This window comes from Diceros bicornis, chromosome 13 (assembly GCF_020826845.1).
Source record: "Diceros bicornis minor isolate mBicDic1 chromosome 13, mDicBic1.mat.cur, whole genome shotgun sequence".
In the NCBI taxonomy this organism is placed as follows: domain Eukaryota; kingdom Metazoa; phylum Chordata; class Mammalia; order Perissodactyla; family Rhinocerotidae; genus Diceros; species Diceros bicornis.
The window spans coordinates 41,490,754-41,604,193 of record NC_080752.1 but is presented as its reverse complement, the minus strand read 5'-3'; the positions used below and the strand labels follow the sequence as shown (position 1 = coordinate 41,604,193).

Sequence of the window (113,440 nt, the reverse complement as noted above, 5' to 3'; positions counted from 1 at the left end):
ATTTCTCAGTCGTCTACGATCCTCTCAGAATTCAGAGCGAGTCTACCCGACGGCTGACACCAGAGGCTCTGACTCCAGGTTCCGGACATTTTCAATATCACTGTTTCAGAGGGACAAAGAGAAAAATGTCCGAGGAGACCCCCACTGGAGCCTGAAGAGAGCAGCCTTTCTGTGGCGGGCACTGTGGGGCTCCACAGGAGGCCACGGGCAGCATGACCGCCGATGCGGATCCTGGGACGCCAGGACGTGGCGGGGTCGAGGGTCACACGGATCTGAGTCTGGGCTGCGGCTCCGCCAACTGCTGGAAGCATGTCCGCCTTCCCCCCCACCTCGGTGCCTGCAGCAGTAAGGGAGCTAATGCTGTCTGGGCTCCCCAGGACCACCGTGATGAGACAGTGAAGGGTAGAGCACAGCCCCGGGCAGAGATGTCTCCGTAAGAGCTCAGTCAACAGGAGCTGCTGTTATTATCAATTTTACTTTGACTTCCTCCAATGTATTTGGTCCGAATTGCCTTTTGCTCTGAGATAACCTTTGAGCCGTCCAGGGATGCCACCAGCAATATAACGGTTACCTGAGTCTCACAAAACCCAGGGAGGTAGGAAGGGCGGAGCTTCTTGTGCCCTTTTCCCAGATGGGGAAACCCAGGCTCAAGGAAAGAAGTAACTAATCCAATGTCACAGCCCCCAAGTGGCAGAGCCAGAGCTATACCTTGGGTCTCCCAAGTCACTGAAACACGCTTTCCGCCATCCCCCATCCCAGCCCCCAGTCACAGCCAAGCCACACATCCTGAGTCCAGGCAGACCCTGTCTGGACTGCCATCCCCAGCAGAGCCCCAGGCCCGGTCTGTGTTTGCCACAAAGTTTATCAAGTGAATAAATGTTGTGCACCCCTTGGAAAATGTGATGGAAATGATGGCCACCCTCCCCAAGAAAAATGTACACATGGACACACACACACAATCACCAGCACGTCTCAGGGATTCACAGACCCCCAGCGAGGAAGCCCTGACCGAGGTTTTCAGAGACCTCTTCAGGGCCAACACACTGGCTCACAAGGGCAGCCTCGCTAGGCTATCCAGAGATGACCTCATCACACACCCCCATCTGCTGGGCTTCAACCGGGGGACCACAGACCACCATCCCCCACGTCTGGGCCTGTGGTCACTGCCGCTCCACCCTCAAAGGGCTGGAGCTGCCGGATGCCGCGCTCCCACACGGCCACCGGGCTGCTCCATGCAAGTGCTCTTTGTATTTCAAAAAGAGAATGTTTATTACTTATCTTCCTCATTAGAAATTCCTTTACAGCAACACAAAGTAAAGCACAGGACTTCTCTGCAGACACACGGGCAGCACATCGACCGCTGTTGGCCAAAGGCCGAGACAACGGCCACAGCCCAACCCACACAGACACAGCAAGGCCTTTCCCGGGGCTCCTGGACCCTCATGCCAAGGGCAGCTTGTCAGGCCCAACCCTTGCTACGTCATGACACACACAGGTGCCGACACCAAGAGGGTCAGGGGTAGGGGCATGGGGGTGCAGGAGCTGGGCAGGGCAAGGAAGTATCCCCATATTCTGATGGAGACCCTACACATCCACCCCACCCCTCACCAGGCACTTCTTTGTGTTGTGATTCAAGCGCTTACTTAGGTAGGTAGATTCGAAGCAGTGGGGTGTTCTTCTGGGCTGGTGAAGCCCGCTCTATGATGTGAGTGAAAAGCTCAGCAAAGCCAGGCCTGGGAGGCAGCTGGGACTGGGGAAGGCGCTGGCAGCTCTGCTGGGTTCAGGATGCCGGGGCCCGGGGGGTGGCAGGGGAGGAATGGAGGGAGACTGAAGACAGACTGTCGCTGGTATGTCCCGACCGGGGTCGGAGTGTCAGGGAAGGAGGGCAAGACGCCTACCGACTTTGGTTGTTTCACCCTCTGAATTAGCAGACTTCAAACACTTCCATTTTTACGGAAATCAACGGCGAGACAGCCAGCACGGCACGGAGGCTCATGCCAGTTCTCTGTGGAAAGGCACCAGATGGTTTGTTATGAAACACATTTTGGTCAGAAAATAGCTGGGGTTTTTGGTTCCTCGGAGGACAACAAAGCTAGAAAAAAAAGGTGTGAGTGTGAGGGGGCGGGGAGAAGGCAGCTTTGGCATCAGGTCTGGGTTCTACTCTTGACTACAGCCCTTCCAGCTTATGGCCTTGGTTCCTCATCTGTAAAATGGCAAGAGAATATTCTTAAACAAGTCTAGGCGTTAGGTTTCACACGGTATCCTGGGAAGTACAGGGAGGTGGGGCCCAGGGACACTCACACAGACACAGACACAATGGACAAGTGGGCACAACCTCGTACAGCAGACCCGAGGGAGGGCAGTCACAGAGATGACCCCCACTGTCCCAGTGAGACTCGGGGAGTCCGTGGGCAGCCAGTTTCACTGGCTCCGAGCACTGATGGCGACCATCTACAGGGACTTTGGGCCCCTTCTCGTGGAAGAAGGGCAGAAAGAAAGCTCTGTGCAAGGCAGCACCATCGAGGGGCCCCCAGGGGCCACACTGCTGTGTGCTTTAAAGTGCCAGCTATGTATTGTCTTTGGTCAGAAGCTGCCCCTGTCTCTCAGAGCCCCCAGGTCCAGGGGCTCCAGCCCAGGCCTGCTGGGTCCCTGCGGAAGGCAAGCCTGAGGATGCGGTCCTCTCCTGAGGCTTCGGTGCCCTCCTGTACTCAAAAGATGACAGAAATGAACAATCGGACTACTTTCAGTAAGGAGCAGGGGCGCCTCCAGGGAGACCTGGGCCCTTAGAAAGAGCGAAGGGACAAGGAAGGCTTTGGTCACCGTCCTGACACCCAGAGCAGAGCAGAGCTTGCTCAAGAGACAGCAGGAAGCTGGTTATAACGCTGCGCTCGCGCCAGACGCAAAACCGGCTTCCCAGTCGGACCAGGAGTCACTGAATAAATATTCAAGGCATCTTCCAGTTCTTAGGGAAAGGGCGGGGTTAAAAAAACCTCTCCTTCCCCCTGCTAGACTGGCTGCAGCTTTGGTCTGCAGGCTGACGGTGCTGCTGACCGACTGGAAGACGGTGCCTGGGGGTCCTGGAGCTGCCCCCACTGCAGGTGGCGTTGGTCTGTCATGAGTCCCGCCAGCCCCAGGCCCTCAGAAGCTGAAGACATCATCCTGCTCGGCTCCGCTGCTCTCAGGCTTGTCCCAGTCGACAGGTGAGAGGCACTGGGCGTAATGGATATCCTGTGCTGTCAGTCCAGTGTCCAGGACCTGAGGGTTCGTCCGAGACTGGGCAAGCCTGAAAGGCAGAGCTCTGTGAACCGAGGGCCCGGGCAACGGGCTGGTGGGGGCCTGAGGAGCCAGTCCAGCCTGGCCAGCACCAGGGTCAGAAGTGAGAGGGCATGAATGGGAAAATGCCAGGACACAGGGGCCAGAGAAGAAAGTCCTGGACATCAGGAGAGGCAGAGCCTCTGACCAGAGAGCCTACCCTTGAGGGTCAACCGGCTCAGAAAACTGTGGGGCAGACAGCGGCGTTCCCGCCACACAGAGAGGCCTGGGCACCCACACCGTCCACGGCTCCATCAGGAAATGCCCAGCAAAGAGGGGAAAGAGCAGCGCTGGTGAGGGCAGAGGGCCACGCGCGGGAGGGAGACAGTACAACCATGAGAAGACTGCTGGCAGTAACTACGTGCAACACACTGCCTTTCAAACGATAAATTTAAAAAGGGAGACAACCTAAATGTCCAAAGAATAGGGGACAAGTTAAGTAAATTATGGCCCATATCCTTAGGAGAATGTGAGGCAGTCAGGGAACGAGGCATTTACATGGGGATTTTTAGGAGCCCGAGAAATGCTCCTGATATGTCAGTGTTAGGTGAAAGCAGGATCCCCAAGTGCAAATACGACGAGCATGTATAAGATTAGCATGAATTAAGCCCAAAAGTCTGGGCTGTGGGACTGTGGGATGGTGTTATTTCCTGTTTAATGCTTTGTTGATTTTCAAAGTTGTTAATAAAGCACACACACTCCTTGAGTGATCTGCAAAAGGACGACTGTCTTCTTCAAACTAGGGAGCTGTAGGCTGCCAGTGAAGCAGAGAAGATGGTAAAAAGGACATCTCTGCCTCCATGAAGGGGACACACACGCCGTCCCCCACCTCCCCAGGGCTGACGGAGGGGCTTCCACCAGGCTCTGGCAGGAAGGCGTCGGGGAGAAGGGAGGGGGCTGCAGGGGCCCCTGAGGGAGAAAGGAGGCCTGACTGACTGGGGCCCAGTGCTCAGAGGAACTGTGAGCTGCCCAGGCCTCTGCTCAGCTGCAGCCTTCTTGGTGGCATGTCCCCAAGCTGAAAGTGACCATGGCTACAGGGATGGCCCCTGGGAAAATGGGGAAATGCCACCACCTCAGGCTAGACCAAAAGATCTTCTCACTGAGCCTGACATTCCTCCTCTATGGAATGCTCCATGGGCTTTATTAAGTATTGCCTTCTCTCCCTGCCCCTTTCCATACGTTCAAAACCTCCGGAGAGAACAAAGCCTGCAAAAAAGCCAGTTTTTGAAGGCTACACCGAGTGTAGGAAGAGGAAATCAACCTGAGCTGCCGTGTGTTTAGTTTACCTCAGACTGTGGTACGGCACCACTACGAATTGCTTTTGATTCAACAGCGAGAAATTTCTGGCAGACCCGGCCAACTCCAGATAGTGAGTTCCCCATCCCCAGAGGTATTTGAGTTGAGATTTTTGCTCTGGAAAGGTCAGAGTTCATGTTCTCAGACATGGCAAAGGGCCCAGGAGACCAACCCACGAATGCCAGGCCTCCTTCCTCAGCACAAGGAGCCCAGCTCATGTTACCTTGAAAATGCTTCGTCCAGGCCGTCATCCAGCTCCTTGGGGAAAACAAAGCAGGAGATGTGAACCCTCAGTGGGGGAGCCCGTGCTCATAGCCAGGGCTTGTCCCAGCTCTGGGTAAGCCACAGGGACTCGGGACACAAGCGTAGGGGTCGGTGGGTGCCTGAAGAAACGGGCACAGGCAGGCCTCCTGCCTGGTCGCTGCCACCAGCATCTCAGCCCACGGACCCGAACCTGGGATGTGGGGCAGGAGAAAGGGCACCTCACAGGGCGTCTGGAGACCTGGGTGGGTTCAGTTTCCAGCTCTGCCACTACTTGAGGGACATCTTGGGCAAGTCACTGCTCCTGAGACTCAGCTTTTCCTTCCATAAAACGACAGAGTTGGACTGGACGATTTCTACAGCTTTCAAATTCCAAGCGGAAGAGGGTGGGGAAGGAACTGTCTTGCTTTCATCCACTTCCAAAATCCAAGCCAAGGGGCCGGCCCCGTGGCGTAGTGGTTAACTGCACGCGGTCCGCTGCTGGCGGCCCAGGTTCGGATCCCGGGCGCGCACCGACGCACCGCTTGTCAGGCCATGCTGTGGCAGCGTCCCACATAAAGTGGAGGAAGATGGGCACAGATGTTAGCTCAGGGCCAGTCTTCCTCAGCAAAATAGGAGCATTGGCATGGACGTTAGCTCAAGGCTGATCTTCCTCACAAAAAAAATAAAAAATAAAAAAAGATAACACAATCCAAGCCAAAATTCTAAGTTCATGAGGGATAAATGATGGCAAGAATCCCACGGCCTAGGTGGGAAAAAAATGGGTGAGACTCCCTCCACAGCCTCCCCGGTAGGATGGGCAGGGGGCAAGGGTGCGCCCAGAGAGCAGAGGACAGGCTGGCAGTGCCTGCTTGGGGGACGCTGGGTGGCCCCCAACAGGCAGCAGGATTTGACAGTCTCTCAAGGCCCTCAACATGCCAGATTTTTTAAAATTAAAGAGACATGACAAGGAAAGTAATGAGTGATTCTATAATGACTCCTGGACCAGAGAAATTGGAGGGACAAGTGGGGAAATGTGAATAAGGTCTGTAGATTACATAATCGTGTCATATCAACATTAATGACTTTAATCATTGTAATGTGGTTATGTAAGATGTTAACCTTTGGGGAATCTGGATGATGGGTGAACAGGAATTCTTTGTACTGTTTTTGTAACTTTTTTATATGTCTGAAATTATTTCCAAGTGAAAAATTAAAAGAAATTTTTTATTAAAAAAAAAATCAGGTTCCTCTGGGAGATCATCCTCATGGAGGAGACAGAGGTCAGGGGGCTTGCCCTGAGTCACAGAGCGAGGCAGGGGCCAACTGCCGACTGCCCAAGTCTCAGGCTCCTCAATCAGACAGCTGAGGGGGGAGGGCTGTCAGGAGCAAACCGCCCACACCGAGAACAAGGGAGCCTTTGGCTGGTCCTGTGGTGGGCAGAGCAGTGTATGCTCAGGCCAAGAGGCCGGGCATTGTGAGGAGACAGCTGTGCTGGGAGCCAAGCTTGTTCGGCACACAACCCTGGGTTCAAAGGGGACATTGTTCATCCCCTGCCCTGGGCCTGGGTGCTGCTGGCCTGGGTCTGGCCCCACCAGAGGCTTGCAAGTCGTGGGTGCCAGGGCCTGAACCCTGAACAGCCTCAGGCCTCGTCCAGGGATCAGGCTGAGGCTCACTCGATTCCTGTGGGGTCCCCAGGCCACATGACCACTCACCCAGACCACACTGCTGCTGTTCAAGGCTTGAGGCCGCGGTGCCTCGTCCATGTTAGTGGTGTTAGCGCTGACTGTGGACAGCGGGGCCTTGGCTGTCTCTTCCAAGTCCAGCAGGTTCCCAGTGGCGACCACTATGAGGGGTCAGTCAGGTGTGTCGGGGGAGAGGAGCCTTCCTCTCCCAGCCCCATCCCGGAGCCCCTGGGTTGTCCTGGTCCTGACTCCCTCCTCGGGCATGGCCTTCCCAGGCCTATCACCAGACCCCCCAGAGTCCCCTCTGGCACCTCCCGAAGCAGCTGGACCCCTGCCCACGGGGAAAATCTCTTCCCCACTAATGGTGTAGGCTGGAACTCTTAAATTCACAACGGGTGTTAAGTTTTTTAAGAGCTCACACGACATGGTGTAGAGACAGAGAAATGTACACATATATTTATACATTTGCATAGGGACCTATCTGGAAGCACACGCACCAAAAGGAGTAATTTTTTCCCTTTATTACATTTTCTAATTTATCTATAGCCAACATGTATCATTTAGCAATAAAACATAAAAAACCAAGAGCTTGCCCCAGCCCAGGAGGGAGCGGGGCCCTCTGGATGAAGGCCAGACCCCATGTCACGCAGCTGAATCCAGCTCTTCCCCCTGCCCAAGACTCACGGTTTTTTGACGAGGGGGTGCTGTCGCAGTGGCCCCTGCCCAGGATGTCCCCTCCCTCTTGGCTGGCTTTCTCCCTCTTCTCCTTCTCTGTGGGACCAAGGCACAGAGCATTGGAGCCCCCGACCCCAGCCCTCCGTCGCCAGCAATCACTGGGCAGGGGCAGGCTGTGGCCAAGCTCGGGGGCAGGTGGCAGGTCTCCAGCAGGGAGAAGAGAAACTCTGAGATTTTATTTAACCCTCACAAGCACCATGGGAAGGGAGACAGCTGTTCCCATTCCTTCAGATGGGGAAACTGAGTCAGAGAGGTGAGGGACCTGTCCCAAGCCACAAACCAGGTAGACGATGAAGCTGGGAGTCAGCCCAGGCCTGACTCCAGGGCCTTTACCATCCCCTCCCCACCCCACACTGCTCTGCCCGCCTCCCTCAAGGCCCCCTGTACACCTCCACCCACCCACAGTGTCCGGGAACAAGACTCACCTTCCTTGGACACCTGCCAAAACTCAAAGGCGACTTTGAAGGCTTGGGCTACAGTAAGGGTGACAGCCTGGGCCTGAAAAACAGGAAGCGGGGTTGGGGGAGGACTGCAGCATCAGGCAGGTAACAGCAAGTCTGAACTGGGGGCCGGGAGCTCCAGGCCAGGCCCGCCTTGGCTCCGTCCAAGGCTCTGGAATGCCTCACGCGCAGAGGCAGAGGCCTGGCCCCTCCCAGGTCACCAAAGCAGCCTGGAGTGTAAGGAGGCCACACCCTCCGCAGGCAGGTGGGGCTCCATCTGCACTACCTGTAGCCCAGCCAGGGTTCCCACACTCATTCCAGCCCCCACCTTTGCAATGACTGTTCACCTCCCTTTTTTTCCCTACCTTTGGGCTTCCCTAAAGTCAATTAACTGTGAAGCTTACTTCCTCCAAGAAGCCCTCCCTGACTACCTGAGGACTTCACACAGTAATTTAGCCCTTGGAATTTGAGATCAGAAAAGCCAGAGTTGGAAGGGGCCCAGCCACTGCCTGAATGAGCCGCAGCTGGAGAAGCAAAGGTTAGACGCTGTTAGTACTCTGCAGGGTTGGAGGGGCTTATAACTGGAAGCCAGAGAGTAGTAGGAGGCTTACACATCTCCTGGCAGGAACAAGATGTTAACGAGTGCCCATGGCAGGGGACCAAAACCATTCAGTGCCGTAACACACCTGGTAAAGAGGGGCCACACCCTGGCCTTTCACCCCTGGGGAACTCCCATCCACCCCTTCAAACCCAACTCAAATGTCACCTCTCATGTTGTCAGCTCTGGGCTCCTACAGCCCCGCCTACCCCTCTCTGACATCATGCATATGAAAGTGTCATCAGCTCACATGCCTGTGTCACCTGCTCTGGGTGCTTCCTGAAGGGGAGAATCAAGTCTAAACACCCCTGATTCCCAGGGCAGGCCTCCTGAGGCCCCACACTCTGGCCAGGACTCACCCCCGGCCTGCATTCAACCCACCCCTTCCTCTCTCTGATTCCAGCTCAGGGCTCACCAGCCTGGCTTCCGCAGTGGAAGTCCCAGAGCTCATAGCTGTAGCTAAAAGCAACGTCTAGCTTCCTCCTGACAGCCCACCCCAGGAAGAAAGCACCAGACTCTCAAGTGCACAAGTTCAGGCCTGACGAGCCTCAGCTGCACTCCCTTCCCCTCCACCAGACAACTTGATTTAATTGAGAAATGAAGTCGTGGCTACTGCCTTTAAAACTCTTTTTTCTTTGAAATTTAAAATCCCTAAACAAGCTGACTGATGCGTGCCAATTAAACCTCACGAAGTATAAAATCTCATTCGAATGTCTCCGTCATTTACATTTTTGACGGAAGTACGGGCACTTTACGGCAAAACTTAAATATGGTAATTAAGTATGAAACTCTTCACAGCTGTTTACAATTTCAGCTGTCACGTCTGAATCAAGTTTAATAGACCCAGTTACCATTGAGAATTGTCCGTGAACTAAAAATATGGGCTAATTACCAGCTGGAGTCAGATCACTATACACCCAAGCAAGGGCCAGTCACCCAATGTGGCAGGGAGATGGAAACACCATTATTTTTGCCTTCAGGAAATCTGGGGGCACAAGCCTGATACTGGTTTTGCATAAATCTGTTTGTTCATTTGCATACATTCCCATCCTCTCGCCCTGAAGTCCCGAGCTGCGAGTTAAACCAAATATAACGCAAGATGTGGATGTGCAGGTGGCTGCAAGCCCAGGCTGGGCAGGGCCTGAGGGGGGTGGCACTCTCTGCGGCGGCTGCAGGAATCTGGGCAGCATGAGACGGAAGGGCTGCCTGGGCCTGCCCACCGGGAAGTCTTCCTTCCTTGATTCCACAGGCCAGATGCCTCCCCCTCCTCTGAGTGCCTCTGACCTGTGGATCTGTCTTATTACCCGGACCAGGTTCGACCTTGCCCAGTTTTTTGTGTCCCTGACTTGTTCCCACGCTGTAACCAGGCTGTTAGCTCCTCAAAGGGGCCAGGTCTAGTTTAAGGCCACAGAGCTGGGCCACAACCCCCGGATCCCAGCCTGCTACTCAGACCAAGTCCCCTACAGCCCCACTGCCCAAGGAGCATAAATCCTTGCACAGAAGGATCACCCGAGGAATGCCAATGGCCCTGGGAGGGAGAACAGCTCAGCCTCACCCTGCAGTCCACCTGCTCTGCAGCCCTGGCTCCCCACCAACACAGCAATGGCACCTTCACTTCAGAGCCTGGAGGGGCGAGGCTCGCTGAGGCCTCCCAGGTGGGCGGGTGGAACCTTGTCCTGGCCAGGCCAACAGGAGCCACCAGAGAATGGAGGCCTGTGGATTGCCGCCTGAGTTGAGATGAACTGGAGGGTGACCCAGAAAGGGCCCCCTCCCCTGCCGACCCCAGGTGGGTTACAGGCTTCTGTTACAGGCTTCTTGCTCATTCAGGCAGCCAGGAAAGGAAGGGTGAGGATGTGGAGACTGTGGGCCCCTTGCCAAAAGGAGGGAGGGCTCTGTCAACATCCAAATTCAGGCACCCCTGCTGGCTGACTGCCCAGGCTCTGGTGACAGCCGAGTCCTCAACCACCAGTCACTCCATTTCATCTGGCACCTCTGCGTCCTCGCATGTGCTAATTCCTGGGCTGCAGTGCACTCACCATCTCACCACCCCACTTCTTGCAGCCTGGCAAACTCCTCCTACTCATCCCGCAAAGCCCAATTCAAAATGTCTCCTTCTCTGAGAAGTCTTGCTGACCTCCAGTGAGACTTAATAACCTCCACCCTGGAACCAAGCCCCCTGCATTCCAGCTACTGATTCTGGGCTCTTCTCCCCCACCACTGCATCCGTATCTCCACGGCTGATCCCCTGGGCCGAGCACCCAACACAGGGCTCACCCCAGGACAAGCAGCAGCAAACATCTGTGGCGGCACCTGCCAGCAGGTGGGCTGCAGGACCTGGGGCACCCATTTCACCTCCTGCCTCCTCCTCAGGAACGTCCACTGAATCCTGAGAATCTTGGGGTTTCCACCACGGCCAGGCCACAAGGCCACCGACACTGCCAGCTCAGCTCACCTGAGGCCTTGGGAGCCACAAGAACACCACCCTTGCATCAGCTGGTCTATTTACACCACCCTGGGCTGGGCTGTCTCTTGGAGGGACCTCTCCAGGGCTCCCTGAAGGGGGGAGGCCAGGGGGGAAAGGGTGGAGAAGGATAAGCTGCGATCCAGCCAGTCAGCCCCTGACCACAGATGAGAACGTGACAAGAAAAGTTAGGAGCCTGGGCCTACGTGTCCAGCAGTAGCCCTGCCCTCTGCCCAATCAGGGCTCTGCCGGCAGTCACCAAGCAGCGACTGGGCTGTTTTCCTCAATAACTGACCTCTCGGCCTGGGGGCAGGCTGATTTCGTTCAAGCCTGTCTAAAGTCCTCTGGCCCCAGGCCAGGCCTCCTTTAGCGGCGGGGTCAGCATCCATTCTCTTTTACCCCTGACCTCCCACCCCGGAGGAAGCCTCTGCGTCTTGGGAGACCCCTCCCAGCAAGGCTCCCCGCTCTGCAGCAATGGCCGTGGGCCAGCTGCCCTGCCCAGTGCCTGCTCTGGCCACTGGGGAGGAAGAGACCAACAATGGGCACACAATGAACTTGTATTTTTAAGTCTGTGTGGCCTCATATGAGACAAGGCCAACAGTCACCGTTGTGGGAACAAGGCTGTCATGGGAGAAGCCACCGCAGCTCAGAGACCTGGGGCATCACGAGGCCCTGAGTGAGTGGCCGGTGACTGCATCTGCAGGAAAGAAACAAGGTATGCGGAAGAAACTGGGGCTTTCAGAACAATCCTGGAGGTCACCTCAGTGACCTTTTCATTCTGCTGATGGGCATGCAGCCCAGAGAAGGGCAGGGTCTTATCCAGGGTCACACAGCACATCAGCCAGGCCCAGAGCCCAGTCTGTCTCCTCCTGTAGTGCTCCTTCCACAAGACCTGCAGTAGGCCGAATCATGGCCAAGATGTCCACATCCTAATCCCTGGAACCTGTGAGTGTGACCAAAAGGGACTCTGCAGACGTGACTAAGTTAAGGATTTTGAGACGGGGGATTATCCTGGATTACCCAGTGGGCCCAATCACAAGGGGCCTTACGAGAGGGAGGCCGGAGGGTGAGGGTGAGAGTCAGAAATAGCAATGTGACGACGGAAGCAGAGAAGGGGATTGGAAGACGCTACACCACTGGCTCTGAAGTCGGAAAGGGGGCCCTGATGGGTGGCGGAAGCCTGGGGCGCCACGTACAGACTGTGAGGTCCCTGATGTGTCCTGGTGACAGGCAGAGTGGAAACGAGCTTGTTTCCGTGGCCCCAAGGCCCATGGGGCACAGGGACTGGGGCTCTGAGCTCTGCACACAGAAGTTAACAGAGGCCAATACTAAGTCAATAAATGTCAGGGACCTCCTTACAGGTGGGGCCTCAGAAACAAAAACTTCAACACCAAAGGTGGACTCACTCTGCTGCCTGCCCCAGACACCACCGAGGGTCCCACTCGTCCCAGCTAGACGTGGTCAGAGGGTGGCCTGGAAACGGGGCAAGCAGCTCCGGGCTCCTCACAGTCACGCAGGGAGGGGAGAAACCTGAGTTCAAACCCTCACTCCCCCTGGCTGGCTATGCCATCTTCAGCAAGACTGCTGACCTCCGTGAGGCTGTTTCCTCTTCAAAAACAAAAATCAAAACAGTGAAGAGAGTAACAGCTTCCACCTCGCAGAGCCGCTGTGAGGATTAAATGAGAAGATACCTCATAAGCCTACCACTGAAACAGACACATAGTAGGTACCAAAAAACGGCCACTTCCCGCCCTGCTCTGGCCACAGCAAGCCAGGTCCTCTGAGGGCTCTCGCCTTCCTCTTTCATCCTGGGACCCCAAAACACCAATCTCCAAGGACTAGTCCCTATAAGACCCTGCACCCACAGACCATACTATTGACAGGAGACCCCCAAAAACCTCAAATACAAGAAATCACTTTACAGAAAGGAAGGGGCCCCAGGCACTCGCTGGGGACACAGGCTCGTCACTGCCCACAGGCCAGCCAGGCCAGCCCACTCTGACAGGTACCCACCTGACTGCAGCCCTACTCAGCACCCTCAGCTCCCAGCACCCACTTGGGGTGGCCAGGGATTTCAAACTTTTTGTAAGTGTCTATCACCTTTCGGTCCTGCCTCCACCACTACACAGGGCCCCCCAGGGCAGGGCTGCCAAGGCGAGGCTAGAGCCTGCCCCAGCCCCGGCCTCCCCACTGACCATTTTCCGTTTGGTGCAGAGGAAGGCGTGGCACTCAAGATTCTCGCTGTGCTGGCTCTGGGCGATGTACGCAAACACCTTGTCGTGCATCTTGTCCACCGTGCAGTAGGAGATCCTGAAAGGCAAGTGGGAAGTGTCACCAGACCCCAGCACAGGGGCCTGACCACATCTGGGATGGCCCAGAGGACATCTCCCTTGAGATCCAGAGAGCCTGCTATCCCACCCACCAGGGCGAGACTCCAGAGGGACAGCCTTGGCCTCTGGGCTGGCAACCTGGGCCCTCTATGCGGGGGGACCCAGGCTGGGCAGGAAGGAGTGGAGGCAAACGCTAGAGAAAGGACACCTTCCCCCTCTAATGAGCCACACCCCAAAATACTAATAGCTGAGTCCTGACTGTATACCAGGCAATGTGCCAAGAGCTTTCTACATATCACCTCATTTAATTCTCAGAGCCGCCCTCTGAGATAGGTCCTATTATTTTCCCCACTTTTCTGACGAGAAAACTGAGGCTAACTGTCTCAGACCACCAGGCTAGTAGCAGAGCACAGACCTGAGCTCACCTGCAGATTCCAGACGCTGTGACCACTGCCGTGCTGTCTCTTAAGGGACCAGCTGGAAGGGGAAATGGGACACTGCCCGCCACTGATGCCCTTCACCTGGCCTCCTCCTCCCCTACCTGCCCTCTGATCATGCCTCTTTCCAGAGGTCGGGCGAGTTCCGGTCCCGTCTCCCCCAGGGTGACTGGGCGAGACAAGTTCTCCTGGAGCGGTGGCCAGCGGCGGCAGAGCTGGGAGTAGGAAGGCAGCGTGTGAGGATGACCAGACCAGGAACCCCAGTGGATCCAGGAGGGAGACAGCTCCCTCCTCTTGGAACACGTGCCCCGCCTTGTCTGATCCCTCCATGCTGCCTCCAGTCATCCTGAGAATCTCAATCAGGGGAGGGGCTGGCAGCCTGGAGGTGGGACAGGACTCAGCAGACTCCCTTACCCTGAGCGGCGGCAGCTTCAATCGCAGGCATTGACATAGGGATCAGCACCACTTAAGACCCTCAGGCAGGTAGAGGGAGGGGGTGCTAAGTCCCCAGCTGCCTCTTCTCCATCTCAGGGGATCCAGCCTCCTGCCACCTCCTCTGGGAGGCCTTCCCAGGTTTCCCCCAGCAGGTCTCTCCTTCTCTGCCCTCTTGGGAAACACTTACACCCTATCTCCTATTTCTCCCGTCCATTCCCTCCTAGATGGGAAGCTCCTTGAGGGCAGGGGCTGGCTCTGACTCCTCAGCTGACACAGACCCCAGCAGAGTACACACTTGGAAAATGGTGGTTAAAGGAGGCAGGTAGAATCAGGAAGGTGAGAGAAAGACACCAGCCAGAAACTCTAAAACAACCCCCAACACACATCCACCCCAGTACTGGCTAGTGCTCCAGCCGGCAGAGCCACCTGCTTGGAGACAAAGTAAGAAGGGGAAGAGATACTTGGTAGTGGGGGGACCTGCTGCACAGAACTCCAGCCCCAGTCTCCTGGTCCCAACTGATATCTTACCGTAAGGCCTTAGGTAATTCCCTCTCTGGGCCTCAGCTTCTCCATCTTTAAAATGGACCTGGGCCGTCTGTCCCCTCCTCCCCGCCCCGCCCCAGCCACTGGCTACAGAGCATAGATACCGAAGATACACTCTGGCCGCAGACTTTGCCTGAGGGCTCCCTGGACACCTGGCCAGATGTCCAGAGCTGAGCTGCTGCACTCACGCCGGAAGGAAAAGGCAGTGACTCTGCAGCTCTCTGCTCCAAGTCTGACTCAGCAGCAGGCTCGGGGAAGGGGGGTGGTTTCCCCAGCCTGATCGGGTGTCAGCTGCCGGCTGCAACCGCCACTTAACCCAGCGCTCGCTGTGAGCCAGGCGCTCTGCACTCAACGCTCCACAGCCGCACAGCAAGGCAGGACCTGCTCCCGCCCCATTTGTGGATGAGCACAGTGAGGCTCCAAGGTCACCCCGATGGGAAGTGGTGGAGTCCGGATTCCACCCGCTGCCCCAGTGGCAGAGCAAACGGGCGACACTGGGCCTACCTGTAAATGGACACGTTCTCAATGAGCTGGTTGGTGATGTTGTCAGTCAGGATAATCCCCCGTGGAGACACCTTGAGAGTCACCTTCTGCAGCTTCTTCCCGCTGGCCTTGGCCTTGGGGCAGACGTGGGTCAGAGGAGCCTGCCTGCCTCACTTGGGACCCACCCTCGTGGGCTACACCCAGCTGCTGCACGCCCAGACAGGACGCCCAGGGGAGGCCTCGGCGCAGGCTCCTGGCAGGCGCGGGGGGAAAGCAATTCAGCCAGCAGCCTCTTCTAACAAAGACAGGGACAACTGCTGCTCGTGGAGCACCTGCTCTCCGCCAAGCACTGGGCCTCGAGTCATCCTCACAGGCAGGACGGCTTCTCCCCAGGAGGAAACGGACTCAGAGAGGTTGAGGGACTTGCCCAAGGACACACAGCTAGGAGGGACCTCAGACTGAGCACAACTCGGCAGGATGGGGACTCTCCGCTCCACCCACTGCACCTGCCAGGGTCTGAGCTACGGGGTCCAAGGCCACCAAAGGAAGTGGATTTATAGGGCCCACGCTCACTAGGAGCAGGGGAGGGGGAAATGGGTCTCTGGCGGGCTACTCTCTCCCTCAGGCCACAGGGCAAGTGGTTGGGTGACAGCAACCTTCCCACTGCCCCTCCCTGGCACTGATAAGTCACCAACGCTTAGGCAGGGGGCCTGAGCTGGGGGAGCAGAGGCTAGGAGAGGCCATGGCCACGACAGCTGGAGAGGAGGACACTGACCCTGGTGCTGCCAGCCCAACGGCCCCGCTACCAGAACCCCTAAGCCGGATGCAAGGGGACCCAGGGCAGAGATGGCTCGCACACACCTAATGGGGTAATAAGTGGGGGACAAGTGGCACCCCGGGAAGAAGCTGGCCCTTGTCTCATGCCCCCACCCCGACCCCGACCTGACTGGGGCTCACCGTGGCCACGATCCTCTTGACGGCAGCAGCCGACAGCTCCTCGCCCTTGGGCTGCTCCACCAGCGTCATGCCCAGATACTTGAGGCTGAAGAGCATCCCCTCCAGCAGTGTCTCCCGAGTGTCTGTCCAGTTCTCGGGCAGCTCTGCGAAGGAGGAGGACAGGCCCTCAGCCCCTGCTGGGCAGGCCCACCACAGCAACAGCTCTTGCCAGCCCCCATTTCCTAGGAAGACCTAGCAAGGGGCACTGGGGTCCCCCCATCTACCATTATTTCGATTCTTTAATAAAGGAAGGGCTAACATTTTCCAGTACATCCCAAGCACCACGGTAAGAAGCTTTACATAAAATATTCTCATTGATCCTCACGAGAACCTAGGAGGCAGATGCTTTAACTATACCCATTTACAAAGACACTGAGGCCCAGGGAGGTGCAACCACATAACCAAGTCCACAGGGCCAGCGAGTTCAAGAGCCAAGATTCGAACCCATATCTTCAAGTGCAAAGCCCAAATTTTTCACTTCAACGCTAACACTTGCTGAGAGCGAACCATGTCATTTTCACACTGAATCTTAAATGCAATTCTGTGAGGTGGATATCATCCCCACTTTACAGATTAGGAAACCGAGGCTCAAGAGGTGAAGTCATTAGACAAGGGCCACATACAATGAGTAAAGGGTTGGAGCCAGAATTCAAATCCGGGTGGTTCCCACAGCCCCAGCCTGCTCTCCTTTTCTCCATCTGCACAGCCATAGAGGCCAAGAGGCAAGGAGGAGGCAGACCCAGAAACAGCCAGCAGCCTAAGGAGAGCAGGGAGGGGTAAAGGTCAGTGGGGAAAGGGGGAGGTGATTTCTAAATGATATCACACGAAGGCTACCTGAGCCCAGCAGACCTGGGCTCGAATCCCAGCTCTGTTTCCCACCACCCGCACCGTCTCGGGGCAGTCCCCTCTCCTCTCTGAGACTAATAATGCCTGGGCTGTGACAACGACACAGAGCAGGGCACAGGGGAAGGATCCTCTGAAAACTGTGACCATGACTGAGGTCAGGAAGGTTGGGAAATGAGGGGATGAGCCAGCTCGCCGGGTGGGGAAACGGAGCAGGAGGGAGAGCTGGGAAGAGGCCCCCACCTCGCCCCACTCACAAGAGAGGGCCCGGAGCAGACAGACGGACAGGAGGGGAAGTGTGGCTTTCCTCAGTGGCACTGCTTGTAACCATCCCCAGGGTTCCTCCCCAGGCGCTGAGGCCCAGGGGCACCAGAACCCTCAGCTGGGAAGCAGTGAGGCCAGAACGGGAAGGAAGGTCTCCAGAGATCCTTCCAGGGCCCATCACCAGGACGAATGAACACCCCACACCCCTGTGTGTCCGGGCCCTCCACTTGTCCCTCATCCTCCCTCAGACGCTACGGACTCATCTGTAAAATGGAAACAGCTCTTCGGCCTCACCTACAATCTCAGATAGAGCAGGATCCGGACAGGCCAGGGCCAGCTTCCCCAGACCATTTCCTGGGAAGGCAGCTGGGAGAAGTCGGTGACCCCCCTGCCTCCTTCACCGGCTCTGACGGAAGAGCCGCAGGAAGAAAGTCTACGACTGGGCATTGCTGGTTCCAGGGCAGCAGAGGCCCTGGCAGAGCTCTGGGCTCCCCTTCAAGGCGCAGCCTGACTCTAGGGTTCCTGCACATCGGGAGCGGAAACCTTGGGCTCAGGTGGCACCACCAGGTCCTCTACCCAGTCGGGGCCTGTGCTGCCCACTCCTAGCTCCCGTCCTAGAGCCCTCCTCCTCCACCAGCCAGAAGGAGCCTCGTACACCCACATCTCTCTGGATTTGACTTGAGCAAGCCACTCTCTCTCTCTGAGACTGCATCCTCATCTGAAAAAGAACGTGTGTGTGCTGAGGGGAATGAGTCACACGAGAACTGACAGGTGTACCCAGCCCCCTGGACTGAGATCCAGATGAGCAGGGACTTGCTGACTGGTCATCCAGAACCTGGTATGCAGCTGGCACTCAATATTTGCTCAGTGAAGGAGTGACCTTGACAACCCTGAGGCCTCTCTCAGGCCTGCAGTGCCTCCAAGCCCATCCTCAGCTCTGGCCCCTGGCCCATGGCCATCCAGCCCTCGCCCTTGGGCCTCCACCCCAACACGAGGCCCAGCCCCTGCTGAGATAATCCCAAAGTGACCCCATCCTCTGTCCCATCAACCACGCGCCTAGTTCATTTGATCCTCCAAAAAGAATCAGGAAGTCCCTGAGCTGTCCTAGTCCTAGGCTGGGTGATGGGGGCCCCAAAGCAACTCAGACATGGGCCTTGCTCTCAAAGAAACCAAGAATAGCACCACCATCATCAGGGCCAAAGAGAGCTAACACGAAACAAGGACGACAATCGTACCAAAGCAGCAGCTCTTACCACTAGCTCTCACACGCACAGCTGCCTTGCAAGCAGGCATTCTTTCATTCCCATTTCACATACAAGGAAACTGAGGCTCAAAGGATAATTATTTGTCAAATTAGTTGTCCATCTGACTCTAGAGCCCAAGCTCCCGACCATCAGGCCACCACTACCTTCCCTGAGGCAAACTACTGTAATTCTAGCAACAGGTCAGGGAGAAGTTCCTGGAGCTGGAAGTATTTCCTCCCACAATTCCTAATTCCCGAGGCTCCCCTTCTGTAGGTCAAGACACCCAGACCACCACTTTCAACCCAAGATCCACCTGAGCAAGGATGGCAAACTACGTGCTGCCCTCAGTCGCCTGTGTCCTCGGCAGACATTGCTAATCAACAGTGACTCTACTCCCTGATTTACAGGCTTTGGACTGTTTCTCAACACAAGGCTCCAGGCAGGCAACACCAATCAATCAGGGGAGGCCTTGTTCATCCCATTACCCATCCCTGCCCTATGGCAAACATCCTTCCTCCCCCCATTCTCATGTCCCCACTCTCCCATTGTCTCTGGCTTCGGGCTTTCCTGGCCCCTTTCCAAAACCACTTCCGCCCCCTCCATTCCAAAGAGCCTAAGCTTACCAAGGTCACAGATGACCTCTTTGCTGTCAAAACATTCCCCAGTCCTCCCTGACCTCTGAAATGCCTGGCATTTTTCTGCATTCCTCTTTCCCTGGCCTGACCCTTCTCCTATCCTGTAGCCTCTCGGAAGAGGGCCCTGCTAGACTGGTTGCCACTCAGCAGCCTCAGAGACCCTCTGCCCAAACCCCTCACTAGACAGATGATGAAACTGAGGCCCAGAGAAGGAGGGGACTTGTGCAAAGTCACACAGCAAGTCAGAGACCCCCTCCAAATCCACGACAGGCAAGTCCCACGATGACTGTTGGGGAGTTACAGGTTCCCCCGTCTCCTCTCCCACAACACCCCTGCACACACACACATGCACACACATACAACGGAAGCTCCAACCATGCAGAGCTTTCCTCATGATGCAATTTTTACTTTCCCACTTCTGTGCCTTTGCTCAAGTAGTTTCCTCTACCCAAAATGCCCTTCCCTTCATTTGATTACCACTCCCCCATCCAGCCTCCTCCAGGAAGCCTTCTTTGAGGTAGTATAGCCTAGTGGTTAAGAGCAAGGGCCTTAATCCTAGAATCCCAGTTCTGACACCAAGTGATCTTGATCTTCTCCGAGCCTCAGTTTTCTCATTGATAAAATAGGGGAAACAGCAGTTCCCGGCTCACAGGGCTGCTCAGACTCTTGGATGAGATAATAAAACGAGATGAGATAATAAAACGAGATGAGATAATAAAATGTAACTCACTTAGCAGACAGCCCCGCCCACAGTAGGTGCTCAGTAAACAGGCCTCAGCCCTCCCGTCAGTGGGCTCCTCGTGCCTCTCTCAAACGTGGATTTCCTTCTCTCCCTCCCGCAGCCACAATACCCGCCACCAAGCAGCTGCCTACTGTGTGTCTGCCTCCCCCAGGAACTGGTATGGGGAAGGTGCACTCCTGCCCAATGTGGCTGTCCTGCCTCGTCTTACTTCTCCCTTATCCCCGAATGCCCATCAGCCCGTCCTCCCACGCCCAGCTGGGATCCTCCTCTCCCTCCTTCCCTCTAGGGAACCCTGCCTGCCTCCCCCGCTCCTGTACTTCTGGGCATGACTCATCTCTTCAACGAGGTGTAAGGTCTCTCGTGCCCCATGCCCTCCCCGTACCCAGCACCACTCAGTACAGACAGACACGTAGGGTTTTCTACATGCCCGCTCGCTCACCATCTAGTCACCTCAGATAAGCTGGAGGCCACATGTTCCTTCTCAGGAAGAGCCTGGGCTTCAGGAAGAGCTCCCGGAGGCCCCCAGGCAAATACAGGCCTGAGTCCACAGCCCAGTTCCGGTCCTGGTTATTTTTGGCTTTGTGGTGGGTAATGACTGCGCTATTTTAACTCTGCAATTTTACAGATGACCTGCTGTCCGAGTTAGCCGGGGACAGACCATATGCCCAGTGTGACTTGCAGCTGCGAACACACATTCTCTCCTCGTTAAGGGCCCCTGCCCAGGAGTCAGAGCTGGGCAGGGTGCCCCTGTGCCCCTTCTGCCGCCCCGGGAGACCCGGCCTGGCTGGTGTCTGGAACATCAGAGCTGCAGCCAAAGCCATGGGCCAGCGGGGCCCTCTGACCAGGGCCCTGGTCTCCAGCCTCCTCCAGCCTGGTGGGGAGATGGCCTCAGAAGCCACAGAGTGACAACATCTCAGGAGGGGACTCCAGCTCTGCCATGATCTGGAGGGTGGCTGCTTCTCTAGGCCACAGTCTTCGTATCTAACAAATGAGTGCAGTCCCTCAGGAGCATCACCAGAAAAAGGTTCAGCAGGTGAAAAGTGCCGGGCAAAGTTCAGAAGTTGTTAAGATTATCAAAAGAAAATAATTTAAAAAATGATAATAGCAGCAGCTACCATTTCCTAAGTATCTATTCACGCTGTAAGATAAAAATATGCTGTCAAGGTTAAAACAGTGGGGTCTGGAGACAGGCTGTGGGGTTCACTGTCACTCCCCTCTCTGGTCCTCGGTTTCCTCACCTTAAAATGGGGACAGTAATAGTATCCCCCCATGGGGTTGCTGTGAGGATGCAATGAGTTCACACGTGAGGTGGGCTTAGATCCGTGTTTGGTGCACACCAACTGCCACTGAAGTGTGAATGTTGGTCACCACCAAGGGTCAAGTGCAAAGAGCTTTCACACGTACACAGCTGTCTGCAGCATTTTACAAGAGTCGAGGATACGTTAGTATTCCCATTTCACAGCTAACGCAGCTCAGGAGTCTGGCCACGGCTCCTAACTGCCAGTGTTGGGCCTCGAAGCCCATAGGTGTGCTCTTTACCCACTCCCGCAGCCCACCAAGCCTCTCCCTGTGCAGGGCAGGGCTCAGGCTGAGGATGACCAGAAGGGGTGGGCATCCTGCCCTCCAGGGCTGCCTAAAAGGAGTGTCCAGCTCACCCGCAGTGGGCAGTGGCTCCTTCAAGTGACCTGACTCCTTCAAGACACATCTCCCTCCCTCAGCTGCCAGACTGCGAAGCAGAGTCCCAGCCTCCAGTTAAACCTTCCCTGCACTGCTGTTCCCTCTGGCTGGAACACTGTTCCCAGATCCCTCCCTCCTTGTATCCACATGTGTTCCAAGTCACCTCCTCTGAGAGGCATTCCCTGACTCCCTGCATGGACACTATCAGTGGCCCACCCTTATCCGCTCGGTGGGCCCCATTTCCACACACGCCACCCGATTTGTCGCTCTGCCGGCAGCTCCCTGTGGTAGCTGGTGACACCAATGCCCGCGTAGACTGGGGCATCGAGAGCTCCCATCTCAGCAGCCGCGCACCCAGCACTGACAGGAACGACCGCTCAACCGGAGTGACTGAGGAGCACGTTCCACGCCGGCTCCCGGGGCCCCAGGCAATGGCACGCCAGTCGCCCAGTGTGGTGTCTTCACACTGTCCACTTCCTGACTTCCTTCCCTCTCACTCCTCCTGACAACGTCTCCTGGGATCATTTCCCCAAAACACGACTTGCACTCAGATCCTTGTCTCGGCATCTGCCTCCAGAAGAGCCCAAACGAAGACACCACGCTATCTAACGAAGCTGCCCCATCATTTCCCCACCCCGCTTTATCTTCCTTCAGAGTCACCACTACCCACAATCACGCCACTCGCTCGCACCCTGGTCAATCTGCCTGCCTCCGCCACCAGACTGACCGTTCGCCAGACTCCCGCACGCCTCCACCAGCGTCTGATGCATAGTCGGCGCTCAATGAGCATGATGGCTTATTTATAATATCTTCTATTGTAAGTATTATAAGTGTGCATAGATCCTCCGTCCCCTGCCCACCACCATTAACTAGCTTTCCTGGAACCTGCGCCTCATGTTTCTTTAGCCCTTCTCATTGAGTTCTCTGACAGACTGGCACAACCCACGGAGGCGCCCGAGGGTCAGAGGACCCCAGCACCCCCAACCTGGACACACTCAGGGCTTCCCTGTGGCCACCACTATCCTCAGGGGCTGCCAGCCCAGCCTGGGGTGGAGACTGCCCCCAGCTCCCCCTCCTCCCAGGGCCAGAGTCCATGAGGCACAGGGATAAGCCCCCTGGGCTGGGGATCTGGGATGCTGCCTCTCAGAAGCTCTATGCCGGGGCCAGTAACTCCACTTCCTTGAGCCCCGGTTCCTTTATCGCTAAAATGGGTCTGATAAGAATCCCTGCTCTGTCACCTCACAGGGGCAAATGAGATAATGGAAGCAGAAACACTGTGTAAAACATAAAGTGACAAAAGCAGCAGCTCCATTTATTGCACTCTTTCTCCATGCCAAGAAAACACGATTTCATTCAAACACAAAAATCAGAGGTGGGAACAACTGTTATTTACAATTTACACATGAGGAAACTGAGACTTAATAACGACGGACAGCTGGGGATTAGACCCAGCTCACCCTGGGTCCAGAAGGCTCAGGACAGCACTCTGGGGGTCTGTGAGGGAGGGGGGCTCTCCTCTCCTTTCCTCCGCAGGTGTAGACAGGCCCTGAGGCCCCAAAACTTGTTCCATCACAGTAATCATCATGTGGAAGGTCCACATGACAGCAATGGGAGTCGGGGACAAGGAAACCACCAATTAGGGGCCAGGAGGAAGCATTATTATCAACAACCTTCTCAACACCCCTGCCAGGTTAGAATTTTTATTCCCATTTTGCAGATGAGGAAACTGAGGATCAGAAAGGACAAGCTTGTCCAAGATCAGAGCAGGCAGGAGAAACTCCTTTCCACCACCCAGGGTGGCTGCCTCTTCCCTTCTCCAATTTCAGAGGGGCTTCTAAGATTCCTTCCCTTGCCCAGCACCCCTTCCCTCCCTCATCCCAGGAGAAGGCTGCAGAGTTCCCCCACTGGACTAGAAGTTCTGGTCATCTCAGATCATCTCAGAAGTTCTGGTCAAATCCCACAAATATTTAAAAGGTCTATTTTGGGAGCCAACAAGGGAGGGAGACGGTGCATCCCTGGCCTGGCCCAGCCCTAATGAGTCTCTGACCCCACCTCCACCCGCAGGCACCAACCCAAGCTCCCAATGCCAGTCTTAGTTTAGGAGGCGGCCACAGCTGGAACAGGAGTGGTGCAAGAGGAGGGGCAGGGCGGGCTCTCTAGGCCCAGACACGCTGGCACTCCTGCACGGAGGAACGCGGGCTCCCCTGGTGGAGCCCTGGAAGGCAAAGAAGGAAGGGGGGTGGGGTGTGACTATACCGTCAGGGCTTTCCTGGAGTGGGGAGTGGCCAGGTCAGAGGTGGTTGGCAGGGGGTGGGAGTGTGCAGGAGTTCTGGCTCCATATCCACCGGGAAGGTGTGTGTGACCCCAGGGAAGCCACTCTATTTTCCCTCGTGAAAAAGGAGAGACTTGGGCTGGGTTTCTCAGGCCTCAGGGGAAGGTGCCAGGTGACGGGTTCCCTGAGAGTAACCTGAGAAGGGGAGAGAAGGGGGGCCAGGCGAGGCCCCTCCCTGCCTCCCAGACGCCCCCGGGAGAGGTGGCGACGAGTCTGCCTTTCGCCTGGGAGCCCAGGGACTTCGGAAACCCAAGGGGGAAAGTGCGAGAGAAAACAGGTTTCAAAAACAGCCGAGACGCCAGCCTCGCCACCTGGACCCGGCCAGAGGAAGGGACGCAGGGGACTAGACAGTCCGATGTGTGCTGCCTCCTGAGAGCCCAGGCTGAGCCTCGCCCCCACCTTCAAGTAGATACCTGCGAACCTGGGCTCACACCTGAGTCGGTTTCCGGGAGCCCAGGAGTCGAAAGATGACCTCGTGGGTTGCACTAGGGGACCGGGCAAATGGGCTCCCGCTGGCCGCTGACCTCTAGGCTGGCGCGCAGGGGTGCGGGGATGGGGGCGTCTTCCAAGCCCCTGCACCGCCCCCTCCCCCGGGCACCGACGCTGAGCTCCTGCCTCCCCGAGCTGCCCAGGGCGGGGAGGCGCTGGGGGTCGCGCAAGTCTCTTCTTACCTGCAACCCCTCCGACTGCCGCCTGCCCCTGGGGACCGCCAGCTTCTGCCCCCCTCCCCAGCTGCACAGAGCGGGGGCGGGAGCGCGATGTGACCCCGGGCGACCCCCCACTCCCCAGGGCCGCAGGGCGCAGGTCAGGCCTCGCCGCTCCCCCGGGCGCCCGCGGGAGGCCGGTCCGCGCGCTCCGACCCCCGCCCGGCCCGGCGGACGCGCACACACTCACTCCGGTGCCGGCCGCCGCGCGCCCAGCTCTGCTTGGCGAGGCTGGGGCTCCGGATCAGCGCCCGCCCCGCGGACTTGAGCGCGTCCATGGCCGCTCCGGCGGCCGCCGCCAAAACTCCGGCAGGAAAACTTTCCGCCGCGGCCGGGCGCCGCGCGCTGCTCCGCGCTCCTCCTCCCCACGCGGGCTCCGCGCCGACGTCCGACGGGGCGGGGCGAGGGCCGACCAGGCCACGCCCACTGCTCCGCCCCCGACGGCCGGGCCCCGCCCGGCCCCTGCCCTCGCTCCCGGGACCTGGTGCGCCGCGCTCCCGAGGCTGTCCAAACAAAGGGCGCCCGTAAGGTAGTGAGCCGAAAGCCCTAGACGCCCCCCTTTTCCTCCCTGTCTCCAATCCTCTTATTCTCCACCCCATAGGAGGCTGAGGGCCCGAGAGCCGCCTCCGTCACCCCGCCTACACGGCGGCCTAGGATTTCTGGACAGCCCAGCTGAAAGATACTTGAAGACCATTTTACAGATGGGAAGACTGAGGGCTGGAGAGTAGGGTCTTATCTAAGAGACGGGAGGTGCACTGGGCAGTGGGGGGCTTAGAAGGAGAGGTTGAGGTTGTAGAACTTTGCTGAGAAGGGGACAGGAGTATAAAAGTTTGGAAAACCAGTGGTACTTGACTCACCCAGTGGCACCCAGGCTGCTCCCTGGCACCACCTGGGCACGCTGGGCTGCCCCTCCCCACCCCACTCCCTAAGTAGCCTCAGAGGTGGTGTGGCCTAAGGTGTTCTGCATGAGGAAAGGAGCCTTAGCTCTGACACTGACTTGCTGTGTGACCTCAGACAAGTCCTTCTCCTCTCCGGGTCTTGATCTTGATCTGTGAAAGGAGATGGGATCCTATCTCTAGTGATCCTTCCAACCTGGCAGGGCCAGGTGCTGCATGACCTTGACCCAGACCCTGCCCTGCTTGCCGGGAGGCGCTTGGAGGGGAGTCTGGATCCTAGAATTCCTCAATCGCAGATGTTTTAACTCCAAGATTTAGAATTCTCTCTAGGATCCTGTGCCTTCCCGTCAGGCTTTGTCAAAGGGAGTCAAAAGAAGGGCACAGCCCGGCTTCTTCTAGATGGGGGTGCCTCGGCAAGGTGACCTGAGCCTCTGGGCTTGCTCCTGGATCAGAAGGCAGGAGTCCTGTTCCTGGCTGGGGGAAGGACGGGTGTGGTAGCCCCAGCTCGAGAGGGAGGCCTCGCTGGTGTTTCTCTCTCGGGTTATAACCTAAGTGCTTTTTCAGCCCTTCTGTCCCTTGCTCCTCCAACAACACTGCAACAGCAACACACCCACTTTACAGATAAGAGCCTGAGGCCCAGGAGAGAGGCACTCACTGAGGGTCCCTGCCAGTCAGAGGCTGCATCAAACTCAAATCCAGGCTCCCAAGCCGGAGTAGAATGCCAGGGGTTTTAACCCAACTTTCTTTCTTTTGGTGTTGGTGAGCTCACTTTTTGAGCCTCATCTGTAAAAGGCGCCATAGTACCTATTGCAGAGGGCTGTCTGTAAGGATTAAATAGCATGAATTGGAAAGGCTGAGTCCTGTACTTGAGAACCCACCTATAAATTTGCCTCCTCCGGGAAGCCTTCCCCAACTACCACCCATCGGTTAGGCTTCTCCCTGTGGGATCCCACAGGCCTGAGCTTTCGGCGTTGCAAGTGTTGCTGCTGCCTGTTTCTGTTCTTCTCGCCCCCACTAGACTTTGTGTCCTTCAAGGGCAGTAGGTATTTCTGACTCATTTCTGAATCCCAAATGCCTAGCAAGGGGTCCAAATGGAGTTGGGATACAGTCAATGTTCCTTCCTTCCTTCCTTCTCCCCGCCCCCGCCTCTCTTCGGCTTTTCACCACACCAGGCTGTCCTCTCCCACAAAGGGCTGTGGCAATAGGCAGGTCGGTCCTCAGGGCTGAGCCCCCCAGCTCTCTTACCCCGAGCCAGCTGGGTTGTGGGGCAGTAGAGAGCATGCTGGGGCCTGAAGGAAAAGCAATCACCCAGGGCTGGCCGGTGAAGGGCAGCTGGTGGTGTCCGGCTGGCAGGGGGCACCATATGGGCCTGGTAAGCAGGCAGGCCTGGGAATGCTGTGCTGGCAAGCAAGGCTGTTTACAGGGCCATTGCATCCTCCCGGAGGTGTCTTGCTGGGAGCTGTCAGCCATGCGTCCCCCACAGAGGGGCAGCCTGCTTGTGTCCCTTCTGCCAGTCCCAGATACAGAAGCAGAAACAGAAGGTCAGAGCTGTGAGGGGCCTCCTCTGAGGTCACTGTATCCAAACCCTCATTTCACAGGTGAGGATCTTGAGGCCCAGAGAAGGGCGGGGACTTGCCCAAGGTCACACAGCAAGCCAGGAGCAGAAGCCAAGTCTCTTGCCTTTCAGCTTGGATGCTTATAAAATCAGAGAGGGAGCAAAGAAATCTTGATTTTTTTCTTCTCTCTCTCTCTCTTATTTTTTTTTTGCTTATCTCATCTGACTTTGTAAAAATTTCTACAGTGATCATATATCCTTTAGTAATCAGAAAGAAAAAAAAACAATAAAAGGGAGGGAGAAGCTACCTATGGGAGTAACTGGCTTTTGTCTTTAGGAAAATGGTGTCAGAACTGTAATCTTACTGTGTCCTCCCCCAGTGGGCCCTCGTGGGACCCCAGTGAGACAGTGGGTGCCAGGGTGTGGGAGGGCTCTCAGCTTCTCTCCAGCCATCACTCGGGCTTGCAGTGGGACCAGGACGGAAGCCGAGGCTGGGGTCAGGAGCCCTGGTTTCCTCAAGTGCTCTGTCCTCCCTGCTTCCCTGAGCCAGTCCCCTCACCTCAGTTTTTCCATCTGTAAAATGGGAATTTTTACTGCAACATGTGTGTTCTTAGCCTCCACTAGCAGAGCACAGTGGTGAACACAGGGATGCTGGAGCCTGGGATCCCATCTCCCCCACTTCTTTACTTCATGACCTTAGGCAAATCGTTTAATTCCACAGGCCTCAGTTTCCTCATCTGTAAAATGGGGCTTATACCTCATGGATGGTTATGAGGATTAAAAGAGTTAATGTTTGGGACGTCTTTAGAATTATGCCTGGCTATAATAAGTGCTAGGTATGTTGCATATTTTTTATTTTTTTAAATATATTTTTTTAAATTTTATTTATTTATTTATTTTTCCCCCCAAAGCTCCAGTAGATAGTTGTATGTCATAGCTGCACATCCTTCTAGTTGCTGTATGTGGGACGCGGCGTCAGCATGGCCGGAGAAGCGGTGAGTCGGTGCGCGCCCGGGATCTGAAGCCGGGCCGCCAGCAGCGGGGTGCGTACACTTAACCGCTAAGCCACCGGGCCGGCCCTGTTGCATATTTTAATAAAACTAAAATATGCAGGTTCCTGATGGAGTGGTTATTATGATCATAGTTCCTGACTAGCCCCCAGGGAAGGGATTGGAACCATCCTGGCCCAGTCTGAACTGTGGGTAGTCCAGCCTCACCCCAGAGCCCCCCACCCCCACTTCCGACTGGTGGGGTAAGGCCGCCCCCAGCCCCTTGGGCCCAGGTCTGAGACAGCCCTCTCCCAGGGAACCAGAGGGAACCTGGTGAGTCAGAGCCCCAGGGATTCCTGCTTCGATTCAGCTCTGCCCTTTCACCCAACCCACAGGGCCTCTCCTGCCTGCTGGGTCCTGCTGACTCAGCAGCCACAGCCCTTCCCTCCTCAGACTCTTTCCATACTGCTTCTTCTTCCAGAAACATCCCTAGCCATATTGCCTCCTCAACTCCCCAGCCTCCCCACCTTTGCTCAGAACATCTAATTGGCCTCCTCCCCAGTACCCACAGTCACAGCTACCCACATACCTATCTTCCCTCCCCAACACACACACACACACACACACACACACACACACACTCACTCACTCACTCACTCCTAGACAACAAGGGTTTGACCTTAGGGTTGAACATACCTGGGCTCTAAAACCAAATCCTCCACGTATGTATATGCAACTGTAGCTAGCTGGGCCTCAGTTTCCTCATCTGTGCAATGGGGACAATACCTGCCTTAGAGGTTTTGTAAGGCTTCTGTGGGGTGATATGTGGGAAATGCTTAGCCCAGTGCCCGGCATGTGGCAAGTGCTCAGAAAATGGTAACTCTGGCTATCATTCATTTTTTATGGTTATTGGTGAACCTGTCTGCTTCCCAGCCAGCCCTGGTGGTTAGGTGGTTAAGATTCAGTGCTCTTACCACTGGGGCCTGGGTTTGTTTCCTAGTCAGGGAACCACACCACGCATCTGTCAGTGGTTATACTGTGGCAGCTGCGTGTTGCTGTGATGCTGACAGCTGTGCCACTGATATTTCAAATACCAGCAGGGTCACCCACGGTGGGCACATTTCAGTGGAGCTTCCAGACTAGACAGACTAGGAAGAAGGACCTGACCACCCACTTCCAAAAAAATTGACCATGAAAACCCTATGGGTAGCAGCTGAACATTGATACAAGGCCGGAAGGTGAGAGGATGGCACAAAAAGACGAGGCAGGGTTCTGCTGTGCTGTCCACAGGGGCGCTAGGAGTCGGAATCTACTGCCAGCACTAACAGCGGCACACTTGCCTCCCCAGCAGCTGAGCGTCCCTCAAGGACGGGGACTGGAAACGTCCTTCACCCCAGGGTCCCTGGAGCAGCTGACCAGTGCCTGGCAGGGGAGGTGCCCAATACACATCCAAGGACTTAAGTTCTGTCCGCTGGTTCTCAGAGTGTGCCCAGCAAGTGAGGGACCCGCTGCAGCACCTGTAGGGGCTGGAGGAGGTGCCCCTACCTGCCCAGACTGCCCTCCTGGGGAGGACCAGCAGCTGTCTCCTCCTCAGCCTGCCTCCACAGAGGGAGGCTCCACTCGGGAGCTGCTGAGCTCATTAAGAATGACAAAGCACCGTGTAATCGCCAGCAATTGATGAGTCTCCTGCCTCTTCCTGCCCCTCCTTCCCTTGCCCTGCTTGGCACTGCCTGGCCTGGAAGTCACCACCCAGACACGGAGCCAGGCGGCATGGTGACACGAAGCACAGGCTGGTGTCAAGAGACCTGGAGACTGGCTGCCTCTGCCACCCTCTTGCAGTGGGACTCTGGGCCAAGGAGTTCCCTTCTTCCATCGGCTCCCTTTCCGTCTGCAGGGCTCTTGACCTGGTGTTAAGAGGAGGGCCAAGGCTAAGGGCCAGGCAGGCCACAGGGGCTCTGCCAAGGGACGGGGCCGCCCCTCCAGATGGGTGAGTGCAACGAGGCAGACAGCCCCGGGTCTGATCCCAGCCCTGCCTCTCAGCAGCTGTGTGATCTTGGGCAGGCCGCTTACCGTGTCTGAGCAACAGACCCCTCCTCTCCAAAATGGGATTTGTTTGCGAGCACTTAGCTCTTCCTAGGAGAACCTGCATTTGTCCTGGATCTGTGCCTGTCACAGGGACCCCTGGACAAGGTCATCTCTGGCAAAGTGAATACAGAAATTAAGGGTTGAGAACTTGTAGAGCAATTCGATAGAGTAATTTTATGTCTTGAATCTCATAATAAAAAAAATAGGCTTATATTTTTTTCATTTTATTTTTCTAGTGATTCATTTTCCTTGTATTTTATAGAAGTATTGGTCTGTGACGGATTAGAAGTTCTTAAAAACTGATCCTTCCCCACAGTTGGTTCTAGAAGCACTGCTTTCAGGGACATTGTAAAACAGACATAGTAGCAATTTCGTCATAATATTTACATAGTTCTAGGGTGTGATTTCCGGGGATTTTCAACTTCTGTGGCTCACAAAACCTGCAGGACAAAGACCAAATCTCTTAGCCTGGCTTTCAAGGCCCGTCTCACTAAATCCCAACCACCTTTCCCATCTTGCCTCTGCTCCCCCCATCCCCCCCCCCCCCCCCCGCCACCACCAACCCTCTTCCTACCATCCTACCATCCTGTTCTCCCTTCCCCCAAACTTGCTGTGCCCTTTTACTCCTCCATGCCTTTTCCTATGCTTTTCCTTCCACCTGGAATGCCTTTGCCCTAAAAATGGCAAACTCCTATTCATCCTTCAAAACCCAGACCAAATGTCACCACTCCTGGGAAGCCTTTCCCAATGCCACTCCTGTACCTGCTCTGGGAAGGGTTAGTCGTTCCCTGCTCTGTGCTCCACAGTGCAGCATGATATGTGGAGGCAGGACATTGCGGTGGTGAATTCTACATACAGGCTCAGGAGTCAGAACAATGTGGGTTTGATCCCACACCCTTTGCCAGCTGTATGATCCTGGGCAGGTGGCTTCATACTGTTGAGCTTCATTTTTCCCACCTGTGCAGTGGAATCTGCTGTGAGGAGTAGAGATGAGTGAAAAGCTCCCCTCACGTGACACATGGAGAGACTCAGGACACGGCAGCTGCTGTTAGTACCATCCCTCGGGAGTATTACTTCCCAGGGTATTTTTTCTATCTCCCTTCTAGGCTGGTTGCTCCTTGAGAGCAGGGACACTTGAGAGCGTCTGATGTACCTGGATGTCTCCTGTGCCCAGGGCGGGGCTTGCACAGCGTGTGTGTTGGATGAGTCTCCAGCTGCTCCCTGCCCCGTGGTGCTGGTGGCTGTGGTTCCCTTGTCAGTGGAGTGCTGATTAATCACCTCTGTGGAAGAAGAAAAAAAAAAATCCTTGACTTTTTTTTTTTTTTGCCTATTTTCATGGTGTAAATACATCCACAATGGCCAATTTCAAGTTACCAGAAGTTTAACAGCCAGCTTGCAAAGTTCCTGAATATTTAACAGTCTGCTCTTATGAGACACCAGCTCTGGCACCCAGCTCCAGCACCCCTCCAGAGCAGTCAGAGCAGGCTTGGGACCCGTTTTGAGAGACAGGCTGCCCCCCATGCCCTCTGCCCCAGCCAGCACATGGAGGGCCACCCAGGGAAGGGCCACCAGGTCAGCCATGCCCCACAGAGGGGTCCTCACTCATCCCCCTCCCCAAGCCTGCAGCCCCTTTGTTCTTTGGCGTAAAAGCCTGTAAAATCGTTCAGCTATCTCTTCCTCAGAAGGAAGAACAGAAGCTGGGCCAGTGGGTCCAGCTGATCCATCCATCAATGACTCCTGGGGGCCTAGGCAAGGGGGGGCTACCCATGCAGCCAACAGGGGCCAATTTGCAAGAGTCCTGTCCCCAGAGTTGTTGCAGGCTACTGGAGCTAACCCTGGTCACAGTGTCCCCTGGTCACAGTGGGGATCAAAGAAGGCTTGCGCAGTCTCCTCTCCTCATCTGCTTTAGTCAAGCCCGGCCTCCAAGTCTTGCCTGTGCGGTTCCCTCGGCTTGGAGTGCCCTCTCCCTCCCTCCCCAGATCCCTCCCCCTTCAATGCCCAGCTGAAACACCACTTCCTTCCAGAAATCATTCAGTTATATTCCCAGGCCAGCAGAAGCTGCTCTAGGTCCCCTCTGCAGGGCTGTGGATGGATGCGTGTCTCCCTCGGTGCTTACCTCCCCCCTCAACAGCAGCGGTTCCCCTTGGGACGCTTGTTAAAAATGCACGTTCCTAGGCAGCACGCTCTGAGCTTCTGTGTCGGCAGGTGGGGCCCAGGAATCTGTGCCCCAGGAGCTTTGGCTATAGAGGACCTGAGAACCTGAGCTTGAGAAACCCTGTCCCAACTCACCAGGACCGGGCCTGATTCCCTCTGAGGCCTCGTAAGCCCTCACCGGGACCAGGGGCTCCCTACGCCGCCGCCGCCGTGGCATTGAATCCAGCACGTGCTCCTGAGGCCTCTCCGTCTGGAGGGTCATCCTCCTGGCTCAGCTGAGGGCTGCCCCTGGGGGCCTGAGCAGAAAGACAGGTGAGCGCAGGGCGGCTCCCTCCCCTGTGCTCAGGCTTCAGTCTCCTCACCTGTGAAATTGGCAGAGATAATATCTACCTTGTAGAGTTACTGTGACTATTAAGGGAGATCCTGGCCGAAGGGCCCGTAGGGTGTGCCTGACACATAGGAAGTAAAATCCAAATTGCCCAGCCTGGCTCGTTAAAGGCTGCATGAGCTACGCTGCCTGCCTCTCCCGCCTCCGTCTGGAGCACTCTCCCCGTGCCCACTGGCCTTCTCTGTGTCTTGCCTTGGATTGGCCAAGCTTGGTTCCCAACTCAGGGTGCTATAGACTGAATTGTGTCCCCCCCAAATTCATATGTTGAAGCCCTAACCCCCAGTGTGACTGTTTGGAGAAAGGGCTTTTAGGAAGTGATGAAGGTTAAATGAGGTCAAAGTGTGGGGTCCCACTCTGATAGGATTGGTGGCCTTATAAGAAGAGGAAGTTCAAGTGCATGCACCAAGGAAAGGCTATGTGGAGACATAGCAAAAAAGACTGGCTGCAAGCCAGGGAGAAGGCTCTCAGCAGGAACTGAATCACTGGGCACCTTGACCTTGGACTTCTCAGCCTCTGAATCTATGAGAAAAATGAATGTCTGTTGTTTAAGCCACCCAGTGTACAGTATTTTGTTATGGCAGTCTGAGCTGACTAATGCACAGGGCCTTTGCACATGCTGTGCCCTCTGCTTGGAATGATTTCCCTCTGATCTCATGGTGGCTCTCTCTTGTCTCTCAGATTTCAGCTTAAATGTCAGCTGAGAGAGTCCCTCCTTGGCCACCCATCCGAAGAAGTATTCCAGTCACCTGATTTTAATTCTGTGTAGAACACTTATCACATTCGATGTTTTTCTTGTTCTTCTTTTCTTTGCTTATCATCTGCCTCTACCTCACGGGAATGTCAGCTCCATAACAACAGGAACCTTGTCTTGCCTGCTTACCTCTCTGACCCTTGAACCGTGGGCGGCACACTGGGGGCCCAATAAATACTCATTAGACTGTTATTGTTAAATATCCAGAATCTGACCACCCATCCTTCCATGCTGGTCCGAGCCACCATCATCCCTCTCCCGGGTTATTGCAGTAGCCCTCTGCTTGTCCTCCTGCCTCCTCCAGTCTATTCTCAACCCAGCAGGAATCCTTTAAAACCTAAGTCTGATCATGTCACCCCTCTCTTGGACATCCTTTCTTGGCTCCGCTTTTCTCTCAGACTAAAACCGCAAATCCTTAAACTGTCACCCAGGGCCTTGCACAACTCATGCCACATCCTTCCACTCCAGCTACCTGGGCCTCCTTGCTGTCCTTGGATACAGTAGCACGTGCCCACCCCAGGGCCTTTGCACTTGCTGTTCCCTCTGCCTGGAACACCCTTCCCTCCAAAATCTGAGTGGCTCATTCCTTCTCACATTTCAAGTCTTTGCTCAAATCAATTGTAAATGATAACCTTTCCTCCCTCCAGGGCCGGCTTCTGGGAGTGTTACCAGTGTACTTGCTTGGGGCCCTATGCTCAGAAGGGCACCACGCTTGGCATTTTATGCTCCGCCGTTGCTGTCTTGAAATTCTTAATAATTTTATCTTTGAATTTGTGTTTTGTAAGTGAAACTGATGGGACAAGGGAGCGTGCGCCAGGGCCTCAGCCGCCTGCTCCCCCACCCATTAGCACCCATTAGCACTCCACGACTGTGGTTGTCTTTGGCGCCTGGCAGGACCCTGGTCACAGGCACAGGACAGGAGAGGGGAGGTCAGGTGCAGGCGCCCCACAGCGTCTTGGGGCAGGGCACGGCAGCAGCCATCCCCACCCTGGGCTGGCAGCATCATGGCACAGCTGGTAGGTGACTGGCCAGAGGCCACATCTCAGTGGGGGTAAGACCCCGATCAGGCCCTGAGCACATCCTGGAATGGAAGTTTAAAGACCTTTGGGGGTCGCCCATCTGCCAAAGGTTGGAGCAGTGGACCTGCGGGAAGGAGATGCCTGGCTTGACTGCCCCAGGCCCCGCCCCATTTGGGGTGCTCTGCATCAGTCCAGCCTCTGGCGGGCAGGGGCCCTTGGCAGCTGTCAGGCTCCAGAGAGCAGGTGAGTCCCCTGTAGTAGACTGGGGGCCCCCGGGCGCCTATGAGGATCTTTACCCCGAGGGGTCCCTGCGCCCAGGCTGTGCGTATCCTCTCTTCCTCCTCCCAGTCTTCCTGTTTGCCTCTTCTGGCAGGCTTGGGGCACCCTTGGGGACGAGCTGTGAAATACAAATTGTGTAATTTCCGTGATTCCACATATGAGTTAAATGCTCTGATAATTGCATTTAAAACTGGCATTGTACAATATAAAGACAAATGGTAAAGCTCGTGCTAATAATTTCAGTTTTTAATTTTTCTTTACTTAAAACGACATTAAATAGCAAGAAAAAAAACCACAGTGACAAGTCGAGAGAGAGACCGCAGAAGAAAGGAAAAAGTTTCCTGTGTACCTTCAATGACACCATTTCTCTGCTTTTTGAACAAGCGCCCCATGTTTTCATTTTGCATTGGGCTCTGCAGATTACGTAGTCAGCCTTGTCTCTGTCCTCCTGGTCCTGTTGTTGTTGTTTTAAATAGCACTTATGGCATCTTGACTATATAATTGACTGACTTCTGCAGTGGACGTTTATGGTCTGCTCCACCCACTAGAATGTGGGCTCCTAGAAGATGGGGTTTTGTCTGCTTGGTCCACAGCTGTATCCCCAGGGTACAGACGTGCCCGATACATTGTCGGTGCCTGGTAAATGTTCAGGGGATGTTAAATGAATGGATGTTTCCCGGGAAGACTGGGGCCCGGCAGTCTTTCCACTCCTGGCCGTCTGGGCTCCGGGCCCTCCCTCGTCCACGTTGGCTCACAGGCACTAGAACTTTGTGGTTCTGGCATTTCCCTTTCAGACCTCAGCGCTTCAGCCTCTGTCTCCTGCCAGCCCGGTGCTGTCGCTGTGAGTGCGGGCTGCCCTGCAGCCTGCAAGGAGCTCACAAGTGCTTGCACGACAGGCTTCTTTCCTTCCTGGAATCCCTCAGGTCATTTCCATCAATTGTCTCCAGCCACAGCTTCTTTTTTTTTTTTTTTTTTTACCCCCCAAATCCCCAGTAGATGGTTGTATGTCACAGCTGCACATCCTTCTAGTTGCTGTATGTGGGACGCGGCCTCAGCATGGCCAGACATGCCGTGCGCTAGTGCGCGCCCGGGATCCGAACCCGGGCCGCCAGCAGCGGAGCGCGCGCACTTCACAGCTAAGCCACGGGGCCGGCCCAGCTACAGCTTCTTGAGTTACTCTTTCCACCTTGGGAAGGCTCACTCACTGCTTTCCCCATCTGCTTCCACCCTCAATTCCTTTTTGGCTCCAAATCCTCTCTTCGGGTTTCTTTGGCTCCTTCTCCCTCTAACGGCCAGAGTGACCTTGGGCAAGCCAGCCACTCTCCTCTGGGGGAGGCCCTTGTGAAATGAGTGGGGGGGGGGGCCTGCCTTTGCCTTCCTCCCAGGGAAGGGCGGAGACCCTTAGAGGAACAATGGTGCACAAAATGAAGGTTGCTTCTGTTGCATTGGAGTTGCTGTCAGCACTGCACCCCTGAGGTCGCGTGACCCCATTCTTTCCCCTTCCCTTTAGTTGCACAAGAAACAGTCTTCCATTGCGACTGTAACTGCTCCCTGGCCGTACAGCCTCCCCGCAAACGTGTGATGGGACAAAGCTCGTCACGCGGGAGGAGTCCAGACTCTGCTCCCCTTTCTCCTAGAGAGAGTTCTGGTTTGGCACCTCAGCTGGCTTCTCCCCGTTCCCTGCTTTCTTATTTAGGGGTGGGACTAAACTGCTGAGGCAAAGAAACCCCCAAACACAGCAGCTTAAAGAATACAGAAGGGTATTTCTCACAAAACGGTCCCCGGGGGCAGTGCTCCAGGTCTGGAGGGCCCTTCTGCTCCACGCAGTCGTTCAGGGACCCAAGTTCCTTCCACGGTGTGACTCTCCCATCCCGTGCGGCTTTACTGTCATCTGTATGGGTTGTCACCATGTCTGGTTTCAGGCACCCGGTGACTTAAGGCCTCAGCCTGCAAGTGGCTTCCATCACTTCCTTTCACATTCGGTTGGCCAGGACTTGGTCCTGTGGCCACTGCTGCAAGGGAGGCTGGGAAATGTCGTCCAGCAGAGCAGCCACGTGCCGATGAGGAAGAGGGGCACGGGGTTTGGAGAGTAACCAGCTGACCTGCAACCCTCTCTATGAGGGGAGTCTGGGTTTGGACAACCTGGTTTCCAGGTAAATGGATGGAGAGGGCCTGACATGGAAAAGTGGGAGGAAAAGGGACGGGGCAAGGAGAGAAGAGGACTTTAAGAATATCAGATGCAAGTCGCAGTTGGAATTATTTTCAAATTCCTTTTGGCTAATGGTCTGTGTCTCATGAAGTGCTCTGCCATCGTGGTGCCGAGCCTGGGCCCCCTGGGGTCCCAGATTATGTGGGTCACGCACGCACAGCACGCTTATAATTTACCAACCCCAGCGCTGAGACTGAGGCCCCAGATACGGGCCCTGCCCTCCAGGAATTCACAGTCCAGCAGGGAAGACAGACGCGGGGTTAGAGCCCGGTCCGAGCTGCTGAAAGGGCATCCAGGAGGGAAGCAGCGCTGCCTTGGCGGGTGCTGGAGGGGCAGGCAAGAAAGGGCATAAAAGAGACATCATACTCTAGATTTACTCTGCCTGTGGGAAATACTCAGTTCTGTAACACATTTTACTAGAGTGATAAAAAGTAAAGGGAAGAAGATTAAGTAAAGAATCAAGAAACGAGTCCTGGCCCTGCTGCTGTGTGTCCTACGGCAAGTCCCCATCCCTCTCTGATCACATTCTCTTCATGCTGTCCCCAAGGCCACTGCTAGCACATCTGATACCTCTGTAGGAAGTACTGAAAGGCTCCCTCACAGGCGAACAAAATACAGAGAGGTGCCCCTTCCTCCAGGTCGACGCAGTCCCCATGCTCAGACACACAGAGTGGGGACAGGCTGTATTTCAGCCACACATCCCCCTTGGCTTCACGCCTTGCGCAGTGCACACCACACACAACTATATTTAGACAGCAGCCTTGCTGGTCAGCCTCTCTAGGATGTTGTCTGATCCCAAGGTGGTAACTGCTGTGAGGATGACTCAGGACCCCCCCTCACCCCCAGAACATTCTTCTAACTGGCAGGTTTTCTTTCTCTTGTGTTCTGCAACAGGGCTGGGACTGGTGCTGGACAAGTGAGGTGCCTAGGGCACATAAGTTAAGGAAGTACACTTTCAGGTAGTCATTGAGAATGGGTGCCTCCACAAATCTTGTGCCCTAGGCACCTCACCAGCCTCACCCTAGTTCTGGCCCTCATCTACAGGATTCCTATAGATATAGGTGGTGGGGGGCGTGTTTTAAAGGAAAGTTCCAGAAAACTACCTCAAAGTCACTGAAGGCAGCTTCTCTCAGCAGCGGGAGCCAGGCACCTGGGTGTCGTGGAGGGGCTGAACCTGGAAGAGGAGGCCCAGGGCAGGGGAATCACGGTCCAGGGACTGGGGGGCCAGGAGAGGCTCTGTGCTGGGGAATCTCAGCTTTACCCAGAACAGTAGGTGGCCTGCAGTCCACAGGAGGGGCGAGAGGGGGAGGGTCAGGTAATCAGATTCCTTGTTTGTGATCTGAGGGGGTTACAGGAAAAACTGCGGGGAAAGGGTGGAGAAGAGAGGACTATGGTTCTGGATCCTGAGCCACAGGGGACACAGCAGAACCAGGCCAGGCTGGCTGAGCTCACACAGCGAGGAGGAGGCAGCGTCTGAGGGAGGCTGGGCCTCCACCCAGGAGCTGGCCTTCAGGGTCACCAGCGTCCTCCCCAGCGTTGCTCTGGAGACAGGAAGCCTCAAGAGACAAGGACTCGGGCCACTGTGAGTCAGTCATGACGCATCCAGGCCAGGGTCATTCCAGCAGGAGAAAACCAGGATTAAATCACTCCCACATCCCAGATCCCAGAAACCTGGGATTGTGTTTTCCAAACTTCCCAAATGTTCAAAACCACCTTCACTTTTGCCTGTACTGATAGCTGTTGGGTGTTTTTTGAAAAATAAACTCATCTTTACTTAAGTAATTTTTTTTCAAAAGAAACTATGTAAATAGAAAACTGCATGATTGCCATAAACAGAAGCTAAGCAATCTCAGGAGAAGGATGTTAATCAAGAAGTGTTCTTAAATTCTACCGGGTTCTGGAGCCCACAGGTTCTGCATCTAGGTTAGCAGAGGTCAGAAAGGTGTTAACGACAGACAGCACCCACCCAGACTCCCCTGTCACATCAGAAATGGAGTCATTTTCTCCCTCTGTGAGTCCACATCCTTTAATGTGGCATCTGTGCCCACCTACCCCACCTCATAAATGTGTCCCCTCCTTGTGAAAAACTGCTCTGGGGGAGTCCTGAACCTATGACAGTAAGAGCTACCTTTTGTAGTTGGGGTGGGGGTGGGGGCTGGGGCCTCTGGCTCCAGGAATGGGCTGGGCCCTGAGCTGCACCCCCAGACTCAGCCTGGTCACTCCTGTCTCAAGCAAATCTTGGTCAGGCCAGTTTCTATGCCCTTTAACTTCAGCACATGGTATGGGAGCTGGCACACAGTAGGTACTCAATAAGTGCATGAACGCAAAACCCTTGGAAGAGAGGATGGGTCTGACCTCAGTGAGGCTGGGGGCCTGGCGACAATGATGGCTCCCAGGGGGGCTGGTTCATCTCAGGGTCCAGTGTCATCGCTGACATGGGGGCCCAGCTCTGTGGGCCTGGACGGGGAGGGTGGGGCGAGATAATCCCAGTGAGAGGCCATTGGAGGGAGGGGCATGTGCAAAGGGAAGCAAGTGGGTTTGCTGCTGTGGTTTTGTGGTGACAACTGTCTCCCACGACTAAAGCAATGATAAAAACAGGAAGTATTAAGTGGCTGGGACCTTCCCCACCTGACTTCAGCTCTCCCCGATCCCACCAGCCCTCTGTCCCGTCCACATCCTCACACACCAGGCTGTGTGTCTCAGGGGCTCTGAGAAGGCCCAAGAGCCTCTCAGCACCTGCCCAGCCCCACTGTCTGCCCTCTGACACGCCGCCACCACAGGAGGGGTGCTGAGCCAACTGTGGGCGCCTGGGTTCTTGGGCCAGCTCTGCCACCATGTCACTGTGTGACCTTGGACAAGCCCCCCTCCCTGGACCTGGCTTTCCTTATCACTGAATGGAAGGGGCTGGATAGCTGATGGCCGAGGGCTCTTCCCTTCCAGGTGTCCCACAGGATCCTGGGGGAAGCAGGAGAGGGGCTGGGGGGGCCAGAGAAGGAAGGCAGCCCCTGCCACAGGAGCAGATGTGAGGCCAGTTCCCTGCAGGCTCCAGGCCCAGGCTACACACACACACACACACACACACACACACACTCACACACACCTACACACGGCGCAGGCACAGCTGTGTGAATGTGAGTGAGAGAGCACTGCCTGCAGGGAGCAGGCTACAGAGAGGATGGAAAACAGCCAGGCTCCACCACGGCCTCGAAGGGCCGCTGGGGCCAGGGGAGACAGACCGGTCACAGAAATGACAGCACGAAGATGAGGAATGTAATGGGCAGGCTGGCAGTTTTGGGGTGGGGGGGGTGAACAACTCTGCAGGGAGGAAGGGAGTATTTCTTACCCGTTGTTTATTTGTTATTTTTATTAATTATTCATTTTAATGTTTTTATATTATTGAGATACAATTCATTAGCATAAATGTCCTCATTTTAAAGTGTACAATTCAGTGGGTTTTAGCACAGTCACAATGTTGTGCAACCATTCCCACTATCTAATTCCAGAACATTTCCATCACCCCAAAATAAAACCTTGTACCCATGAACAGTCACTCTTAATTCCTTCCTACCCCCAGCCCGTGGCAACCACTAATCTACTTTCTGTCTCTATGGATTTGCCTATTCTGGACATGTCATATAAGTGGAATCATATCCTACGAGAACTCTTATGACTGGCTTTTTCACTTAGTGTATTCTTGAGGTTCATCCATGTTGTAGCATGTATCAGTACTTGATTCCTTTTCATGGCTGAATAGTATTCCATGGTATGGATATACCACATCTTGTTTATTCATTCATCTGTTGATGGACATTTGGCTTGTTTCCCCTTTTTGGATGTTATAACCCATCATTTATCAAGTTCTTTCTCCATCCCAGGGGCTGTTCTAAGAATTCCATAGCATCATGTCAGGCAGCCCCTGGCACCAATCCTATGAGGCAGGTACTGTTCTAATCCCCTTTGTGCAGACAGGGAAGGAGATGGGCTCAAGGATTTGCCTCAGTGAGGTGGTGTTTGCATTCAGACTCAAGCAACGATGTGGATCCCTTCCAGGGCAGAGCACTTTACTGCCCCAGTGAGACCCTCCAGAGCCCTCTTTCCCTTGGCCACAGGGGACAGCAACAATCGAGTTGGTAGCTGCTCGTTCAGCCCGCATGCCTGAGTGCCTACCACAAGCAGAGCCCAAGCTGAGCCACAGTGGATGTGGAGAGTGACTGAGAAACCATCCTTCATTGTTCTAAGCCAGGGAGATGTGGGGTCATTTGTTATTGCAGCAGAGCCTAGCCTTGCCTAACTGACACGGCCCTCTGTGGGCTGGGACCCATACAGCCTCTGCACAGAAGCAGTGCCCAGGCTTGGGTATGCACACACACAGCTTGGGTATATTTTTGAAACAATTAGTTGTTCGCCAAATTGGATAAAAACCAAGATCAAGCTGTGCAGCTTGAGTTTCCAAGTCTCGGCATGTACATTTTGGGAGCTGACTTGCATGAAAAATGTGTCGGCACAGTGGCTGAAGCTACCCAGACGAGGCTGTCTCCTGGATTAGCCTCATCCTCGAGGTTGTTTCCAGAGGCCCTTGTGCTCCTCGAGGACACTCACCTTGACCATCAGAGCCAACAATAAGTGTTTATTGAGAGTGTACCCGACACTGCACTGAGCACTTTTCATGTATTTTATCCTCCTAACCCCACTATGATAGGTTCTATCATCATCTTCATTTTCCAGGTGAGGAAACCGAGGCTCAGAGAGGGAAAGGACTTGCCCCAAATCCCAAAACAAGTAGGTGGAATAGGTGGAGTTTGAACCCAGGTCTGCCCACCTCTAGAGCTCACATCCAGGTCTCTCTCTTTTCACCACTAAGGCCGTCTTGATAACCCGTGACCAACTCAGCATCTACCGTGCTGGAGTTTACAGCCAGGTCTTTTAGGGGAGACACACCATGGTGTGACAGAGCCACGGGTTAGAAGTCAGGAACCCTGGCTTCAAGTTTCAGATCCAGCTTTTACTTACTCTGTGGTTTAGGGCAAATTCCTTCCCCTCTCTGGGCCTCAGTGTCCACATCCACGAAATGGGACATTTGGACTAGATCAGTGGTTCCAGCGTTAGCTGTACATCTGAACTACTTGAAAGCTGGTTAAAAACACTGATTGCTGGGCCCTCTCCCAGCCCTACATTTTCGGGCCTGGAGACTCCAAATCCACAGGTGATTCACACCTGAAGCAAGCATTGGGAACCCTGCTCCTAGGACCTTCCGTAGCTCAGCCTCTGAGTTTATAGAGGCAGAAAAGACCGACCCAGTAATGAAGCTGGGCAGTCCGAGTCGAAGACCAAAGAAAACAGTTTACGGACAGTATGTTCTGGAAGAATCTAGAAGAGAAAGAAGTTACTTGGACTGTGGAAGTTGGGGAAGTAGAAGCAGAAGCTGGCTTTGCACGGTTTCATTTTCTCCTCGGAAGAAAGTCACATTTCCAGCTAAACCACCCTTCCTGGCCCCCTGCAGTTGGGAGGGGCGGTTCTGGGCCACGAAGTAGGTAGAAGTGTTGAGCGTCAGTTCTAGGCCTGGTCATAAAACCCTCGGGGGATCCTCCACGCTCTCTCCCCCTTTTGTGGTGATCTTGGACGTGAAGTGTTGATGATGGTAGCATTTACAAATGGAAGGAATCTGGGTGCCAGGAGGGAGAATCTGGGTTCCAGGCTGGGTTCCGCCCCGCCCACCACCACCGTTTGCAGTGGACTGCAGGACAAGGGGGCAATACAGAGACTATATTAAATTACTGAGATTATGGGGTTGTTTGTTACAGCAGCTTGTGGTATTATCCTGACTAACAAATACAGCCTGGAGGCGGTGGGACCAGAGCAGGCTCTTAAAAGCTGAGTGAGATTTGGACACATGGAGAGGAGGAAAGGGAGTTCCAGAGGGCAAGAATAGCAGGGGTGGGAGCTGGAACAGGTGCGAGGTGTTTGCACCCTAGAGAGAAACTCAGTCTGACTGGTACCGAGGGCCATGCTGGGTGGGAGACGAGACCAAAAATGTTCCCTCCAGCGGTGTGCTGGAGCCAGCTTACACCAGCTCACAAGAGCCGACTGTGAGCATCTTTTCCCAGCTCTGTGTTCTGTGACAGACCTCACTTTGGTAGCTTGAAATTGGCCATGGTGGGAGTATTTAAACCATGGCAACCAGCAAACACTATAAGCCAGAGCTTTTTGTCTCCCGTTGTTAAACATTTATCAGCACATTACTGGTTGCAACCCACATGCAAATGGGTCCTGCCTGTTTCGAGGCAGTGGAAAGACCAAAGCCCCTGAGGCCACTCACTTCTAATCCTCGCTGTCCTCCTTCTGAGCTGAGTGGCCTTGGGCAAGTGAATGTCACCTCTTTGAGCCTCAGATGCCTCATCTGCCAGATGGTGCCAATGATAGTACCTCCCTCATAAGGTCCACGTGAGGAGAACAGTACACGAGATCGTGTGTGTGGAGCCCTGCCTGCATCCCCCTCAGGACCTCAGGACCGCCGTGCCCGGGACGGCCTCCTATTGAGTTCCTGCGACTCCGAGGGCTTCCTCTGGCCAGAGGGCACGCTCAGCCATCACAGGCTGGAAGTGCTAGGATGCTGATGTGTCTGGAGCAGTTCTCAACCAAAGGAGGATGGGAGCTGGTGGACGAATAGCCCAGCCTCCTCATCTCTTGATTAGGACAAATCTGAGGCCCATTCTACCCCATCTCCTGCAACTCTCCAGAAGGGCTGAGCCCTGGTGGTCCCCGCTGCAGCCTGCCCACTAGCGTACCCTGAATTGGATTTTTCCTTCCCTGCCTCACTCCGCCACCAGTGCCTCTGGGGATCACTGCCCCAGGGGACTTCTCTCATCCTTGTCTCAGCGTCTGCTTCTGCGGGAACCCACCCAGAGAGCAGCCAAGATGGTCAGGAACCAGAACACGCCTTCCACGTGCGCGGAGATTCACAAAGTGAGATCCACCTGCTACTGGCTCCATGCCTACAGCGACCCCAGGAGGCTGGCGGTGGGGATTGTCTACTCCATTTTGCAGATGGAGAAACTGAGGCTCAGAGAAGAGCAGTGGTTTGCTCAAGGCCATACCAACACCGAGGAGAAGGGCTAAACCTGGGGTGTCCATATCCCATTTTCAGCTTTGAGCTGCTCTGGGCTCCCGGACTGCCCTGCACTGGCTGGGAGTGTGGTCTCCACTCCTCTGACAGCTCTCCCCTGACTGATGAGGCTGACTCTGGACCCTCCACGGGCCTGGGATAGTGAAGGGCAGATGGGCAGGTGGTAGGAATGGCTGGTTATTAAATCCATCTATCACTTGGCAGGCCTGACATCATTCTGTCCTGGGAAACTCAGTTCTGCCTGAGGGTGGCTGGAGGGCAGGGTGGGGTGGATGCTGACCCAGCAGGAAAGGGTAGGTGGGGCCGTGCAAGGCCAGAGAGCAGCTAGGGTGGATGAGGTCAGAGGTAGCCCCTGGCCATCTGTGTCCCCACAGAGTGAGGGCAGCCAGGGACCAGGGACAGTGAAGAGGATGAGGCAGGGCCATTGTCATGCAGATAGCCACGGGCACCCCTGTGGGCAGCGGCCTGAAGAGGGGACCTGCTCTTGGGTCTCTGCCTCTAATTCCCCCATCACCTCCTGAGCCGTGGAAGTTCTGAATCAACCAGATCCAGATTCCCAAGCCCCAAAAGACAAGGGTCAGGGGCAATACAGTGGCTGTGGCACAAAACCTGGAGGTGCCTATGGGTGCCCACTATTTAATGAGCACCAACTGTGTGCCACGCACTTGTGTTGGGCACTCAACACGTCTCATTTCATCCTCATGCCGTGCAGTGAACGGTTAGGGGCTTGAGTTCTGGAGGCAGACAGACCCAGGTCAGAATCAGGCCCCACCCCATGGGAGTCTGTGCACCTCAGCGAGTCGCCTCACCTTGCCAACCTTAGTCCCCACATCTGTAAAGTGGGGTTAATGATAGCAACCATCTGCTGGGAGGAAAGTGGTGAGGATTTCATGTTAGATCACGTGTAACTTGCTCAACTCAGAGCCTGGCACATGGGACACATTAAGTGGCAGCAACAATGATGACATTAGCACCTACTGTGTACAGGGTGCATGCTGAGCACTTTCTATGGAGGATTTTATTTAAACTTCACAACCACCCAGAGGGGGAGGGATTACTATTAGCCCCGCTCTCACAGGTAAGGAAGCCAAAGCTCAGAGGGGCGAAGTCACTGGCCCAAGGTTGCACAGCTACTGAGTGGTAGAAGTGGGATTTGAATCCAGGTCTCTCTGCCTTGGAGGCCTGATTAGCAAAACCCCCTGGCCCTCCAGAGGTTAACAGTCCACTGGCTCATCTCTTTGATCCTTGAAGAGATACGTGCTGCATGAGGCTTTACTGGAGGCCGAGAGAGGGTGAGGCACCAGCCTGGGCTGCAGACAAGACAGTGCAGAGCTGGGCCTATAACCCAGGGTCTCTGCCTCTCTGGCCAGGCCTCCTTCAGGACCCCGGAGGTCATTTCCAGCTCTGCTCTGGCCTCTCAAGGCAGGAGCTCTCATCTCCGTGCCCTGCCCCTGCCTCACTCTCTCTTGTAGAAACTTCCAGGCCCCGCGGGAACTCCTGGGCTTTTCTTCCTCAGGCCACTAAGGTGTGGGATTGAGGCCCCATTCTTTTCTCTTCCACAGAGAGGTAATTTGCCTGGAACATGTTGAGCACTTTAAAAATTTGGTCACATTGCAACTGTCTGAGTTACCATGGTGACCTCACTTTGAATTTGCCTCCCAGGGGGAGTTGGTAATAATTAATACAGCACTTAGCACCGGCTGCCCACAGTGAGCATGGGGGAGCATCACAGGGCCCCCCCCCCCCCAGGATCCACTTCCCCAGGGAAACAGTGCCTCCTCCGCCAAGCAGGGTCCTGGGCTCCCCAAGGAGGCAGGGAGGGGAGAAGACACCCCAACCCTGCCCACCCCTTCAGCAGCCCCAGCGGCCATGTTGTTGGAGCTGGACTAGATGGAGAGCTCCCTTTTACAGATGGGAAAATCAAGGCTCAACAGAGTAAGTGACTTGTCCAAGGCCACAAAATAAGATCCAGGCAGCATCAGCATCAGGCTGAAGGCTGGTATCCTAAGCTTCCGGCCTGGGCTCTGGCGGTTGCCAAAATTGGGGAAGCCCAGCTCCGAAACTTCCCCCCTTCCTGAGCGCCTGGACACTATCTTTTGTGAGCCATTTGAGAGGGTTAAGCATTGCCCTCCCTGGACCCCATGGAGGGGCCAACGGACCTTTGCTCAGTCACTGCCCTTTCAGCACTAAGTGGATTATAAGATGGTGCGGGGTCTTAGGGACCAGGCTCTGAGGAAGTCTGGAAGAGGGAACTGGACGGACTACGATGGGGAGGGGAGCCCGGGAGGGAGACTGTGAGGGAGCTCCAGGCAGGGACAGGCCTTCACCATTTCTGGAGAGGGGCCCCAAGAGGGGAAGTGCAATGGAGGTGACTCCATGCTCCCCTCCGTCCCACTCCTCCCTGTCATTTCTTGGTCTCTGCCCACTCCAGCTCTTGTAGAAAAAGAAGTAGAAAGACATGTAGTAAAAAGTACAAGAAGTCTCTTGTTGAATTCAAACTCCATCCCATTTTTCAGATGGGGAAACTGAGGCTCAATGAGGCCTTAGAGAGGTCCAGAGACCCACAACCAACAAGTGGTCAGTGGGGATTTGAACCCACATCAGTCCAACTGTAGCATCTGTACTCTTAACCATTACCCTTGGGCTCTTCAATCTCTCCCTCTTCCCACATTCCCCTTGGGGGCTGGGCTGAGGGCTTGCGGAGGTGTTAGCACCGACTTAGAGCTGGAGGGAAAACGGGCCTGAGGCTCTCCAGGGCTGGTGAAGGGCAAGAGGCAGGGAGGAGGAGCAGGTGTGGCTCAGGCAAAAAGCTTGGAACTTGGGAGCTTCAACTATGGAAGCTGGGTTTTAGCAAAGGGGTGGGGAGAAGAGGAAAGGGGGAAGTGGCTTTGTTCACGTCCAAAAATTAAGCTTCCAGTGTTTTGTTCTCTCAAACAAAATAAAACAAACCTGTGACTTTAGTATGCTGCCACCAGGTGGCGGTGTAATTTGGCTGCTCATATCAGATATTGGCCCTCCATGAGAACAAAAATTTCCCTCATTTTTCAAAAAAGATAAAAGTCTATAGAATCAGATTTATACATTATTTCACATAATTTTTAAAAATTAAGATAACATTTTAGGGGAAAAATGTCAGATATACAACTTGATTCATTCTTCCCTGACCCTTAACTTTTTTCTATCTACCTACCCTAAACCTTGGGCTCTCTGGTGGTCTATCTTCCCTTTTCTGTCTGGCTCAGGTCAACAACTAGAGCCCATCCCAAATGTTTTCGTGCCAACTCGATGTACTGGAAAGAGCAGGGGACATGGGGTCAGCTCACATCCCTCACCTCAAGGAGCCCAACTCTGGAGGTAGCTGCTCACCACCCCAGGTCACCCCACGTCTGTACAGTAGACTTTCCATATACCGTGGCTCTCCTCCCACTGGATGTTAACTCTTGACTGCCTGCCACTCCAGAAGGCTAATTCCTGCAGGCAGAGACCACGGCCCATTCATCTCCGTAACTGTCCCAGATCTTAACCACAATGCCTGGCACATGGATGATGATCAGCAGTTTGTTGAATAAATAAATGAATTCCTGTTTCACAGATGAGCAAATTGAGGCTCCCAGAGCGACATAATGACGATGATGATGATAATAAAAATAATGGACATTTGTTATGTACCTACTGTATGCCAGACATATTAATTCATTTAGTTCCCTCAATAATTCTAGGAGGTGGGTACTATTATTACGCTCGTTATACAAATTAGGCAACTGAGGCTTAGAGACATTTGGGATGGGGAGATGAGGGCAGGCATCATTCATCCATCCGTTCATTTACTCAGGAAAAGTGTCCTGCAGCTAGATGCCCGTTATCCATGGGACCCCCAGCCCGTGCTAGGCGCTGTGGTCAGTGAGCACCAGGGGGCGAGGGCCGCCCCGTCTCCCTTCTTCACCCTGGCCAGCCTCTGAGTGAGGTGCTTTACCCAGGGCCTCGTGTACAGCCCGCGACAGCCTGCCGAAAACGGGCTCGGCCACCCGGGACTTCACGTCTTCGCACCACGCGGCAGTTTGGGTGGGAGAAGGGAAGCGCTCTTCCTCTGAAAGCCGGAGATGTCTCCTCGCATCTCATTGGTCCTCCTTGGGGTGCGTTTCCACCCCTGAACCAATCAGGGTGGTCTGACGGATGCCATTGGTGGATTGACTCCGCCCCGGAAGTGAGGCGCTGTAGATTCCAGCCACGGAGCAGGTTAGGAAGATGAGACGTGAGTCCCCTAAGGAAAGGCTGGGTCCGGTGGAAGAAGGCTGTAGAGGCCGGGAGGACGCCACAGTTGCCCACTCGCTCCTGTTGCCTGAAGCTGGGATCTTGCAGACAAATCCCCTCCTCACTCAAGGGAGCTGCTGGCCCCTCCAGCCAGGAAACCTGCCTCCCCGCCCAGCTCCTCCCCTGTCGGCTGTGCGAGCTTGGACGCGGCTCAGTCTGCTCACTGCACAGAGCCGTGGCGAGGGTCCAACCGAGGCAAGGCCAGGAGGGCCCCCTGCCCGCTAGACCGCTCCTTGAACGTGCACGAGTCCCGCTTGGGCGGGATGGCTCTCCCTCTGCCAGCCTGGGCACAAGGCCCTCCCTCTAACGACGGGGAATCCCAGGTTGGACCAGATGTGCGTCTCAGGGAGGCTGGTAGATTCTAGGAAGACAGAGGCTTCTCCACTCCCTGCCTGTGGGCCCCTGCCTGTCTGAGCCTCAGTTTCCTTGGCCACGAGGGCAAGACAACTCGCCCAACCCGTCGGGATTGTTGTGGGAGTAAAGGAGGGTAGATGGACACGGGGCCCGGCTCCCGGGAAGCACTCGGAGAGATTTTCTGTTCTTATCGGGAGGGAGCGCAGAAGATGGATGGAAAGAGGATCAGGCTTCCAGTCAGATTCCAGCGCTCGTTCTTTCATCCAGCAGACATTTATTGAGCACCTACTGTGTGCCAGGCACAATACTAGGTGCCAGGGATACAGCAGTGAACAGAAGAGCCCCAAATCCCTGCCTTCATGGTGCTGCCATTTCTGTCAGGGCAGAGATACAAACCACAAAATAAGTAAAAGTTAAAAATATGATCAATAGTAATAAACACTGAGAAGAATAAAGCAGAGAAAGAGGGATGGAGACTGCTTGCTTAGCTGGTCAGGGAAGGGCTCATTGGGAAGGTAACTGAGTAAAGACCAGAAGGAGGTAAGAAAATGAGTCAGACATTCGAAAAAGAGAATAGAACTGTCACAGCCAAGAGGAGCCTAAAGAGACATGACAAAATGTCACGTGGTTTCCTGGATGGGATCCTGGGACAGAAAGAGGGACATCAGGAAAAACTGAGGAAATCTGAATTAAGGATGGCCTTTAGTTAATAGTAATGTATCAATATTGGTTCATTAATTGTAACAAATGTACCAAATTAATGTAAGATGTTTAATAATAGAGGAAACTGGGTGTGGGGTATACAGGAACTTCTGTACTATCTTATCAGTTTTTCTGTAAATCTAAAACTATTCTAAAATAGAATGTTTATTTGAAAAAAGGTGGGGCCAGCTAATGCAAAGGTCCTGAGGCAGGAGTGTGCCCGGTGGGATTAGCAAGGAGGCTCTGCTCAAGGGGGAGTGGGAGGAGAGGAGGTCAGAGAGGTAGGTGGAGGATGTGTTGTGTACAGGCTGGTGGGACATGCTAAGGCCTCTATCCTTTGCTCTGAGGTGGATATAGAACCACTGGGGGCTTTGACGCCATTTGACCTATGTTCTGACAGCATCTCTCTGGCTGCTTTGTTGAAACTGGACCATGTGGGGCAAGGGCTGAAGCAGGAAGAGTAGTGAGGGGGTTCCTGCAGAAGTCCAGGTGAGAGAGGAGGTGGGTCAGCCAGGATGGTAGCAGTGGAGGAGGTGAGAACGGGTCAAGTTCTGGAAATATTTTGTAGGGCGAGCTGACCAGATCTGCTGACAGATTACATGTGGGGTGTGAGAGAAAGAGAGGAGTCAGGGAGGATCCAGGGACAGCCTGAGCAACCGGAAGGATGGAGGACGACAGGTTTGGGGGAAATGAGGAACTCAGCTGAAACACACTGAGTCAAAGATGCCCGTGAGACCTGCCAGAGGAGATGTCCGGGATCTGGAAACACAAGTCTGCAGCTGAGGAGCGAGGTCTAAGCTGGAGATCAGGAATGTGGGAGTCATCAGCAAAGAAACAGAATTTGGAACTCTGAAACCTGGGGAGGCGAGATCACCTGGGGGGAGGGAGGGTAGATGGACACACACACACACACACACACACACACACACACACACACACACGGCCATTTAAAGGAGCTTTGAGACTTACATGCATTAGCTCATATCATCCTTGCAACCAACTCCCCAGCCCGCTTCTTGCACATTCCTCCTAAAACAGCCATGAGGACCAGTGAAGCGATGGGTGAGGTCAAGTGCTAACCAGCCCAGTGCCCAGCGGATCCTGGTTCACTGAATTCTCACAGCCACCCTGTGACCTGGGGACTGTTTTCATCACCCCCATTTGACGGATGAGGAAAGGGAGGCACAGAGACTGTAGGAAACCTGGCCCAGGCTCTGTGCAGCAGAAAGCATCCTGGGGACGGGGTCACACCAAACCCCTCTGCTCTCACAAGGAGTTCCGATTATTCAGAGTCAGGGTCCATCAGCCGGCAGAGCGGCCTTACCCACAGGGCCTCCCCGACGGAAGGCCCCCGGTGTGGGCTGCACCAGCCTGCCACTGCGCCTGAAGTGCTCCTGCTGGGCCAATTCCTTTGGTTCTTGAGGGCATTTGTGGCTTCCAGTGTCAGCTGCTGGAATGACACACTCTCAGGAGAGGGAGCATATTAAGCTGTCACTTCCCACCTGTGGGCCCAGACAGATAGAGGCCTGGGAAGTTGTAACAGACTCTCAGAGCTATTTCTGATATTTCAAAAAGGCTGCACAGGTGACTTGAAAGGTTGAATTCTCTTGCTTTTTGGCTCCACTGGCCCTGGTGGTAGATCAGAAGTTCTATGAGCAGCTACACCCTGGAGTAATACGATACTGGTAGTAATGAATTAATATATGTAATTGCTTTTGTTTATTAGCAAAATCCTTAAACCGTGGAGCTCGTGGGAGAGGAAGATAATGACAGGGGCCTGGTGGCGGGAAGGCCAGCACTCACTGCCTTGGGCTTTGGCTCCTGGAACTGCTGGTGTGGTGGCCCTTGGTGGGCTTCCTTGTCCGCAGCCCAGCAGCACCCTGAACCTCTCTGTTTATGTGTGCAGCCTGGGGCGGGGGGACATGGCTCTGTCTCCCACCATGACACTGAGGGGGCCCAGCATCTCCTTCCCCAGGCTCCTGCTCTCCACTTGGCTCCAGGGTTCAGCCAAGGGGAGGACATAGGACTCAAGCCTGGACTCTTCCTCTGTGTGTGTCAGCTTCTGCTGTGCTAACGTAACAAGCCCCAGAGCTCAGTGGCTTATACCAATAACATATTTTTGGCTCACGGGTCTGAGGGTTGGCTTTGATTCTGCTCAGCTCTCAGCCAGGTGTGGCCCCTCCCTGGGAAATACGGTTCTCCTGGCAGAGAGCAGGAGGCTGACCTGGACCATTCAGGTGCATTTAAAGCTTCTGCTCAGATCTGGCACATGTGATGTCCACTCGCCTTCCATGAGCCGATTCTGACACCCAGGAGGGTGGATGTACAGTCCTCTCAGTGGGGATGGAAGGGATAATCGGGAACAGTAATACACGTCTGCCACAGTCTCCCAAGACTCTTGCTGGAGAGAGGCTGGGTCATGGACCATTCACCCTGGGGGCAGGGCACAGGCCCCGCTGAGCAGCTCCTGCCTCCGGGAGCCCCAGCTGGCTGCCTCCTGTCTTTCCCAGCTGGCTTCTCCAGCTTCCAGACAACCCTGTAGTGCTCGCCCCATCCCTTTCCACTTAGTTCCCTTTTGGGTTTATACTGGCCACTGTCCATTTCTATGGCTTGCTGTATAAAAAACCTCAGATAAGAAAAGAACGCATAATAACAACAAATTTGAGATGATGCTAACAGAATTTCTTTTTGGAAACCAGAGGGCTAACAATTTAAATCAGTGTGATAAATGTGGTCAGCGAGGGGAATCCAGGACAAGGGCCTGGAGGGAAGCCCAGGGGCCAGAAGGAAGAAGAGAGCCAGCCAGGGTCTCCACAGGGGAGGCGGGCAGACAGACCAGCCTCCCTCACATCTCAGTTTGGCCATAACACATCCTCCGAGGCCCCGGGCCCCAACAGGGCCTGAGGCTTCCTCTTACTACCCTCTAGTTCCCAGTTTCTCAACCCCAACTGTACATTAGAACCCCCTGGGGAGTTTAAAAACAAACAAACAAACAAAAACAATGCCCAGGTTCCACCCCAGCCCAGTTAAATCCGGCTCTCTGGGGGTGGGCCCTGGACACGGGTGTTTTTATGAGCTCCTCAGGTGATTCTAATGAGCACCCAGGGTTGAGACCTGAGGCCTCCTCCACGCTCCGCATGCATGGAGAGGGATGCCAGCAGTGAGATGTCAGATCTGCAGATTGTTAGCAGAAAACAAAAAAATCTGGGTAATGTGAAATCTCCTAATTTGTCAATGTTAGAGCAAACTTATTCAATTCTATGCAGGTCAAACAAAACATGTCTGTAGGCTGCTAAGTAGGAACCTAAGGTTTTTAAGTTTTAATGTCTTTGCCCTGCTCCCACCCGCGTGGCCCTGGGAAGCCCTGGTGCGTGAGGACAGCAGCACTGAATGTGACTTGGTGCTGTGCTTGGGTTGGGGCATCGCCACAAGCTCCAGTGACAGGTGAACCAGAGAGGTGACAGAGCCCTCACAGGCAGCCGTCTATCCCTGGGTTGCAGCCTTCGGGAGCACGCGGCCTCCTGTGGTCCCACTCGCCCCACCTCAGGTAGAGAGCTGGGTGGAGCCGACAAGCAGAATGGGGGGCAAGTGCCAGCTGGGGGTTCCCTTTAACCCAAGCTGCTCACCCCAATTCCCCCCTTGGGGGGTGTTGGCTTTTTTGTTGTTTTGGCTTTTAATTACATTTAAAATGTGTTTTAAAAACCATTATTGTTTTTTATTATAAAAGTAATATATTATAGAAAATTTGGAATATACAGTAAAGTATAAAAAGGAGAATAAAAATCACCTATAATCTTATCTGCCCCTTGGGTTCTGAATAGTTAATGATTCCAGGACGTTCTGAAAGAAGGTCCCTACTTCAGTGTGCTGAGGGAGGGCCGGGAGGCCTTCTCCCGTGGGGACAGCGTTCCATTTCTTGAAAGCTGGGACATTCAACACCTTCAAAAGGCTGGTCCATCAGACGTTTATTTGTCAGAGACAGACTTGGACAACCCACCTTATTTTTCAGATCAATATTTCTTCTTCCTTATACATAACAACAAAAGTTACAATTAGAAAGAAAGAAGGCCTTAGGGAAGAACCTCTGTTGGCCAGCAGAGCCGGCAGCTGGAGGTGAGAACAGACCTCTCACTCAGGTCACATGTGCCCTCTGGTGGCAGCTGGAGGGGATGGCTCCAGGCAGGGCTTGGCCCCCGGGCCAGCCCTCGCTCTCGTCAGTGGTTCTCAAAGTGGGGTCCCAGGACCCAGCCTCACTTGGGAACTTGTTAGAAACACAGTTTTTCAGGCCCTACCCCAGACCTCCTGAATCAGAAATTCTGGGGTTGGGGCCCAGCAATTTGTGTTTTAACAAGCCATTCGGGTGGTTCTGCTGAACCTCAAGTTTGAGAACCATTGTTCTAGATAAGTATAGGCCTGGTACCAGATACTGTGCCAAAAGAGCTTAGGCCTCTGAGAACAAAAGGAAAGAGAACAGCGAGGAACTGACGATGCTGAAGGCGCTGGGGCCAGGCCAGGGCCACCACACAAAGGTCCTGCCCACACTTGGTCCCACCTCCCTCTCCACCCTAAGGCGTCTGGAGGCTGCAGAACTGGAGAATAGGGGCAGAATGGACCATCTCCCAGGGCAAACCACTCCACGCTTCTTGGATAGGGCTTAAAAGGCCACACCACATTGTGTGACGCTAAGTCTGGGATTCTTAGGACAGAGATCAGAGGTATAAAGGCAGGGGGAGCCCAGGGCCCCAGCAAGGCCATCCTGAGGAGATTTAAGACTAGAACCTCAGGCAAAGGCAGAGGAATGAGAAGCAAACCCTGAGACAGAAATAAAGCAGGAACCCAGAAAGCCCAAGGAAGGAGGGAGGCAAGAAAGGAAGTGTGGCCACCTGGTCAGAGGGAAGGAGATCCTCGAGACATTCATTTAACCAGATACCTTCCTAGAGGAAATGCTTTATAATTCCATTACTGTCAAAATGAAAAATCCCCACATTGACTCAAGATGCAGCGGTCCTGGGGCAATCGGGTCGAAGGCTCCAGCGGGGGAAGAATGGCTAGGCCCCATTCTGCGAGGCTTCCCTGGCAGAGGAGTGACCGTTCTCAGTGCATCCAGCTGTTTAGGAAATCTTTGCACCTGGCTAAGTCAAGCAGGCATCTGTAGAGAAAATCTGACCCAAAAAAACAAGGTTTCAGCAGACACCAGAGACAGGCAGATAGAAAATGTCACAGTAAATGCACCACTTCAAATTTTCCCCTCTCCTTCTAGGAACAGTTCTGTTTATACTAATAGTCATAATAGTCACTAATAGTCATTCTAATAGTACTGTTACAGAGATGGGCTGATTCGGTTAAGGCACAGTATTTCAGATTACATGAAATCTATTTCTATTTCATCTCATCTATTAATTGACCTATTCATTCAGTAAATACTTAATGAGCACCTACTATGTGGCAGTCATTGTCCTGGGTTCTGGGGTTACAGCCATAAACAAACAAACATCCCTGCCCTCGCAGAGCTTACATTCTAACGGGGGTGGGGGAGGGGATGATAAGCAAAATGTATAAAGCTTAGAGTTCTTCATCTCCAGCTTGCCCCTAATCAATTAAGCTCTTAATTCTGAACTGTCAAAGCCTGAGCATTGGCTTTTTCTGAACTAGAAGAGAGTGACAGTGTTGAGTCTTCAAGTTAGGAGAGTCGGCTCAGGACAGGGCTTCTAAACAACTAACATGCAACCGAATGACCTGGAGATCCTGTTAAATGCAGATTAAGATGGGGGGCGGGGTCTGGGGAAGAGCTCCCAGGGGATGCTGAAGCTGCTGGCCTTCAGTCTGGGACCACACTTGTGATGAGCCAGGCTGTGGGGGATGGAGCGAGCCCCAGGGACAGGAATTCTCCACCAGGTCCCTGCCTCACCACAACTCCTGGCTGCAGTGCTGGCCTTCCATGTGGCAGGCCCGGATAGTTTGCAGAGCACTCTGTTGTGTCATTTCACCCAGTTCCCATAGCAACTCCTTCCAGCAAGCAGGGCAGCAAAGGATAATACTCCTTAAAGGTGAGGAAGTGACAGCCACCCCAGAGAGGTGAGTCACAGAGCCGGTGGCGACAAAGCTGGGAGCTAACTGCCATCTCCGTCTAGAGGGCTTGCCCATGCCACAGGGCTCTGCATGGCCTGGAGGAGACAAGGGCCCTGAGAGAGGCGGATGCCCTCGGGCAAGTGCTGCGGGCCTGTGAAGAAGCCAGCTCAGCAGTAAACATCGCGAGTCACAGAAAACCAGGCATTCATAGGTCTCAGAGGCCCTTTAACCTAACCGCGTCCAGCTAGCACAGCCCCCTTGAAAACAGTTTACTAGTTGGACTTCATGAATTGGCCTTGCGGTAGGTTCCGGTTTACCTCTTTACCTCCCTCTGGTGTGATGTGAATTTCACAAGAAGCAATCTGATAGCAGCTGTTAGAAATGTTCTGTCCTCCCAGGTGGCTTGCCACAGCTAGATGAATATAGCCGGGTAAGCATGGGGAACTGGGAGGGTGAGAGAAAGGACTCTTCCTTTCCTTCAGGCCAAGAGCCATGAGGAATTGTTCATTCTCATTTTATAGGGTCTCTTGGAAAGATTAACACCAAGAGAATGGACACACGACAGCTGTTTCCTTATGTCAAGCTGGGAGATGTCAATAAAGAGAGGTTATTCAGCCAGTCAAAAGATACTCAGCCTGCTCTTTCTGTAAATATTTAACCATCCAGAAGGGCAAACACTGCTTTAGGGCATGTAATAAATTGTAATGTACTAAGACGTAGAAGCACTTTACAATGGGCCTAAAATAACAAAGACAACTGGAGAGTTCCTTGGTGAAAAACAACGTGCCAATGGGAATGCTGTAGGCAGACACATTCCTTCAGGGAAGGCAAAGGCAAAAGCCAAGCCAAGGCGTTTCCCCTGGGGAACTCTGCTCATGGTACTAAGAGTGGTGAGTCTGCAAGAGCCTAAATGGCCAAGACTCAGGAAGGCTATCCAGCAATAGGGACGGAGGGTGAGGTGCCAAGAGCAGAATTTTCCAGAACTGGAGCCAAGATCAACTGTAACAATGCCCAAGAGAGGAAAATGGGCCAGGAGAGGCAGCTGGCTTCTCAGCAGATGAAAACAGACACAGCTTCTAGAAACAAGGGAGGACTATAGAAGTGGTTACCTTGGAGGTCAGTTCAGGATCTGTGGGAGATAAGAAACCCAACAAGGTATTGGCCACAAAGTGGCCCAAAAAGATTCTGGAAAATAGGGAGGAAATGTGCTCTTAAGTTTTCTCAGCTACTTCCAATCCCACCCCTAACCTGCTTTTTTAGGAAAGGAGGGTTGTACCAGAAAACAAGTCAGCCTAGGTTCTAATCAGATACCCAAGAGAAAGAGGGAGGGGGGGAGGGAGGAGGGGGAGGAAGGCGGAGGGAAAGAGAGTGAGAATGGATGTGTCTTAAGTAAGACTAGAGCTAAAACCAGCTTGAAACCCTGGATGGACTGTCTGCTCCCTGAGGCTGAGGCTCGGACGCTGCTGAGATGAGGGAGAACAAGAGCGGCAATCTAAGGCCCATTCAGAACAATCTACCTTACGGTGCCCTCCTGAAAAGTTAAAAAGGCAGAAAACTAGTTTTATCTGTAACAAAACGTTTATTCTTTTGAACCCCACAGGGGGAAAAAAAAAAAAGAATGCAGCCAAGACCAAATATTTAAAGAAAATAGTGTCCCAAAAGGCAGCAAAATGGGGGAAACCTCAACACAGTCAGTGACAATTTTCCATGTTTTTGCACAAAGATGAGAAAAACCCATGACAATTCTGAGTAACACTTTCATGGTGACAATTACACAAGATGATTCAAAAATGCAAAATGGCAGCAACATGCACACCTGGCTAAAGCTAGAAGTTTTTTATCCCAAAATAAGATCTGTAATTAAAAGGATGATTCTTTTTAATACTTCTATTTGACTGACTTGCTTATCCTACTTAATTTGCTTTAAATGAGACGTACATGCCAATCAACAGGAAATTTTAGAAGAACTATGTCCTTCCAGAATCCATGGCAAGGAAGCAAAACCAATCTATTCGGTTTCTTAATTTTCCTAGTTTCCAAATACAATGTTGCTTTGCCCCGCCCTCTCCAGCCCCTCCCCCCACCCCGACTCTTAAACACTTCCAAAAGTTGCCTGTGCAAGCACTTTTCTACCAATGTGTAATATACACTTGAAACTGAGATCTTTGTGCAGAGTTTTGAGTTGAAAACTCTTAAAAAAAAAAAAACCCTCCTTGGCACAAGAGCTGAGGAATAATCAAGTTTCCTTTAAAGCGACAAACACAAGATGATGAGCAGTGGAAAGCACAGTTAAATGAAATGAAATTAAAAAGAAAAAACAAAACCGAGAACCACAGCTTTTGTTAGCTGTCATCGCAGTCTCGCGTACACTGACACCGCCCAGCTCCCCTCCCAAGGTGCTCGCCTCGAGACAAGTCCAGAACACGGTGGTGCTTGCTATGAAAGGAAATGGAAGATGCAGCCGTGGTGGAAACAACAGCCCAGCTACCCACCAGTTTTACAGCGGGATCCGCAGTGAGCTTGATACAGAGAGAAGAGGGATGATGGTAAAGGGGGAAAATAGTTTCAAATCACCAAGTTTCCTCTTGAAATGTCTTTTCCTAAGGCACTGTGAACAAGACTGCGGCTGGCAATTTTCTAGGACTAAACACACCGATGGGAATATAAACATTTCCAACACAACCCCTGTGACATTCTCACAGCTAGTCTCATCACCTGTCTCTTCCCTCAGCTTAAATGACACTCCTTGAATGTGTTTGCTCCTTGAAGAGGTAATTGACTTCTGTTTTCTATAATATCAATAATCATCTTCTTTAATGCAGCTATAAAATCAAAGCTGGGTTAGGTTATTTAACCCTCTCACTCTAAAAACTAAAAGTTCCCATTATCATCCCACGTGAATCCAATGTGCAGGTTAGGCTTGCTTATTTAACAACAAAATAAGACCAAACAAAAATAAAGGGTTGAGAAGCAAAAACTCTGCTTTTTTTTTCTTCAAGAGGAAACTGTAAGAATACATAAAAGGCAAAATTGGCTACTTGAAATCCAAGAATGGTTTTAATGTATTGGCCGAGAAAAATAAACTGCAAAGTTCTGTGAGGTCTTCTAAAAATTTACAAGAAAAACTGATGGGCAGTTCTAATCAGACTTGGGTGTTATCTTTTCCCCCCTTTTTAAAAAGGACAACATATACAGTCCCACAAAATACAATATAAACTTTTTTTATCTTGACTGCCAGAGACGCTCCTCTGCGATGCCTTCTGGTAACCAAACGTTTGGGCAAAACCACAGTGGGCCTTCATTTCTTCAGGGGCTGGTAAACAGAGGCATTGGGATCGAGTCCAGAGGGGCTGGTCTCCACAAATTTGGAAGAGTAGTGAGGGGAAACGGGGCTCAGGGGGCTGGTGGCAGCACTGTACGTTATGCTGGGCATAACAGCCATGACTTCCGCGATCTTCTGTTTTAGGTCCTTGATTTCCTGGTCTTTCTGAAGAATTTGTCCTGAAAGATCAAAGACCCACCATTAGTGAGAAGGGAGGGCTCACTCAGCACAGTGCCCTGTTGGGCCAATCTCAAGTAGATTCAACTCCAGCTTTGATGATTTGTAAGGGTAGGCAAATTTTTCCTGTACAGGGCCAAACAGTATATATTCTAGGTGTTGTGAGTCACACATTGTCTTTGTTGTGTTTTTTCTTTAAACCATGGAAAAATGTAAAAACCATTCTTAGCCCATGGGCCGTACAAGAACAGGCAGCACTTTGGCCTGTGGGCCATGGTTTACAGTAAAAAGGGAGTCTGTTCACGTAGGTGTGACTAAACAAAGAGGTCAATTTCCAGGAGCCACGTTTTGAGCACGGCAGTCACCTACGGCAGCCTAAGAGGGTGCCCACCTTGAACTACGGCTCTACCTCTCGAGCTGGAATACTTTTCTGGGAGGATGGACTATCTCTGAGTGTCAGAGCAAAGAACAGAGAATGACCAAGGCCTCAGAATCAGTAACAACAATACACTGCCCCACGGTTCTTATAGAAAATAAACGGAGCTCTGCGGCTGGGCCCGGGGGTGCTCAGGTGACGCGGATCGCTCGCCCCTGCCTCTTGGCACAGTGCCCCTCAGACCCACTGCCCAATCTGCACTTGGGGGACCGAGTTAGCAACATTGCCCGCCCGACTCGGCCTCACAGCACATCCTCCCCTCACTACACTCGTTTCTTGATCCAACCAGCTCCTGCCTGCCTCAGGCTGCTTCCCTTTCAGTGCGTCTCCTGTTCTCTGTGTTATTAACTCTTGAGGTTTCTGTTTCTACTTCATCACGAAGCTTTCCCTGATCCTCCCATCTAAATCAGACCCTAGCCCTCCCCCAAACTCCTAGATTCTCAACACACCCTAAACTTTCCTTTCTGTCACTTTATTCTTTGTAATAATGATAATAATCACAATAGCTAACACATATGTGCCAGGCACTGTTCTAAGTGCTTACATATCCTAATTTATTTATCACCGCAACCCTATGAGGTGGGAATTATCATCAACATCATCCACTTTGGAGATGAGGAAACTGAGGCATAGAGAGGTTGAGTGACAGAGCCAGGATTCAAATCTCTGCAGTCGGCTCGAGTCTGCGCTCCTACCTGCCTACCGCACTCTTCCGTCTCTGGTAACTCTTCACGGGGTGACGATTTGTGTGACCATCTCTCCGCTGGGGCACGAGCTCCAGGAGGGCAGAGCCTGGGTCTACTTTGGTCTCCATTACCATAGCCCGCCTGCCCAGCACAGTAGGCAGCTGAGGCTCGGCAAGTTACACATCTTGCCCAAGTCATTCAGTTATTAAGAGGTGGAGCAGGATTTAAACCCAGGACCACACTGTTCCAAAGCCCATGCCATTTCCATCACGCTTTGAAGCTCCCTGGTCTACTAGGGGAAGAACACTTAGGAGCAGCCATTCGGAAATTTAAATGCTTAAAAAAGAAGGAGGCTGCATTTGAGCTGCACTCATTTTGAGTCCCACAGAAGAGGGTAATATATTTGAAATGTAAGAGAGCGTGGTGGCATATTTTTAAAAAGGATGTAGTAGAGATGAAAGTCATTTTGGAACCAGGATGAATCAAATGATATAGAAAGTAGGAAGGAGAAAAGCAACAAGGGGTTTGATCTGAATTACAAAGCTGGGTTCTTCTTAGAATATTCTGAGCATGACAGTGGAGGGAAGTAGTGGGGACAGCAGCAGCAAAGGGCAGTGGAAAGGAACTGCTTCCTCTGCCTCCCTTCATGTCTCCTCAGCTTCAAGTTAGCATCAAATATCCTCCTTCCCTTTGAACAAAAGCCTCAGATGAATAAAATACCTAATGGTATCTGAAATGTGAGCCACTGTGTCTTTTTTCCATGCAGGTTTAAGTTTGATTTCTTTAATCAGTAACATGCAAACATTCCCAGAGCTTTGGAAAAGAAGTTCCCTTTGCTTCTTTGTGGCTTTACAAGAATTCCTGGGCTGATAACAAAGCACAGTCTGTGCTGGGAGGCCAGGCTCCCCTCGGCTACCCTGAGACCAGGTGCTCTTCACTGCAGGGAGTAATCTCTTCCAAGTCTGCAAACCCAAGTGAAGGAGATGAGGCAGAGAGGGGTGGCCACTTCTCAGGGAGCTGAGTTAGGCATGCAAAGAAGCCAGTGTATGGTCAGAAGTTTGGCTTTAAAGCAGGATTCCCAGGAACTTTCTTTGTAAATGCCTTTCCTTGAGTCCACAGATTAATAAGCCTGATTCTCAACTCCGTTCTCTTTTTGCTCTACCACCTGGGCCATTCCAAGCCACTCCTATGGCTTCACTAACTTCTCACAACTTCTACATCCCACCTCTACCCCTCTCTCTGGGGTTTAGGCCACAAATTCTCACTGACTGATGAAGACTTTTCCCCTGGGTGTCCAGGAAGCAACCCCAAATTAAAACATCCCAACCAAAATCATTCTCTCTTCTCATTCCTTAAATCTGTTCTGCTCTTCTTCCTTGGTTCCAGAAACTTCATCCTCCCAGATCCCTCCACTTTCCTTTGCTCCCCTGTCTGGACCATCCTCGTCTCCCCATTCATCAGCTCTTACAGAGAAGATAGTGATAGCTTTCTCTCTGCCTCCACTCAATCTCACCTTCCAAATCCACCTTTCACACTGAGATTTCCAAAATAACAGCCAGAACACGTCACCCCCTTCCTCTTGAAAATCTAGGGAATACATTCTCTAATAGGACTTTGTTCACAGTCCTCCTAATCTCCCACTCTCTTCTTCCACGTCCCCCAGCTTGAGGCCACTGGACTGCTCACCTGGACATTGCTAGCACTTTCTTTCCTTCACTTACCCTATTCCCTCAGGTAACAATGCTCTTCTCTGCCATTCTCTGCTCTCAGAATTCATCCTTCAAAGCCCACTCCATGTCTCCTCCCGCATGAAGCCACCCCTGATCTCTCCTCTGGCCTTTCAAGCCCTCTGCCTCTACCTAATGGCAGCAGGCCTTTCTGCCTGGCTTGCCCTAGTGCAGCAATTCTCACAGGGTTCAAACTATCTTCATAATAGTACTAAGACATTATTTGCCTTCTTCACACTCACTTCCTCTCGAGCATAAGTGGAGTCTTCCAGAAATGACATGACAAATGAAATTACAACAGATTGAATGTAGAAACAGAGATGAGAATCAAACTATTTTCTATTAAGCCAGAAATTAAAGAGATCTGCTAAATGTAAAACAATGCCACTTCTCTCATTAAATTTTTTTTGTTTTGGAAAATACAGTTATTTCTCAAAAGAATGTTATTTATGTTAACAAGTAATATGTACAGCAAGTTATCTTAAGTTTTAAGTCTTACTTTCTAATAGGTAAATATTGATAGATATAATTCACTTGAAGAAAGCTTTCTTGGGATACTCAATAATTTTAAGAGTGTAAAGCGGTCCCTAAGACCAAAAAGTTTGAGCACCACTGCCCTAGTGGATCCCCCACTAGACTATGTCCTGTTTATCTTTGTCTCCTCTTTAGCTTCTAGTACAATGCTTTATACAGAGTAGGTGGGAATGCTCTTCAAGTACCTGTTGAAATATTCTTTTCCTTCTACTAAGTCAACTGTTTGAAAATTTTTTTTAGTAATCTATTGGTGGTTAATCAATTTCTTGGACAAAATCCAAATTTCTGTTCATCAGGTCATGTCATGCCTCTGTTCAGAAGCCTTCCAAAGCTTCCCACGTCACTCAGAGTAAAATTCAAAGTTCCTTCCATGGGCTACAAAGTCTGGCAGGATGTGGCTCCTGCTACTTCTGACTCTGACAACTCTGCCGTCACTCAGGCTGCAGCCCCACTGGACACCACACATGCTCCCTTCGCCTGAAGTGTTTTTCCCCCAAAGCTTTAGGTGGTTCCCTTGCTTTCTTCCTCTCAGTGTCTGCTCAAATGCTGCCTATTCCAAGGTTCTTTCATGACCACCATGTGAAGCCAGCAGCCCTACATACCCTGCCTCACCACTGCTGTATTTTCTGCACTGTGCCCATCACCATCTGATATATTATATATCCGCTTGTTACTCTCTGTTCCCTCAGGGATTCTCACAGTGCCTGGCACATAGTAGGTCTCAAATCTCTGCTGAGTGAATAGCCTGCTCTGCAGACTCTCCTCCCACCACTCCCTCACTTACAACCTCCGCTGCAACCAAGCAGAGCCAGCTGCAGCTCTGGACACACCAGGCCCTCCTGCCTACCTGGCCTGGCCCAGGCTGTTTCTTCTGTTTAGGAGCCTCTCTACCCCTCCTCCCCCCACTACACTGCTTCTTCACTGGGCTAACCCCTCGTCATCGTTCAAGACCCAGCTCAGACATCAGCTCCCCCGAGAAACGGCCCTCCTAACTCCCCAGGCTGGTTAGTCCCTGCCTCTCTCTATGTTCCCACACACCCTGTATATAACTGCTGCACCCCAGCATCTTTCGGCAGCTCTGTAGTCCTCTATTTCTTTAACAACACTGTGAGCTCCTTAGGCATAGAAACGCATACTCTTCTCTGTACGCCCTGCACTTCACATGTTCTCATCTCAAAATATGTATGCAGAATGGGAGGGGATGATTCCTAGATGTCAATGTTGGGCACTTATCAAACCACTTGAAGAGCAAACTGCAATGCCTCTGGTTCTGAGCTCTAAGGGAGCTCTGCTCTCCGGGGCCTGGTGCGTCCTCAGGCGTCCACCTCACCTGGGCCCGCCGCTCTCCTACCTTGGGCAATCTCGAGCTGTCGCTTTGCATCCCCCAGTGCGGAGAACAGGTCCAGCTTGATTCTCGTCTCTGCGCTCAGGCTGTTCTCCAGATGCTGCGTTTTATCTTGCATGGCTGAGAGGGCTGACATTAACACCTCAGTGTCCTTCTCATTTTCCTTATACTTCCGAAGCTCCTATCAACATCATCAAAGCAGCAATGTTACAAGATAGTTTTGGCATCGATGTCTACAAATTAGCCTGAAATCACAAATAAAATACCACTATTATTGACCGGGCCCCTAGAACACAGAATTCTGGTATTTCCTGGGTTTAGACCTTACCATTTGGAGTGTAAAATGTATTTATACGATAATGTACATGTACAAAAACATTTTAGTAGATAAATTTGACTGTGTGGGCTGTATCTAGATAACATGGACTCTGTCTCCAAATAAAACACTTTCTTACAAGCCTACCTCAGAACCACAAAAAACTTTTTCTTTGCTGCCAGCTGCAAATGTTGCTGTAACGCTATAGTCAAATTTGCCAAAACTCTACTCTCGACCTGCACTAAAAATTATAAAAATGTTAATTATTTTGACAGGGCATAATGCAGAATAACCCCACTTAAAAGTTCTGGTAATGTAGCCAATAAATATATATATATATATATATATATATATATATATATATATATATATACAGATATTTTAATTTTTTCATTTTAAGAGAGAAATCCAAACTTATTACAGAGAATTCAGAAATGTGTTAAAGTTCAAAGAAGAAAATGAAAAAAATCCCAATACTGTGAAACATTTGATATATTTTCTTTGAGTCTTTTTTAAGGATTATGTGTATCTTTTAGCATAACTAAAATCCCATTATATGTATAGTTTTGTATACAGTTTTTTAAAAACTTACATAATCTCAACTGTTCTTTGAAAATGTAATTTTAACGGCTATATAATATTCCCACATTTATGTACCATAACTTATTAACTGCATTTCCTATTATTAAGATTGTTTCTAATTTTTTTTGTAATTATATATAATGACTATGATGAACATCTCTGTATATCAATCACTGGTGAGATTTTTAAATATTTACCTTAGGAAGAATCCTAAAAAAGGAAATACTAAAAAATTACATGACCTTTTCCAGAAAGTCACACTTTCCTCAGCAATGTATGAAGCCCGTTTCATCACATCCTCGCCCAAGCTGATACTATCATTTGAAAATTCTCTGCTCATTTCAGAGGAGATAAATGATATCTAATTTTAATCTAATTTCTTTGGTGATTGATGAAAATAATTCTTATGTTCTCATCAGCCATTTATATTTCTTCTGTGAATTATTTGTTCACATCCTTTGCCTATTCTTCTGTATATTTGAGCTTTTTCTTAGTAATTTTATGAACTATTTACAAATCGAGAGTATTAATTCCTCATACTTGTTGCAGTACCTGTACCCTCCCCAAGTGATTTTTTTTTTAATATTACTTTATTTATTATTTTTTGTGTGTGTGAGGAAGACCAGCCCTGAGCTAACATCCATGCCAATCCTCCTCTTCTTGCTGAGGAAGACTGGCCCTGAGCTAACATCCGTGCCCATCTTCCTTCACTTTACACAGAATGCCGCCACAGCATGGCCTGACAAGCGGTGCATCGGTGGGCGCCCCATCCGAACCTGGGCCGCCAGCAGTGGAGCACGCGCACTTAACCGCTACACCACGGGGCCGGCCCCTCCCCAATTGATTTTTTCATTTATTTTTTTTTGCTTTGTGATTTCTTCCATTATTTTTGCTTAGAAAGACTTCCTGTGTTTTAAGATCACATAAATTCCACTATATTTTCACCTAATTTAAAAAAAAAGTTCTTTTCTTCCTGCATTCAACTCTTCATCTGGAGTTTCTTTTTGTGTGATATGAGATGAGCTTCTAATTGTATTTTCTTTTTTCCAGTCATCTAGCTGTTTTACTGACTAGTCCTCAATGTTCCCATCCACTTCTGATGCCACTTTACTGCACATTTTAGGCTGTCTCTCGGTCATCTATTCTACTACACCGACCTGCTAGTAATTTCTTACCAGTTCCACATGATTCAAATTACTGTAACTTTACAATATTTGATATTAGTTTTAAATGTCCCTTTGAGAAGCCAATGCCAAATACTTGGCTAAGGTACATACAGCCCAAACAACTGGCTATGTCCTCAGCATTGGCAGCTTTCCTCATCATGCACTGCTCAGAATTTCAATCTGCAAGGCTCAGAGCCATCCAGAATGGTCAATTCCCTGGCGATGGACAGAGGGATAGGGCTAGGAAGAGGTGTATAAGATCCAAAGGACATTAATCTGGTCTATACCCTAAGAAAGTGAAATCAATCTACAGTAAGTCAAATTCTGGTATAAATCATGTCAAGAGACCATCCACACTTCTGGCTTGTATTAGAATCAGGCTAAATTAAATACGACTTGAATGAGCTGGACAAGATAAGAGCCTCTTTTTGTCGTACAGAGATTTTCAGATGCAATGGGATTTGGTCTATATGAAGAGGCACCATCTCCACACTGCAGCGTGGAGCATAAGTCTCACACACAAGAGGAGCTCAAGTGTGAGGAAGTCTGCATTCCCCTATTACCTGAACTTTCAGTTCTAGTTCTCTGATCTGGTCTTCCTTCACCTTCATGTCCATCGTGAGCTTCTTGCCCTCTGCTTCTAATTCTCTGATCCGATTCCGTAAGGTTTCGGTGCACTCTCCCCTTTTAAAACAGAAGAGAAGGAAATGGAGGGATTTAAAAGACTAGAGGTTGACTTACATTGCAGGTCATATTTCTCTTAAACTCCAGAGGCAGGTGGGTTTTAGCTTTCAGCTCAGTCTGCTCATTCTCTCTGTTCTTTGATAATTTCAACAATGACCTAAAATAATTATCATTAATTGGGTGTCTAATATGAGCCAGGCGCCAAGCTAGGTACCTTACCCAGACTATCTTCTTTACTGGTGTAGGGTATATTATCCCATTTTCCAGATAAGAAAATTGAAGCTACATAGACATAACACTAGTCCAAGGTCACCTAGCTTGTAGGTCACAGAACTGGGATAAGAACTCAGGTTTTCCAGCTTCCCAATCCAGCAAGCTCCCACCAAGCCATAGAAGTGAGACAATGCACACAGGCTGAGCAAGAGAACCGGATATGTGCTGTCTCCAGCAGGGGGCAGTGAGCTAAAAAAAATGTTCACTTTTGAGGGGCTAGGCATTGGGAATTTCACCTTTCTTTAGTCATGAAGTTGTCACAAGCCTGGAGTAAACAGAAAAAGGGAGCAGCATTAGGTTGCTTCTCAGGGCTATAATAAGGACAAACTAAAAAAGATGATGACAATGGCCGATCCAAAGCTGATTAACTGTTTAGGTTTCAAAAACGGCCTGATGGAGAAAGAAGGTGTCCTTTGCCTACCAAAAAAGAAGTCCAGGGAGAGACATATGCCTTGAGATTTACTTAAAAATAAAAACAGCCTCTATATAAGTGATGGCAAACAAGGACCATGCAGAGATAAGACGAAAAGAAATAAGCTGAACTGGAAGCAAAAGGGATTTAGGGTCAAGACTGAAACCAATTTACTGATTCTCAGGCATAAGAGACACTAAAAAATACGGTTCAAGAACTGTCATATCCTTCTCAGTGGATTTTTTTTTTTTTTCGTAAGGAAGATCAGCCCTGAGCTAACATCCGTGTTAATCCTCCTCTTTTTGCTGAGGAAGACCGGCCCTGAGCTAACATCTATTGCCAATCCTCCTCCTTTTTTTCCCCTTTTTCTCCCCAAAGCCCCAGTAGATAGTTGCATGTCATAGCTTCACATCCTTCTAGTTGCTGTACGTGGGATGCGGCCTCAGCATGGCCGGAGAAGCGGTGCGTTGGTGCGCGCCCGGGATCCAAACCCGGGCCGCCAGCAGTGGAGCGCACTTAACCACTAAGCCACGGGGCCGGCCCAACACCTACCCTTTTTTAAAAAATCCACTGAGGGCCGGCCCCGTGGCTTAGCAGTTGGGTGCGCGCGCTCCGCTGCTGGCGGCCCGGGTTCGGATCCTGGGCGCGCACCGACACACCGCTTCTCCGGCCATGCTGAGGCCGCGTCCCACGCACGTACAGCAACTAGAAGGATGTGAAGCTATGACATGCAACTATCTACTGGGGCTTTGGGGGGAAATAAATAAATAAATAAAATCTTTAAAAAAGCGTAGGTGCTGGATGAATGAAGGACAGCACAAGCCACACTAGATGACTGCTTAGGAAACTCCAGCAAGTGCTTCAGAAATGCTTACAAATCTCTAAACGAATAAACAAACAAAAAAACCCCCACATCCTCGGCAGGCTAGTAAAGGGTCATGTGAGTCTCTATAGATGCTGATGGGCCAAGTGACCTCAGCCGTCTGCAGTAGAGTCTGCTGGGGGAAGCAGGACCACACAGGAGAAAGAGTTCTCTGCCTGTTACTTCCTAAAAGGTGACATGATGAAGCATCAATTATTCTGCAAATGCCAGAACCCAAAAGAAGGCTATTAACATGCCAAATACAAAAAAAGCAAAACTCAAGGAAGAATTACAGCAGAATTATATCACATAGATACAAATTAGGATAGAAACTTAAAATGAAATAAATAATAATAGTTTACCCTCACTCTTCATTTGTAAACCCATAACTGACCCCCACCATGCAGATGGACTTCACTAGCCAAAAAAACAAAGAAAAAAGAAAAAGCGATAAAGTGAATAGAAGACCCCCAACCCTCCCTCCCCCCAAAAAGGCTCTTAACTATCTTTTCTCCTTTCTCCAGATGGCAGTGACACATCCGTTTCTGGAATACTGGCATACTTTTCAATGGTGTATAGGAGGTAGTCCCCAGTTTTCATCACTCCAAAAATTCAACGATATCTAAGAGTGACATCTTTCTTTTTTTTTTTTCTTCATCTTTTCCAGTTCATTTGACAGTTTGCTGATATCCAACAAAGACATAAGCAGTCAGTACACAGTGCCTGGGCAACCAAGATTTTATCTTTCTTCCATTTTAAGATAAAAACTCCAGAAACACACACACCTAAGAGTAGAGAGTAATAACAGTTCCCTGAAGGGAACAAAATTCCAGATTGGAATCTCTCAAAGTGTTTAGTAATTATTGATCTTACAGCAAGTGACTGGAAACCCTTTGATGAGCAGCACTTTGCCTCCGAGGTATGGGAGGCATGGTGATCCCCTCATCCCACTTTAGCAATGAGGTCACTGAGGGATGAATTTGTTATAAGACAGAGCAAGCTTCCACAGATGAGGCTGAACCAGCTAAGAAAGCAGTACTTAAAAGCAATCCATCCGTGCACAGTTGTTGTGTTTCCAATCCTGCCCCAGGCATCAAATTTCCAAATCTGTCTTGGTACCAGGAAGACCTGGAAAAGACAACCTTGCATTAAGCACTCAGGTGACATGGACATACCTAGACGCAGCAGCAAATGCAACAGCCCGGGCAGCAGTAGCTTCTTCTAACTTCTTCCTTTTTTTCTCTTCCATTAATTGCTTTTCTACAAAACTTCGGGCTTCCTGCTCAGCTTTTAGCTTTTTCTCCAACTGGCTGATGTTCTGCTTGTCTTTTTGCTTCATCTGCACAGCATTATGTAGCCTATATGGAAATGGTAGTCATACAGAGCTTTATAATCAGAAATGCCTACCATAAACCGCGGAGAAGCACGGCTCCTCTTTATCATGTTAAGGCCAAAGTAAACAGGAGGTGTGAACAACAAATCATAAATATCAATTCCCAGAGTGCCCAGGGAAAACACACTGTCATTGTTATTTAACAATTCCTAAACACCAATAAATAAGCTGCCTTACAAGATACAGACTCATACGTAGACTCTGCTCTATTAAGATAAGCGATCTACAGAAGGTAATCCAGAAAGTAGGATAAAACAAGATTCTATCAGAGGGAAAAATAGCTGTAGAACTAATTCTAGTGCCTCAAAGCACCTTGAAAGAACGCAGTCCGACCAAGGAAGAGCTGGTGGAACCAGCCCCACTGAAACTGAGGAAAAGGGTGGGAGGGGGAAGGAATTTCTTTGTCTGAATACAATTATGCTGCAGCCGATTGCAGCCTTTCCTTTCCAGCTGTGAGACGTTTTCTCAGAGTGTCCCAAAATAGATCTCATCCTTAGAGTCACAGGATGCTTAATTTCAGATAGAAATTTCAGCCGTATTCCATTCCCTGCCTACTACCAGCCCCAGCTTTACATATCAATATAAGGTGAGCTTATCTCAATATATCAATATAAGGTGAGATGTTCTCTATGTATCAATGCCAGAGCATCACATATGTGGCTCAGAAGCAATGGAGAGGTTATTTGGCTATAACGCTCTAGCTTTTGAGTTACTTTCCTTAAAAATGGTGAAGGACTCCTCTTTCAATAGGGAAAGCCCAGAGCCTATAATAGTAATCACCACCCCAGACACACATTGCCTAGAGATTAAAAAAAGGGACAGACCCACATTGAGCCAAGAAGTAACTCCAGGAGGAATTAATAGAAAGCACACAAGGAATCACACAGAAGAATTTTGCCTGCCTCTTCAAGTAAAATCAAAGTTCAGTGTCATTTTTTAGTTCCAGAAATCCAAGTAGAGTCTAATCCTCTGGAAACTTTCACTCAAAGGAGCAAGAGTTTCAAGTTGTGGCAGAACTACTTGTCAATTTTACTTATAACAAAAGCTCCATAACTATTTTAAACTAAGAGAAGTCATTAAACGAGAGAAGACAAAATGGTAATATTAAATTGTTTTATTACAATGAAGTAAATTTGTATAGATTTTATAATATGTTGAATATCTGGTACTAAATTAAATATTTTAAATATTTTATTCAAAAACCCCTCTGCTAGGTCCCTTTGTCATCATGAATCTTGAGCTCCAATCCCTGGAAACAAGAGAAACAATGAGGCTGGCTTGACTCGCGGCCAGAGGCCCAAAAGGTGCACTTACTTGTTCTGCAGCAGCTCGTTCTCCTGCCGGAGCTGGCCCATCTCTGAGCGGATCCCTCGCTCGGTGCTCGAGAGGGAGCTGATCTGACTGCGGAGTTCTTGTTCCACTTGCCTGCTGGCCTGCAGGTCAGCCTTTAACTTTTTAATGTCTTGTTCCAGCCTAGGAGAAGGAGAAACACAGCATTTTCAGCACAGAAAGGGTGCCCACAGGGCTCTGGGGGAGACCCTGGCTGAAGTCCTGGACTGCCGGGTGGACAGTGGAGGACCCCTGGCAGCCGCTGCCGTTGCCACGACTCCGGTCTGCCATCAGCTTTTTACTAACTGCTTCTGCCTGGTGCCCACCTCTTCCCACCAGAAGATAACTTTCATTTCCCCCAAATGTTTGTGAACATTGACAGGTGAGGGGAAGGCAGAGGGAGGGTGGCTGAAGGGTAAGGTTCCCTACTGATGAATTTCGCATGCCCCTCAGCAAGGGAGATATGTTCAAAACAACCCGCTCATGACCCACCTGCTTTAAGATATTCTGATAGATCAGGATCTACTGTCTGAGATTCCCTCCCACCACAGGCCTAGAAGAAAACAGTGTCTGAGACAACCTCCTGAAATTGCTAGCATCCTTGCTAAACAATGTTCACACTTCTGGTGATTGTGACAGAAGAGCTCATTAGCCTCAACAACAATGAAAAAAGGAACAAATTACATGCTCTAAGAATCAGAAGAAAATGCCTTCTGTGAGCTGAAGCCTATCTTTTCAATTCCTTACTCCTGTTCCATCTATTTTCTTTAATACAATAGTTTCATGTGAAGCGATATGTACTGGGGAACTATTACATGCACATGTAGGGCCGAAAAGCATCAACGAAAAGTTTACAATCAAGCCTCTTTCTTTATGAGAGGACTTTACAATTTCACTGGAGGCCAATCAATAGATACTTAAAATGATTAAACAATAACACAAGGAAGGCCATGTTACACCCATGGTAGAAGGAATAATAACTAATATTTAATAAGAACTTAGGTGCCAGGCACTGTTCTATAGGCTTTAATGGTATGAACTCATTTAATTTGCACACCTATGGGCTAAGTGCAATTATTATTCCCATCTTTACAGATGAAGAAATCTAGATGCAGGAAAGGTTCCAGCCCAGCATCACACTGGACCTAGCTCCAGAGTCCACACTCTTCTCCAGTAGGCTGAATTATGGCTGTGTCATCCCCAGCATGGTATGGGTGGAAGTGCACATGAGTTCTGAAGAGAGAAAATGGGAATTGAGCAGGGTATTGAAGGTTGGGCAGGATTTGGAGAAGTAAAAAGAGAAGAGGGGGCATTCTAAACAAGGGAGCAAACACGCTCAAAGGCTCAAAGGCAGGAGCAGCCATAGATATTTAGGGATGGAGCAATCAACCTGGCCTCTGAGGAGAGCTTGTACTTAGGGAACAGAGTGAGAAAGGTAGAACAGATCTGGTAGATGGGACAGTGGAGAGTGGCCCTGATGGTGAGGCCAAAATCAGTTTGCTCCATGAGACTCCCGTGCATTTCACTAATCCAGCATACCAACAGAACCAAGATTTCTGGACGGCAATGGTGATCTCTCCTTGGAGCCACCAGCTCCATCGAGTAAGTCCTTACAGACATGTTTTATTAAGCACTAAATCCCCAAAGCCCACCACAGTGTTCAATACTTACTAAATATATGTTGCCTGGCCTCCCTTAGAAAACCAAAGAGCAGCTTTACTTACCTATCTACCTTTAGCCAACTGAAATAAAATCTCAAAAACAAGAAGTCATAAAACCTCGATGGTCATCTCCCAGGCACAGAAGCCAGGCCCCCTGTCCAGTGCCCGGGAGCACAGACTGGAGACCTTGTGTTCCAGAAAAGCTCCCCAGGGAAGGGTCACAAGTCAACATCCATCACGCCACACATTCCCTATTGCCAGGGTTATTCCAGTTACTCTCGGAACTGCTCTAAACAATTACACACCATCCCTCACTCACCAGGAGTAACCCAAGGGATATTTTCCAAAACAGGTCGATGCTGTCAGGTTATCCCCATTAAGAAGTTTGGCTGAAAAGCATGTTAGGTAATTTATCTTTCTTGAGAAGTCGATTTCACAGTCTGAGGATTGTATTTTTAGTAGAAGGTGTGAGTTTTAATGAGAATAGGGACTTAGCATGGTTTAGTAACGTTTAGGATCAAGATTCTAGACTCAGCTCTGGTGCCAACTCTGCGACCCTGGGCAAGGCATGCAACCTTCTAGAACTCAGTTTCCCCATCTGAGGCTAATGATCTCTAAAGTTCCTCCCAGCTTGGTCTGGCGTTTCTAGGCCTGACACACTTGCTGCTGGCTGCTGATCCGCTTCCTCAGATTAGCAACCGAAGCTGCATCACACTCAGAGGCACAGGAAGCAAGCTCCACACGACCAGCTGACTGCAGCACAGCATGTGCCCCAGATGGGGATGAAAGAAAAATTTAATCTGCAGAAGCTAGATGTCAATAATTTTGAAGTTATTACTTTTTTGCATTTTTTAATCTATAAAAACCAGTTTTCCTACCATGAACTAAGAATAACAATATTCGGAATGAAATTTTAGGGCTCCTTAAAAAATGTAAAAACTCAAAGAGTTAATGCAGTTATGAGCGCAAAAAGTGCCAAATATCTAGAGTGTAACTTCTGGAGACCACAGAACACTAAACAACAATATATTTTTTATGTAGAACTATGAAAATTTTGTCAAAGACCTATAGCAGCACAATACAACAAAAATAAAATGACGTGGTTCCAAGAGTATGTTCACTTCATGAAAATTCATAAGTTGTACACTTAAGATTTGTGCACTTTTGTGGATGTGTGTTACACTTCAATAAAAAGTTTATTTTCAAAAATAAAATAATAATTTTACAAGACTAGAACTAGAATGCTTCTGGATTTTCATAACAGCTACCATTAATTTTGTAAAAGTCTGAATTATTGTTTTCCAAACAGCTGCAGCAAACCTGTGAATTAACATCAGCCTTCTCCAGGTTTCTTAACCTGGAGACTGCATGATGACATGTAAGATAACTTAAAGTGCTAAATGGGAAATGCTCAGTAATTTTTGAAATTTACGAGGGAAATTTTTCATTGTCTCCCTACAGAAAGCATTAATTCAACCTTGAACGTTTACTATATTTTAAATCTTTACCGACGTAAGTGGTAAAATGATTTACAATCCTTACTGGATTTTTTACTGCAAAAGTGATACCCAGTCAATATAAAAAACTGCACACAACAACAGAAAAGTATAAAGAATAAAAATGTAAAAAACTCACAATCCTCTCATCCAGACAGAACCACTCACTATTTGCATTTGCTTTATTTCTTTTCTGTTTGTCTTTTTTTCTTTCTCTTTCTTCACACATGTAAATATTTTTAATACTGGTGAGAGTGTACCACATATACAGTTCATATCTTAAGCACCTTCCCACACCATTAGAAATTTTTCATAAACAATTTAATTGTTGCATAATATTCCACTGTATGGATGCACCATCCAATCCCATTTTCTACGATATATATCAATTTCTGCATATGCTCAATAGAGGAATGCACGCATGAGTTTTTTAAAAGAATTATGTGAATTAGTAAATTGAACTAAATCAAGCCAGTCAAGTGCCAGGGGCATTTATTAGATAGATAACTACTACCTGTCTTAATGGTATACTTAACCCTTTGGTTCTGAAGGTCAATACTTCCTAGGTAAAATGCAGATATATAATTTATTGATGAGAAGCACCAAAAAGTACTGATTAAATGGTGTTAAGAGGTTAATGCAAAATCTTCAAATGTATTCATGGGGTTTACTAAAATGTCAATAGCTGCAACCTAAATTAGAAGCCAGTGGTCAGGAAGAAAATGAGGCAGAAGTAATAGTTCATAACCCTTAAAATTAATTTCAGTAAATAGCGAATCAAAGGAAAGGAGGAAAAAAACAGCCAAATTGAGGATCTCTCTTACCCACTCCAAACCTCACCTCTATCTCACCTCCTCCCTCAACTCACCCAACTAAGGTAAGCTATAATGTAAATGCTTGATAATTATGTAATTTTAAGAGGAAAAGATTTACATTTTAATAAGGGGTAATCTTCTAGTTGACCAAAAGAATGAAGCTCAAACATTAGCCTTTCAGGCAGGCTAAGCAGGAGAAATATCTTTGAGTATCTTTAAATACATCTGGTAGTAAAACAAAGTACAGTATTCAAGTATCAGCCTTTAGTTGAAAGGGGTATTGTTTTTAAGTATCTGAAAAGGTAGTGAGATATTTATGTCTAAATGTTTATAATCCCTAACCTTTGTGAATTAGCTGAATTACAACCCATAGTACTGTGACTTCACTGAAAGTTTAAAAGTCTCCAATGGATACTGCCAATAACTTCATGGTTTATAAAGCCTGAGGCTTTCTGAGGCCTGACTGAGGGCACTTTAAGGTTTCGAGGTAGGAAGCAAGTCCTGCCAAAAAGAGGGAGACCTTTTCTTAGCCAGGACTTCACCTAGGGATGACTGGGTTCCCCAAATACTCTATGAGTCACACTCCATACCCACTCCAGAAAACTACCTAAGTGTAGATTTCTATGGGCTGCTGGCTTGACCCCATGGGCCTATCAGGAAGATAAGGAGCCTTGGCTCGGCTGGTTATCTCTGAACTCCAAAGAACTGGTGACAGAGATGCTATAGGCTCTGCAAGAAAACACAGAACTTACGATGCTACTTGTTCTGTAAGAAAAGGGGCTTCAGAAGGTCATCTCCAAATTATACAGCCAAGTGATTGAAAGACGGATTTTTCTAACAAACCTGTCACACCAGCCAAAATGACCCACTCCTTGTTTCCAGACATCTTCTGCCTTTAATGATACCACCCCTCTAGGAGAAATGGCCTCCAATTTTCAAATCTCATTCATTCTTCAAGGCCCAGTCAAAAAATAGAAACAAACAACAAACTAAACAAACTCTCCAGCCTGACGCGGTGATCTCCAGGCCCCAAAGTTCCCGCTCCTGAAATCCAAAAGCCCTCACTGTGAGTGCTTTTCATTTGGCACTAAACCATTGCCCTGTGCTGTTTTTTAATTTGTTTTGGTTTTCAATATTTTCCTATGTATGCATCTTATCTCTAAAAAGACTATAAGTTCTTGAAGCCAGGGAATGACTGTGCTATAAAATTAGAAGCTGGAACTGTATTTCTAAAGTTTCTTCCAATCCTTCCAGACCATGTCTGTAACCCTCACTCTGTTCATCTCCTCGGTGCTTAGAAAAGAACAGGTCAGTGTTGTAACATATGAGGCTCTGGAAACAACCTATCTACAGCAGGTTGTCAGATTTTCAGTTTAAACAGTGGCTGAAAGAGACAGGGGTAAATGGATGTTTGCTTATCAAGAAGGCAAGTGGCACATGAAAAGAATGAATGAAGAGCAACTGCTTCATCTTGGTAAGCACCTAATTCCATTAGGAGATCCCCTGGCATACATTAATCATACAAGACAAGACTTGTTTAGGGACCACACAGCTGTCTATGCAGAAAGCTGAGCTCATAAATCAAAGCTCTGTCCCCAGGAGAAATACTGTCTACTCTCTCCACCAACTCCTTCCCCTCCTCCCTTTTCCAAGTCATTCACACTGACAGGACAGGCAGCATGGGTCATTCACATAAAAACGTGAATGTATCTCATCCTAAGTGAGGCCTACACTGACTTGAAGCTGTTCCAGTATATTCCATAAACCACAGCTTTGGAAATAGCAAAATGAAGCTGTCTCAGGTCTCACTGTGGTTACTACAATTGCTTACCAGGAATAAATACCCAAAAATAAGCCATAGTCTGATGACCTGACTACTAGGTGAATCCATATTACAAAGTACCTTACATCTCTGTTCCCTAATCTGTCAAACACAAAAGGCAAATACGTTCATTTTCACTAAGAAATGCAAAGATAGAAAATGAATTCTAGGGCCGCCCCGTGGCTTAGCGGTTAAGTGCACGCGCTCCGCTACTGGCGGCCCGGGGTTCGGATCCTGGGCGCGCACCGACGCACCGCTTCTCCGGCCACGCTGAGGCCGAGTCCCACATACAGCAACTAGAAGGATGTGCAACTATGACATACAACTATCTACTGGGGCTTCGGGGGAAAAATAAAAGGAGGAGGATGGGCAATAGATGTTAGCTCGGAGCCGGTCTTCCTCAGCAAAAAGAGAAGGATTAGCATGGAAACAATGTTAGCTCAGGGCTGATCTTCCTCACACACAAAAAAAAGAAAATGAATTCTAGAGGTATTCACACAACTGGTCATTTAGTGAAAGAGGAAACTGACTTCTTGAAACCCTTCAAGAATAAAGCTATGAGAGCCACGAACTAGCATTTTTAATAAGGTCCTTAAAGGATGTGGTCAGATTTGATAGTTCGTATCAAAAGTCTTTAAAGTGTTCATATCCGTTAACGCAGGATTCCACTTCCAAACATGCATTTGGAGAGCTGGAGATACACACAAGACTTATGTAAAAGTGTGTTTGCTGCAGCATTACTTATAATAAGAAAAAAAAATCAGAAACACTTAAATATTCAACAGAAGATTGGTTAAACAAATCGTATATTCATGTGTCTGACGGACATGCAATCATTAAAAAACCACTGAGGAAGAATCTTCAATGACATGGGAAAATGCTCATGATACAGTCAGTGAAAAAGACCAAGTTACAAAACATTACATGTCGTATGAGCTCCATTTTGTAAAAAGAATATGTATGTATGCAAGCAAAGAAAGACTGAGGGGATATATATTAAGATAGCAACTCTGTCTTTATCTTCAAAGTTGGATATAATCAACATGTACAACTTATTTTTAACATTTCAATTATTATTTCATAATTGAGAGAAAATTTATTTTAGAAGAGGAGGCTGTTAATCTGCTTTCCAGTGTTCACTGTTACCCTTAGATTTGCCCACGTCACTGGCCAGTTTCAGAATAAGCTGAAAGCCTTCGGGAAAATCCAACTCTTTTACTTCATAAACTTTTTAGGTCACTCCACAGAAGGGGAACTTAACTTGCTGAAGTAGAGACTGCCTCGGTTCCTAAATCTACATCAGCTACTTCCCACTCACCAGTTCCTATCAAAACCATAGTTTTTCTAAATCAAGCTCCTAGAGCTACAGTTTATTGCCCTGCTCAGCTCCCTCTGGAAAGAGGGAGCAGGCACTGCTCTGACATCACGCTGCACTATACACATGTGACAAGGGATGGTGCAGGGAGGTCCAGACTCTACACCAGCTGGCCTGTGAAGTCTGTAAATAACCAGTGTTCACGTCCTGAGTTTTGGTGTATTTTATGGTCCAAGAACACAAGAGAAAAACATCTTGGCGTAGAAAAAGTCACCAGTCCTAGGCACAGAAGGCCTAAGCAGCTCTCTGCAACGAACAGTTTGAGGAACACGAGAGACCCAAACCACCCTTCTTATCACAAGGCTGTCCCCTCTCCTTCTAAGTCCTCTGAAAGCCTCAGGTATGGGGATTCAACAATAAAGGGGGTGGGTGATCTTTGACTCTGGGTGGGGGTACTGTCAATAGGTGCATGTTTTCCAGGAGCACAAGGAACTGAAGGAGAGGAGAAGGCAAAAAGGTCCCATTAATACATGGCAGATGAGTTCATGGGATTTACCAGATATAAAAGTCCTTCCTATAGGCGTCAAGTTTTGATTGGCAGGGTCAGGGGGTGAAGGAACAAAGCACAAGAATAACAGGAAGGGTCAGGTGCAGAGGTTGCAAACTGGTGAGCCAATCTGGCTCATAAACATGTTTTGTTTGACCCTCCCCCATATGATGTAAACAAACGTTTTTACTGGAACATTTCACATAAAGATATCTGTTTTCAGCATATCTCCAAAATATCAGAAGATTTAGCAACATTGAGCCTGCAATCCCCCATGGCAACAACTGGCTGTTCCATTTGGAAGGGTATGTGCTCCCCAACTCCCCCAGGGGCAGCACTGAACACAAATGACGCCAATCCCAGCCTGCCTCCCTCAGCCTGTGTCCTGCCTCGCTCCCATAGGGGTCTGAGTCTGCCACACCTGCTCTAGAGCCAGGGGAGAGTAAGGGCACTGGTCCTTTCCAGTTCATTATTCTGTGCTTCTCTTAAATCTGTTACAACACTCTACCAAGAAAGGTGAAATGTACCTTATGAGAGAGAAGAGTTGTCCTTCTTCCCATAAAAAAGAAATCAAAACTTGTTTTAATCCTGAGAGTCCCAGCTGGCTAGAAAGAAGGTCTAAAAGATCCCCGAGAGATTTACACAGACTGAAGTATACCCACACTGGCTGTCAAAGTAGTCAAACAGCTAGTTTCCAAATGAGAGCGTGAGTAACATTTAAAGAATATAGTTCCTTTTCCTTGGAGTACCTCCCCTTCAGGGAATCCACCCCTAATCCCCTTAGCTGGAAATCTCAATTCATGATGTGCCAGCAGGGGCACTGACTCAGAATTGAACACAAAGACTTATAGCAGCTCCTTCCAAATTCTAGGGAGGAAACTTTCCAACTGTCTAACTAGAAATCCCTGTTTTGTTAGAACAAACTCTCAGTACTCAACATAAAAATGTTTCTAATGCAGACTCCTCCCCCAAATAATTTATGTATTATTTCATAATTTATTTATCCATACAACATAGATAATTGTCTTCTTTGATCACCTGGATATGGAGACATTAGGTAAATCGCTGGCTTAAATTCATTAATGCCTAGTTTCTAAAGTGCTACATGGTTTTCAAGTCACAAAATAGCCCGGTTTAAGTATAAAATTATCATGCTTCTATTACCACATTTATATCCCAGAATAGTATAGCTTTAAATCACTGCAATGGTTAAAATAAACTCAAACTATATTGTAAATTAATATAAACCAAGCTAACCAAATAAAACCAATCAGCTCCTTAAATATCATCATCATGGCAGAAAATGAAAATACATCTGGTCTGACAATATATATCTGCTCAGAGACAATGTTAGACAAACAAATCAAAAACATGTTTCCATAGAGACAGAAAACACACACTAAACTTACTAAATAGAAGTATATGGCTCTACTACTTATTTTTTCCACTTAACAATTCCCAAACAATGTAGTAGCAGCTATACCCAACATATTTAATCTAATCTAGTTAGAATTTCTAAGTGTCCAGTTTTCATAATCTTCATTCTAAAATTTCATACATCTTTACTAAATCTTACCTCTCACCTAGAAATGATACTGTTACAAATAAATTACCATGTGCCCCTGTAGAAGCCGAAAGGCCTGCTTTGGTAGCCATCACTCATTGGGAGGGTGTCAGGCAAGTCATTTTGCAGCAGTCGTTTGTCAGCGTGCTGTGCAGGTGGCACACGGAGGGAAAGCAGCCAGGGGAAAGCCCCAAAGCCCAAATCACGGTCTCCCAAGGTCACGTTTTCTTCCGCAAACTATTCCTGACACACAGCAAAATGTATTCAAACACAAAGGAGAACAAACAAATATACTGTTCTCTCTCAGAGCACCTGAGATGATATATAAGCAGTCAACACATTTCCTACCCTGGGAGATTTCCTTGGAGGGAAGGTTGGAACAGAAACGTGGGATCTGAGCTCTCTCTCCAGCTACCACAAAGACAAAGAGAATGGCCTGGGTTAGGAGGGGAGAGAGAGCACGACCCACCAGGAGAGATGAATCAGACAAGGCAAACTGAGATTCTCCTCCGAGTTCCTGGCTGAGATGTGGCTTGTGCCTAGATTCCTTGGCCCTGAACCACAACCAAGCTGCTGCCAGAGCAAATGGCTTTTTCGACAGCAGTCCCTTGGAGTTTTCTCCCCCGTCCCTCATAACTTCCAGAAATTCTTGAACTTCTGCACAGCCTTTGGAAAAAAGCACTAATTTAACAACTTCCTGGGAAACACCAAGAAAAGGAGCTTAGACTGGAAAGTCTTTCTACTTTTTAGAAATAAAATCAGTAACAGCCTACTCAAAAACAACATATAGTGACACTGGATGTCTGGTCCTTGGCCTGGTCTAATATAATATTTAAGTTTTCTAACTTCAGAAGCTTTTGGCTGCACTGCACTGCACTGCAATGAAATTACTGAGGCCCATCTTTTATTCCCCCTCTTTCTAATATTTTCCCTGCACAAAGGTAATATTCACTCAACAAGTATTTATTGAGTATCTATTCTGTGCCAAGCGCAGTGCACTGTGGCAGACAAGAGGAAAGGAGGTCCCTGCCCTCGGTGAGCTTACATTCTATTATGGGTATAATAAGCCTGTGTAAAAATTCGAACTATATAGAAATAGACAATTTAGAAAGTAAATATCCCCATAATCAACTACAATTAACCATTTGGTACATACTATTTCAAATAAATTTCCATGTACATGAGAACTCTATCCACCTGTGTTTTGTAATGGGTTCATACTACATGCTCTGTTTTGCTACTTCCTCCAACAATCAATCTTGGGGTCTTTCCATTACCTTCTTCTAAGATGGGTTTCCACCTTTCAAGAGAATCTTCTGTAACCTTTCCCACTTAAACTACGTGATTCCCCACTTAGGACTCTCCACAGCCTTGGTGGAGGGCTGGAATGGTCCACAAAAGGCCCTCTCTCCCCCTGGGTACCTGTCCCAGGGAACACTCATAGGCTCCACCTCCCGAATTGACTACTCTGTCTCATTTCTTCCTCATAGTCGGTCTCAGCTGTGGATTCTAGTCTTGCCTTGTGTCTACAATCTTGGGTTCCATGCCCTGAATCTTCCCCACTTGCTGCTGCAACTTGGAACCAGCAAGTTTCTGCTCTTCCTGGCCCTGGAGCTGGGAGCCAGCCCCACTCACCCCTCACGCTGCTTCAGGCCGGTACCCAGGCAGCTCCCTACAAGGGAAAGGAAAGATGGATAGTTGCAAGAAAAACTGGTGTCTCTTTCTTCTTCTGGTAAATAGCATTAGCCTCCAGTTTTCCTTGCTGCTTTGAAATGCTTCTCTAAGATGACAAATAGGGGCTTCTTGGATTCTCTCTTCACTTTGCTCTTTTTCACAGTTATTCACACTGAATCATACTGAATCCATTGATTATTAAAAATTAGTATCTAAAAATATGGCCCTTTCTTTTCCACAGATATATAATTTTTAATTGTGTGTAGATACCTTAAAATGTGGAGAAACGAAAAATAGGAAGTACTGTAAACTGTCTCCTGTTGTTTTTCCCCAAACAGCAAGACCACACTAAGGAGCCTTATGTATAAGTCAGAGGTTATACAACACCCCCGAATGCTGGTATCTAGAAGACAAGATGCAATTCAGAAGGACAAACGACTGTGAACTACTAGTGAGACCACATCTGGGCAATCTGTGCCACCAGCAAGTCCAGTCATAGGGGAAAGCTCGCTGTTTTTAGCTTTTGCTATCATCACCCCCCTTTTTAAGAGAAACCTAAAACTATAAAACATAAACACAAGGTTTATATGTATATAGTGGAATGAAGAGCAATGACATTTTGCTTACCCACCAGCTTAAACTAGAAAGACATGAGTCCCAAATACTCATATCACAGCCTACTAAAACACAATACTAATCAATATGCTCACGGATGTTCTAGAACATTATATAGCCTATTTATAAAGTATGTTGTCATCAATCTATATGCTCCAAAAATATTTCTCTGAGACTTAGATCTAGTAATATTAGTTAGTTCCTGGGTGTGAGTGTATGTTAAACACTCCTCAGTGTAAGTGAATGAGTTAAAATTTCTTCAAGTGCTTCTCTATCCCCTCTCTCCCCCTCCTTCCCCTCTGAGGCTGGGACATCACTTGCTTCGAGATTACTGGAAAAATCCTGATAACCATTTTCTCCTCCACCTCCCTCAACACCCCTGCGCCGCTCCCCGCCGCCTCCCCCACTCCCACTGGGCTCTGAAGTCTCCAAATAAGCAGAATTGTATGAACAAACTAAGTTGTAAGTAATAATATTTTGGTGTGCCTAAAATAACCAAATGAATTTAGAAAGGAATCAAACAATGAGTATTCAATATATTACAACTTACCCCATATTTTCTTTTTTCCCTGAAGAAAAGGCTCTCCCTCCTCCTACATGGCTTCAAACTTTCTCCGAACTTACTACCACGGCAATACCCACACCCCAGGACCCTAGGCCCTCCAAGCAAATGGTGGCCTCTCCTCAGGATAAGTTGATGGTTGCACCCCTAGTCTTAAATCTTCCAGTTCAGGGCTCTTAGGGTCTGCTGCTGTCAAGCTAAGCCTACCACCGGAATTATCTCTCAAGGGCAAATTCCATGCTGGGTGGCTCTAGGCTGTCTGGACCAGACTTGTTCCCAAGCTAGCCCTACCTAGAGTAGAATTCTCAGAGACCTTGTAAGTTTTCAAGGGTAGGAGTGGATGGCTCCCTTCTGCTCAGAGATAAGTAGTCCTTGTGTCTTTGGCAAGAGCAAGAATTTTTAAAACACCTAGAACAGCATCTCTCTAGAAGACAGGAAAATAAATGAATTCTGAAATTCTAAGCACTTCTCTATAGATTTTAGCCATGAAAGCATAAAAAAATCTAGCTCTTGTGCCAATCCTTGAGCCAACTTTAGCTGTATGTGCATTTAAAACAAACAAAAACAGGGGCCGGCCCAGTGGCGCAAGCGGTTAAGTGCGCGCGCTCCGCTGCGGCGGCCCGGGGTTCGCTGGTTCGGATCCCGGGCGCGCACGGAGGCACTGCTTGTCAAGCCATGCTGTGGCGGCGTCCCATATAAAGTGGAGGAAGATAGGCACCGATGTTAGCCCAGGGCCATCTTCCTCAGCAAAAAAAGAGGAGGATTGGCGGATGTTAGCTCAGGGCTGATCTCCTCACAAAAAAAAAAAAAAAAAAAAAGTAAAACAAACAAAAACACAAATATAAAGCAGAAAAATAAAGCAAGCAGGTTGATAAGCTTTTTTATGCAGCATGGTCAAGAACAGAAGTCAAGAAACTTCAGTTCTGGTCCTACCACTGCCACTCTAGCTGGGGCACTTGGAGGGGCTATTTAACCTCCCAGGGCTTGTTTACTTCACTGATAAAAAAGAAAGGATTGGGGAGCCTGGTCTAGATGTCTCTTAGATCTCTTGAAGTTCAAAAAAAAAAATCATCATTCTAAATTCTACGCAGTCGTGTTAAAAGCATCTCTACTAGGCAAACTGTGGATGCTCCTCCTTTATGACTTTGCGCACCAGATATTATTCAACTATGTTCAAGAGTTGACATTAAGAATAAGCACTAAAAATAAAAAGATGAATCTTCTGTCTCGAATACAAAAAAAAGAAGTGGAATGGAAATAAACCAAAAGGAGACTTTTGCTTCAACACTTCTACAGAATATGGATCACTTTACATTTTGTACTCAAAGTTTTAAATTCGCTCCCTTAACAAGGAAACTGAAACAAGTAACAATCACCAACAAGAAACCCCACAGCCTTAGTCTTGGGCTGTATTTGAGAGGGAGCTTTGTGCCAAGTGCAAACAAAACTGTTGGCTCTTCTGCTTGCAGGCCCTGAAATTGCAGGAAAGCGGTTCAGGTGGCGCACCCTGAGCTGTCCGATCTGAGAGTGACTGCTGAATGATCGCACAGACCTGCCACGGAATATTCTACATCGAGTGAAAATGAGGGTTAGGCTAAGTTGGGAAAATGATTTTGATATAATTTAAGTGAAAAAAGCAGGACACAAAAACTACCCAAACACTATGGCCACAACCACCTAAATTTAGTTGATGAAAAGAAAATACAACAAAATTTTAACAGTAACTTGTGTCATAGTAGTGGGACTGTTTTCCTGTTTTCTCTACCTAAATTTTCTATGATTTTTTTCCACACTTAAAATATTTTTAAATTGACCACTGAAGAAAAAATTTAAGCAAACCTCATTCTAATTTACATTATTCCTCTCTAACCCAGCACTCAGTAAAAGTAACCGATCTTACTCATTGCTTTTTCTGTTTTTGTCTAGAATTTTCCCATGTCAGAATTAAAAATATTTTTGGCTACCAACATTATAAGTCTGTTTCTAAATATCTTGGGTAAAGAATTCAGAAATCAAGCTGGCAGAAATCAGGTCATTTTGTAAGATATGTATTTCTCAAACCAAAAAAGGACTTTGGACTGGCTTTAGCAAGCTCCCAAACTTTTCCTGGGAAAGATACTACAAGCAACACTTATTCCCAAGTTCCCCTCCTTCTCCCACATTCCTTAACCTTGGCGACCTATCAACATACTTTTTCTGTCAAGGGCTAGATAGTAAGTATCTTTGGCTTTGTAGGCCATATGGTCAGCTACTCAACTCTGCCACTGTAGTGTAAAGGCGCCACAGATGCTACGTAAATGAATGAGCGTGGTTGTCTTCCAATAAAACTTTTTACAAAAACAGGCATTTGAGGCCGGCCCGTGGCTTAGCGGTTAAGTGCGCGTGCTCCGCTACTGGCGGCCCGGGCTCGGATCCAGGGCGCGCACCAACGTACTGCTTCTCCGGCCATGCTGAGGCCACGTCCCACATACAGCAACTAGAACGATATGCAACGATGACATACAACTATCTACTGGGGCTTTGGGGAAAAAAACAAAAAAAGGAGGAGGATTGGCAATAGATGTTAGCTTAGAGCCAGTCCTCCTCAGCAAAAAGAGGAGGATTAGCACGGATGTTAGCTCAGGGCTGATCTTCCTCAAAAAAAAAAAAAGAAAAAAACAGGCATTGGGCCAGATTTGGCCTGTGTGCAGTCGTTTGCCAATCTGTGGCATACAGCACACTGGAGAACACCCATGGAGCTTGGAGAGATAGAGAAAGACCCGAAGAACTGCTTGCTCCTTCACAGAGAATGGCCATCAAACCTTATTTTGATCGATCTACAAGAATTCTTTTTGAAAGTAGTGTACTAATGAATTTTTCCCACAAAAGACACTGAATTGGTTCCTCAAATATGGCAGTTCTCAACCATGGTATTGAGACAAACATAGCTGTAGAATATGTTGCAATTAATTTATTACTAATAATACAGTACTGTTTGATTTAAAAAAACATTTTTAAAAGGGTAGATTAATTTGCTCCCTATAGCCAGCCTGGACCTGTACACAACCCTGGGTGTGTCTGCAGTAGTCAAGGGCTCATGTACTCAGTCAGCCCATCTATGTTTGCATCCAGAAGGAGCCTTACAGACGACTGAGTCCAGCTCGCTCCATCTGAAGATAACAAACCTACTGTCTAGCTAACAACTCAAACATGTCAGGTTTGGATCAGTTACAGTCTTATTAATATCCATCAAAACATACATGAAGTCAAACAAGAGGAAACAGGAGATAGCCCAAGAAGGGTGAGAGGAAGTGTGATAAAGCCTCCTGCCAAGGCCAAGCTGGATAATTTGCTCAGATAGATTCTCTTCTTTTTATAAACTTTCATTGTTGCTCATCGTAGAAAAATTTGAAAGTGCATGAAAGTAAAAAGAGTAAAAGAAAAGTCCCAGTACTATCATGGACCAACAACTATTGTTATCATTTTGTTCTGTTTCCCTTCAAATTCTTGTTCTGTGTATATTAGAAAAACAGATGTTTTTAATAAAATCGCTTTCTACTTTCTTCATGAAATACTATGTCATGAGCACTTCCCTATATTGTTTAATAGGGCTCAAAAAATACAATTTTGTAATGTCTGTATTAAAAGTGCATCAAATGCATGGACCATATTTATTTAAATTTCTTCCCTGCTGTTGGATATTTAGATCATATCCTTATTTTTTTATAATATTACATTAAAAGTTGAAAATAATCCTATGGAAGCTTATATAACTATTTAAATATAATATTTTCTATTTATGTATTTGACAGCAGGTATTCCCTAAAACAGAGTAATACTCTGGGGCCCGTCATATCAAGGCACATTACTGACCACAGGAAGAGGTAAACGCCCCAGGAGCAGGCACAGGAGCACTGGACCCACGTAATGGAAAACTGGCCATCTGAGTCCTTGAACTTCTTTACTAGAGGCAGATTAGGTAGTAGAGTGAGTCAACATCACAACTGGGGCCCAACTGAGAAGGTGTCACAAGACTGAGCCTTGACTGTTCTCTCTGCAAAACCCAACAGAGGAAAATCGTTTTGACTCAACTGCAATTATTAAAATCGGGTAGGAGAACGGATGTTAAAGGAAAGCAAGGTTTCATTTATAGCATTTAGTAAATTTGTGGGATATTCCCTTTGAAATAGAAGGTCAACTAATTGGTCTTTCTCCCATGGGCATCTGGAGGAGGGTTCTCTGCTGAATGCTTTCTCTGCAGGGCCTGATGGGCACAACCTCATAACAAAGAGATGTGAATGCCAGCCTGGCATCAGCAACAGCATGGTATGCTTCCAAACATGGCTGGGGGCTATGAAACTTCTAGAGCCTTTATCAGTAGAACCCAAATATATTTCCCTTAATCTAGGTGCCAACCAGAAAATTAAAACAAATTAATAATCTAGTTCATATAATTTATAACGCTGGAAATCATCTCCCCCTAAATAAATTGCCTGCTCTTAAACAAGCCAAAGGAAGAGGAATATAAGATAACTTAGTGGAGGGAGGGAGTTACAATTGCCCTCTTGAGTTATACGTAAAAAAAATGTCCAGTTCAGATCCCAGTTTCCAAATTGAAAGATATGAGGTAAAAGGAACATATGTGTATTTCATAAAATACATAGCATATATAAAATACAGCAAAATTAAGTCTGAGCCAGTCAAGGTAATACAACGTTATTTTTTTAAAGATGGGAAAAGGAACATTTCTGATTAAAATCCATGTCTAACATTGTATTTACCTACGAAATTTTTAGAAAGAGATTACTTCTCAAACCTAACTTTCCCAGAGTTATTTGGGGGATAATTCACATTTTAAGTGGAGAAACAAAAACAAGCACAAGGTGGTGAGGATAACTTTCTCCACCACGACCACCTCTCCCCTTCTGTAGCTGTCTCACAAAGAGATCTGCGTGAACAGGACACCATCCATAGCACAAGAACTTTGGGTATGCAAACAGAAAGGACAAGGACTAGAGACCCACCTCTCAACACCTCTAGAAGAAGCAAGTTACACATCAATCTGTCGTCGAACTTGGAAAGTAATCACTGCCACCTCTTACTCAGGACACTGGAAAGAGCTGGAGTCAATGCTTCAGGACAATGGCACTTAGGTGGCCAACAAACCCATGCGAAATAAACACTAACGTGTCAAATAGCACAGAGTTAACAGCCACAATATCTGATTGCAAACAACTCCGACAGGCCCCCATGAAGTGTTTGTTTCTCAAGCCCTGAGTCAAGTTTATTGGAAAGTGTTGGTAAGGACACAGCACACACACTTACCTTACCAGTGCGTCTGGTTTGCTTAGTTGGTTATTAGGAATACAGTTTTCCATTAAGTCCTTGTGTGCACCTGGGCTCTTGCTGGTGCATTTCTGCTTCTTCTCATTTTTACTGGACGAGGAAGGAATGCTCCCATTTGTAGCGCTGTGACTTCGCGGTGAGGAGTTCACAACTCCACTGGCATTTTTGTAATTTTTTGAGGAAGCAGTGCATGAGTCCTCTTTCAAGAGATTTTCTGTACTTCCCACAAGATCATTATTTAATCTTTTACTGTTGATATGGTTTTCCATATACTCGATTTCTTGTATTTTAGAGTCTACAGGTTGTAGAATATTGTTGTTATTTATTCCCAGGTTGTGTTTTTTGGCATCCTTGTCTTTTTCTTTTCCTTTTTCTCGGTATTCTATCTCTGGCAAAGTTGTGGAGAGTTTTTTGTTGGCTGGAATACCTCCGTTATGATGTATAAGGATCGAGGAATCCATATCAGGTAATCCTTTGGCTGCTACAATACCAAAAACAAACCAACAAACACAAAAAACCACACTGGAATATTTAGTTGTATAAAAACACAGAATAGACTGATTCAACAAACTGCAGTATCTATGCTTAGAAACTCACTACATTAATTTGCAAACTTATTTAGAAGCAATAACCACACCACATTATGCTAACTTCAAGAAGTAAATCCAAATAAATTTGAGAAGCTGTACATTTAGAAGATTACCATCATTTACAAACACCAAGCCACTAAACTTTTGGCCTTGCAAATAAGATGAGGATTTTATAATTAAGTCATACTTCATTTAACAGTCAAATCAAACGTCTATCACTGGGGTGAGAGGACACAGGAAGATCTGACTCTAAGAGACTATATTTTAAAAGATGCTTGCATGAAACAAACTGTTAATGACTTGACTGAAAAGAAAGAGATTAAATGAAACAAGAGAAGAGCTATGATGTCAGGATACAGAGCATCTATCCTTTTCTTGACTCTAGCATTGAGGTAATAAGAAGTCTATATTATTTACTAGTCCACTTGTAAAGAATTTTCTGTATCAGGTCTACACATTCCAATCTGCCAAAGTCTACTAGAAGAGATATTTTTGCACCACACCAGAGAATAAGATTTTGGCATATATCAACTAAAAACACGACCCCAAACTTTGAACTCTCAAACTAAAGATAACTGGTATTGCTGTCAACTCATCTACTGAATTGGTAATACGCTCATTAGAGAAGTCCTACTAGAAAAGGTTCAATTTAAGATCCACACTACATTATATGAATCATTTAGTATGGGACCTATCTATCTTGGCTCTACTCAGAAGAATTTTGACTTATAAAACAGTTCTATATGTCCACATCTCTCTCTTGCTTATACTTTGGTTCTTGGTTTGCTTCAATTACAAACTCACATGGTTATATATACTACTTTGCTACTGAGAATAAATATTTTAAAATATTTATAACAAATATTAAAACATAAAATAAGTTATAAAAATAAAATATATAAAAATAATAAAATAAAATAACCATATTTAAAAGCACATGGTCCTCAGACACTAGGTAGAAAACATCACCCACACTCTGTATTTCACGACCAAACTAAGCAATGCGGTGAAGAGAAACACCAGAAAACAGGAAAATCCTTGGTAATTTTCCGAATTCTAGCAACTTTTCCAAAAAAAAGGATTCTACTGACAGACCAAATAATGACTAACCTATTGAGCCAACAACTTTAGGGTAAAGACCTACCTTCCTCGGCCTCTTTTTCTTGCTTCTGTAACATCTGCTGCTCCGGGGGGAGGGCTTGTTGAAGAAGCTGCATGTAAAACTCGTTCTCTTTTTGCACTTCCTTTTGCTTCCTTAGCCGCATTTTGTAGCTTACATAACTTTTGAAGCCAAAGCCCAAAGTGACCACAGGGTACCCAATACTAGAAAGAAGACAATCCAGCCGGTAAGTTCAAGTTAAAAACAACAAGCATGTGCATCAAGCACATGAGAACATCTACAACTGAAATTAAGAAATAAATTCTAGATGATGATGGTAGTTGAGTATTCAGTAAACACATAAATAAATGTAATGTCTGCTGTGGAAATCGGAGGCATTTGGCACACAGAACAAACCCCCAGGGAACAGCAGGACTGCTGGACCACAGAGGCTGCCCGTCAGAGTGGCATTCTTCAAACTAACTGAAGAAGTTACCACAGTGACTGCTGGATACAGTCGCTAACGTCTTTGATTAACACTGAACTGCCTTGTGCATTATTAGAACCTCAGCATCTGTATGCTTTTAAGAATATAACAGGGTGGAGATTTTATGGGTGATCATAAGTAAACATCGTAAACGTTAAAAATCAAAAAGACATCATTTGGTTTTTAATACTAGAAGGAAGGTCAAATTCAGGTGACTACTTTAACTTAATCTTCTTGCTGCCTGAGGGGTACTGTCACCAGCTATTCCTGGAAAATTAGTTCATAAAACACTCTGTCATACATAAATTCAAAAATCATTTAAATAAGTATCTGACATTATCAGTGTTAACATTTGGTTTGTACTCCCAAATTAAACCAGCTGTACTTATAACCCTAATCTCTGGGATAAAAAGTTGAAATATTTTCATTCAGCTCATCAGTCTGTCTAACACCATTTGAAAGCCTCTGCAAACACTGTCAAAACTCATATTAAGCTTCATTAACATTAAAACTTATCAATTATAATTAGTCTAAATGTGATCTCACTACAAATTCAAAGTGACAAGTTTTATTGACCAGGTTTATTTAATTCATTTATTTGTGAAAAGACTTTAAAAATATTGGATACTATTTTTTTTAGTTGATTTCTCTTTATTTTGGTTTCTGCCACAAATATTAGCAAAAATTAGTGTGTTTAAAAGAAATATACATTAAGTGGTGATTTCCACAACAGTGCTCATTTTAAAAAATGTCTCATGGTTAAGGTTAAATGAATAATATCTTAATATTCATTTACATTTCATAAGGAAAAGTAAGTTTCCTTTAAAAATCATTAATAATACTCTCTTGCTTTTGAAAACAGACTAAGGAAATTATAAGTTCATTTCAGCTTCATAAAACAGCCACATATTTCATCAAGACTTTTTGGAATCATTATCTGATTATAATAAAAATAGATAACATTTATCAGACACCTATGTGCTTGGCATTAAGTTAAACACTTTACTTTTATCACGTCATTTCATCTTTCTCATGACCCCAAGGGACAGGTCCCCAGTATACAGGTCAGAGAACTAAGGCTTAGAGAGGGTGACATGTCCAAGGCAACAAAGCTCTCAGGGGACAGAGCTGGGATTCAAACACTCATCTGCCTGAATCGAGAGCTCATGCTCTTTACCATCATGTTATGTTGTCTTCTGCGTTCACGTAAAATCTCTAAGAAAAAATTTTAAATTGTATTTACCATTCTACACTAAAAACATTGACTTGAATTACAGATTAAGAATACATAATACTCACCAGTGAGCAGCAAATGGACGGCAAAGGTCTACATGAAAATTTTTGAGATCTTTAAATCTAATTGCTGCTTCAATATAAACAAAGAGTATCCAGAGGGACACTGTGGGCAAACACACTCCTCTCTCTGTGGGAAAGCAGCAGAGAGACAAGCATCAATGATACATTAACTAACATAAGAGATGGATTGTTTGGGAGACTGGTTAAACTACAATAACTTTCATTAAGACTTTCAAACTAATTAAGAAGCAATTTGATCCAAACTGAAAGCTTTTATATGACAAAAAGATGCCATGGAATCATAGACAAAAATAAAAGACAAACAATCTAGCAGAAAAATATTTACAACATATGTAAAACAAAGGAGTCATAGCCCCAGTATACAAAGAGCTCTACAAATCAATAAAAAGGCACCTGAAGAAAAAAATCTGCAAGTCATAAAAAATATATATATATAAATAGCTAAAAAACATATGAAAAGATGCTCAACTTCACTACTGATTAGGGAGAAACAAATTTAAAAAATGGAATTCCATTATTTTAACCCATCAGATAAGCAAAAATTTAAAAGACAGGTAAAAGTATAGGGAGGGTATAGTAAAGGGTTCATTCTCATACTTGGCAATAATATAAATTGGGGCAACTTTTTTAGAAGGCAATTTGGCAGTATAATTAAATTTAAAACACTTAGACCTTTGACCCAGAAATTCCAATTCCAGGAATCTACCCTATAGAAATATAAAAGAGCCCTGGCATAAATGTATAAGAATATTCACTGTATTATTATTTGCAATAGCAAAAATTTAGAATTAATTTAAATGACTATCAATAGGAAACTGTCTAATTATGATATAATGAAATATGATGTAGTTTTTCAAAAGAATGAAGATCTATACTAATATGAAATATGTAAAAAAATAAACTCTTAAGAATGAGTGTCAGCACAAAGAAATGTTTCTGACACTTAAACACTGTTAAAAAATTTTTTTTAACTACAAGCTCAGATTCCTTTTCTAATTAAAAATAATTTTCAAGGGAGGAAAAAGCAACTTGCAACAGAATAAATAAGATGCAAATAATGGAATAACTTTCATTGGTTTTTAGAATCCAAATCTGCAGGCTAGGTCCATCTCTGTCAGGACATGACTAATAATGGGATATTTTATGAAGATGGACCACACAGGCATGAGGTCCAGTAACTCTGGAAAGAGCTCCTTTGAGACTGTGTAAGGCGAGCAAGTTACAGAAGAAAGAATAGGAAGGAAAAATCAGTGACCTGAAGGACTAAATGGCTTTTTGCTAAGGATCTTTAGGATGAAACAAATGAAAAATCATAGAATTTTGGAACTGGAAAGAAGATCATTTAGTCCAACTTCCTCATTTTATTGAAGAGTAAAGTGAGGCCCAAAGTTTATACAAATTGGGTCAAAGTTCACAGAGAAAATATTAAGTCGGAAGAACCTCAGTTCCCCGAGACCTAGTCTGCAAGGTAAGAAGACACTCGAAGCTCTGTGAAGGCAGCTAATGGCCTCAACCATTCTTATAGATTTAACATACCAAAAAAAGGGTATTTTTACAACGTAGAAAGACAAACAGCAATCCTTAGGATAATGCATTTTCAAATTCATTTCAAAATGCATTTTCAAAACTTTATATTTCCTACTCCCTATACTAATTTCTAAAGCTGTCATACATAATAAACACATTACAGAAAAAAACACAAAAATTTAGACATAAATACCTGTATTTCTACACCTATCAAATAAATAAAATAAAACCACCTTGGAAATATCTTTGGGCAAGTGTAATAGTCACGTTGTACATACACAGTTTTGTATCCTGTTTTTTTCCTCTTAACAGCAAGGAAAAAAAGTTTATGATATAAAATTATCATTCTTTTGTGGCAATATATAATTTCATCAACCATTCCTAATATTCTTAAGAAAGAATTTAAACTTTTAACAATTGGAAGAGAAATTAATCCCAAGTTATAAAACTGCACTCATATTTGTCAGGCCCAATGAGAACAGAGAGTTTGTTTTGTTTGTTTGGACTAATCATTCCAAATTAAAACATACTTCACAACTTAGCTATTCCCACACGCATTTCTGAGCCTAGAGCTATAGAGAGGCCAGTATCATTTATGACCCCAGCTTCATTGCTGCCCTGTGGGTCACCACTGAGCTCGTTCCCAATAGGTTCTATTAATAGTTTTATGAGTAGTTTTTTCTCAACTACTAAGACATTATTAAAGTAATTTAGGAAATCATTACGGTTCATCAGAGCCACAGATTATCTGAGCTAGAAGGCTCCCTTAGACATTATCTAGATTACTCCACCTTCATATGACAGAGAGTAAATTGACACCTAGAGAGAATGGCGAGTGTAAATGGCAACTCACTCAAAACTGAGGCCCAGGACAAGGAAATATAAGTAAAAACCGGTATAAAGAAAAATCACTTTAATGAGAGGAAAGCAGACTGAGGAACCGTCATGCTAGCTTATAAATCAAGTCAGATATGAGAGAGTGCTCAAGATGGAGAAAACCATGCTCAAAGTGGATACTTTAAAACACAGAGCTGAATTGTGTCTTCTACATGAGCCAACATCATCCTCTTAGCAGCTCTGAGAAGAGGATGAAGGTTGCTCCAGAGAGCTTTCATTAGTCAGCGCTCCCTCGGTGGTCAAAATGCTACAGGTTGCAGCTGGGCCTAAGAATCAAGTTTCATGCAGCTTTGCAGATGAGCCTGATGATCTGAGAGCCAATCCTCACATCCCCATGCATCCCATGTTCAGGCTTCCTCAGTGGACCAGAGCTGTCAAAACACCTCATCTCATCTTAGTTTGAAATAGCAAAAGTATAGCTCTAAGAAGAAGGAAGGTGGCTGTGTAGCTCCACTCAAGTCAGAACACACCTGAAATAGTACATTTTGGTTAAGAGAATAACTAAGAACTAGGGGATCTGGATGGTGAAAGTGCTTAAAATAACATACAAGGAGAAGCTGACGAAACCAGAGATGTTTTGCCTACAGAAAAGACTTGAGAGGATACGACAGTGTCTTTAAATCTCTAAAGAAATATTAACGTGGATGGGAGGTTACATTCATTCAGTGTGGCTCTACTGCAGGGGGGTCCAGTGTTTGGGCTTGAGAAAATGGTCTGTAGGCCCCTTGAAATTTTAAGGAAAAGTTTTGTACATTCCCTATATTTTTCTGGGGAAAGCCTTTTTTTTTTTGTGAGGAAGATCAGCCCTGAGCTAACATCCACGCCAATCCTCCTCTTTTTGCTGACGAAGACCGGCCCTAAGCTTACACCTATTGCCAATCCTCCTCCTTTTCTTCTCCTTTTTCTCCCCAAAGCCCCAGTAGATAGTTGTATGTCATAGCTGCACATCCTTCTAGTTACTGTATGTGGGGCGCCGCCTCAGCATGGCCGGACAAGCGGTGCGTCCGTGCGCACCCGGGATCCGAACTCGGGCCGCCAGTAGCAGAGCGCGCACTTAACCGCTAAGCCACGGGGCCGGCAGCTGTGGGGATGCTTGTACCAAATAAGGGTTCAACTAAATGACCTCTGACATTCTTTTCAATGCTGAAACTCCAGGAACATTTTTCCTATTTGGCACATGACTGTCTTTCAGTCTACCTAAATAGAAATCACTTTAACTTTTTAAAAAAATGGATATCTTCATAATAAGAGTTGGTAACTGAAATGCCTACAATCAAGAAGTCAAATCATAAAGGCTTCAACTTTTGATTCAATTATGAAAAACAGATAAAATATATTTTAAAGGTATATTATAATCTATTAGGAAAAGGCAACTTTAAAATGTCCACATTAAACTCAACTCTAAATAATTTATTCAAAGCAATCACCACACTAAAAAAGTTTGAATCTAAGATTTCTATCCACCTAAGACACCATTAAGACTTACCTGTGTGCCATACGTACTGAACCCACACATATGTGCTAGCAGCAAAAAAAAGCCACTGTATGGGGATGAACAGCAGACATATTATATTTGACGTGAATGCCACACAAACAAAAAATACTGAGAAGGCCTATAGGGAAAAACAAAATAAAATAAAAAACACATCTTAGAACTCGTTATTTTCAAACAGAGATTATTAAAAGCATGTTGGACAAAATCTGAACTACCATGCAATAACTACAGAGCAAGTTACAACAGGAAATTTTAAACATTTTAAATCAGCCATATAAAAAGTAGTGGTTAATTTAATATTAAAGAGTAATTCTATTTATGGCCTCAAATCATGAGGAAGAACTGGACCAGGACAAACTGAGGTTGGTTCACATTGAGTTCATCTGAACTCCACAGGTGGGTTACCTAAAAGAACTAGAATTTTAACACAGAAAAGGCTCCTCTCTCCTCACAAAACATTCTTAAAGATAGGCTGTTGGAACACAGATGAACCACAACAGTAGTAAGAATTATGATGACATTAATAATTTTAATAATGCTGCCTTCCTCTGGACACACCACTATCTATTACCAATAGGACATGAGCTCAAATCCATCTTTTCAATGCATGGACTTGCTCTGACCAAAGCACCAGGCCTGGGTAGAAGAGTCACAGGTTTAAGATGTGGCTATGGGACACAAGAGAACCACAAGTCAACCAAGGGAACAAGCCCAGGCTTGTGTCCTTGCTCTAACCCAGCAGTTCTCAAAACATGGTCTGGGGATCCCAAGGGGTCTCTGAGATCCTCTCAGAGAGTCTTCCAGGTCAAAATTGTTTTCATAATAATACTAAGACCTTATCTACCTTTTTCATGCTCATTCACTCAGGAGTACGGTGGCGTTTTCTAGAAGCTACGTGGATATTGCAATCAACTGAGTTCAGAAGCAGATATGAAAATCCAGCTGTCTCCCATTAAGCCAGACATTAAAAAGATTTGCAGGGGCCGGCCCGGTGGCGCAGGCGGTTAAGTGCGCGCGCTCCGCTGCGGCGGCCCGGGGTTCGCTGGTTCGGATCCCGGGCGCGCACCGACGCACTGCTTGGCAAGCCATGCTGTGGCGGCGTCCCATATAAAGTGGAGGAAGATGGGCACAGATGTTAGCCCAGGGCCGTCTTCCTCAGCAAAAAAAGAGGAGGATTGGCGGATGTTAGCACAGGGCTGATCTCCTCACAAAAAAAAAAAAAAAAAAAAAAAAAGATTTGCAAAAATGTAGCCAATCTTCTAATTTTTTTTGTTTTGGAAAATATAGTTATTTTTCATTAAAAAAATGTAATTTATATTAACAATAATGGGTTTGTTATTGTTATTTTTAAGTGAATTCATAAGTAAGTATTCAAATTTTTTTCAGTTTTAATTTCCAATACAGGAAACGTGGATAGATGTAACCCACATAAATAAAAGCTCTTTGGAGTCCTGAATAATTTTTAAGAGTGTTAAGGGGTCCTGAGACTAGAAAGTTTGAGAACCACTGCTCTAACTCTAACCTAATTCCTCAGAAGTACTTCAGAGTAGGACTGGGCAATTACTGCTTCCTCCACTCCCACCTCCCTCCCCAAGTCCTCCCGCTCTCCCTCCTCTTCTTCTCACTGGAATGGGAGGGGAGGAGGGAACCTAATGATTTGATCAGTGGGTTCAGATAAAATAGTCTTAGAGGCCAGTTTCAGTCCACAGACCCCATTAGCTCAATACAGTCTCCTAAGTATTGTTAATAAAATCTACTTTAAACAGTTTCACTATCAGTTATAGAAGATTTTCTCAGAAGGGTAATTAAATCCTTTATGTTTGAAAAACATGTATTAATAAACATACCAGTCCCTGGTATCTGAAGGAATCATAGACGCTCCTGATGAAAAGCCAAAATGGCCACAGGTATTCAAATCTGAACTCCAGGACAAAATCTGCCAGGAGGACAAGTGCCCACACTACCAGGAATTTCAGGTATAAAAATGTACTGCAAAACACAAAAATAACAAATTAATTCAAAGTCATTTGTGAAGAAGTAGAAAAAGAAAAGGCACTATTTTGTTTAAGAGACAAAAGATATCTTCATATACCATGAAAACAATGGAGATAAAGGAGAAAAAGAGACGCCGCCATGGCCCATCTAAATTTTACAAGCTCTGGTGTTGATTCTGAGACCACAACTATCAAAATAAGATGGTGACCAAAAATGCTTAATTCCATTTAAAATGGAAAAAAAAAATTAAATCTCACCACTATTTTAAAATGTGCTAAGTGTCTGACTTCAAAATACTGCAACACTCTCAAAATTACAGCTTTCAAGCTGTTCTTCATTAGAAGAAAATGTCACGGTTGAAAGGCTTCAAATTTGCTGTTTCCCACCCCTCTACATCCGTCTGAGGAGTCTCTGAAATTCTCGATGCATATCCCTACATGCTTAAGAATTCTTTCTCTCCTCTCTCCTCTTGCCTCTCTGTAGCATTCATCTGCGTTAACCAAACAAGAACCAAATTACTTCCCCAAATAGGCAGAAATTAACTTAGGGAGCAGATGCCAATCACTACTAAGGGCTGTGAGGGTACAAAAATGTACATTAAAGAAAAAATCCCACAGCATCTCAGCCTTGCTCTAGCTGAGATGTAAATGTGTGCTCTTAGTTCCCTCTGGACTTAGGTTAAACAGAAGGACACTCTGACAAGCCAGTCAGAACACATATCTAAGCACTGCAGTAGCTCAAAACTAGGTAAAGACATGGATAAAAAAATTATTATTTTTCACATAATCTAAAAGTCCATTCTTCTAGTTCATTAGTTCTAAAATAAATAATAGAAGCCTTCAGATTCTATCTATTAATAAGCCCCTAATTCTATGTCCTTAACCCAATCAATTCTAGAGCAGGTTAAATTCAGGTATTTTTTTAAAAAAGGTTTTCTAAGCTATACAGATTGGAAATACCTAAAATTCACTTTGACTTGGGCTACAACCTTGCATGGTGTTGTGCAATGCATACATTCCAATATTGATGTGATTAAATTAGCTGTTTGAATATACACCACCAACAACAAAATCAAGACTTTCAATAAATAATTTTGAAACATATTAAAATAAGGTACAAAAAGGGGCTGGCCCGGTGGCACAAGCAGTTAAGTGCCCATGCTCCGCTGCAGAGGCCCAGGGTTCTCCGGTTGGGATCCTGGGCGCGCATCAACGCACTGCTTGTCGAGCCATGCTGTGGCAGCGTCCCATATAAAGTAGAGGAAGATGGGCACGGATGTTAGCTCAGGGCTAGTCTTCCTCAGCAAAAAGAGGAGGATTGGCATCAGATGTTAGCTCATGGCTGATCTTCCTCACACATACACATACACACCCACACAAAAAAATAAGGTACAAAAAAACATATACCTGGGGGGAAACAACGAAAGCAGGATCCAGCATTGAGGATTCTTTCTGTGCCCTCTGAAGCCACACAGGTAAAAGATGTCAAGAATAGACACATATGACCCTTAATGACACAGTATCATAATGATAAATAATTTGCAACCAGGGTCAATTTCTTTCTTCTATTTTTTTTTTTATAATTTTATTTATTTATTTTTCCCCCAAAGCCCCAGTAGATAGTTGTATGTCATAGCTGCACATCCTTCTAGTTGCTGTATGTGGGACGCGGCCTCAGCGTGGCTGGAGAAGCAGTGCGTCGGTGCGCGCCAGGGATCCAAACCCGGGCCGCCAGCAGCGGAGCGTGCGCACTTAACCACTAAGCCACGGGGCCGGCCCCAGGGTCAATTTCTAACACTAATTCTTGGTAGAACTTCTTGGGGCTTGATAATAAGTTTCAACTAAAAGGTGTGCTGTAGAATTGAGGAGCCCAGGGCAAACTAGAAGAACACAGGTTTGAATCCAAAGTTCCACCTTTTATAGTTTCATTTCACTAGAGTCATGTTGCCAGATGAGGACGAGGCCTTCAGTCCCACTCATTTAATCCATCACTGATCCAGTGGAGAGCAAGGCAAATCATATTAGAAGGAACAACTGAGTCATGCAGGCATTCAGGAGCACAAATCTAGTTTGAAACTCGATTTCTAAGCTGCTTGGCTTTAAAACTGAAAGGATTTTTCATTGTTTCTAGGTTTTAAAGAAGAAATAATAGCCTCTCCTCCATGTTCCTAAGCCATTTAAGAAATGGCATGAAAACGTATCTACTTCTCTGATGAATCCTTTTCCCCATGGGCTGTCTCTGGAATGTAGCTGAATGGATGTGACGGGCACCTCATCATGTCTAGTTGTTACCATGCCCCAGGTGGAGAAGGTACCACCAACTTGCTCTCTGTCCCAAATGCTCAAGGCATGGCAGCATCCCAGTCTAGCCAGCAACATTCCGTTTCACTATTTATATAGCATTATCCAAAGAATGGCAGCCTGTTGAATACTTTTTGATAACTCAATCATGTAAACCTAAGGCAGTACAGAAGTGATAATGTTTGTTACAATGACTACTTTTTTTCAACTCTGTGACTTCAAGGGGGTCCCTTTTTAAGTATTTCACTTCTTTTCAAACAACTGCTTTCATACCTTTGATGTTTCTTGATACCCAGTTCTTACTGAGTCCAGTTTAGAAGTACAGATATCTAAGGAAACTTGATCTTTCAAGTTCACAAATATATGCCATACCCTCACAGCTTTGTAACTTAGGCTCCTTTTTTAAAGGTGGGCCTGCCCCTAAAAGTCAAGAGGCAACCTAATTAACAAAGTTGATTTTACTGTAGGATTAGTCTTGAATTTTATTGATTCATTTCAGTCTTACAAGGTTTTAGAAAGTTTAAGACAGTTTCCTGATTCAGTACTCACTTAGCCTTCTATCAGTAAACTATGCCCATTATCCTTATATAGGCACATGTAGAAAAGTTAAAAGACAAGTAATCCAGAATGATTGCTCATCAGCGTAGAAACGCTAATTCCTTTCCTTCCATGTTCTGAAAGTCGTAAGATTTTGCCAAAACCAATGAGATGACATTCTAAAGGGGGAGAAAATTAGACAGGGTTTTAAGCCATTACAGCCTTTCAAAATATTTCTTTTAAACCATGAAGAATATATGATTAAATATAAAATATTTTTATATATACAGTTCATCAAATGACTTATGGCTAACTTGATGTTACTTTAAGTCTCTGATCCAAATAAATTTACTAATAACTATAAAATATCTTGAATAAAAATTTAAAGCATAACTGCAGCAAAAAGATATTTTCCTTAATAATATATGTAGTAAAACAAGGGCAGACCAATAATGTCTTCTGATGGTGCTATCAGCTTCTATTCTGGGTACCAGCGAAATAGAGACATGCAACTATTAGGCTTAATGGTGGTGATTCTTTCAAAGTGGATATTAAATATAAGATTCTTTTTTCCCCCCCACTCTATTCCTACCCTTGCCATTTACAACCATTTTTTACCTGAATCTATCTAGCCATACCCTCCATCTATAGATTAATCATCTATGATTAATGAGAAGTAGTACTGAACATTCTTCTTTTTCCAAGTAAAGTGCACCTTCTCTCTAGTACCTCTAGCTGCTCATCACTTAGATCATTTTCTGGAGCCCACATAATTACCACAGGATGGCCATCAATCCTCAGTACCTGACCTTTTCCCTAGGCAGACTAACGGCCATTTAGTTCACTCGGGCCTCACCACAGAAATGACTCTGTGGAATATTTCACTGGCTGTGCTAGTGGTCATCTATCTCAATCCCTAGCTTTCCTGTCCTCTCTGTAACAGCAACTGCGAGTCGCTTTTAGCTTTCAGTATGTAGCATGATACTTCTTGCACCAAACTGCTTTGTCTTCTCTTATCAAACACCTCTCCCTACTGGACATCACCTCTAGAATATTTGTCCAGCCGCTACTTCTGCTGGTCTTATTATGCGTAATTATAGTCTTGCTACTCAAAGTGTGGTCCATGGACCAGCAGCATCAGCATCACGTATCAGCTTTTTAGGAAAGCAGTTTTTCAGGGCCCACCCCTGAAGATGGTCTATTTAATCTAAGCCTGCATTTTAACCAGATCCTTAGATGATTTGTGCATACATTAAAATTTGAGAAGTACTAGTCTATAGTATAAACTTCTCATTGTCATAGAACTTCCACTGAATTCCACAATGTCTCAGAAAGAAGACAACAATCAACTCAGATAATCAGTACTTATCTCCCAACTGCTAGCTGTCCTTCCCTCAACTGGGAACATTCAAATTGTTCAGGGTTAATTCTTCCATTTTCTACATTTCCTTCTGAGTCACAGACAAGACACCTACTTAAGTACAATTTAAACTAAATGAAGCACTTCCATTACCACTCTTCCTTAAGCACACAGCATGACCATCACTTCCTCAAAATAGGCCTCCCTGACCCCAAAGTAAAGACTGTTACCTCATTATATGCTCCCATAGCATCCTATACCATAAGAATATTTTGTGTAATTATATAATATTTTGTGTAATTAACTGTTTAAATGTAAAGTCCACAAGAACAAAGGAGCTGTCCATTTTGTTCCCTGCTTTATTCTCAGTGTCCAGCATAACACCTTGCACACTGCAGGAGCTTAACAAATATTTGTTGAATCAATGACCTGCAATGCACAAGAGTGTTTGGGACCAACAGCAGGGCTTTTATCAAAGTACACACTTACAACGCAGGTAGAGGGAGAGACGATGCACAGGTGACTGGGAAGGGTGTCTGAACAAAGCAACATCAACAAAGATAACAAACACAGCTTCCGCCTGAAGGATTACCATGCACCTGCTTCCAACCTGTTCTTAGGAAGAAATGAATCGAACCAGCCTTGCTCTGGATGCCAGACTATCACTCCATTTGGCTTATCTGCCACTGGCTCTCACTACAGTGAGGGTTCTCAAAGTGTCTTCTGTCGTCTTTAACATCATTAAGTCTGACATTTAAAAAAATCTGCAAAAATGTAAAACCATACCACTCTTCTCATGGGTTTATTACTGTTACTTTTATAGGAACTAGTAATTATTTAAAATTTTTCTGTCTTAATTTCTAATACATTAAATATTGATAGATATAACTTATATAAACCGAAGCTCTTTGGGATTCTCATTTTTAAGAGTGTAAAGAGGTCCTGAGACAAAAAAATTTAAGAAATGGTGGACTACAGAAAGTTGTGCATGAGCCTCAAGATAAAATGGACTAGAACCACTGCTATGTTCTGCAACCACACCCTTGTGTAAAATCCAGAAAAGGCGAGCAGCCTGAGAAGACCTATGCTGTTCCATATTGCTCTTTTCTATTCCAGGCCTCCTGCAGACTGCAAAGAGAACCTTTCTAGAGTCAATTACACACATACATACTCACACAGACTGATACATATATACATACACAGCCACTGCAACGACAAATTTAACAGCATGAAATATGCCCATTGTAAAAGGAAAAAAACCCTAAAATGGAAATCACTAAGAACAAGCTTTTAAGAATTGTGTGGTATAGTATTTTTATAAAGGATTATATAGACTACAGAGATATCAAGGGCAGGTACCGTAAACTAATGCAACTGGAGAGTTTGGAGCTTTAGAATATCTGCTTCAAAAACACTTTCAGCAGCATGGACTCTGGGTTTTGGGATGAAGAGGGGTGAAGCAGCACATTAGGAGAAAGAAAGCAACCCACCCGCCCTAAAAAAATTCTGTTAACATTGTATAAACATTGGAAATTCACTTCATAAACAAGTCAAGTATTACACTTCCTATCTTCAATAGTAATTATCTTCTACCTAATCACACCTTACATTTATATCACACTTGTAACTTTTCCAAACATTTCATGTCAATTATCTCATTTTATTGTTACCACTGCGAAATAAGCAGAGCAGTTATTACCATTTTATAGGAAAGAAACACAACGAACAGGGAACTAATAGGCTACAGGGCACTGTTGAAAGAGCACAGAAATGGGAGTTAGGAGACAGCAGAGAACAGAGTGAATTTTACACAGAATGCTGTGTTACTGCCAAAAAAAAATAAGGTGAATTTCTATGTAAAGAAATGGATGAGATTAAGTGGAAAATTTTATGTAAACTAGAACAGAATCCTAATTTCGTTAAGAAAGAAATAAACGTTTGCTTATACAGAAAAAAAAAGGAACTATACTTATAAATTACATAACAGTGATCATCACAGAGCAGCAGTACTAAGGCCTTTTACATTATACTCATACATTGTCATACTGCTTTAATTTTTCATAACAAGCATGTGTTACTTTTATTTTTTTAACTCTTCATTTTGAAATAATTTTAGACTTACAGAAAAATTGCATAAATAGTACGAAGAATTCCCTTATATTTGTCACCCAGATTCCATAAATGATAACACATTTTATCGTGTCTATTATCATTCTCTCCCTATATATGTATACATAATTTTTTTTCCTGAACCACTTGAAAATAATTCGCATACATAATACCCCTTTACTCCTAAATTTCTTGAAAATAAGGATATTCTCTTATATAACCACAGCACAATTATCAAAATCAGAAAATTAACATTGATATAGTACTATTATCTGATCTACAGACCTTATTCAAATTTCAGTAATTATCTCACTAATATCCTTTATAGCAATAGATAGATAGATCAATCGATTGATCCTGGTCCAGGATCACATTCTGCCCTGTTGTCATGTCTATATTGATTTTTTTATTTAATAGAGGAGAAATTGTCATTTTGAGAAAGAAAAAAGATTTAATTGCCTTGCATAAGAAACTCCTGGTATCTGTTGCTTCACCTGGAAAATGAAGACAATGACACTTGCCCTACATATAGTGGAGAGTTTGAGAGGATCATGTGAGTTATTACACATAAACACCATTCAGAAAGGATGAAGTGGCACAATACAGTAAAACAAAAAGAGGACAGACTTTGGAGTTAGACAGATACGGGTCTATCAAGTAACTAAACCTCCCACAACCTCGGTTTCCTCACCTGTGAAACTGAAGCTAATACCCTTACTGCAACCAAATAAGAGAATGAAGATAAAAACATAATAACAACAGTAGTAATAGCAAGCAACTTTTTCAGCAATTAGTCCATGTCAGGCACTATGCTAAGTATTTTACATGACTTATCTCAATTATCCTGTTAACAATCCTATAAAGTAGGTAATATTATTTACTATCCTCACTTTACAGAGGAGAAAACTGAAGGGTAAAGTAGGCAGATGATGTGTTCAAGATCACATAACTAGTGTCAGGGACATTATTTGAACCCAAGTTCATGACTGCAAAGCCCATATGCTTATCCACCACACTAACTTTCTCATCTCACACAAGATGCTCAAAACTAATATTTTCCTTCTTTATATCCCTTCCTACATACATATTCAAGTTATATAATTCTTTAATTCTCAAAGTTTTTAAAAAATGAGCAGACATTTTATGAAAGAATAAACCCTCAGTATCTTAATTCACAAACTATGAATTTGTAAACACACTATGAAGCTCCGCAGAAAAAAATTTTTAAGTCAAATGTTCTTTACAGAAATAACTATGGCACAAAAGATGGAACAACTCAAACTGCTTTCCAACAATATACACACTCCTAGAATGGTTATTGTAATACAGAAACATGTAATTAAAAAGAAGATAACTTAGTTTTTTAAAAAGTCAGAAACACAATGAACAGTGCATGAGGTGCAGCTTGTCAAGCCTAGAAAAAGACCAGAAAATAATACTTATTACATCTGAGAAAGAAGACTTCAGCCTTAGTATTTCTCTGAGCTGAGACAGGAGTTCGTGTCTGACCGTGAACATGGCATTCACGCTCTCTAGAGCTCAGGGGTCCTCACTACAAGATAGGCAAAGTGCTGACTTCAGCGCTGAGCAGCTTGTTTGGTTTTTAAAAGTGTTTTGAAGACAAAGTAAAAGCAGAGTAGCATTATTTCTAGCCACCTTGCTTGTGTGGGGTAGGAAACAGAGCCCAAACAGCTCCCATGAATCAGCGCTGGCTACGGATACACCTAACGTGGACTAGCTGCACCATTTCAATCTACTAAATGCAAAACCTCTAAAAAAGACAAGGCGACAGAGGAGATGGGGTGAGAGATAAATTATTTCTGATGTTACAATCCCATGCCTCAATGTGAGCTCATCATTCTTAAGGGCAGCAGAGAAAAAAGAACAAAGAAATGGAGTCCAGTGCTATGAAGGGGCTTCTAAGCCTGGGGATGACAGGAAGGTTCATGAGCTGAGGCCAATTGATGTCAGATAAGTAAATGTCAAAGTAAAGATATAAACCCTCAAACAATATACTCAACAACTGATTACATTTTTTAAAGTTTCCATTACCAGGATGCATGTGCCTGAAGGTGGGAGACCTTAAGGAAATCTGAGGAAATCCACGATGGAAAAACAGTCTAGCAAAGGGTATGTGTTTCCACTGTTGCTATGTACTTATGCAGTTTGTTGAGCGGCCAACTTATTTTTCTTCTGGATCTATTTCTTGAAAACAATCCAACTAAAATAATTACACCCAAATCTAGTAAGCCTAGAGAATAAAGTAATCAGTATATTTGAAAAGCACACTAAATTTTATCAAGAAAAGTAACCCAACTAGAGTATTTAACTTTGAGCTCTTAACCATGTTTGTAAAATTTCTATCTGACCCTCCAGACTCCGTAAGACATATATCTTGTTATATCCCCTTAAGTATCACCTGGATGGTAGCGTAGAAGATGACAAAACAAAACAAAACACACATACACACAAGTAAAACACCAAAGGGTTAATACGAGTGGGGAGATCTGGGAGAAATGGCCACAGAAAAAGACTCTGGAAATGTAAGCGCTTACATAACATGGATTGGGTCCACAACACATAGGCATATAACAAGAACGTGAAAATAATTAATAAGTTATTAAGTGTACTGTTAAAATCAATCTCCAAATCTAGTAAGGTTCAAGAATGGCCATGGAATCAATGTGAAGAAAAAGGAGAATATCACTGATAAAACAGGAAGCTTTTAAGCAAATAATCTGAAATAGATCAGGTTCCCTCTTTTCCCCACCTCAACTTATAGCAGCAATTTAAAGGGATTTTCAAAACATCTAATGAAACTAACCTGCCAAGAATGCTCAGACAAGAAGAATCATAAATGAGAGTTGGAGGAAAGCACTTTTTTTTTTACGGTAGTACACTACTAGCAAAAATTAAGTACAAATTTCAGTGTGGCAGATTGGTATGTCATGGAAACCACAAATATAAGGCTTTAGCTAAACACCTTGCTGGAAAGGTTAGTGAAAGTATTTCAATTTCTCCATTGTACTTACCCCCTTCCCCAATACCCCTCTAAAACAATACCCAATTTATCACTTTTATGTCAGGTCCAGCATTGTTGAAGTTACAGCCTACCAAGATTACCAAAATGCTTTTAGGCCGTGAGGTTGCAACATTGGTATCTGGGGTTTCAGTTGCAGAACACATGTACAATCAAGGCAGCCAAGGGTCATGCCAGCCTCCAGTGGCTTTAATAAGCATAGCCCAAAGGAATCTAAAACTCAGCTTAGGAAACATCATTAAGGAGGCAGGAAGGCAGTAAAGTGAAATCTCTGGAGACCAGATTATTCACACACGAGTCTGAAAAGGGAAATTAGGAAGCTGAGAAGGATGCAAACTTTGATCACTTAAAAAGTCAAAGGCCAGAAAACTCTTCTCTGAAATAAAGATGGGAAAAGGTATCATATATACTAGGGAAGTCCTGAGTCCTCAGTCCTAGTTTTAAGGAACTAAGCTGTAAAAATGTAAGAGTCAGGTACAGTATTGCCCTGCCTAAGCTTCAGGCAATACACTAAAGCAGAACCCAGCAGAGGAGGACAGGAAGTATTCAAAAATTCACAAGAGAAGGGGTGTTTCCATCAACCACTAGTAACAAAGATATAAAATAGTTTCCTGAAGCTTAAAACACATGCCTCGCTTAAAATTCTTATTATACTTACTTGGTTAAGTAACAATTTTAACTGCAGAGACTTCAAACATAAATGTTTCTGCCTCTATTGTCTACTCACCACACCTTATCTCCTCATCTTCCCATTATAAAGCCAGTGATTCTCAGAAGGAAGGGAGTGGGCAGCATGGCAAGGTGAAAGGTGGGGGAACCACACAGAATCTCCTTAAGACTTTTGAAAACTACACGGCACTCCAACTCCCCTCACCTAGAGAATCACTGCATGTAATTAGATATTACTGTTGGAGTGTCTGGTGCGTGTGTGAAGGCAGACACAGGGAGAGAATCACAGCCATAAAACCCAAGGACCTCTGACATGTAATAATTAAGTAGAGTTATTCATTTTACTTTCTTTTATTAATAACTTTTTTCATTATTTCCAAAGTACTTTTGTATTTATCTCATTTGAGTTAGAAAATATTCCCTCACTTGGTGGCGACTGTCCACTTCATAAAATAGCACAGGGCAACATACATTAGGTGAACCACTAAAACAGCACGCTAAAATTTCATTCAACAAAAATATTTTTACTTGAACAGAACTCAAAGTTCTCCGGAACCTCAAAACCACTGTACAAAATTTAAGAGAGCATTATTATGGCTTACTAGACTACAAACTCCTTGAAGACAAGGAACTATGTCTTACCCTGTATCCTCCATAATTCCCTGAACAACGCAGGTTCTTAAATGAGTGGAATGGATTAGCTTATATTCATTTATTTAATAATTCACTCACTCAGAATTTACTGAGCACTGAATTCCTACTCTGTGTCAGGCTCTGTGTTGGCTCAGAACTTTTTTTAAATAACATTGAATTTCAGCCCTGAATAACATAAAAGAAAATGATCACCATTCCTGTCTCCTTTCTCTCATTCTTGATTGTTAACTTGACTGGAATAACATACTTCTATATGTTTCAGTTTTCAAATGATGGGCATATATCTAAATGTAGCTAACATTAATATAATGTCTAAAATCCATTTTCTTTCTCCCTTGATCCTGAAGCAGAATTCTATCACAGCCATCACACTGACAATAATGATATCATTTGACAATCACCTCAGTCACAGTTGCTGGATTGGAGCCCATGATTAAAAGCGTCTCGGCAACAGGATTTTTTCCAGCAAAACCAAGCAGCAACTGACTCCTTGTTTTGACTACTCGACTTTTGTTTATAGTTGTACCAAATCTTATAGTCCTTCCTGCCTCCTTAAAGAATAAACCAAACATGGGATAACAACGTGGCAAATAATGTTTGTGCAGCATGCTAAAATTTATAAAGAGTTTCACAAACTGTACGTTATCTTCTCCAGCCCTCAAAACTCATTTGACAGAGGAGGGAACCGAGGATCAACGCTGCGGATGCCCTGCCACCCAGAGCGGCAGAGCCGGGATTGAGAGTCTGAAGCTAGGTCTCCTCACGCCAGCGGCCCAGCGCTCTCCTCACCACAGCTACCTCTTGGCTATGCCGAGGCTCAGAAAGTTGTACAGACTGAGAACCTGAAAATAATAAGTCCATGAAAGGTTACACTACGAAACAGTAGATAGTGGGTGTTAAAACTGTCAACAGAGCCTCAGAAAAAAAACAAAGCTCTATGTTTTATGAGTCCAAAATTGGCCAGATGTTGAGAAACAAAATGGGCAATAGATGGTGTGAAAAACAATTTAGTATAGACTTAAATTTGATCATCAACAGAAGTTTGATAGTCACAATTCCTCAGGCACCATGATTTATAACTAACCCCTCATTCTGTTTGCTTTAGAAATAATTGGAAATTTTCTAAATCTTTTTAAAAACAGAATTAGAGGAAAAAAACCAAAACTACGATCTGGTTCTTCAGTCCGATACTCCATAATAAAAACTAAGAAACAGATAACTGAGCATGTTCATTTGATATATGATGCTCCAACAGGAAAGATAGGTAGAAATATATTTAGGTCTTTTATTAACATTTAACTTAAACAATGCCAAACAGAGGAGAGCACACAGATTTGAAAGCTGAAGCACTGTTGATTTTTTAAAATTTTACAGATGAAACTCTGAATAACTTGCATAGGATATTTACTATTAACCTTTAGGGTAAGAATTCAGATTCCAAAAGATCATCAGTAAAATAACAGCTTTTCATTAGACAATGAATTCACTTCTTTACATTGATTCCCACTGACCGAGTGGCTACTATGGCACAGGTACTCAACTGGGCATATTTGTTCAAATACAAAGAGAAGTTGAAATACAAGCAAAGACATGTAAATATGGGATTCCCAACCTTCTTGCTATAAATGGAGGTACAGCATCATATGTTACTGAAAACAGCAGCCATTCAAATGCCACAGTTGTCCTTGGTCTACCAACTCCGTTTAATATGCTTTTTCTATTCTTGTGTCACTATTAACATTAAGTTGTTCAAATCTTTTTCAATAGCCAAGAAAAAAGGCCTTTTTAATTCAAGAATTATGGTGTGTATAACTTGAAGAGACCTTTCCCCCACCCACTAAATCGACTGCTTTCACAGTTTTAGTTAATATGGTCAGGTTTGACTGATTCAGCATGGATTTTGGCCTGTTTTACTCACTGCTGTACTCTTACTGGCTAGAACAGGGCCTGGCACATAATGTATACCTTTGTTGAATGAATGAATTATTCCTATGATCTATGGCTCATTACATAAGAATATATCCCAGAACTTTTTACTTTGACTTCTTAATGCTTTTAAACTTGAAAGAAAGAAACCCTCAAATGTTTACATCAATCAGCTGCCTGTGAAAAGCAATCACTCCACATGTGTAAACAACAGCATGTGCAAGGTGTACAGTTATGCTAGGACAACTTGGGTGTCATCAGCCACCTCACATATTTCTCTAAGTCCCACAGCTAGAAAAGCTAGCTTGTAGAACACCATGAGGACTCAATTAAGCCTATATCCACATACTGAGAATTCTCCTCTGTAAATTAATTACTTCTCCACTGAAATAAGCTCTTTCTCAAGACAAGTACCATTTAGAATTAACATTCTGAGAAGAACCAGAAAATAACAGTGGTACACAAATTGTGCTTAGGGAAGCTGTGACTGTCACTAAGTTGCCCCCTGTTGTCCTTCTCCCTCTCAGAGTACCGAATTCAATTTCCAGTTAAACAGACACTGCTTTCCTTTTGGAGTGGGAAAAAAAAAAGGGGGAGTTTGGAGAAAATCCCTTTTAAATCTGAAGAAAACTACCTGCTTGAAATTGTCACAATAATGTTTGCTGAGAAAGTGATCATCAGCTCCTTTTGAGTCTGGAGCGGGGCCACAGAGCATGATTTGGGGGTATTGGCTTCAGCCCTCGGTGCCAAGTTTGAGATCCCATAAGAGAAGCAGAAGGCGACAGAAGAGGCAACGTGGCCACCTGCCCAGTCTGCCGGGGGCCACGGGGCCGCTGTCTGCTCCTAACTTTGTCAGCCTCTCCCCCCGGTGCATATGGTCGTCGCGCCCCCCGGTTCAGGCCCGCGACCCCCAGGCGGGAGCGGGGCTGGGGGCGTGCGGAGGCCGGTCGGCCCCGGGAGCCGCCCTCGGGGCGGGCGGCGCGGGCGGGGAGGGGGCTCGCCGCCCCTCCCCCCGGAGGGCCGGGCCCTCCCAACGGCGGCGCGGCGGCTCCCTGGGCCAGCGCCCGCCGCGCCCTCCCAGCCCGGCCGGCAGCCCCCGCCACGCCCGCGCCCCCAGCGGACCGGCCAGGGACCCCCGGGCAGCGCTCCTCCGGGGAGCCCCCGGCGCGGGCGTGCGGCCTAGTCGGGGTTACATAACGGGGCCGGGCCCCTCCGGAGCCGGCTGGGAGCCGCGGGGCCGGGCCGGCGGGGGCGGGGGCGCCGCCGCTCACCTGCCGTAGATGCCCTCGGTGATCCGGTTCCGCTTTAGGGGACGGCGGAGCTTACTGCAGTCGGCGTTCCGCCGCTTCATCCTCCCGCTGGGGGGCCGGTGCCCGCGCCGCCGCCGCCGCCGTCTCGCACCTCAGCCGCCGCCGCCGCCGGCCCGCCCCGCGTCGGGCCTGGACTCTACCCCTGGGGCCGGTCACACAGACATGGAGCCAGCACCCGGGGGGAGGGGGTGCGACGGGAGGGGGGGTTCGGAGCCTCCTCCGCCTTCGGAAACAAAGAAATGACAATTCCGGGGCCCGCCCGCCCCAGCACCAGCCAGCCGCCTGCCCCGCCTCCTCGGCCCCGACGGACGGCCTTCGGGGCCAATCGAAGGCGCCGCCACGCCGCTGCCGGCCAATCCTAGGGCCCATTGAGGCAAAAAGGACTCTAGAACCCGCCTCTTTGAAGGACAGAAAAATGCGCCAATCATTATGGTGTCTGGGCCCGTGCCTGGGCCTATCAGAAAAGGTTTAAATAGAGGCTTATAAATAGGCCCTATAAATATAACATCCTATATTATGTCTTGTTGCGAAGGTACGCTTCATTATTATTGGGTTGCGTTTCATTGTATTATAGTCCATACCAGAGCATACCGTGCTCTAGTCATAGTAGACTACCACTAGCACCCTGTGAAATCGGGAGGCCTGGGTTTGCGGCATGTGCTGTTTCAGCGCTGACATGTGCTCCACTCAGTCGCGTCCTTATGTAAGGGGCTCGTAGCATCCTCCTCATCCGGGAGTCTCCGGGGGCAGCGCCGGGGGCCTTTGCTGCGGATCCTGGAGCGCTCGGCCAGGCCGGCCGCGTCAGCGCGCGACGGGGGTACGAATGACAAAGCAAACCCCACAGACACACACACACACACCCTGCCAGCTTCCCGCGACGTGGTGACAGCGCGGCGGCCAATCGGAGGAGGCGCGGGGCGGAGCCGCTGCGGTCCCGCCCCCTGGAGGCGCGTCACGGGGGCGGGGCCGTGGGTGCGCGCGACGTCGCGCGAGGCTGCCGGAGGTGTGTGGGGCGGCCCGGGCTCCACGTCCGCAGGGCGGGCCGGGCGGCGGGCTCTGTGGTCGCCGTGCCTGCTTGACCGGGAGAGCGTCGGCGTCGGGCGCGTGTCTGCCCCGGGGCTGGGGGCCGGGGCCGTGGGGATGGAGGGCAAGGTGAGAGGCTGCTCGGCTGTGACCGGGCTTCTCGGAGGCGGGGCCGCCGGGCCAGCGATCATTCTCACCTAACGGTTCTAGAACGCCGATTTTGTGCCTGGCATCGTGCGAAGGGCTTTGCATCTATTTTTTCGTTTACTTCTCATTACTCCACTGCCACGCAGGTAGGGCAAAAGAACAATTAGAAAAAACGGCAAAGCTTTTTTGAAGAGAAAGAGAAAAAGAAGAATGTTATGTCCTTAAAGAAAACTGGGAAAATGTAGAAACGTAGCTGGAGGGAAAAAAACTGGGTCTGGTGGTAGCTGGATCTCATCACCTTCACACAACCAATGTTCGCATTCTATATTTTTTCTTTTCTTTCCAGTTTTTCCCCATGGATGGTTATATTATTACTATTAATGTTGTTATTACTCTTATTAAATAGAATGGTGATCATACTAGATATTCAGTTTTGTATCTTGTTTTTCATTTTACATAAGCATTTTTACTTGTTATAATGCACCCTTCCTAAATACTTCTGATGGTTGCAGAATCTCATATCAAGTGGCTGTATTAACTTAAGCACTCACCAACGGTGGGACTGTTAGATGGTCTTCCAGCACATTTTAAAAACTTCCGGGAAGTAGATGCCATCTTGTTTTGTCCTGGGTTGGGTAGACTCCTGTGATCACCCTCCTTAATCAATACCCACCCAAAGAAGGAACTTGTAATTTATACCAAATGCATCATCCTCAACTGGTCCTCTCTGTTACTTTATTCTGTCACAGATCTTCAAAGATCCCCCAGTGCCTGAAAGAGAAAACCCGTTCTCTTTATTATGGCATCCAGAGCTGGTCACAATGGGGACCCACTGTTTATGGGTCCTTTTCCAGGCCTCCCCAGCCAAGCAAGCCTTATCTCCTCACTGTTCTCAAACTCACTACAACCTTATCTTCCCTCCTTTCTGCTGTTGCTCCCACACAGGGCATCTCCATCAATGCTGCTCCTAATTTGTGGTTTCTTGGGTGAGGCTTGTCCATC

The 113,440-nt window shown here is 47.6% G+C and overlaps 2 protein-coding genes and 1 long non-coding RNA gene across 5 annotated transcripts; all 3 read right to left on the bottom strand.

Annotated features, from left to right (window-relative positions):
- Positions 1–777: 777 nt before the first annotated feature.
- Positions 778–24,775, bottom strand: LDLRAP1 (low density lipoprotein receptor adaptor protein 1). Of its 3 annotated transcripts, none has more exons than XM_058553271.1 (9): positions 24,623–24,775; positions 15,953–16,095; positions 15,017–15,129; positions 12,963–13,077; positions 7,694–7,766; positions 7,218–7,304; positions 6,564–6,694; positions 4,832–4,863; positions 778–3,283 (listed from the first exon to the last, which is right to left on the bottom strand). In XM_058553271.1, exons 1-9 carry the CDS (start codon positions 24,708–24,710, stop codon positions 3,139–3,141), a joined length of 927 nt encoding a protein of 308 aa, XP_058409254.1. In that variant the 5' UTR covers positions 24,711–24,775; the 3' UTR covers positions 778–3,138. The 3 variants fall into 3 exon arrangements, with proteins under 3 accessions (XP_058409254.1, XP_058409251.1, XP_058409255.1); XM_058553268.1 differs by having other exon boundaries at positions 779–3,283; positions 4,832–4,866; positions 24,623–24,774; XM_058553272.1 differs by lacking the exon at positions 24,623–24,775 and adding an exon at positions 23,653–24,344 and having other exon boundaries at positions 779–3,283; positions 4,832–4,866.
- Positions 24,776–30,195: 5,420 nt separating this feature from the next.
- On the bottom strand, positions 30,196–31,227 carry LOC131412468 (uncharacterized). Its single transcript, XR_009221772.1, has 3 exons — positions 31,111–31,227; positions 30,720–30,931; positions 30,196–30,397 (listed from the first exon to the last, which is right to left on the bottom strand). It is a non-coding gene; the product is annotated as an uncharacterized LOC131412468 (long non-coding RNA).
- A 27,127-nt stretch (positions 31,228–58,354) lies between these two features.
- MACO1 (macoilin 1) lies at positions 58,355–111,466 on the bottom strand. The gene is made up of 11 exons (XM_058553267.1): positions 111,230–111,466; positions 97,216–97,357; positions 95,360–95,486; positions 91,432–91,555; positions 89,691–89,869; positions 87,936–88,437; positions 70,546–70,704; positions 69,014–69,196; positions 66,171–66,291; positions 63,550–63,724; positions 58,355–58,817 (listed from the first exon to the last, which is right to left on the bottom strand). Exons 1-11 carry the CDS (start codon positions 111,307–111,309, stop codon positions 58,615–58,617), a joined length of 1,995 nt encoding a protein of 664 aa, XP_058409250.1. The 5' UTR covers positions 111,310–111,466; the 3' UTR covers positions 58,355–58,614.
- Positions 111,467–113,440: the final 1,974 nt, after the last annotated feature.

What these genes read in the sequence shown, in the direction of transcription:
- LDLRAP1 (XM_058553268.1), bottom strand. Translation starts at nt 24,710, where the DNA reads ATGGACGCGCTCAAGTCCGCGGGGCGGGCGCTGATCCGGAGCCCCAGC. An exon ending in GCGCGGCGGCCGGCACCGGA is followed by an intron (nt 16,096 to 24,622) that starts GTGAGTGTGTGC and finishes CCTCCTTCGCAG; the next exon opens with AGCTGCCCGAGAACTGGACA. An exon ending in CACCCCCTCGTCAAAAAACC is followed by an intron (nt 6,695 to 7,217) that starts GTGAGTCTTGGG and finishes GACCCCTCATAG; the next exon opens with TGGTCGCCACTGGGAACCTG.
- MACO1 (XM_058553267.1), bottom strand. Translation starts at nt 111,309, where the DNA reads ATGAAGCGGCGGAACGCCGACTGCAGTAAGCTCCGCCGTCCCCTAAAG. An exon ending in CGTCCATTTGCTGCTCACTG is followed by an intron (nt 89,870 to 91,431) that starts GTGAGTATTATG and finishes TCTTCTTTCTAG; the next exon opens with TATTGGGTACCCTGTGGTCA. An exon ending in AGAAAAAGAGGCCGAGGAAG is followed by an intron (nt 88,438 to 89,690) that starts GTAGGTCTTTAC and finishes TTGGTATTGTAG; the next exon opens with CAGCCAAAGGATTACCTGAT.